The 144,179-nt window shown below is 42.0% G+C and overlaps 2 protein-coding genes and 1 long non-coding RNA gene across 8 annotated transcripts; 1 reads left to right on the top strand and 2 right to left on the bottom strand.

The window, feature by feature from the left end:
* Window positions 1-16,144: 16,144 nt before the first annotated feature.
* SOCS2 (suppressor of cytokine signaling 2) lies at window positions 16,145-32,877 on the bottom strand. 2 transcript variants are annotated; one of them, XM_055095988.2, is made up of 4 exons: window positions 30,329-30,493; window positions 29,668-30,019; window positions 27,548-27,999; window positions 16,145-17,044 (listed from the first exon to the last, which is right to left on the bottom strand). In XM_055095988.2, exons 2-4 carry the CDS (start codon window positions 29,804-29,806, stop codon window positions 16,973-16,975), a joined length of 663 nt encoding a protein of 220 aa, XP_054951963.1. In that variant the 5' UTR covers window positions 29,807-30,019; window positions 30,329-30,493; the 3' UTR covers window positions 16,145-16,972. The 2 variants fall into 2 exon arrangements, with proteins under 2 accessions (XP_054951963.1, XP_008968226.1); XM_008969978.4 differs by lacking the exons at window positions 16,145-17,044; window positions 30,329-30,493 and adding an exon at window positions 32,548-32,877 and having other exon boundaries at window positions 26,526-27,999.
* A 53,584-nt stretch (window positions 32,878-86,461) lies between these two features.
* On the bottom strand, window positions 86,462-138,521 carry MRPL42 (mitochondrial ribosomal protein L42). 5 transcript variants are annotated; one of them, XM_055095984.2, is made up of 6 exons: window positions 138,402-138,521; window positions 136,605-136,768; window positions 128,470-128,533; window positions 126,022-126,106; window positions 117,870-118,033; window positions 86,462-87,277 (listed from the first exon to the last, which is right to left on the bottom strand). In XM_055095984.2, exons 2-6 carry the CDS (start codon window positions 136,672-136,674, stop codon window positions 87,238-87,240), a joined length of 423 nt encoding a protein of 140 aa, XP_054951959.1. In that variant the 5' UTR covers window positions 136,675-136,768; window positions 138,402-138,521; the 3' UTR covers window positions 86,462-87,237. The 5 variants fall into 5 exon arrangements, with proteins under 5 accessions (XP_054951959.1, XP_003816919.1, XP_008968229.1 ...); XM_003816871.5 differs by lacking the exon at window positions 86,462-87,277 and adding an exon at window positions 99,979-101,462; XM_008969981.4 differs by lacking the exon at window positions 86,462-87,277 and adding an exon at window positions 99,979-101,462 and having other exon boundaries at window positions 136,605-136,771; window positions 138,402-138,502.
* LOC117975175 (uncharacterized) lies at window positions 138,496-140,162 on the top strand. The gene is made up of 3 exons (XR_004665384.2): window positions 138,496-138,604; window positions 138,854-138,954; window positions 139,875-140,162. It is a non-coding gene; the product is annotated as an uncharacterized LOC117975175 (long non-coding RNA).
* Window positions 140,163-144,179: the final 4,017 nt, after the last annotated feature.

Below are 144,179 nucleotides of genomic sequence, written 5' to 3'. Positions count from 1 at the left end.
AGTGAAGGGGAGTTTTGTTACAAAGCGCCCTGTGAACTGCCCTGACCATAATCCTAAGTGGTGAGTACTACCCAAATTTGAGCCACTCCTGGTCTGAAAGGCCTGGTGAAGTGGACTCATCTCTGAAATAATATCTCCCAAAGTCTCTTGTAGACCTGTCATATACCTTTGAATCTTAATTGGAAACTGGTTCCATTTCCTGGAGTACATGTGAACAGGAAGCACATTCACACATTCTCATGCCGATATGTTGTACAGGTCACATGACTTTATACATACACATACATTCATATGTGTGGTTTTCATGTGTATGTATATGCTACAAATACTGAGGATTGGCCAGTGACAGTGGCTTATGCCTGTAATCCCAGTACCTTGAAAGGCCAAGGCAGGAGGATTGTTTGACCTCAGGAGTTCGAGAACAGCCTGAGCAACATAGTGAGACCTCATCTCTACTAAAAATAAAAATTTTAAAAAAAGTTAGCCAGGTGGAGTGACACACACCTGTAGTCTAGGATAAGCTGAGGCAGAAGGATTGCTTGAGCCCTGGAGATGGAGGCTTCAGGCAGCTGTGATCGCGCCACTGCACTCCAGCCTGGCCGACCCAGCAAGCCCTTGTATTTAAAAAAACAAACAAATACTAAGGACTGACATAATTCTCTTTTTCTTGTTTTTTCTTGGCCCCATCTTGCAATCTGTAATATGTCTAGTATGTGTTTGAGTCTATAGTCACACACTGTCAGTAACTGTACATGCTGATGGTCATCAGCAGGTGATATAAGGTTGTTAAATCTCTTAAAGATTTTTACTTTTGCTATATATTTTTAAAATCTTAATCTAAGTTTATGTGAAAATTTTCTAGTAAATTCAATAGAGACAGGAATAGGAGGCAGGAATAAAAAAAGACAGTTGTATAATGCATCAAGATATTGTGCAATGTACCAAGAATGAGTGGTCATGCTTAATTTTTACCCATATATAGATACAAAAGCACTGAATAGAATCATATATCACAGAGTTTGGAAGAGAGACTTAAAGAGATTATCTAAATGCTCGTTCTTTGAGAAAACTAATAGCTACTTATAAGCAATATGAACAACTACATTTAAAAAATCCAGACTTGGGCCGGGCGCTGTGGCTCTCGCCTGTAATCCCAGCACTTTGGGAGGCTGAGGAGGGCAGATCACTTGAGTTCAGGAGTTCGAGACCAACCTGGCCAACATGGTGAAATCCAGTCTCTACAAAAAATACAACAGCCTGGCCAACATGATGAAACCCGGTCTCTACTGAAAAGCCGGCCATGGTGGTGGGCGCCTGTAATCCCAGCTACTTGGGAGGCTAAGGATGGAAAATCCCTTGAACCCAGGAGGCAGAGGTTGCAGTGAGCCGAGACCACGCCACTGCACTCCAGCTTGGGTGACAGACCAAGACTCAGTCTCAAAAAAGTAATAATAATAAATAAATAAATATGAAATTTTTAAAAACTCCAGACTCTTCAGACAAACTATTAGAATTAGTAAGAATTCAGAAAGGTCGCTGGATACAAATGAATATCCAAAAATCAATAGTGATCCCATATACCAGCACAAAACTAATAGAAGGTATATTTTAAAAAAAAAAAGAGAGAGAGAGAGAGAGAGATTCCAGCCAGGCAATGTGGCTCACACCCATAATCCCAACACTTTCAGGGGTCGAGGCAGGAGAATAACTTGAGCTCAAGAGTTCAAGGCCAGCTTGGGCAATTTAGCAAAACCCTGTCTCTACAAAAAATTTTAAAAAATTAGTCAGGTGTGGTGATGCACAATCGTAGTCCCAGCTACTTGGGAGGCTGAAGCAAAAGGACCCCTTGAGCCCAGGAGGTTAAGTCGTCAGTGAGCCATGATCACGTCACTGCACTCCAGCCCGGGTGACAGATCAAGACCTCATCTCTAAAAAAAAAAAAAGAAAATAATAAATAATAAAATTTTTTATTTAATCAAAAATTTAAAAGATTCCATTAACAATAGTAAAAAAAAAACTTTACGTAACTTATAAACAGATTTAACAAAGGAAATACAAGATCATTATGAAGTGAAGCTTGATTGAGGTACATAAAAATCTCAATAAATGAAAGGATATTCATGTTCACGTATGGGATGGAAAAGCTCAAAGATGGCAATTGTTTTCAGATTAATCTATAAATTCATTGTAATTACAATTAAAATCTATACATTTTCCCATCACAGCATTTGACAAGTTGATCCTTAAGCTAGTATCAAAGAGTAAAGAATCAAAAATGGCCAAGATAACACAGAAGAATAAACAGAAACCACTCACCACACTAGATAGCAAAGTTATTATAAAGCTATAGTAATTACAAAAGAATGGCACTGGTGTGGAGACAGACAAAGAGAAGAGCAGAACAGAATAGTGAGCTCATAAACAGACCCATGCTTATGGAAAACTTGATATATTACAAAGGTAACATTAAAAATTAGTAGGGAAAGGAAAAGACTGTTCAATAAGTGGTACTGGGTTAGTTCATTTTCCATAAAGAAAAGAAAAATAATTTTTTATCTCCATTTATTAAATTTTTTTTCAGGTGAATTCAACAACTAAAGTGAAAAGCACAACTTGAATATATTTATGACAGGGTAGGAAAACACAAAATGTGAAGAATAAGATTGGTAAATCTGACTACAGTAATATTGTAAATGTAAAGCATTACTTTAAACAGTGAAAAGACAAGCTAAAACTGGAAGACAAAATTATTTCAGTGCATGTCTTAGTCCATTTTGTGTTGCTATAACACAATACCTAAGGCAGGGTAACATATGAAGAATTTTATTTCTCACACTTCTATAGGCTGGGAAATCTAATATCTAGGTGCCAGCATCTGGCAAGGGCCTTCTTGCTGCATCATCTTACAGTAGAAGGCAAAAGAGCAAGACAGCATGCATGTGCAAGAGAGCAAGAGAAAGCCAAACTTGCTTTTATAACAAACCCACTCTTGAAATAATAAACTCGCTCTCATTATAACTACATTAATCCATTTAAGAAGGCAGAGCCCTCATGACCTAATCATCTATTAAAGGTCCCACCTCTCCTCAACACTGTTGCACTGGGGATTAACTCTGGGGGATACATTCAAACCACAGTAGTGCATAAAAGCCAACAAAGGTTTTTTCAATGTATATATCAATGCTTAAAATCCAACGAAGGATTGTTTACCTGGAATATGTAAAGAAATCCTATAACTCAAAAAGAAAAAACAGCCTGGGCACAGTGGCTCATGCCTGTAATCCTAGTGCTTTGGGAGGCCAAAGTGGGAGGATCACTTGAGGCCAGGAATTCAAGACCAGCCTGGGCAACATAGCAAGACCCCATCTATACAAATAAAAATTAAAATTAAAAACTAGCCAGGAGTGGTGGTGCATGCCTGTAGTTCCAGCCACTTGGGAGGCTGAGGCAGGAGGATTGCTTGAGCCTGAGTTTGAAGTTACCGTAAGCACTTCACCCTGGACCACAAAGTGAGACCCTGTCTCAAAAAAAAAAAAAAAAGACAAACAGCACAACAGCAAACTGGACATAGGACAGGAATAAGAATTAGAAAAGAAATCTAAATCTAAATGGTAAAAAAAAATAGTGACTAGTAAGCAGGAAATGCAAATTATAACAATGACATATGATTTTAAATCCATCAGATCAGCAATGGTTAAAAGCTTAACACTAACTGTTGAGGAGGTGAGGAAATGGAAATTCTCATATACAGCTAGACACTAGGGACAATAATTGGTACAACCTCTTTGGAGAGCAATTTTGAACTATCTGACAAAGTTGACAATGAGCATATCAAAAAGACCCCAGCAATTCTATTGCTAGATATACACTCCAGAGAAACTCTAGTATCCTATCCACAAACCTCTCTATATAAGGATGCTTTGGCAGAATTGTGTACAGGAGTAAAAAAGCTAGATATTTCTTTAACATCTACTAATAAGTAAATTAATAGATAAAGAAAATTTGTTATACTGTACTCATAGATCGGAATATACATAGCAATGAAAATGAGTTAACTTTATCTAAAAGTATCAACATAAGTAAATTTTGAAACAATGTTGAATCCTTCAGGCAAATCCAGACAGATAAATCAATATCAAGTCTTTCTATCTTAATAGAAGGTATCACCATCCCTCTGGTTGAGTTCTTCCCTGGAAAATGGAAACAGCGTCCTAACTCTTCTCACTTGAATGCCTTTTATGCCATCCCCTACATCATAACTATGTCATGACCCTGCTTATACCTTTCAATGGCTTCCCACTGCAGCCTTAATAAAACCCAAACTCCTCAGTGCCATCTCTTTGGTCCTTCCTAATCTCCCCCTCTCCTCCCACCTTCACCTTCTACCCCTCTGAGCTCATCTCCTACTTCCTCCCTGGAGTCTACGCTGTTCCAGCCACATTGTGCTTGTTGCCCTTCCTTGTAGAAACCAAACTCATTCTTACGTTAAGGCATCAACACTTGCTCTTCCTTCTCATCAATCAGGTTTTGATCGAAAACACAGTATCGTCAGCAACGTGTTTCCTCGGTGCCCTGCCAATCCCCTCACTTCCCCACCTTCCCTGCCAGTCTGATATCCTATATTATCATTTTCACACAGTTACAGATGCCTGCAATTATCTCATGTATTCAAATGTTTACATATTTAGAACAAAAGATTTGCCTTGTTCACTACCATATTCCTGAGGTCTAGCACACAGTAGGCACTCAATATATATTTGTTGACTTATGTGAATTTTTAAAACCTACAAAGCTAAACTACATAGTGTTTGTAGACACCTAGTTATGCAGTAAAAGAGAAAAAACATGGACAGGAAGGATATACAATAACTTTTGGGTAGAGTTTATCTCTAGGGAGGGTAGGAGGTCAGTAGGGTCAAAAAGTAGGACAAAGATGCCTTAAAATAAATCAGCAAAGGAAGTACAACAATATTTATTAAATCTGGCTATCTGTTATGGCTGAGTGGTGATTACATAAGTATTGTTACAATATTCCCTGTACTTTTCTGATGAGCTATTTCATAATACAAAAAATTATTTTTTAAAAGTGAGATTTGAGTTCGGGCATGGCGGCTCACACCTGTAATCTCAGCACTTTGGGAGTCTGAGGTAGGTGGATCGCTTGAGGTCACGAGTTTGAGACCAGCCTGGCCAACATGGCAAAGCCCCATCTCTACTGAAAATACAAAAATTAGGCGGGTGTGGTGGCGCACAACTGTAGTCCAAGCTACTCAGGAGGCTGAGGCAGGAGAATTGCTTGAACCCAGGAGAAGGAGGTTCTGCAGTGAGCTGAGATCATGCCTGGGAAACAGAGCAAGACTGTGTCTCAAAAAAAAAAGAGGGATTTGAAATGATAAAATTATAGTGATAGGTAACAAATCAGCAGCTGCAAAGGGTTAGGAATGTGGGAATCACTATAAATGGGTAGCACAAAGGAGATCTTTGTAATGATAGTTCTGTATCCTGATTTCAGTGGTGGTTACGCCAATCTACAGGTAATAAAATGGCACAGAACTACACAAACACTTTATACCAAGATCAGTTTTCTGGTTTACTTGTGCTATACTTACAAAAGATGTAGCCAACCACTGGGGGGAAACTGGGTGACAGGTACACAGGCCTTCTCTGTACTATCTCCACAACTTCCTTTGAGATCTATAATTCTTTTGAAATTTTTAAAAATGTGTTCTTTTAAAGGAGAGATATAGACCACATGAAATAATACTTCTATTTTACAGATGAGACAAGTGAGGCCCCCAAGAAGAAAGACAATTTGTAGTAGGTGGTGGAGGGTGCAGGGCAGAAAGGCCTGCAGAACCTGCAGCTTTGTTGTTGTTGTTGTTTGTTTGAGACAGGGTCTTGCTCCGTCTCCCAGTCTAGAGTGCAGTGGTGTAAACTCAGCTCACTGCAACCTCCAGCTCCCAGGTTCAAGCAATTCTCATGCCTCAGCCTCTCAAGTAGCTGAGATTACAGGCGCAGGCCAACACGCCCAGCTAATTTTTGTATTTTTAGTAGAGACAGAGTTTTGCCGTATTAGCCAGGCTGGTCTCAAACTCCTGGCTTCATGTGATCTGCCCGCCTCAGCCTCCCAAAGTGCTGGGATTACAGGTGTGAGTCACTGTACCCAGCCCCTGCAGTTTCCTTTGAACATTCAAGAGATCAAATGCATGGGCCTGGGTCTCTTGGTAGTCTTATCTTAGGAATCTGATATAACCACGACTTCCCAGTTAGTAACTCAGGCTGCATGGCATAGCTTAAGATCCCAAATATTAAATATTAAATCAGGTATTAAAATCAGATAAACTGATTCAAATCTCGGCTCTGCCACTTAGTAAAGGGATGCCTTTCTACTTTAACCTTCTTTGAGCCTCAGTTTCTTCATCTGCAAAATGTAAACAGACTATGTGGTTTCATGCCAAGCATGGTGTTATGGGGATTAAATCAAATAATGTATGTAAAGTGCATGGCATAAAATTTGGCAAGAGTAAGCACTCAACTAAAAGTCAAGAAACACAGCCTAATACCTGTGAAATAAACCCAAATATGTCTATTATTGATCCCAAGGATTCTCCTACACACTGTCCTATCCAACCATTTAACAATCAGGTTTCCATGCTAGGTGAAATGTGAAAGTTCTGAGAAGTATTAAATTGTGAGTAAGTAGGAACAGGGGCAAACACAGGGGTGAGGCAAATTTAATAAAATTATGACTGTTTATGCCCTCTATTTGCTACTGGAAAGTAGCTGGAAGAATCACATAAAAAATAAATTCAAAACAAATTAATAAATTTAAAAATAAATTAAAAAACAAAAAGACCAGAAAAGAAAGTAAAGTAAAATAAAATAAAACAGCTCATTTTGTTGATGTGACTCTGTAGACTGCAATAAGGGATAATCACAAACTAAATGCCTCCCAAAAATGTAGACTCTATTAGATTAACCAAACACAAAGTCAAAAATAGCTATATAACTTGAAGCTCTCAAAAACTACAGGAAGACTATAGATGGTGGTTGTTTAAAATTAAAAAGAAAAAGGAGAGCACGTCTTTTCTTTTGGTCATGAACTAACTGAATTTAACACGAATGAAAGCAGATTTAATCTGTGAGAGGAGAAGGAGCAGGCTCTACTTTCAGTTGGCCGAAGAAAAGCATTCCAGCTCTAGGGGCACAAACACATGCAAGAAATGTGAGACTCAATTTATTTCTCAAAAGGTACATTAAAGTTGACAACAAACTGGCCTGGAGTTCTGAAATCAGAACAACAAAGAAGGGTAGAAAGATTGGTCTTTCAACTGAATTTATAGTGACTGGATCTGCAATTTATCTTCAGAAACACGTAAGTCAGGTATCTAAAAAGGGGAAAAAATTCTAAAATGTACCTCCTTTTTAAAAATTAAATCATAAAATTAGTTAAAATATGTGAAGCATTTCCTAAAGTTAACTATCAGTGTGGAACTCAGTAAAATAAATGTCTACTAGAAAAAGAAAAAGCTGAGCATATTTTATTTTCAGTAACGAGTAAGACTCCAAAAGCAAAATCACCCCCCGTCCCCTCACAAATGCTTTTAAGTCGGCAATACTTATGACAAAAAGAGCTTGTTTCATTTTGGCAAGATTTTAAGTACCCTAATAAATCTAAGTGTAATACCCATCACATAGTTTACAAACGTAAGGAAGTCAAGGCAATAAAAGAACTCTCAATAAATCCCTACTTTCAAAGTATTGCTGACAAGAGGAATTGGTACCCTATGTTTTGAATTGGATTATTCAATTCGATGTATTAACAAAATGTAGTAAAACCTAGTTGATGTACTGGTTACGTAATCATAAAATTCTTGGTTAATTCTTATTTAAAACACAAAGATCAATGACCTACAAATTCATTTCTTTCCCTGAACTCCCAGTGTTCGAGAGCTGATATTCCCCGACAAACTCCCTTACATAACATTCTTTCTAGTAATGTGGGTCAAACATATATTTATATTATCAGCTGTCAGAACAGAGTTCTCTACAATAAATAAATTCTATACTAATTATCCAGGAAAAACAAGAATTATATCTAAAGAAAGTGAAAATAATAAAAGGAACCTGGAGATTTCTTGATTTGGAAAACAAAAATGGAAAAATCCTATCAAGGCCATTAGCAAATTGTTAATTAAATGACAGATTTGAGAAAGAATATCTTCTAAAGTCTTAATGGACTCAAAAAATTAAAAGAGTTAGGCAATAGAAATTTTAATAGTTAAGAAACATCTTCATTTCACTTTTTAAAAGCTTTTTTACAGAATATGTAAAGAGCTGTAAAAATGAAAGTACTATAATATTGAAGGTCAACTTGAGTCAAAATAAGAAAAGGAGCCTCAGAGTTCAGCTCAACTGTTCTATTGCAATTTTCTATTTTGACATTCTCTGCATTATCCTTAAATTTAAATACATTATTAACTTGAATTCATTGTCTTCTGAATTGGGATTATAAAAATGGATGTGTGTGAAGTGTTAAAAACAACCTGAACTGAGAAACCGATTTGTTCTTCCCTTTTTATTTCAAAAAACAATTTATTTTTGAATTTCTAAAGCAAATAATCATAATCCCCCAGGTGCTTCCTGTCAGTTGTGAACATTCTATTTGGGGACATCATGGAACTGCACATTTTGCCTCCCCTCTCTTCCTGCTGGCTTGTAATGTGTTATGGAAACACTGATTTGAAATTAAGAGTTTTGATTAAACAGGTTTTCTACGCTCTTGATTTATTTCCTTTATTTTAAGGCAGATGCCTCTGTATGGTAACAGTAGCTTACAAAGCCAAAGAGATTCAGACTTTAAATGGGAAATTTATTTTATTTTATTTTAGCGTGGTTCGGTTTGATTTTTGTTTGTTTGTTTTCCTTTTTGCTGACACCCAGATCTTATTCTGACTTGACTTGGCTTCATTTAAGATGAGTTTTCAGGATGAGTGGGCTTGGTCTTACTAGGGTTATTTTCCAGATAAGCAGGTAATTTTGGAAATAAAATACTTGTAAAAGTCCTGTAATTCCCAAAAAGTTGGCTATAATCTAAAAGGTAATTGGGATGCTACTATGATCATTTATAAACAATTTAATAGCAATGTGAACCACATGTTTTTTGAAACATATCTTGGTATCTGGTTTCATCTGTAATAGGTCTTACTTATACAAATCTAAATTAAAATTTGATTTTAATTTAATTTTAATATCTAATTTATTTCTGTTCCTTGTATATGTAAATCAAGGTCAAGTTGCTTCCAGTATCTCGGGCTGAGCCCTATTTGTTTGCTTTTCTTAAACCTCCTTCTCTAACCATAAAAGCTCTCTCTTCTGGAGCCTTAAAGAAGATGCTGTGTTTCTGTGTAGGCGGAGAGCTTTAGGCATTTGGGAGTCATAGCAGATCAGCTATCCCACTGGAGGCAGGATCTAGATATAGAGTCGGGTCAGCGTGATAATAATCTTAGGCAAAGCTAATCCCCTCTCCAGAACCACCTTCCAGTTGTAGGAAATCAGTTTCATTGTTCCTAGAACTGGCCACCCAATCTGGTGTCAGGAGTGGGTGCAGAGGATAACTGGTATGAAAAGAAACAAACACAAAAGGGGAGAGAGAAGGCAGGAAACCAGGATAAGGGGACAGAGAGTAGGGAACTGGAGAAACTTTTACTACAGTTGTGCTTAATCGATGTCCTTTGAACAGAACTAATTGAAGATGATATTATTACACATACCAAAAAAAAAAAAAAAAAAGCTTTCTCAGTCCTACCCTAGGGTTTTTAAAGATAGCTGTCTATGAAGCCACAGTCAAGGCATAGAGCCATGTGCCTGTCCCATAGCTGTGAATGTCTCTGATCAAGGCTGGGACGAAGTTGTTGAGGCCTTTCCACTAGGTTTCTCAGACATCTTTTCTAGAATAGAGATTTAACTTCAAGGGCAATTAATTAGCAAATAAACAAGTTTATTCGATCTCAATGGAAAATATGCTGTTTAAAAATGAACAGTATTTTAAGGAAAACCCTCAGCTATGTGTACAACTTGAAAGACAGAATTTATTTCCATCTGAAATATGCATGGGTACAACCTTTTGGGAATGTGATTTGAAAGTAAATATCTATTAAAATGTTAAGTGCCATGTACCCTTGGGCCCCAAAGTTCCACTGCTAAGAATGTACTCAACATATATGTTCCCATAAGCACACAGCAACAATTAGCACACAGATTTGTACCGCACCGTTGTTTGTAATAGCACGAAACTGGGAACAACCTGTATATCCACTAGCAGGAGACTGATTCAATCAGTAATGGTACATTCATATCATGGAATATTGTGCAGCTGTTGAAAAGAATGAGGCAAAGCCTTATGTTGCCATGAAGATATAAATAGATATATAGAGAGAAAGGTAGCTACAGAGAGTCCAAATATTAAATTTTAAAAGCAAATTGCAGAGCAGAAAGTATAGTACAATAATATTTGTGTGTGCTTTAAAACATGATTTAAATAGAGGCTTCGACTACATTAAAAAAATTCTGGAACAATAAAAAGGAAGCTTTTAATAATAGTTACCTCTGGGGAGTGGGACGGGAGTTGGACAATTTTTTCATTTTGTGCACTTCTGAACTGACTAAATTTTGAACCATGAGCATGTTATCACTTTTAGAATAATTGAAAAACTAGCTCCTAAGAAGAGGTTGTATTTACCCTGCATTAACAAAAACAAAAGGGATGCTGTTATCTGGGACAATCTATGGAAGCCACATCCCTGGCCACATTCTCATATACGGTCTAGTGAGACCCTTAAGACTACGTGAAAAGATTAAAATAACCCATGAGATATGCGGCAAAAACATTGCACCCAGCCGTCTGCTCTCAATACCACACTCATCTGGTGCGCTTCCAAAGTGAAACGCCTTGACGTTGGTCAGCCTGTGACCGGCTCCTTGCTGCCGACGCTGGGTTACATAAGGTCCTGGGAGACCCGAGCGGCGCCCCGGACGCGTCTGGGAGGAGCTGCCACGCCACAGCTCCGTGGGGCTCCGCACTCTACCCTGGCCACAGACAAAAAGAACTTCTGCTGCATCACCCCGTGGCGCCAGGATCACTTCCCTCTTGAGAGACAGTGTGTGCACATCGTAGACGCTAGAGTCAGCCCCTGCAGGAACTCCGTTTGAAAATTCTTCAAGGAGAAATAACCGAAACTCTGAGATTCCTCTTGCCGCAGACAGACAGACAGACAGCCACACACGAACGCACACACGCTTTCTCCTCGCTCCCATCTTGTTCATTCTCCCTTAACTAGTTCCTAGAAATATCTAGCCGGGCTAATTCATTTCCGTTCCTTGTATATGTAAATCAAGGTCAAGTCGCTTCCAGTATCTCGGGCTGAGCCTTGTTTTTTTGTTTGTTTGTTCGTTTGTTTTTTTTAAAAAAAAAAAAACACCTCCTTTTCTAACCATAAAAGCTCTCTCTTCTGGCGCTTCATTAGCCTAGTGATTAAATGTCAAGTCTCCCGAACAAGCTGGATTTGAAGGTCTGTAACGTAACTACTTCTTCCAAATCGAAAATGTTTACTCTCCTAAAATTTATATTTCAATAAAGCGTTAAAAAAAATTAGTCATTTTGTTCCAAGAGTATTCGGAGGCTAAACTGCACTGCCAACAAGTAAAAACTTGTTATTCAGACCATTAGTGTTAAGGGAAAAGCCAGTAAGTTTAAAGAAAAAGTAACTCATCATATTACCAGGTAATCACTCTCATTTCTTCACTAACAATACCTAATTTGCTCTTCAAATAATTATAATATAAATGAAGAAAAGGATTGTACTTTTCATGTGTACACTGGGGAGCTAACTTTTTTTTTTTTTTTTTTTTTTTTTTGAGGCGGAGTCTTGCTCTGTCGCCCAGGCTGGAGTGCAGTGGCGCCATCTCGGCTCTGCCTGCCGGGTTCAAGCGATTCTTTCTGCCTCAGCCTCCGGAGTAGCTGGGATTACAGGCACGTGCCACCACGCCCAGCTAATTTTTGTATTTTTAGTAGAGACAGGTTTCACCATGTTGGCCAGGATGGTCTCGATCTCCTGACCTCGTGATCCGCCCACTTCGGCCTCCCAAAGTGCTGGGATTACAGGCCTGAGCCACCGCGCCCATACGGGAAGCTAACTTTTAATAGTTCGTTTCTCCTAAACTCTGCTCTCCTCTCCAAAAAAACTGTTCTTGTTAGAACAGTAAACAGCAATCAAACTCAAGTTAACCCCAGAGTAGCCTCTCTGGTTACCAGATTGAGAAATGTTATTGGAAAACAAAAGGGAAAAAGTGCCTTTTTCTAAAATCTTGGGTGCTAGTCTTGCATCGGTAGCTAAAACTGTATTTTACTGTATCAGTAATGCTTAAAAGTCCAAATACAGTACTTGCTTATTCTTTTTTTTTTGAGACTGGGTCTCACTCTGTCACCCAGTCTGGAGTGCAGTGGCGCGATCTCGGCTTACTACAACCTCCACCTACCGGGTTCAAGCCTCCTGAGTAGCTGAGATTATAGGCGCGCACCACCACACGTGGCCAATTTTTGTATTTTTAGTAGAGATGGGGTTTCATCATGTTGGTCAGGCTGGTCTCGAACTCCTGACCTCATGATCCGCTCACCTTGGCCTCCCAAAGTGCTGGGATTACAGGCGTGAGTCACCACACCCGGCCTGGAAGGTCCATCTCAACAATCCAGTACTTTGTCAACCATCTCAGCTTTGGCACTAATGGAAGTGCTGTTAACAGCACTTCCTCAAAACTGAAGTTCCTTTATTTCTTCTGCCACTTGAGAAAAAGTTTTGCCACAAAGTTCTAATAACACTAAGTCCCTACAAATCAACTTAGAAACGTCTACATGTGTTTCTCCTAGAAAAAGTGCCAGACATCAGTTTTATCTGGCAATCATCAAAATACATCAGACTGCAAATCTATACGTTCCTGGACCTCATAAGAAGCATAGTGAGGAATTTCAGCAAGCGAACCAAAGTACTCAGCTACACTGCAACATCTGCAGTCTACAACATGGGCAGCAATACTGACATCAACCACTGCTGCCAAGAACATGCAACAGCAAAAAAACAAAACAAAAACAAACAAAAAAAAGGGAATGGGGACATTTCAAATCCATATTCTCAATTTCTGGCTTAAGATTACAGCATTATTTAACCCACCATCACTAAACTCACTTTAATAAAAACAATCAGGAAGCCCAAGCATATGGATTTTTTTATTTGCACATTTTGTATTATTTTATGAGAAGACAAATGATAGAACCCATGGGAATTAAAAAAAAAATTCCCAGAATGTCAAGGTTGGTATAATTTCTGTAACTAGAATATGGTGTACATGGTGACCTCAAAACAGGAAATGCCTTTGAAATCTATCAGTCATGTATTCAACATCTACTGTGAAAAATATATGATGGGGTTGCAGACTGCAAGGCACTGCCTGCCCAGAATCTGCAGTCTAGCTGGAGAAGATAACACTTAAAGAGTTGAGAAAGGTGTAGGACTGGCAGGCACAGAGGAGGGAAGCAAAGGATGGATGTTTTCCGTGTTTTAGACCATGCTGTACGGTAAATAATGATAGCATTGGGAAGAAAGGAACACATGTGACAAGCATAAGCATTCTGCTCCAGCCAGAAAACTGCTGGAGGAAATGGGGTCTATGCGTACCCCTACCCCTGCTTTATGTCCCTGATCTATCAACAAATTCACTCTGTCAGGCCAGGCGCGGTGGCTCACGCCTGTAATCCCAGCACTTTGGGAGGCCGAGGCAGGTGGATCACCTGAGGTCAGGAGTTCAAGACCAGCCTGGCCAACATGGCAAAACCCCTTCTCCACTAAAAAAAAAAAAAAAAATTAGCTAGGCTTGGTGGTGCATGCCTGTAGTCCCAGATACTTGGAAGGCTGAGACAGGAGAATTGCTTGAACCTGGGAGGTGGAGATTGCAGTGAGCCAAGAACATGCCATTGCAGTCTAGCCTCTGGGCAACAGAGCGAGACTCTGGCTCAAAAAAAAAAAAAGAAAAAAAATTCACCGTCTCCAGAATTTCTCACAAATTCTTCCAACTCCTCTTCCTCCTTTTCCCCATTGCTGCCTTAGGCTGCATTGACCTCCTCAACGATCACGTTCCTTTGGTGATGTGAGTTTTGACTCAGATCCTCTGGTGTGTTGAGTTTTGACTTTTTTTATGGACCCCTTCTCAGAATACTGCGCTTAAATCATAAAATAAAAACAAAAGATACATTATATTAAAATGTAAATATCAAATTATTTTTTATATTTGTCACACAGTTATATATGTGCTCCTTTATTAATTCATTAAGTAACAATTTATGGCAGTGAGTCTAATATCTATAATAATTTCAGTTTAGTGATAAGTGTAAAAGATATTTTGAAATACCTACAACAACTGTAATATGCTATCAGAACATTTCTACTGGTGATAAACTCACATCTTCTGTTAATTCTACTGTGATCCGTTGCCTAGATTCTTATTTGAAGGAAATGCTAAATTTCAGTTTAGAGGATAGTGAAAATGACAGTATAACGCTTTTTTCCAATCCAAGTTCACAGATCCCAGACATCTTATCCATGGGTCCCTTGCAAGTCTAGGGATAAAGTTCAGAAGCCCTGATCTCAGGTCACGTCCCTCCAGAGCAGCCTCCATATTGCCACCAAATCTGATGTGGTCACTCTGTTGTTCAAAAGCCTTCGATAGCTCCTTCACTTCCCACATACAATACAAACTCTTTTGAGAGGCAGGCAAAGCCCTGAGTGCTCAGTTCCCTGCCCACCAACTTAGGGTTATCTCCTAGTTGGTTTCCTCTTTTGCATTTGAAGCTCCACCCACAGTGGTAGAACTTATGGGAACAAACTGTGTTCTCTCACACCTTCGTGTGGTCTGCTCTACTTGGAACTGCCTTGCCTGGCTTTTTGGCCAAGCCAACCTTTTTTTTTTTTTTTTTAGACAGAGTCTCGCTCTGTCACCCAGGCTGCAGTGCAGTGGCGCAATCTCAGCTCACTGCAACCTCTGCCTCCCAGGTTCAAGCGATTCTCCCGCCTCAGCCTCCCAAGTAGCTGGGACTACAGGCACGTGCCACCACGCCCGGCTACTTTTTTGTATTTTTAGTAGAGACGGGGTTTCACTGTGTTAGCCAGGATGGTCTCGATCTCCTGACCTCGTGATCTGCCCACCTCCGCCTCCCAAAGTGCTAGGATTACAGGCGTGAGCCACTGTGCCCAGCCACCAACTGATTTTTTAAGTCTCAGATGAAAAGCTGCCTCCTTTCTGATTTCTTTCTTGACTCCTTCAAACAGATCCAGATAGGTCTTCTCTGCTCAGCTGCTCTTTGCAGAGACCTCCGTTGCAGCCATTATCTTATTGTACCATGTATCATGGCATGCTGGCTTGTGTGTTTCTCCGCTATACAGAATCTCCTTGAGGTCGGGGACTGTGTTTTTTGTTTTTGTTTTTTCTTTAAGACAGTCTCACTCTGTCAGCCAGGCAGGAGTGCAGTGGTGACATCTCAGCCCACTGCAACCTCTGCCTCCTGGGTTCAAGTGATTCTCGTGCCTCAGCCTCCAGAGTAGCTGAGACTACAGGTGCACGCCATCACACCTGGCGAATTTTTGTAATTTTAGTAGAAACAGGGTTTTGCCATGTTGGCCAGGCTGGTCTTGAACTCCTGGCCTCAAGTGATCCACCCGTGTCGGCCTCCCAAAGTGCTGGGATTACAGGTGTGAGCCACTGTGCCCGGCCAGGGACTGTGTTTTTTAACATTCCTCAGAACCTTGCTTCATGACTACAAGTAGATGCTCAGTAAATATTTACTGAATGAGTGAGTGAATGAATGATTGAAAAAATGAATAACTAAATAAATGAAGGAAATAAATATAAAGACAGAGAAGTTAAAGATAATGCAAAGTTTCAATCTGGGTTAGAGTAGAAAAACTGAAATGAAAAAAAACTGAATGAAGGAAAAAACTGAATTGTGTTCAGTAGAGTTGTAAATTAAGTACATTTTTCATATTCTAATTTTTTCAGAGATAGTGATCCATGAATGTAGTAGAGCATAACTGTCCATTAAAACACAGCATTTATTCTGGTATTTTCGTTATACAGAAATTTGCTACAGAAAAAGGCCTCATCCTAGAAAGAGGTTGCATTCTAAAGCAGGGTTTGCAAACCAGTTGTCTGGAATTTACAATAGAATTTTCCTCAGAAGTAAATTAAAATTGGTGATTAGGTACCCAATTTATCACACAAAAGTCCATTTACTCTCTAATGTGCCTGAAAAGCTTCAAGTCTGATTAAAAACTGGTAGAAAATAATACCATTTAATATTATTGAAATATAGCCAATTAAGCAAAACAGTAAACAATAGGAGTGAATGTGAACATAATTTATTTATCTTGAATATTGACACTGGAGAAAAGACAGGTTTAATTTTAGCAAGTGAGGAAGCCCAAGAGATGTTTGTGAAGATCAGAAGAACTTCTGGTCATTCAGAAACTTTTTGAGGTTAGTAGCCCTAGCTCTTTAATATGGTCAGTCCTCTGTACCCGTGGGTTTCCCATCCACGGATCCAACCAACCACAGAACGAAAATATTTGGGGGAGGGGAAAAAAAGCAATAAAAAATAACAATACAATACTAATAAATAATACAAACCTTTAAAATATAGTATAACAACTATTTACATAGTATTTACATGTATTAGGTATTATTAATTTAGAGATGATTTAAGGTATATGTGAGGGTGTATGCAGGTTATATGCAAATACTATACCATTTCATATAAGAGATTTAAGCATCTTCAGATTTTGGTATCCTTGGCAGGGCTTTTGGGGGGGCAGGGGCGGGAGTCCTGGGATCAATCCCTGAAGATACTGAGGGATGAATTATGTATATTTCACTTCAAGGCTTGAGTTCTTTCCTTTTGGCTTACACGAAGGAGAGACACTGTTTTGCAGTACCTGAAAAACTTTTGGAAGACAAAGGCGAAAGAGAAATGGAATTAAAGAGGCTATACATGTTCTATAAAGTTTACGTGAAGTCACATTTGCCAAGCTAGGCAGAAAAAAAGAAGGAAGCAGGATATATATGGCATGGTATATGTGGTGGTTACACCATGCCGCTCACCAAACATTTCTGTTTCTCTCCTCCTTGGCACAGGGGAGAACTGTGCTTCCTGGCCCCCTTATGGTTGGGTGGCACTATTTTACAGAGTTCTGGCCAATCTGTCAGGAGCAGAAGTGACAGGGCATTTAAACACCACTAAGAGATCCTCTGATTCTCCTTGCCCATCAGCTCAGCACCTCAGACCAGCTGTTTGAGGAGGTGCTGCAGCTGCTTCATCAGCCTGGTTCTGAGTGGCTAAAAGAGCCTCCCTGGTGATTATGACAAATGTGTATAGATGTAGAAATCTTTATTGTTTTAAGCCACCGAGAGTTTGGGGTTGTTTGTTCTGCAACATAAAATGGCTATTATGATGGACACATCATTTATAAAATTTACCTCCAGAGAAAGGAAAGGAGTGATAGGGAAGAGCTTGTGGTATATGGTTGCACTGGATAGACACCTAAAGGAGATTAAAAGAAGGGAGGAATGGCCAGGCGTGGTGGCTCATGCCTGTAATCCCAGCACTTTGGGAGGCCGAGGCAGGTGAATCACCTGAGGTCAGGAGTTTGAGACTAGCCTGGCCAACATGGTGAAACCCTGTCTCTACAAAAAATACAAAAATTAGTTGGGCATGGTGGCAGGCACCTGTAATCCCAGCTACTCGGGAGGCTGAGGCGAGAGAATCACTTGAACCTGGGAGGCAGAGGTTGCAGTGAGCTGAGATCATGCCATTGCACTCCAGCCTAGGCAACAAAAGCGAAACTCCGTCTCAAAAAAAAAGAAGGGAAGAAAAGGTGTAAATTCAGATGTCAGGGACTCTTCCAAGCTGGATAATTAGGATTTAGGCAGATCTTGCATTACTTATGAAATCAAAGTCCCAATAATAGCATCATTATTAAGATGCATCATTATTAAGAGGTCATAGCCCTCTTAGTATTAACCACATGATGAAATATTACCTACATGTGACTAGCAGACAATATTGAGGTACATGCTGGCTGCAGGCATCAGAGGTTAAAAGCATTTGTAAGCTTATTGAGAAAATGAATAAAAGAGTGAGAAAATCATGGCTTTTGAGTCAGAATGGCTTGAATTCAAATCTCAAGTTTCCCTCCTGTTAAATAAAAATTATAGAAAGTCATTGTTTTGGACTAAGGTCTTGCACTAGACCCCAAAAATCTAATCTAATCAAAATGGAGTCACTCAAGCTGAGGTTTTTACCAAACTGAAACTAGGTTGTTATCTGACCCCCTGAGAAATCGGGAGAGAGGTAACAGCCTAATTTCCCAAGCAGGCTAGTTTCAATCAGCATGATAATTAAGTTCCCTCTACTGTAATCCTTACAAAAAAGTAACCTGGAGTAACCTGATGTTAACCAATCAGTTACTTTTCTATTGTTCTGTCTCCCTGTCCCCACCTTACAAGGAACTTAACTTTGAAAGGACCAATCCACTCTGGGTTCTGTTTTTTGCTTTCTTCTACTCCTCTCTGGCTGTAAAACCAACCTCTTCTGCTTAGCTCATTGGAACACTTACTCTATTTTATGGAATGAAGTGTTACCCAATTCTGGAATTGCAAATAAAGGTAATTAAGATCTTTAAGAGAATTTGTTGTGATTTTGTCTTTCAACACTATTAAATCATTTAATCTGTGTAAGTGTCAATCTCCTTGTCTCTGAAGTGGTGATAAAAGCAGAATCTACTTCAGATGTTTGTTGGGAACTTTCAGTGAGGTCATACTTGTAAAGTGTCAAATGCAACACCTGGCATTAGTAAATGTTCTAGCTTTTTTCAGTCTTCTGGAAGCCCAAGAGTTGGTCTGTTATAGAATGGTTGCCTGTCACGCCTTGGACGTAATAAATCCCATGGCCTGCCCAACGCAGCTTCAAACTGGATATCTGGGAGACTTTGAGCCATTACCCAGGCTCAATGATGCACCTCTGCTTGAGACATCTGATTACCCCAACCCTCCTCCTTGACTATCAAGACCAGAGATGTGCCCCACTTTAAGAGAGATCCAGGAAAACCCAAATGTGCAAGATGGATAGATTGGGGCCGGATCATTCATGCACCAAGATTCTTTTAATTTTACCAAAGAATCTAAGAATTTCCTTAGTATATTATAGCTTTTTTGTTTCCTTTACTTTTTTCTTAATTGCTTGACAGATGAAAATAAAGCTCAATGGCACTCTTATCTATTGAGGATCAATTGGAAATAAGAATAATCTACATAAATGGGAAAAATGACTTGCAAAAACACACCCTATGCCCATCATCTTCTGGGAACACATCTGTTTGTTAGCTGGGGAGCAGAGCGAAGACAGCCCTCCAGATCCCTTGATAATGAAAATTCATCCAAAGGGTTATGATGATGATGATGATGGCTGGCATACACCAGATTCCTGTTTCTCCATGACAACCAACAACTAAAAACCCAAGTCAAATCTCTTCAATGATAGGGTAATGTTCAAAGATCCATAGCTAAAAGAAAACACAAAATTCTTCTAACCAGGATAAAAAACAGCTGGCTGTGAAAAAAAAAAAAAACCCCAGAGTTAAGAAGGAAGTATATTTTCAAAATAAATGAGAATATATTATGGCATAGAGGTAAAATCTATACTACAATCTACGTAGAAACTGAGACTCCACTGATAGGTGGAGCCCGCCTCTCCTCTGAGCACTCCCACCCCAATGTACTATCACATCTGGGCAGATGGGGACCTTCTTGGAAGGGACCAAAAATCCTGAAGGCTCCAGGCTCTTCAATTTACAGATAACAGAGATTCAATGTTTGGCCCAAGGTCAGAGAACCAGAGTGGACCCCAAGTTTTCCAATTCCTAGTTCAGGGTTGTGCCTGCTGCACCGCGACCTCTTGCTTTCCTGAGAATAGAATCTGTGCCAGTTACCCCAACTTGCCCAAAGTGGAAGCCGCTCCTCAAAGGGAAGCGTGCAATCTGTGTGACTCAAAGCCCCATACTCCAGGGCAAATCTGAGCCTGCAGCCAAGGAAGGAAAGAGTCAACCTCTGACTCTCTCTCCAATCTTCTCACAAGGACTACCTCCCTCCTACCTAACACCTAACCGGTCTCCCTCACTCCACCCTTGCTTTGTTCCAAGCCATTTTTCCAAAGGACCTCCAGAGGGATGATATAAAACACAAACTTAGTTCTGTTGTTTTCCCCTCCATTTAAAAAGCTGACATCTGCTCCCTACTGCCCTCAGGATAAATTCCAAGGTTTTCAGCCAGGCCTGCAAGATCTGCCCCAAGTCACCCTCAGACAGCACTTCCCAGAAGCCTCATCTCTACCCTCTTCTTCAACCTTTCAGCCAAAAGATCTTCCCCACTCAGCAGGTCTGAGGACTCCTTCCAGCCTATTAACACTCAGACACAAGATACCTTCCTCTGGGGGCTTGTCTTCATAAACCCTCAAAGCAGGTCAATGGCACCCTGTCCGCAAAGTAACTACGCTGCCTTTAACAGTGCATTTTACAGTAAGTTATTCATGTAATTACAGCTCCTATACAACATGGTATCCTGAGATGCAGAACCTGGGTTTGATTCATGACTTCCCTACTTGACTGGGCAGGATATTTGACCTAAGTTTCTGTTTCATTTGGAATAAATGAGGGTCATACATACCTCATCAGGTTGTTGTGAAGATGAAATGCAATGGCTAAGCAGGGTATGGGATATATTAGACTGTTTAATAAATGTTAGTCTCCATCCTCTCCATCCTTTCTCATAGTCTGTAAGAGCTCCCTCAACGAAAGAACACTTCCTACTGTTGAGTAATACAGTAGACATTCAATAAACGTTGGCAGAAAGGAGAGAAGGAGGGAGAAAGCAGGTGAGAAGGGAGGGAGGAAGGAAAAAAAAGAGAAAACTAATGAGATAAATGAACGAAGCTAGAAGGAAAAAAGAGGCCCTGATCTATTAGAGCTGAGTCGTTGTAAACAATGATCACATGATGTTGAGATTGCCTAACACCTTCCTACTAAGAAATTGAAAAGGTAGCTACAGATACCCCAGAGTAACTAGAAAAAGACACAGAATCAGGAGATGGCCTGATCCATAGTAGAAGACAATGTAACCCAATATAAGATTGACACACACTAAAAAAAAAAATCATTCCTTGAATTGTTCACTCCTATTCTGCTCTAAGCACTGGGCTTGGTATAAAAGAGGCTACAAATAAACTGATCTTACCCTAATGAGGTCTCAATTATTGAGGAGGACATAATACCTAGATCAGTGCTATGTTGTTAAATCAGCTATCTGGTGGCGGAGAGTCTTAATTTATAGCATCTGCCTATTTCTGTGGTGTAATACTCCCACCATGGCTGATTCAATCTATCAATAATTTATGCATAATGATTGAGCTCACAAAATCTCTCAGTTTTTAGTAATTGACTCTCAGGAGCCTCCACACACTACTGATGCTCCATCTCCCTTACTTTTCTCTCTTGATATTTTTTTAGCCAGTTTGTTGCATATTAACATCCCTATCACATGATGGACAAGGAAAATAAAATGAGAGAACAGAGAAGCAGCTGATTTTTCTGTCAGTGGTTCTAGCAAAGGAGATAGAATGGGGAGGAAGTTGAAACTATTGGCTAGATGTGTTTATGGGCTTCTACTATTCCCCAGTCTCTCTGCCTCTTATTCCTACAGATAATTAAGAGCAGATGCTCTAATCCAATATGCAAAATACAAAGACACTTTCTGACCAAATACAGAATTGATGGCCACAACCTAGAAATAAAAATGAAGAGAAACAAGCTATGCTGGAAACCTAAGATGGGTCAAGTTCATCAAGATGGCAAGGGGGAATGTTAAAATGGGAAGTCAAACAACTTTCTCTGGGTAGAAATAACATGGCCTCTTTTTCTTTTCCTTTTCTTTTTTTTTTTTTTTTTTTTTGAGACAGTCTCACTCTGTTGCCCAGGCTGGAGTGCAGTGGTAAGATTGCCGCTCACAGCAACCTCTGCATCCCAGGTTCAAGCAATTCTCCTGCCTCAGCCTCCCAAGTAGCTGGGACTATAGGTGTGCGCCACCACACCTGGCTAATTTTTGTATTTTTAGTAGAGATGTGGTTTCGCCATGTTGGCCAGGCTGGCTCGAACTCCTGACCTCAAGTGATCCGTCCACCTTGGCCTCCCAAAGTGCTGGGATTACAGGCATGAGCCACCGTGCCTGGCTAACATGGATTTTTTCTGAATGTTAAAGATCACAGCAGCATTCTGGACCAAACACTAAACAGGAAAAAGGATACCAAACTAACAGAAGGGAAAAAAAGCTTAGCAAAAACAAACAAACAAACAAACAAACAAGTTTTTATCTTTAACACTGTAGGAAACTGGAAACTGGGGAGATGTAGGAAAATTTTATGAAGTTGTGTGATGGTTTAACTGGCGAAAAAGTCTCACCCCACCATGGCAAGGGGGCTCCTTGGGTGGCATTTATGCTGAGACAGGAGAAGGCAGCTGGCGATATTTCCTTTTCTCTCACTAGGACTCTGGCAAGCCTTTCTCTAAGAGAGGCAAAGCCACGTGAATAATACATCACAAAATGCACTTCTGATCTAGGGCAAGTCAGAATGCCTATAAGTTAAGGATGTGGGTCAAAGTGAGAGTTGTCTGTAAAAGCAGTTAGTTTTATCTTTACAAATACATGTTTATTGAAGTAAGTCCTATTCTCTGTGGCACACTTAGCTGATCCAGCCTCCTTTGCTGACAAAGCTCAGGAAGGGGTAGATAGGAAAAGCCAGCTCTGCTCCATGACTTCAGACACTGGGGACTCCAGGACTTTTAGAGGCCACTCTAACAATAGTTGTTACCTTTATTACCTTAGTAATAAAGTCACCTGAACTCAAGCCACGCAGAGGAAAAGTTATAAAAATCAAAAATATGTGAAGATGAGAATATAAGAACCACGCCTATGAAGAAATGAAACAAAACTCTCACAGAATCATTCTTACTTATAGACATACAGCAGCAGAAGCAAAGGAATGGAGGGCATTTTTATTCCGTGCAAATGAAGTTTAACTTAACACTGAAAAAGAAGCCTGCCATATTTAAAAAATAAGTAGATTAAAAAAAAAAAAATGCCCATAACAAAAGTGTGGCATCTGGGGCTGGCTACTTGCTTCACAACCTGAATGGAACCAAAAAGAGATACAAAGAGATTTAATCTTAAGGTAGTCCAAATCATTCAATTACCCAACTCAAGGAGAGTATAATTATCCTCTTTCCCTGGAGTATCATGCGGCCAGAAAGGCTGTGTTAGATTAAGGCAAGAGGGCAACTTTATGATAGGAAAGGGAGAAAGTAAGGCAGGAATTAACTATCCCTTATGCCCATGAATGGGCAAAAGCAAGAATGGGTCCTGCTGGTAAGGATGGGAGGGTGGGCAGTCGCCCGGGCATTGTGGCTGGGTGTGTATCACATCTGGTGGAGGTAGAAATGAGATCATCAAACAGCATGGATGGGAGGTTTTGGATTTTAAAACAGCAAACAGATTAGAAATGTTAAGGAGTTAAAATTAACAAAAAACTAATGTGGATCAAGACATCATGAAATCCAGCAGAGGCAGATTTTTCAGAATCGGGTAGAGGAGGCCAAGAACTGTAATTATCCCACAGGGTATTCCACAGGCCTGGCTTCTGAATCCCAGCGGAAGAAATATGTGATGTTAAGAGAACTGTAGGGCTTGCAGGAAAGCAAAGAAGAGTCTCGGCAATTTTATCAAAGGGTAGGAGCGTGCAACTTTTACAAATAGTAATCCTAAAACTAAAATATCTGCGTTTGAATCCTGACTCTGTCATTGATTGGCTGGGTTGTGTGCCTGTGTGTGTGTGTGTGTGTGTGTGAGCATGCAACTCTCCCAGCCCCTCTGGATCTGAAAGTCTTCCATAAAATCCATAATATGTGATCTAAAAAGTGGTTTCAAGCTTTAAAATTCTAAGAAGTTAAAAAAAACTGGGAAAGGAGAATACAGAAGACCTCTTAAGTAAATGAAAGGCCTACAAGAACATTGTTTTGCTCTAAAGGATAGAAAGGACCACTTAAAGACGGAGACTTCAGCCCAGCTGTTAGACATAACCACAGCCACTCAAACCCCACCTACCCCGTGCCTAAACTCACAACTGAGAAGGGCACAGCCTGGTCTCAGGACATTCCATCCTTTGGATTATTTGACGAAGATGACGTCTCTGTCTCCTACCCTCCTAACAGGGTACAATTTTCTAAAAGCAGAGAAAATCCTTCCCAAGAAAATAAACACTCCCAAACAACTGTCCCATTCTGTTACCTATTTGGATTACATAATTATTATGAAGTCAAGACTTTCTTACTGACACACCAAAAAAGACCTCTCATCTCATAAGCTGAACTGCCTTTTTCTCCACTACCCAAAGTTCCAAAAAATCTCCAAGTCCCTAAAAAGCAATCACCACTGCTCACTGTAATGGTCATGAAAAACTGCACTGCCTCATCTCTGCCCAGAACAGAAACTGAGGTCAAAATATTTTCAGAGTTTGGGGATATATAAGTCTTGTATACCATATTCTTCAACAACAACAATAATAAATATCCTCACAAATGCCCTAAATTGCCCTACATTGGGAGAAAACACTGGATATTTTTCCAGGCTTTGGTGAGGATAATTTAGACAAGTGTACTTTTTTTCCACCATGTATAATTGGGGCACCAATAATTGGTAACTGGCATTGATCAGCCACTAAATCAAATAGGAAGCCCCCTCCCCACCCACCTGCACAGCAGTCATTATGAGCTCCCCTTTCAGGTGTGTTCAGGGGAAAAAAACCACTGGGCCAGGCTGACCAGAATCCCACAGAGCACAGTGCTAATTAAGGTATCCATACTTTTCCAGTTGATCTGGTTGAACAGCAGTAAAAACACCAAGGGTTCTTTTTCAGCCTGCTCTAACTTGTTTGTCTGGATCAATGTAGAAATTTTCAGCAGCAATTTGCTCTTCCCAATTCCTCTCCCAGGAAAAAAAAAAAAAAAGAGCTAGGATATTCCTGGAATGCCTCTTGACTCACAAATCAGGAGGGGAACCTCCTATCATCATTGTACTTTGCTCATTTCGTTCTTGGGAAAATTAAATGAGATAATACAAGTGCTGAGTGAGAACCTGGTTCACAATAAACTCAATAAATAAATGATGTCAGTTATCGTAAAAAAACAAAACAAAACCAAAAATAATTGCCTCCTGATGTTTATCAACTTACTTGCAATATGGAAGATTGAAATATAAGGCAATAGGTTTCATGGCACACTCCAGAGATGTTTGTGCTATCCTCCAGCCTTCTCATAATTAGTCACTTGCGAGCAGTAACTCAGAACTTTTTCCAATTTCACAGGTACTCATGCCTCACAACTGCCTCCCCACTCCCAGTAACTGAGAAATAGAGTGTTCAAAACAGTGACAATAGAAATGCAAAAGACCTTTAAAGAAATTCCACAAAGCCCCTTGGCACTGATCATATAGAAGTTTTGCCAGAAAAATCAAACATCCAACACTAAACAGGTGTTGTCAGTGGGAGAAAAACGGTGAATGAAGCACAGATTCTAAGCATCCTCATCAAACGGTTATGGCCCCATCATAGATCCGACCCCAAATGTCTAGCTTTTCTTGAAGTTTTAGGCCACAAATAAACTCTTTCTGAGGCACACCTAGCAGTCTTTTGTGTTTGGCTCTGCTGTTTGGATATACATAGTATGTTTCCTGCCAGGCACAAAACCATTTTTCAACTTCTTCATGAAAATAAGGTAAGATATGCAGTAAGCAGGTTTTATTACAATTTATAACTGAATTTTCTCATTCACACAGGGTCCACCTTTATGGTGACACACCATAGGATTGTAGCTATGCAGGAAAATTTTACAGCCATAAAATGAATAATGTCTGGACTCTAGAAAAGATGGTACATTTATAACAGTTATGCAGACTAACATAGCAAAAAATAAGTGGCCATAAAACTTTGCATTTTTCTTTAGTATTATGCCTACTCAACTTGTAAAAGACTGGCCATGTCATAATGTTTGTAGTTTCTAAACCATGTTTTTGGAAACACAGAGGACATCAGTGTTATGCCTATTCAAATTATAAAAGACCCGGCCACTTGGCAATTCCTGCAGTTTCTAAACCATGCTTTCTAAATTGCAAAGGGGGCAGGTACAGCCCATAACTTTACAGAATGGCAAGTAATGTTCTACCTCTTGTTGAATAATTGGCTTATTTCACTTGACATAAGTTTTTATGGCAATCCTCTATTGCCATGAAAGTGTACGTTCTCTAGAACTCAATAAGTGCAACTTGTAGAAATCAGGTTTTTTTTATTTAATACATTCTAATCAAATAGTAACAGCAGTAAATAAACACTTTGAAAAACAGGCAGGTATCCCCCTGTATCTGGAAGAAAATTAAGTCAAAGTATTCTACACAGTAGAAGGGAGACAACTGTTTATGTCCATGGTTAGACAATTCAAGGACAACTTGGATATTTCTAAAGCCATTTCCAAAAAATCAATGGCAACAGGTTGGGACACAGCTATTTCAAAGGGTAGAATGCCTATACCTACATTGGTTTTTATTAACGGGGATTGAGTTGCACCTGTATAGCATGATATTCTTGTCTTTAGCCTTAAAGGAAAAGAGAAAGTCTTTTCCATTTGCACCAGTTTGAAATATTTCTGAAATAAGGCTCCCATAAAATGGATTACTACAGTACTCATTCACATGAGAGTTCATACATGTAGTAAAAAGACAAATACAGGACTTCATGGTCACTTTTTTTGGTTGATTTGGTTAATTGCATAAAATGGGATAAATACTCACATACATCATCTGTTTAACAAAACTCCTAGGTACATCAGAATGCAAAATATAAAATGCCCAAGAGACTCTGATCAGCAGGCATATCAAATTGCAGTGAGGCCTGTGTCAGCTTGGTTCCTTCCCACTTCTTCAGTATTCCTATGAGGAGTTCTTTCTCTCCTACTGGAGCCTGGACCTTTGACATAATGGAAAAGAACCGAAGAAGGCAAGGCATTCTGATAAAACGCGCCTTCAGCCTTTACATGCGACATTTTATTTTTAATCTAAAAGGATCAACAGGTCTTGGTCAGCCTTAGGAAGGGAAGCATCACTCAGGTAAAAGTATCTGGAGGAACTTTAAACACCTAGCTACCTCTTCAAGCATTTAAATTAGATTAGCTTCAGCTGTTCTTAGAAAGCATTCCATATAGTTATCCAGAGCACTCAAGTTTTGGTTCTCTTTTACATAGCTGCATTCGGAGATACTCTATGTGAGACATGTTTAAAAAAAGAGAAACATTTATACCTGGAATTTATATTCTTCCAAGTAATCTTTTAGTCTTGTTGGTAAAGGCAGTCCCCAGATGGCACCGGTACATTTGTTAATGGTGAGCCTACAGAGATGCTGCAGAGATGGTGCTGACGTGTAGAGCGGTTTGGTCAGATAAAGGTGAACAGTGCCGTTCCGGGGGGCTTCTGGACCTGTCCGCTTATCCTTGCACATCTGAACATAGTAGTCGATCAGATGAACCACACTGTCAAATTGTTTAAGCTTGGATTTGACACATATGATAGAGTCCAATCTGAATTTTCCGTCTTGGTATTCGATTCGAAGATTAGTTGGTCCAGCTGATGTTTTAACAGATATTGTTAGTAGGTAGTCTGAATGCGAGCTATCTCTAATCAAGAAAGTTCCTTCTGGTGCCTCTTTTAATTTCTCTTTGGCTTCATTAACAGTCATACTTCCCCAGTACCATCCTGGGGTTTTTGTTCAAAAAGAAAAAGAAAAGAGGGTAAAACAGTTATTATAAGAATTCTTAGAACAGAGCAAGTAATTGGCAATAATTTTTTTAGCTCTAAAAAAGAAAAAAAAAAAGGTGGTGTGTGAGCGAAAGTTTACCAGGGCCACCACAAATACTTTCAGTAGGAATTTAATAAAAATTTGGGTCCATTTTATGAACACAAACGGCGAGCCAGTTTTCTTTCTTTTTTAAAAAATTAACTTTCTGAAGCTCTTCTTAAGATTTTCTTCTAATGAACCAAAAGAACATCTGCAGCATGACACACTGGCTGATGAAGCATGACACTTTTAACATTATTTAAGTAAAATAAAGATTTAGGTAAATTAGAAAAAAATCAGAAGTTAGAAATAAAAGCCATGCCCTTTAAAAAGTGGAAAACCCAACTCCTGTAATTGAACTACAGTAAAAACAGAAGCAACTTTTTTGGATGGTTGGTGTGCCCCCCACCAAAAAAAAAAAAAAAGAATCTGCAAAGCCTGCTATGAACAGCCTTCTATGTAGAAAGCACTGCTATGTACTTGTTGTAAAAGCACAGCTCTAGTACAATAGCTTCTGTTCGCTGCTTTATGACTACCTTACCAGTCACTAAGAAATGGGAATTCCCAAGTGATAATTACTACTTCAAGTTTACAATCTTCCCTAAACTCTTTTGAACTTTGCCCTAATCCAAACCCAATCACAACCATCCGTCTCCCCTGCATTCTTGATTTCATCTGCCTGCACCATCTCCCCGGCCCACCCTGCTTTCTAAGAAGGCTCAAAGACCGTCCGTATTTAAGAAGTCTGAACATTTGTGCTCCCCCCACCCCCACAATTACCGGGATACTTGCAATCTGCCGGTGCCTCCCCAGGAGGGAAAGCCCGTGGCCCACACGGAAAGACCGGAATCGCAAGCGAGAGAACTTTTCCCTCTCCCTCCCCCTGTTGCTACCAAAATTTCAACTGTGCCACAACTGTAAGCTTTTAGGATACGGATTTGGAAAGCCAGAATGATTTGCCAGATACTTTACTTTTTTTCTTTTTTCAGATGCCTAGAGACAGCGTGCCGCGCGAATTGCCTGACTGTACTTGAAAGCGGCAGTACCCTGGGCGCGCCGACCATGGAAGCCGCGCTCGGCGGGGGCTTCGCAGCCTACTCTCGACGCCCGGGCAGCCGCCCTCGCGGCAGTGTCAGTCCCTGAACTTGGCCGCCAAGATCCTGGGCTGCAGCCGCAGCTCCGCCCGGGAGCCAGATGCTGCTGGGCCTGCGGGGCCCGTGGCACCGACTTGCTGATTGCACCCCGTGCAAAGGGAGGCGCCCGACGCTTTCCCCGGCCGGGGTTCGAGCCCGGGCGCCTAACCCTGAGCAGCTGCGGAAAACAGTAAATCTTCCAGCGTGCTAAGAAGCTATTTCCAAGAAGCCCTTCCCGCGCTCTGCGCTCCGCCAGGCCTGAGTCCCTGGAGAACCACTTTCCTTACGCATTCCCAAGGACCCAGGACCCTGCGAGCGTGCTCTCCGCGGTCCCTTGGAAGCAAGGGACGTATTTCCATCTTATTCTTTGCTTCCCACCTCGACCCCGCTTCCTAGCTGCGTCCTTGGGGAGGCGCCCCCTCCCGCACGCGTCGCGGCCGATCGGCTCCCTACCTGTCTGACCGAGCTCCCGCAGGGCCTTCGCCAGACGCGCCGCCTCCGGGGATGGCTCCTCCGCCGACCCCGCGGTCCCCCACTGGCTCCGCGTCCCTTCCCCGCCATTCCTGGAGGGCTGAAGGCACCGCAGGGTCATGAGAGAAGGGTCACCGCGGCAAAGACAGGTGGCCGCCCGAGCTGGGGTCAGAGAAGGGTTCGCGTCCTTCCTTGAAGTCAGTGCGAATCCCAAAACGAGTCCCTGCGGGGTGTCCGAAATGGTGGCAGAGAGAGAAGGGATGGGGCTCTTTCTCCCCAGATCCTGGAGGACGGATGACAAAGTCCCTCGCAGCCGCGGTCACCCACTGATCGCCTACAAAGAGAAAGCGGGAGGTTGGGTCAGTCCAAACTGGACCCCTGCGGCTGGGGTGGGGGTGGGGAAATAGACGTGGAAAATCCCAGGGACTCCTCCGCCTCTACGTTCCTGCACCATTTAACCCCAAGCTTCCAGTTAGCGCCCTGGCCCAGCTCTAGAGAAAAGATAAAGAGAGCAGAGATCCAAGATAAAGTTGGCTGAAGAGGTGGGGGGCGGAGGTCAGGATGAGGGTGAACAGGGTGTCTTCCCGCCCAGGGTCACTAGCTGAAATCAAAGACTGGCGACCTAGGAAGAGCAAATAGTCACCTGCAGATCCAGTGGGAATAGGCCCTTGTCAAGGACAAGTAGAAAAAATTAAAAAGGAAAGAACAGGAGAGATTCCCCAAATTGGCATTCTGGTCTCACACCTGGCGCAGCCCGAGGGCCCCCAGGAAGAAGCACCCACACAAACTTGGTTCTCCGCCCTAAAGCGCTGCGGGGCCCCGAGGCACCAACCCGGGGTGCGGAGGTGCGGGAGCTGCCGCATCTCCGCCCGGGAGGCTCCTCGCTCCCCTCCCCCCGCTTCCTGGTGCCCGCTCTGGCGGGGTTGGGGGTGCCGCGGCGGTCGCTCCCGGACCAGGATGGCTGCGGTGGTTCTCGCCGCCGCGGGCGCTGTCGAGGAATCGGCCCGAGCGCGCAGCCCTCGCGGGGCTCCGAGGCGAGGCCGGGGCCCCGAGGCGAGGCCGGGGCCGAGCGGGCGGTCGCGAGCGCTGCGGAAAGTGCAAACCACCAACGCCGCACTCTTACCTCGACCTCGGCCGCGGCCGCCGCCGCCGCCTCCGCACCAGGCAGCCTCCTCAGCGGACATGGGGCGGGGGGGGTGGGGGGGAAAGGGGAGGCGGGAGGGGCCCGGGAGAGGAGGGGCGTCTGCCCTTGTTTCCCCCGTTAACGTTTAATTTGGGAACGAGATGCCCGGGGATGCAACCAGCCCCGCGCTCGGAGGCGGCGGCCGGAGGTCCGTGCGCAGAGGGCACACAAAAGCCTTGAGGATCATTGCCTCGACCCCATCCCCCACCGCGCGGCGACGCCCCCTACGGGCTGGGACACCTCCACCCTCGGACTGCTGCCTGGTTTCCCTCCGGCTGCGACCCTGGAGGTGGGAAGGAGAGAGGGAGGGAGGTGGGAAGGAGAGAGGGAGGGAGGGAGGAAGGAGCGAGGGCGGGAGGCAGGCCGGTGGGGAGAAGCGGGAGATCAGGTTATTAGGAGGATTATTAATTTGAATGGCAGTTTAGGGGAAATAAAAAAAAGAAACTCCAGACACTTCCAGACGCCGAGAAGGGGCTGGAGAAAGCAGGCAGCAACGCCAGGCCGCGGGACAGAGCCGCGGTTCGGACTCTCTCTTCCCCGGCGCTCCGAGCTGCGGAAGCCCAGGCCGTCCGCCGCTCCCCGGCGCACGCGGCCGCGCCTCGCCGCCCTCCCCGGCAACTCTCCTCGGGGCGGAGCCTTCGGGCTTCCCCCCCTACCGGTACCTGCCGCGGGCGCCCGAGCTGCGGGCACGGGGTATCCTGAGGCTGTGCACCGGGACCCCGGCGCGCACTGTCCGCGGGCCACGCGGTGAGGGTGGCTGCGGGCGAGAGGGCTCATGCTTCAGGGGAAGCCCAAGGCCCGCCAGCCGCGGCGGCTGCGACGAGACTTGGCAGGAGTTAAACGTCGGTCCCAGGAGCAGCGAGTGCGCGCGACTTCCCAGACCGACGCGCCTCCCTTGCTCCCCGCCTCCCTCCCCAGTCAGCGCTCCGCTCGCGCCCCGCCCGGCTGCTGCGGAGGCGGCTTTCCAGGAACTTTCCAGGAATCGGCCTCACGTGACCGCGGGCCCCGCTACTGCTTTAAAGAGGCTCGGTCGCAATACACAGGCTTCAGGGAAGACCGGGTGAGAGCGCTCGGGTGCAGAGCGGGCGGTGTGCACGCCGGGGTCGGCCTGCCTCTGGCCCCACACCCCGGGGTGCTCGGGCGCAAGCTAGAGATGTCCCCGGCCACCGGCCACAGCCAACCCCGTTTCGGCGGCCGGAGCCTGCCCCCTACCCGGGCCAGCTGAGGGCCTGGGTTCAGGGAAGGATAGCGATCCTTGGCCCTTGGCCTGCCACGGGGGTGGGTTCCTCTAAACATCCCGGCGGCGCCCCCTCGATGCGACCCTCCTGGCCGCACATTTGCGGGGGGTGGGCGTGCAGGAGCGACTGTGGGTCCTCGGAAACCAGACTCTCCGGCTCTAAGACACATTGATGGCGTGGGGACGCCGTGCTCGTCCCGGTGCCCACGGCCGGGGACCGGAGGCGGTCCCCTTGATCAGGTCCTGGAAGGCAGCGAGCGGGAGAGCAGCGCCTCCTTAAGCGGCGCCGGCCGTCCTTAGTCCCCTCCCCCTGGCGCTCCGGCTCCCTGTCACCCGCACCCACCTGGCTCCTCCCTTCCTCCTCCCCTCTGCTCCAACGTCTCCGGTAGACCCGGCGGCCCGCCCGGGTCACCTGCGCCGGCTGCTAAGGGGGCGCCCTTACCTGCGCGCCCGGAAGGGGCTGGGTGACTGGCCTCGGTTCCCTCAGTCCGGAGAGCGTCTCTGCCATTCCCTGCAGGGCTGACGCCCCAGGGCTGGGATTCGGAAGGATCTCGGCACCTCTACCCTACCTGGGATTCTCACCTCCAACCCCGTTGGAGGCCCCCTGGCCTTAGTGGAAACTCATCTCCTTGTCTGCGCACCCGCCCCCGAAATATGACCTACTTGAAATGTGACCTACTTTTTAAAAGAAACCCTTAACAATCACGGGAAAACCGGATCCAAAATTTCGATAAGCATTTTTCTTTGAAATACTATTCTATTGCATCACTGCTCGAAAGCTTAAAAGGTCAATGGCCACTTTTAGTTGAGGCCGCGGCTATGGGAAGTTGGGAGAGGAAGGGGGAGGGGTGGGAGGGAGGCGCGTCTTGCAAACCTTGCCTGGTGCCCCCCCTGCCGGCTCTGGGAGGAAACGGGAACCAGCTCCCAACCTTGGGGTCTGCAGCCGGGGACCAACGGTTTTCTCAATAATTTTCCTGCTTTTGAGTACATAATTCTATGCAGATGATAAGCAGATGAGTCGGGGAGGGGGGCATTTCCCAGCTAACAAAGAGCTTTGTTAACGCTGGAGCCGTGTGCCCTTAATCATGTTTCGTTTTTTAGAAAGAGCCTTTTATATTGTGGGCGGAGCTAACTGAACCCTAGTTAAAATCCTCTACAAAGTAGTTGAATAATTTTGCACAAGGCACTTACCCTCTTTGGACCTCTGGCCCTTTTTATAACATGAAGGGCTAGATTCGGGTTCTGGGTGAGGGACTGGGATAAAGGAACAAATCAGATTCCATGTGAAGCCTGTGTACAGTCTGAGGCCCCAAGCCTTTTAAGAACCACTATGTCTACTAGGGTTAACTGCCCTCTAAATTGTCCTAATATGGCTTCTTATTCCTTGATGGAGAATCCTAGAGGAAGGGTGTACCCACACTTTAGCTTAAATAAAAAGGTATTTATTCCTAAAACTGGCGGAGGCGGGGGAGGGAGCATGACCAAGTCTCCCTCTGTTGCCCAGGCTGGAGTGCAGGGCGTGATCTCAGCTCACTGCAACCTCCGCCTCCCAGGTTCAAGCAATTCTCCTGCCTCAGCCTCCCGAGAAGCTGGGATTACAGGCGCCCACCACCATGCCCGGCTAGTTTTTGTATTTTTAGTAGAGACGGGGTTTCGCCCTGTTGGTCAGGCTGGTCTCGAACTCCTGGGTTCAACCGATCCTCCCGCCTCGGCCTCTCAAAGTGCCGGGTTTACAGGCGTGAGCCACCCCTCCTGGCCCTAACATTTTTATACAGTAAGTTTAATATCTACTTGATAGTGGGTTGAAATGAATCTTCCAGCAACTCCTTTTTTATGTGCTTTCCTGTTGCCTTGGTGCATGCTGTTCCCTCTTCCTAGAATGCTCCAACCCCGATGGCTGCATCATACTTGATTAAAAGAATCCTGGCCGGGCGCGGTGGCTCATGCCTGTAATCCCAGCACTTTGGGAGGTCGAGTCGGGTGGATCACTTGAGGTCAGGAGTTCAAGACCAGCCTGGCCAACATGGTGAAACCCCGTCTTTACTAAAAATACAAAAATTAGCCGGGTGTGGTGGTGCATGCCTGTAATCCCAGCTACTAGGGAGACTGAGGCAGGAGAATCGCTTGAACCCGGGAGGTGGAGGTTGCAGTGAGCCGAGACGGTGCCACTGCACTCCAGCCTGTTTACCTCTCTGACCTCATTTCCTCCTGCTCTGTTCTTTGATCACTCTGTTCAAGTTACGCTGGACTCCTTGCTAATTCTAGAACTCATTAGACTTGCCCCTGCTTCAGGGTCTTTGTATTTGCTGTCTCCTCTACTTCTCATGCTCTTCTTTTGGATAGCTGCAAGGTTTACTCCCTCACTTCCTCAAATCTTTATTTAATGCCACCTTCTTAGTGAGACCTTGCCTGTTGACTCACTCAGAATTGACCCTCCCCCTGCACATTTCTCTTTCCTCCCTGCTCTAGTTTTTTCCTTAATCATGATCACCATCTAACCTAGTTTATGTCTTATTTCTCCAACTTACTTTCTCCCCAACTCTGCTTCATGTATTTGTACTTGCATTGTTCACAGCTGTAGTTCAGCACCTTGAATATAGTTCTTAGCATGTAGTAGGCATCCAATATAATCATTGAATGAATGGATGGATGAATGAATGAATGAATGCATTAGCACCATGGCTTTAAAGTTAAGCTGTCTAGGTATGAATCCTCACTCTGCCACCACTTGCTACATATGTGATCTTTGGCAATTTATTTAGCCTCTTCTGGAGATGATCATGGTCCTTACCTTACAGGCCTGTTGTGAGAATTAATTGAGCTAATCTATGAAAAGTGCTTTGGAACTTAGCAAATACTTAATAACAATTAGCTGTTATTTCAACTATCATCCTTTTACTCTCGGTGAGTTTGGATTTTTCTGTCTATGGATAAGATTGTCTTACATTTGCCTATGTAAAATTCAATGGTCACCTCCACCCCCACCAAACCTCCCATCCTGTGGCTTCCAGAGAACTTCATGTAGTTGGTTCCCTGGAGCGCCCTTTCGGCTTTAAAATTTACAGGTTTCCAAAGTGATTCCATTTGTCCCTAGATTTTCAGACCACATCTATTCAGTGTGGCAGATTCATGGCTGCAGTGATGAACGGTTATTCTCCATGAGGAGCGAAGGGAGATTTTCACAAAGCTGGAGCATTTCCTCCACTGCCTGCACTGAGGAGTTGCCAAGGCTTGAAAATCTCTTCTGTGTGCCAAACCAGAACTGGACATTTCTGGTTTTGCAATGCAGACGTTCTAGTACTGGAATTAACAAATGCTCCACACTGAGCTACTGCCAAATTGCCAGGAGAGTTTTTCAGTGTTTGTTTGGGGGATAGGGTAACAATAGGATGGCCTTTGGAGATTGTGTCTGACACACCTGTGGGCAGAAGGTAGGCTTTAAGTATCCACCATCTCTTCCTTTTAGAATTTGCCATCTCCCTACCACCACCACCACACACAGCACCCTCAAGACTCCCTGTGATCCTGGGATGCACTAAACGAAGAGTGTGTGGCCCAGGTGAGCCAATGGGAATGACTCGAGCTCTTGGACATAGAGGTTTGTCCAGTATCACAAGTCCAGTAGAACCAACCAGATTATTTTTATTTTCAGGATTTGATGGAAATGCTACAAGAGAAGCAGGCTCTCCCCTTCTGAAATGATGAGTGATAATGACCATACAGGTCAACTTTTCCACCACTTGGAGGGAGCCTGTCAAAGAACAAAGGCAACAGAGAAGAGAGCAGAGCTGAGGTTGGGTGAGAGGGAGAAATTCCTGAGTGCTTGAATCCCACATGCCGGAAGCCGCACCACATTTGGACTTCTCAATACAGGAGCCAGTGAGTTTATTTTTTCCTGACCTGGTTGGATTTGGGCATTCTCCAGAGTTTGGGGGTTGGGTGGGGGGCATTTAGGGGAGAGAGCAGAATGCAGAATTGAGAAGGGGAAGAAGAGAGCTGCCTTCCACTTTAATGAGCATCTCCTACTTTTCCTCTGGTGCTTCTCAGCACTAAGTCCCTTTTACAATATACTGCTTGCTCCATCTCCATAATGGAGGACACTCACTGGTAGACAAAGGAAGAGGGAGAAGAGCAGAGCTGATGCCACTGGCATTAGTGCTCTGGGCCCAGGATGGGGCAGGGAGCAGTGAGGCAGATGGCTTTCTCCTGGACTTCTGGGACCCAAGAACATGGTAAATGTCCATGCTGTCTGTCTTTCCGCCCACAGAATGGAGGGGAAACATGTTCTAGGACAGCAGTCATCAATCGTATTTAAGACACGAATCAATCAGAAATTCCAGTAGAATCTAGAGACCAGAGGTCACAAACCACCTGCCTATCGGGACCATATTTGACTCACTCAGAGTGTTCTGGTTGGTATGCCAGGATTCTCTAAAGAAAATGTGAACTAAATTGAGATTTCATCTCCAAAGAGAACCAGATTTCTGCTTTCTCTTAACCAGCCATAAGGTCTGTCAATACTGGGTCCCATTTCCTCAAGGCAGTGATCAACTGAAGCAGAGGAGTGAGTGCCTGCCTTAGAAGGCATGTGCCCTCCCGTTTGCCCAATCCTCACCTGCCCCAAGGTCTCCCCAACACTGAGCATTGCTTGCCTTTTGTCATCACCCTTGCATTACTGTTTCTTATGGTGGAGAGATATTTATTTGGACCCAAGTCTCTACCAGAAGTGACGAAATAAAAGACAGACCCAGAAGGCTGAATATGTCAGAATAAAAGGGAGAAGGCATATTTCTCTGTGGAAGAAAATAATATTCCTCCGTGTTTAAGAGACTGGGTTCTCACACCTGATGTATTTCATTCTTCTATATTCCCACCTAGCTCTGCCGGCATTTATTGGCAGGCTACATCTAAGACTTTCTCTGCAGAAAAATGTTCTAGATGCACAGATTTGGGGGCTTGATTGACAACCTGACACCTCACTCTAAATCCGCATGGGTCTGTTGACCTCAGGTGAGAACACTTGTTCTAAGGGAGTGGAAGGTCTTTATTAAGATAACCCTGAGAAATAAAAGTCTGCCTTCAGCATTGTATGGGACTCTTTTTGGTTTGTTTGTTTTTGTTTTGAGACACTGTCTCTGTCACCCAGGCTGGGGTGCAGTGGCACAATCTCGGCTCATTGCAACCTCAAACTCCTGGGCTCAAGCAGTTTTCCCACTTCAGCCTCCCTAGTTGCTGGGACCACAGGTGTGCACCACAACACCTGGCTAATTTTTGTACTTTTGTAGAGACAGGATCTCCTTTTATTGCTCAGGTTGGTGTCAAACTCCCCCGCTCAAGTGATCCTCCCACCTCAGCTTCCCAAAGTGTTAGGATTACAAGCGTGAGCCACTGCACCTGGCTGGGACTCTCTTTATTGGAATTGGTTTGTATAGTCAGAGGATCATCAATCAATAAGACTTTGGTGCTGGGAAGGACACTATTTTACTCGTTAGAGCCATGGTGCTCTAACCTTCTGGCTTCCTTATTTCCCAAACACAACAATCCTGCCTCAGGGCCTTTGTACCTGTTGTTCTCTTTGAAATGCTCTTTCCCCAGTAGTCCCATGTCGCTGCTGCCTCACTCCATTCATGTCTTTGCTCTGAGTGGCTTTCCCTCCCCACTTTATGTAAAATAGAAGCCCCACCAGTGACCATTTCTTCCTCCTGCTTTATTTTTTTATCCTAACACTTTACTATTCTCTGACCATATAATGGTTACTCATTTATTTGTTTACTGCCTTTCTTCCCACTGTGATATAAGCAGGGACTTTGTTATATTCACCCCTATATCCTCAGTGCCTATAACAGCTTCTGGCCCAATATAAAGTTATTGAATGAATAAATAAATAAATGAATCTAATACGTCTGTAAGTGAGGGAACCAAAACACTTTTGCCACCTTCTTTCTGCCCTGGATCCACTTTTTTTAATCTTCCCCTACTTGGATGTGCTTCCCAGCTTACTCTTTGGCTTACCCTTCAGACTCTGGTCTGCTACCAAGAAGAGCTTGGCTTTCTTGAAGTTCCTGCTTAATCTCCATGAGCCTGGCCCCAAAACAATAGTACCTAGTAGCATGAGAGAGATTCATCAAGTCAACAAACATGCATGAGTACTTACAATGTTCCAGGCCTCGTAGAACCCACTAGGGGGACTCAGCCTTCCTCTTAAAGAGGTCTAGTTCTAGTGAGAGAGAAACCATCAACAGATAATTCTAACAAAGGGTGAGAAGTCATGGGAGAGTGCACAGAATGGTTCTGCAAACAGCCAGAAGCACCACTGCAATCACCCTGGGATGTCCAGAAAGGCATCACAGTAGAGGGGACCCGGATGGAGCCCCCTAACGTCTCTGAATTTTTATTTTCCCATCCATGTCATGAGAAATTTGGACTGGATGAGCTATTAAGTTTCCTTCTCATTTGAATCACTTCCAACCTCTTTTCCATGACCTTGCAAAGAACAGTTGATGGTGTTATTAGACCTAAGCCTGGTCAGCCTCTAGGTATGTTTGACTTTCCAGAGAGGTTCACAAAGGTCAAGGCCTGGTGTGATGATGTGGTAAGCAGAGCAGGCAGAAGAATACCTATCAGTAAAGAACAAACACCACTCCTGGCTTAGTCACGGAATTCTGAGAAGCAGCAGCACCCAGTGAACCAACCTGCAGGCTGGCAATCACGGGTGAGGCTACCTTTAGCCAAGGCTTGTGGCAGAACCACATGAGGGAGGCTCTGCAAATAGTAGCTGCTTCCTCAAACCACAGGACAACTTCTATATACATTCCACCTGGAAAGGCCAGCGGATCACACATATAGGCCTTTTCTGCTATCCTATCGTGTTAAATTTACAATCATAATTATCATGTCCCACCATAAAGGAATGTGATATAATAATGTCAGTTTGCCTTTATCACTTTGCCTTTACTTATGGTTTTAATCTCTCTTCACCAACATATTACAGCATATGCCTGATTTTATTCTTGTAGCAACCCTTTGATGATGGTAGAAAAAAATACTTACCTCACATGTAAGTAAATTAAACCAAAGTACATTAAGTAGGTTATTCTGTACTTGTAAACAAATTGTCCTTAGAAAAACAGTATATATAGGGCTTAGTATAAATGAAAGTAACATTTTAAGTGAAAAAGTAGCTTGGCAAGTAAGTTGCTTTTAAAATAGGTGATTCAAATCACTGTGTACTATTCCAACAAATGTAACTATAATATTCTCAAATGTGATTTACAATATTTAAACATAGGACAGGGATAAAGAATTGAGGAAAATTGGTTTTTTTGTCTGTTTTGTTATCAAAAACTCCCAATCGAAAAAAAGTTACATTTCAGTATGTGCCAACAATTCTAAAATACATACTAAAGTCAAGTCTTGTTTCTTATACAATGCCAAAAAATAATAATAAATAAAAAGAGAGAGAGAGAAAGCATCATGCTAGTAAGTCCTGCCAATTTATCTGGCTTTTCTCTGGCTTTTCCAATGCTTGCAGGGAAGGAGTGTTTTTTATTACAAGTTTCTCTGAGCCAGTTACTCTTTTCTAAATTTTTCTCCCATTTTTAAAACCCATACTAATTAAAAGAGGCAAATTTGTCTGACAAAGCCGTCAGGCAAATCCTTGTCTTTCTTATATTTTTAGCCCAAGATCTACAATGCCGTCTACTTTGCCACAACCACAAAGTTCCCCCTGCCACATCTTCATTGACAACAGATTATATTGTGATCTATTGATTCCAGCCATTGAATGGACAAAAATAACAATAGCATAAGATGATATGAATAAATACATAGATGATCACTGTAGCACTGGGAAGTCAGAAGATAGTTATATGCCAACATCCCACACAAAGACCACCACAAAATGAAACACAAACTACCAAAGCTTATTCAAGAAGAAGTAGATTGCTGATGTACCTTCAGAATAAATAAATAATCAAACAAACAATAAACAAGTGGCTAATTTTATAGCCCTATTTATATTAATGAAATAAAGTCTCCAGGTTCAGAAGCCTTCATTGATGAATTATACCAAACATTTCATGGAAAAATAATATCCACCCTACATAAACTTAAAAAAAAAATAAATCGGAGATGTGAGAACATTTAACAACTTGTATTAGGAGGCCAACATTATGTAGTCTGTCATACCAAGGACAGGCAAGACAGAAGAGAAAAGTATAAGCCAGCATCTCTCATTTTAAAATTTTTTTTAAATTTTAAGTTCTGGGGTACATGTGCAGGACATGCAGGTTTGTTACATAGGTAAATATGTGCCATGGTGGCTTGCTGCACCTATCAACCCATCACCTAGGTATTAAGCCCCACATGCATTAGTTATTTTTCCTGATGCTCTTGCTCCCACCTCCCCCATCACCCCTACAGGCCCCAGTGTGTGTTGTTCCCCTCCGTGTGTTCATGTTTTCTCATTGTTCACCTCCCACTTATAAGTGAGAACATGTGGTGTTTGATTTTCTATTCCTGCGTTAGTTTGCTGAGGATAATGGCTTCCAGCTCCATCCATGTCCCTGCAAAAGTCATGATCTCTTTCCTTTTATGGCTGCATAGTATTCCATGGTGTATATATACCACATTTTCTTTATCCAGTCTATCATTGATGGGCATTTGTGTTGGTTCCATGTCTTTGCTATTGTGAATAATGCTGCAGTGAACATATGCATGCATGTATCTTTATAGAATGATTTATATTCCTTTGGGACCCAGTAACGGGATTGCTGGGTCAAATGGTATTTCTGGTTCTAGGTCTTTGAGGAATTGCCATACTGTCTTCCACAATGGTTGAACTAATTTACATTCCCACCAACAGTGTAAAAGCGTTCCTATTTCTCCACAGCCTCGCCAGCATCTGTTGTTTCTTGACTTTTTAATAATCACCATTCTGACTGGCATGAGATGGTATCTCATTGTGGTTTTGATTTGCATTTCTCTAATGATCAGTGATGTTGAGCTTTTTTCCATATGTTTGTTGGCTGCATAAATGTCTTCTTTTGAGAAGCATCTGTTCATGTCCTTTCCTCACTTTTTAATGGAGTTGTTTGGTTTTTTTTCTTGTAAATTTGTTTAAGTTCCTTGTAGATTCTGGATATTAGGCCTTTGTGAGATGGATAGATTGCAAAAATTTTCTCCCATTCTGAAGGTTTTCTCTTCACTCTGAAGATAGTTTCTTTTGCTGTACAGAAACTCTTTACTTTAATTAGATCCTGTTTGTCAATTTTTGCTTTTGTTGCAATTGCTTTTGATATTTTTGTCATAAAATCTTTGCCCATGCCTATGTCCTGAATGGTATTGTCTAGATTTCTTCTAGAGTTCTTACAGTTTTGGGTTTTACATTTAAGTCTTTAATCCATCTTGAGTTAATTTTGTATAAGGTGTAAGGAAGGAGTTCAGTTTCCATTTTCTGCATATGGCTAGCCAATTCTCCCAGCATCATTTATTAAGTAGGGAGTCCTTTCCCCATTGCTTGTTTTTGTCAGATTCGAAGAAGATCAGGTGCTTGTAGATGTGCAGTCTTATTTCTGAGTTCTCTATTCCATTCCACTGGTCTATGTGTCTGTTTTTGCACCAGTACCATGCTGTTTTGGTTATCATAGCCTTGTAGTATAGTTTGAAGTTGGGTAGCATTATGCTTCCAGCTTTGCTCTTTTTGCTTAGGATTGTCTTGGCTACAGGGGCTCTTTTTTTGGTTCCATATGAATTTTAAAGTAGTTTTTTCTAACTCTGTGAAGAATGTCAATGGTAGTTTAATGGGAATAGCATTGAATCTATAAATTATTTTGGGCATTATGGCCATTTTCATGATATTGATTCTTCCTATCCGTGAGTATGGAGTGTTTTTGCATTTGTTTGTGTCCTCTCTGATTTCCTTGAGCAGTGGTTTGTAGTTCTCCTTGAAGAGGTCCTTCACTTTGCTTGTTAGCTGTACTCCTAGGTAATTTATTCTCTTTGTAGCAGTCGTGAATGAGAGTTCATTCATGATTTGGCTCTCTGCTTGTCTATTGTTTGTGTCTAGGAATGCTAGTGATTTTTGCACATTGATTTTGTATCCTGAGACTGCTGAAGTTGCTTATTACCTTAAGAAGCTTTTGGGCTGAGATTATGGGGTTTTCTAGATATAGGATCATGTGATCTGCTAAAAGAGATAGTTTGACTTCCTCTCTTTCAATTTGAATACCTTTTATTTCTTTCTCTTGCCTGATTGCCCTGGCCAGAACTTCTAATACTATGTTGAATAGGAATGGTAAGAGAGGGCATCTTTGTCTTGTGCAGGTTTTCAAGGGGAATGCTTCCAGCTTTTGTACATTCAGTATGATATTGGCTGTGAGTGTGTCATAAATGGCCCTTATTATTTTGAGGTATGTTCCATCAATACCTAGTTTATTGAGAGTTTTTTAAATGAAGGTTGTTGAATTTTATCAAAAGCCTTTTCTGTGTCTATTGAGATAATCATGTGGTTTTTGCCTTTAGTTCTGTTTATGTGATGAATTATGTTTATTGATTTGCATATGTTGAACCAGCCTTGCATCCTGGGATGAAGCCAACTTGATTGTGGTGGATAAGTTTTTTGATGTGCTGCTGGATTTGGTTTGCCATTATTTCATTGAGGATTTTTGCATCAATGTTCATCAGGGATGTTGGCCTGAAGTTCTCTTTAGTTGTTGCATCTCTGCCAGGTTTTGGTATCAGAATGATGCTGGTCTCATGAAATGAGTTAGGGAGTAGTCCCTCCTTTTCAATTGTTTGGAATAGTTTCAGAAGAAATGCTGCCAGCTCCTCTTTGTACGTCTGGAAGAATTCAGCTCTAAATCCACCTGGTTCTGGGCTTTTTTTGGTTGGTAGGCTATTTATTAATGCCTCAATTTCAGAACTTGTTAGTCTATTCAGAGATTCAACTTCTTCCTGGTTAGTCTTGGGAGGGTGTATGTGTCCAGGAATTTATCTATTTCTTCTAGATTTTCTAGTTTATTTGCATAGAGGTGTTTATAGTATTCTCTGATGGTTGTTTGTATTTCTGTAAGGTCAGTGGTAACATCCACTTTATCATTTTTTATTGTGTCTATTTGATTCCTCTCTCTTTTCTTCTTTATTAGTCCAGCTGGCAGTCTACCTATTTTATTAATTTTCTCAAAAACCCAGCTCCTGGATTTGTTGAGTTTTTGAAGGGTTTTTTGTGTCTCTGTCTCCTTCAGTTCTGCTCCAATCTTGGTTATTTCTTGTCTTCTTCTAGCTTTGGACTTTGTTTGCTCTTAGTTCTCTAGTTCTTTTAGTTGTGATGTTAGGATGTCAATTTCAGATCCTTCTAGCTTTGTGTTGTGGGCATTTAGTGCTATGAATTTCCCTCTTAACACTGCTTTAGCTGCATCCCAGAGATTCTGGGGTGTATGTTGTCTCTTTGTTCTCACTGGTTTCAAAAAACTTCTTGATTTCTGCCTTAATTTCATTATTTATCCAGGAGTCATTCAGGAGCAGGTTGTTCAATTTCCACATAGTTGTGTGGTTTTGAATGGGTTTCTTAATCTTGAGTTCTAATTTGATTGCACTGTGGTCTGAGAGACTGTTTGTTATTATTTCAGTTCTTTTGCATTTGCTGAGAAGTGTTTTACTTCTAATTATGTGATCAGTTTTAGAGTAAGCACCATGTGGCACTGAGAAGAATATATATTTGTTATTTTTGGGTGGAGAGTTCTGTAGATATCTATCAGGTCCACTTGCTACAGAGCTAAATTCAAGTTCTGAATATCATTTTAAATTTTCCATCTTGATAATCTGTCTAATATTGACAGTGGGGTGTTAAGGTCTCCCACTATTATTGTGTGGGAGTCTAAGTCTCTTTGTACATCTCTAAGAACTTGTTTTATGAATCTGGTTGCTCCTGTATTGGGTGCATATATATTTAGGATAGTTAGCTCTTCTTATTGAATTGAGCACTTTACCATTATGTAATGCTCTTCTTTGTCTGTTTTCATCTTTGTTGGTTTAAAATCTGTTTTGTCAGAAACTAGGATTGCAACCCCTGCTTTTTTCTGCTTTCCATTTTCTTGGTAAATTTTCCTCCATTCCTTTATTTTGAGCCTAAGTGTGTCTTTGCACATGAGATGGGTCTCTTGAATACAGCATACTGATGGCTCTTGACTCTTTATCCAGCTTGCCATTCTATGTCTTTAATTGGGACATTTAGCCAATTTACATTTAAGGTTAATGTTATTATGTGTGAATTTGATCCTGTCATCATGATGCTAGCAACCAATATCTCTCATGAACATAGTCACAAAATATTAGCAAACTGAATCCAGAAATATTTAAAAAGGACATACTTGGGCATATTCTAGGAAGGCAAGGTTAGTTCAACATTAAAAGTCAATCAGTGAAACTCTTGATCTCAATGTACTAAAATAGTACAATTATATAATTATCTCAATACATGCAAAAAAAGTGTTTATAAAATTCAACATACATTCCTCATAAAAAAATTTCAGCAAACTAGGAATAGAAAGAAACTTCCTCAATCTGATAAATCTTATTTATAAACAACCTACAGTTAGCATCATTTTTAATGGTAAAAAATCAAATGCTTCCCCCCTAAGGTTCTAGCCAATGCTAGAAAAATAAAATATGTAAATTTAGTTAGGCTTCAAGATATGAAAAAGTCAATATAAAAAATAGTTTTTCTATTTACTAGCAAGAAACAATTGGAAATTTAAATGTTAAAAACACAATTTATAATAATTTTTAAAACGTGAAATAATTAGTAATGTAAGCCCTGTACATTGAAGTAATGTTTTTATATACTGAGAGAAATTATGGTAGAACAAATAAAGAGACAGACTATGCTCATGGCTTGGAAGAGTCAACATTGCTAAAATGTCAGTTCTCCCCAAATTAGTCTTAGATTCAACATAACCTAAACAAAACCTCAACAGCCTTTTTTGGGGGTAAAAATTAACAAATTATATAAAAATGCAAAGGACCTAAAGATGATTTTGAAAAAGAATAACAAAGTTGGAAGAGTCATACTATTTGATTTTAAGATTTATTCTAAAGCTACAGGAATCAAGACAGTGCAATACTGGTGTAAGAATAGACATATAGACCAAAGGAACAGACAAGGGAATCCAGAAATAGACCACAAATATAGAGTCAATTGATTTTCAACGAAAGTGCCAAGGTAATTCAATGGAGAAAGGATAGCTCTTCAACAAATGATGCTATAACAATTGGACATTCATACATCAAAACAAATGAACTTTGATCATTACTTCATACCATATACAAAAATTAACTTGAAATGGATTATAGACCTACATGTAAGTCAAAATTATAAAACTTCTGAGAAAACATAGGATAAAATTATATGATCTTGAATTAGGCAAAGCTTTCTCAGAAAGGACACAAACATCTCAAACCATATAAGAAAAATCTGATACATTGGACCTCATCAAAATTAAAATGTTCTACTCTTCAAAAGATGTCATATGAATGTATCTCAATAAAGCTGCTATAAAAAGACAAACTTTTTTTCTTTTCTTTTCTTTCTTTCTTTTCTTTTCTTTTTTTTTTTTAAGACAGGGTCTTACTCTGTTGACCAAGCTGGAATGCAATGTCACAATATCCACTCACTGCAACCTTCATCTTCCAAGTTCAAGCAATTCTCTTGCCTCAGCCTCCAGAGTAGCTGGGATTACAGGCATGTGCCACCAGCTAATTTTTGTATTTTAAGTAGAGAAGGGGTTTTGCCATGTTGGCCAGGCTGGTCTCAAACTCCTGACTTCAAGTGATCCACCCACCTCAACCTCCCAAAGTGCTGGGATTACCATGCCTGGGCAAAAAGATAAGAAAAAAATTTAAAGCCACAGACAGAAAAATTTTATAAAATTCTATATCTGATAACTTGTATCCAGAATATATAAAGAATTTTGACAGCTGAAAAATAAAAATATTTTTTAAATTGAACTAAAAAATGATCAAAATATTTGAACAGACACTTTCACCAACAAATATATATATAAATGGAAAATCTGTTCATTAAAAGATGCTAATTTGAATTTTGGGGAACGTAAATTAAGATATGACAAAGTACCATTGCACACCCACTAGAATGTCTAAAATTACAAGGAGTGACATTATCAAACATTGACAAGCATGTGGAGTAACTGAAACTCTCTTACACTGATGGTGGGAATGAAAAATGATAAAACCACTTTAAAAGAGTTTGGCAGTTTTTATAAAATTAAATACACATTTACTATATAATCCAGCAATACCACTCTCAGGGATTTATGCAAGAGAAATGAATTCACATGTCTACACAAAGGCCTGTATTCACATTACAATTACAATTTTATTCATAATAGCTAAAGACTGGAAACAGCCCAAATGTCCATCAACAGGGAAATGGATAAACAAATTCCACTACACTCAGACCATGGAATAATAGTCAGCAATGAAAAAAAACAAACTACTGATTCATGCAACAATATTAATTATTCTCAAAACCAATATACTATTAGCAACCAGAAACAAAAGACTATATTTTATATGATTTCATTAATGTTACATTCTGGAAAACAGATCAGCTATTGCCAGGAAATGGGAGTGGATGAGGAGATCAACTGCAAAGATGCATGAGAGGATTTCTGGAGTTGATGGAAGTATTCTATATCTTCACAAAGATATATGACTGTAGACAATCAACAATACTTACTGAATTATGTACTGTACAGTGGTAAATTTTATTAAAATTAGTCTCTAATAAACCTGACTCTTAAAAGCAAAAGCAAAAGTAGAAAAGAACCACCTTAGAGAAGAACAAAGAAGGGGGAAAATATTGAAATCTTACATTATTCAGGCTAAGAGGTCAGTGTATATGGAGGACTCCATCACGGAATAACCTTCCTTCCTACTAACCAATAATTTAGCATTTATATGGTGCTCACCCTGGGAAAACAAATAAGGAAGTTAAGAATTCATATTTATATATTTATTTTTTTTAATCCCTACTACCAGAAGGTCTAGACACACCTTCCAACCTTAATTCAGGTTTTTCAAGAAAGGATAGTTCAGGTTTAGTGAAATGACACATAAGAAAAGATATTGACATATCTTTAATACTAAAAATAGGATTAAAAAGAGGTCTCTTACAGTTCCCCAGAGGAGGTAAAGATATTTTACACACATTCATTCTTAGCTCTCAATAGATCCATGGATGCGTAGAAATTCAGACACAGCAAGATGTTGTGGAACTAAATAGTTTTGCCCATGAGAGAGACATGACTGGATTGACATGTTGGAAGTGCTGGAAGACACTCTGGCAGTCACCGTGTGGAAAGGGAATTTGATCAGGGCAAATCCAGATAGATAGACCCAGTTGCTGAAAGCATCCATTGAACAGATGCTGAAGCCCTTGCCTAGGGAAATTGGGAGTAACAGAGTTAGAGGCAACAACTCAGTGGGACTCGGCCATTGGTCGAATGTGAGGGAGGGATGAGGGAAAAAGTAGCAAGGGGGGTCACATTAAGGTTTCTGACTTGGTGGAGGATGATGTTACACCAAAAGACTCTGGGAAGAGGGCAAGACGGCATGCTTGGGAAGAGGAAGTGTTCCCTTGTGATACCTGTCCATGTTGATCTGGGCATTTCATCTTGCTTTTTTCCAGAAGCACTTCTCTGCCATAGTCAGGGTTTGGGGTCTCTCCTCTGTCATCTCACATTATATTAAACTATGACATAATTAATAAATGATCTGTTTTATGTCCACCTCTCCTGTTTAACTTGGAGCTACTCAAAGGGCAGGATCTATGACTTCTCCATCTTTAGATCAAGTCCAAACTCCTTATCATGGTTTATCAGGCCTGGATGACCTCACCGCTGTGTCCCTTCTTCCTCTCAGCACCCCACAACTTCTCCAACAAGCCATTCCTCTCTCATCTGCAGACTGTACATTGCTAGTGCCTCTGCCTGGAATGTTCTTCCTCCTCACAGTCTGATATGATTTGGCTGTGTCCCCAGCCAAATCTCATCTTGAATTGTAGCTCCCATAATTTCCATGTGTTGTGGGAGGGACCGGTGGGAGATAATTGAATCATGGGGGTGGTTTCCCCCATACTGTTCTCATGGTAGTGAATAAGTCTCATGAGATCTGATGGTTTTATGAGGGGAAACCCCTTTCACTTGACTCTCATTCTCTCTCTTGCCTTCCTCCATGATTGTGAGGCCTCCCCAGGCACGTGGAGCCGTGAGTCCATTAAGCCTCTTTTACTTTGTAACTTACCCAGTCTCGGGTATGTCTTTTTTTTTTTTTTTTTTTTTTTTTTTTGAGACGGAGTCTCGCTCAGTCGCCCAGGCTGGAGTGCAGTGGCGCGATCTCGGCTCACTGCAAGCTCCGCCTCCCGGGTTCACGCCATTCTCCTGCCTCAGCCTCCCGAGTAGCTGGGACTACAGGCGCCCGCCACCACGCCCGGCTAATTTTTTGTATTTTTAGTAGAGACGGGGTTTCACCGTGTTAGCCAGGATGGTCTCGATCTCCCGACCTTGTGATCCGCCCGCCTCGGCCTCCCAAAGTGCTGGGATTACAGGCGTGAGCCACCGCGCCCAGCCTCGGGTATGTCTTCAACAGCAGCGTGAAAATGGACTAATACACAGTCCTTCCCACACCTGGAAATGTCTTGATCATTTCTTGTTCTCAGCTAAGCCATTGTTTTCTTTAGGAAACCTTCAATAACCCCCAATCCTGTATAGGGGCCCTTCCAGACTATTCCCATGGCACCTCTGCTTCCAGGTATATTAGTACCTACCACTCTATTATAATTGCTTGTTTTCCCCATTACCCTCTAAGTACCGTCTCACCATGGTAGCAGTTGTCATAATGTCTTAGTCCATTCAGGCTGCTATAACAAAATACCTTAGACTGGGCAACTTATAAACAACAGAAATGTATTCCTCATAGTTCTGGAGGCTGGGAAGTCCAAGATCAAAGCGCCAGCAGAGTCAGTTGCTGGTGAGGGCTGCACTCTGCTTCAAAGACGGTGCCTTCTGGCCGCATACTCATATGACAGTGGGGATGAACAAGCTACCTCAGGCCTCTTTCATAAGAGCATTAATCCCATAGATGAGGGCTCTGCCTCATGACCTAATAAGTTCCAAAAGGCTCCACCTCTTAATAATATTGCATTGGAGGCTGGGCGCAGTGGCTCACACCTGTAATCCCAGCACTTCAGGAGGCTGAGGCAGGCAGATCAACTGAGGTCAGGAGTTCAAGACCGGCCTGACCAACATATCAAAACCCCATCTTTACTAATAACACACAAAAAATTAACCAGGCATGGTGGCACACGCCTGTAATCCCAGCTACTCAGGAGGCTGAGGTGCGAGAATCGCCTGAACCTGGGAGGCAGAGGTTGGAGTGAGCTGAGATTGTGCCACTGAACTCCAGCCTGGGAAACAGTAAAACTGTGTCTCAAAAAAAAAAAAAAAATATATATATATATATATATATATATGTAAATAAAAATTTGGGGGGAGGGACACAAACATTCAGGCCATGACAAATAATGAGAATTTTAAAAATAATGACAACATTGGCTAACATTTATTAGGTACTTAATATATGCCAGACATCCTACTGAGTATTTTGATGTATTAACTCACTTAGACTTTACTACAACCCTTCAGGGTGGGCCCTTTCACAGTCACATTTTACAGATCAGGAAACTGAAATATCGAGAAGCAAGTAATTTGCTCGAGGTCAACATTCTACAAAGAATATTAATAAACAAGAGCTATTTATTTCATTCTCCCTGGTTCCTAGCATGATCCTGTCAGGGAATAGATGTTCAGTAAATGTTTGTGGAATTGATCTGATGTGAGCAGGTTGTACCTGAGCTGGCAGTGCTGCCTGGCAGAGAAGAGAGGGCAGACCAGGCCAAATGCTCATAAACACGGGGCACCTATACCAGGCTTTGGTGAACACTCTCTAGCACAACTGCTTGGAGCCAGAAGAAGGCTTCTATATCTGACAGTTTGTACCCAGAACATATAAAGAACTTTTGGTCTGGACATGGTGGCTCACACCTATAATCCTAGCACTTTGGGAGGCCGAGGTGGGAGGATTGCTTGAGCCCAGGAGTTCAAGGACAGCCTGGGCAATGTGGCGAGACTCCAACTCTACAAAAAAAAAAAAAAAGTTTAATTTAAAAAAAAACTTTTACAGCTCAATAATAATTTTTTTTTTTTTGACAGGGATTCTTGCTCTGTCACCCAGGCTGGAGTGCAGTGGTGCAATCTCAGCTCACTGCAACCCCCACCTCCCAAGTTCAAGTGATTCTCCTGCTTCAGCCTCCCGAGTAGCTTGGATTACAGGCACCCACCACCACGCTTGGCTAATTTTTGCATTTTTAGTAGAGATTGGGTTTCACCACGTTGGTCAGGCTGGTCTCGAACTCCTGACCTCAGGTGATCCATCTGCCTTGGCCTCCCAAAGTGCTGGGATTACAGGCGTGAGCCACCGTGCCAGGCCAATAAAAAATATTTTTTAAAAATTGAACTGATTGGGGGCAGTGGCTCACACCTGTAATCTCAGGACTCTGGGAGGCCGAGGGGGGCAGATCACCTGAGGTCAAGAGTTCGAGACCAGCGTGGCCAACATGGGGAAACCCTATCTCTAATAAAAATGCTAAAATTAGCCGGGCATGGTGGCAGGCGCCTGTAATCCCAGCTACTCAGGAGGCTGAGGCAGGATAATCACTTGAACCCAGGAGGTGGAGGTTGCAGTGAGCCGAGATCATGCCACTGCACTCCAGCCTGGGTGATGGAGCAAGACTCCGTCTCAAAAATAATAATAATAATAATAATAAAATAAAAGATGGTCAAAATATTTGGACAGTTTCACCAAAGAATACATATTAATAGCAAATTGGTTCATTTAAAAAAAACTACTAATAGGAATTTAGCATGGTCGAAAGCTGCTCTCAGTACAGCTCCAAGAAGCTATTTTATTTCCAGGGAATATGCCCTAGACACAGCCCTACAATCGACCCTGTGCTGACCTGGTGATCCTCCCACTTCTTCCCAAAATAATTCCGTGTGCACAGGCCATCCTCACCTCGCCTGCAGTGGCTGGCTCTCTCTTGTGGTCATGCAGTGCGGTTCCTGAAGACCTTCCTGGATAGCTACTAAGGCAAGTTCATGCATCTGATTAATGGAGGTGCCTCTGAGGGGGTTGTTCACCCTGCCTGTCAGCCATTCAGAGAAGGATCCTCAGAGAATAGCCCACAACTGAGTGGGCAGGACGGCAGTGGCTCCCAGCCTCAAGTGCACAGTAGTAACCCCTGCTGAGTTTTCAAAACACTGATACATAGAATGTACCGTAAATTAATTAAATCAGAATTCCTGGGGGAGGGACCCAGGCATCGGTATTTTTTAAGCATCCTGGAAGATTCCACAGTCAAGACCCACTGCAGAGGCACTCAGGCTTGTTCTCTTTCTCTGGCCGTGGTCTCCTGGCCTGGAGTTTGAGAACAGTGGATGTCTGCCATGTGAGATGGGATGGGTGAGCCCTAGAGAGCAAGCAAGACCATGTAATCTAGAATGTGGTAAAGCCCTGTGGGGAGAAGCCTGCCTCTGTGGCTGGCTGTGCAGGGTTCTTGTGCTCTGGACGTCATAACCTGGTCTAAACGTTGAAGGGAAAGTGGTACCTCCCCACTCACTCCTGAAAGGACAGGAGGGGGTGGCTGTGGGAGTTGGATCTTTATCTCTGGGACTTGATCTGTCCTCCTCTGAAGGACACCTGGAGCTTTCCACCCCTTAGAGATATTTATGTGTCTTTTACAGACTGGGCACTCAATCTCCAGGGAACAATGGGGTGCAATGGTCTGCCTATATTCTCCTCACACTCAGATTTCTTCCTCCAGGGCCAGTTTCAGAGGATCTGAGTTTTCAGTTTGTTCTGGCAAATCTTAGCATCCTTACATATCTCTTCATGATTTGACTTTTGGCAATAACTGGCTCTGACCTGAGGTGTCCCTCCCTAGCCCTGCTCTGCCCCTGTACTTCTCTAGTTCCTTTTCTGAAGACAGCAGAGGGTAAATAGGGAGCAATAGAAAGTCATCAGAGACAACAGCCCGAACAAAAGTGGAAGTGATGGCAGCAAGAATAATTATGACTATTACTATTAGTGCTGCTGCTAACATTTCCCGAGTGCGTGCTTTGTTCTAACCACTGTGCCAGGCACTTTCAGGCATCCTTCCCTTTGTCCTCTCACCAAAGCCTATGAGGCAGGAAATGCGGGAAATAGCATCACCATTTTACTGAGGAAAAGAGGAAAGTCACACTGTGGAGCAATGCTTTGCACCTTTTCAAAAGAAAGGACTGGCTGGGCGTGGTGGCTCACACCTGTAATCCCAGCACTTTGGGAGGCCAAAGTGGATGGATCGCTTGAGGTCAGGAGTTCGAGACCAGCCTGGTCAACCTGGTGAAACCCTGTCTCTACTAAAAATACAAAAATTAGCCGGGCATGGTGGTGAGTGCCTGTAATCCCAGCTACTCGGGAGGCTGAGTCAGGAGAATTGCTTGAACCTGGGAGGCAGAGGTTGCAGTAAGCCGAGGTTGCACCATTGCACTGCAGCCTGGGTGACAAGAGCAAAACTCCGTCTCAAAGGAAAAAAAAAAAAAAAAAGAAGGGACATATAGTCCCAGCCTGGGCAGTCTTGAAAAAAAAAAAAGAAATAAATAAAAAGAAAAGAAAAGAAAAGAAAGGAAAGATCAAGTGCTTCTCAGGGTCACCTGGGAACCTGCTGGAAATGTAAATATTATCTGGCCAGAGTTGAATTCATGGGTGTGCAACTAGTGTAGCCACACAGAGCCTCGAATCTGAAGTTTAATTTTACCTTCTAATTTGTGTTTCCTAAGTCCAGTTGGACAATGGAGCAAGCATGGGGGTTTGGAGACTTGGCTCACATCCCGCTTCCCCTTTCCACCCTGGGTTCTCAGCACCTGCACCCCATCCTCCCTACTTGGTCTCCCACCCTGCCCAATGACCACTGCCACCCTCCACTCGAGGTGGCAGCCAGCTTGTGTTGATGAGAGGAGGCTTGTGTTTGCCATTGCCCTCTGCCCCTGGTGGGGGCCTGGGCACAAACACAGAGAGGATCGGGGTTGCATGCACACTGCATGGTGCCCAGGCCAGGGCCAGGCAGCAGCTGTCCCCACTCTAGGATGGCAGCACCAGCTCAATCCATGGGCTACTTATCGGGGGCTTCTTCCCATCCCTGATCCAGGTGCTGAGCATGTCCTGGTGTGAGGCTGCAATTAGCATTGGTGGGCATGATGGCCTGTCTGCTATGGACTGGGGCACTGAGCCAGTGGGAAGGGGAAATTGACTTCCCCACCCTAGGATGAGGCCTCTGCATATTCTTTTTCTTTTTTCTTTTTTTCTGAGACGAAGTCTTGCTCAGTTGCCCAGGCTGGAGTGCAGTGGCATGATCTCAGCTCAGGTGCCGGCTAGCATACATTTTTGTCTGGGTTTTATGTTTGTCTCTGCTAGATATTTTAAGGTATCAGGGTTTAGCACAATAGGTTACAATACTGTAAACCCAGCCAAAAAACAAAATAATCTTTGTTTGTATGATTTTTTGATAAATAAGAACAATTTAATATTGTCGGTTTAATGCAAATAGCCGAATCTTCTGAGTTATTGGTGAAAATATCCATGTATTTAAGTTTCTTACTTAGGTGAACACCTAATATGCACAGGTTGTAAAAATGATTAACAAGGAAATAATGACTAGCTTTGTCTAATATCTCAGTTCTCATAAGTCATTTAGATAAACTGCTAAAAATGAATAACGTTAATGGAATAAATACTATAAATAAACTTCTGTGTAATTTAAAATCTTAAAATAATTTAGGATACTCGTTAGATGTTTGGCCAATTTTAAGAAGGTTGTGATATGGAGAAACTTTTTTTTTAATTGTGAAAGGCTCTTACAAATGTGGAGCGTTGTAATAAAAATAAACATTTTTTAAAAAATTGTGGAAGGTTCTAATAAAGTGCTAATATCTGATAGACAGTTTAGGATTTCTTGCTTCCGAGGTTTTTCACTAAAATTTAAGGTTATTAAGAATAAGAATTCTAGCCCTGGCTCAGTGGCTCACACCTGTAATCCCAATACTTTGGGAGGCCAAGGTGGGAGGATAGCTTAAGTCCAGGAGTTTGAGACAAGCCTGGGCAACATAGAAAGACCCCATCTCTACAAAAAATTAAAAAATGAGCCAGTGTGGTGGTGCGTGCTTGTAGTTCCAGCTACTTGTGAAGCTAAGGTGGGAGGATCACCTGAGCCCAGGAGGTTGAGGCTGCAGTGAGCTGTAATCATGCCACTATATTCCAGCCTGAGCAACAGAGCAAGACCCTACCTAAGAAGGAAGGAAGGAAGGAAGGAAGGAAGGAAGGAAGGAAGGAAGGAAGGAAGGAAGGAAGGAAGGACGGACGGACGGAAGGGAGGGAGGAAAAGAAAGACAGACACTCACTGACTCCTGCTAAATCTTGAACATTGGCACTAGTCAAAGCCTCATCTTCAGACCCAGGAAAAGGCAACAATCAAAATAAACTGCTTTTATGAGACACAGGACCAGAAATTAAAACTATTCAATCCCTCTAGCCCTGGGGACTATTGCTGAAGAGGTGGGCACGTGAGATTGTAAGGGCCGATTTTGAGACATAACAATAGTTCAGAGCTTTTCTGTAAACTAAACGTTAATATCAAAAGCACACTGCTGCAAGGCCAGCATCTGGGCCCCCGTGTCAGAATAACAGGCTCTTCTTAGAATATTGATCCACTCTTTAGTAACAAATTGTAAAAACCTATGAAAGGTTATAAAAATCTTAACTTATGGTCAAACTGCTTAAAATTAGATACTTTTTTTATAGGATTTTATTAAAATTAGCTTCAAAATTAATAATATACTATACAAAAGTAAAATTTATTTGTCTCTTTTTGAACAAAATTTTCATGTACAATTAATAAAAAATAATTTTTAAAAATTTTACCTTTTGAATAAACTGCAGGGAAAAGAGGAGAGAGAGAGACAGATTTAGTTGGTCTCAATTGTGCCTTGATTTGGTCTTACTGTTTGGGAAACTGAGTACCCCCTTTATCAAAGAATAAAGGCTTTTGTTTTTTTAAATCTTTAAATTATTGTTTTGGCTAAATAAATGACCTGTGATTCTATTTTGTGATATCAAGTGTTTTAAACATTTGATATTTGACAAACTTTCCCAAAGCAAAAATGTCAAATTCAAAATTCAGTCTTTTTGACCTCAAACTAACTTTTAAGATATTAGGGTCTCCAAAAGTCCAAGAGAGACATATTATGCTTATTTGGTATTTTAGAATTATACAGAAAGCATATTTTATATGTCAAATATAAAATTATGTGTAACTTTCTTGAGTTTTATTTATTTATTTATTTATTTTTTATTATACTTTAAGTTCTAGGGTACATGTCCACCCATTCTGAGTTATAGCTATATAAATATATTGTTAATATGTATTCCCAGATCACAAAATTTCTAAAATTCTAATATGTCAGTGTATGTTTTCTGTAATTATTATGATTATTACATTAAGTTATTATATGCCACAAAATAACCAAATTGTGTCTTTATGGCTGTCCTAAAATTTTTGTCATCTATAGTTATTATTTTACTTTGATTCTTCTCAAAAAGTGGCTTAGAATCAGTTACAATCCAAAGGATCCTTCTTTAGGAAAATTCATAAAAAGACTCTTGAATGTAGGTTTCTGGTAACTTTAGACATTGTGCCATTGAACTAGAAAAAAACTTCCAGGACTGCAATTAAAAGGCTGATGTGTACATAAGGAATGCTAACCCAGTATAAAGCAAAACAAGAGTTAATTGCACAGACTAAACTAATAGCGGACCTCTGTGGTATGGAGGTGCATCTGTGCTGCATTCAATTGTTAAAGGTAAAAATTACCAGAAAAAAAATTAAAATGAATTCACCCACATATGGTGGCTCACACTTGTAATCCCAGCATTTTGGGAAGCTGAGGCAAGAAGGGTTGCTTGAGGCCAGGAGTTTGAGACCAGCCTGGGAAACATAGCAAGATCCTGTTTCTACAAAAAGTTTAAAAAAAAACTAGCCTGGCATGGTGGCATGTGCCTGTAGTCCCAGCAACTCAGTAAGTGGAAGCAGGAGGATCATTTGAGCCCAGGAGGTCAAGGCTGTGGAGCTATGGTCATGCCACTGCACTCCAGCCTTAGTGACAGAGCGAGATGCTGTCTCAAAATAATAATAATAAATAAAAGTAAAATAAAAATGAATTCAACTCCCAGGGAAATTGGTTCACTAAATATACATCTATTTTAATGTGAACGAATAAGGAAAAAGTGAAATATTCAATCCCTTGGTTATCACTATCTATAATAGCTAAAATTAAAAATTTAAAACCACTGAGTTGGGCCTTAAGGCTGGACCAAGCTCAGATGTGGGTCTGTCTAAGCTCAGATCACCAGCCTCAAGGCTACCCACAAAAGAAAAACTATGCCAGTACACCAGAAAGTACCTCTCACACCTGTGGTTTCCAAGAAGGTAGTCAAAGTGGGAGAAAATGCAACACCAAATAACTATTAAAACCAGAGGATATGATGCAAAGGGATTGTTCCATCTTGTGTTGGTATACCAATTGGTATCATCAGCTTCCCAAAAAGCCTCTTCTAAAATGAATTGTAAAAATAACTAATTTGAGAGGAATGTCTTTGGTTTTAAATGCTGCAAAATGAAAGAGTATGTTTTGGTTAATACAAGACCCGCAGCTCACTACTGAACAATCACAGATCGGTATATATAATTCAGACACACAGGAGGCTATTCCTGAGAGAACAGCCAGCCTGGTGAACTGGATAAAACCACTATAAGATCTATTTACCCTGAGAGGTGGACTGCCCAACTCCACTTATCAATATTAAGTGGAACACCCCAGAGGAAGCAACCAATATGCTTCATATGCAAGCCATTGGGAACTGGCTTTATAATGATGGGAATATTAACTTTGTGTTTTAAAAATATATTAACTAGTCTTTCTGAGCTTGCTTCCAACAGGCTCCAGTGTCCTACAGATGTGCCTCTTTTCTCTTTGAAGCTGAGAAACCAAGTCATGCTGAAGACCTGGAAATCCCAGCAGGCTGCAAACCAGCTGCAACTACAATGGGTCAGCCCTTTTGAGATGCTGCTGACTACCCACTCATCTGCCAAGTTAGCCAGTGTTAAGCCATGGATTCACCATGCTCAGATAAAACCTGTCCCTCTGGGATCCCTCCAGAAAAAAACAGGCATGCTTTTGTGAACCCTAAGATGGCCTTAAGTTAATATTCAATGCCCAGCCAAAGACCCTAAATAAGAAGTCATAAAGGGAACATGTGCTTTTCAGGTTGGTATTATTCTCCCCAAAACCCTTCTTGCATGCAGGATGTAATGAATCAGAAATAGTTGTTAGTAATTTTTTTTTTTTTTGAGACAGAGTCTCACTCTGTCACTCAGGCTGGAGTGCAGTGGTATAATCTCAGCTCACTGCAACCTCCACCTCTCAGGTTCAAGCAATTCTCATGCTTCAGCCTCCCAAGTAGCTAGGACTACAGGTGTGCACCACCATGCCCAGGTAATTTTTGTATTTTTAATAGATACAGGGTTTCACCACGTTGCTCAGGCTGGTCTTGAACTCCTGACCTCAAGTGAGCCACATCTGCCTCAGCCTCCCAGAGTGCTAGGATTGCAGGTGTGAGCCACCGCACCCAGCCATGAATCAGAAATACTTTTTAATAGGCTTAGGATTGTTCTCTTGGATTCCTTAAGGGATCCACTTTAATTCTTGGGTATTTTTTTTTTTTAATCATGATGCTCCAACAAGCGGGATGCCAGTCAGGTACTCCTGAGCACTTCAGATTCAGGGGTGATGTTTGCATTTCCCATCATTATCCCACAATGCACCCCTTAGCATTAAGTAGCCAAAAAGGCAGACAACCATATTCCCCATGATCGAATAATTGATGAATAGAAAAAGGGGATTAAAACCAGCCCAATTGTCCCATAGAAATGATATTACGGTTTTTAAAAGAAACATAAAAATTAACCTTCCTGTTTTTAAAATTTAAAACTTACATTTATCTCATCTGAATTCCTTCCTCAAAAAACAGACACTCAGGCAAAAACAAAAACCTAAAACTCATCAGATCACTGTATCCAGACAGAGATGCCAGACCCCTCATCCATCATGATTGCTTCTATACTCCTCCTTAATTCCTATTTTCCCACCTTTCCTGCTATACAAAACCCCCAATTTTAGTCGGTCAGACAAACACATTTGAGACTTTATCTCCTGTTCTCCTTGGCTGCAACACCCCGTTAAAGCTTTCTTCCCTGGCAATAGTTACTGTCTCAGTGATTGGCATTCTGTGTAACAAGCAGCAGAACCTAGACTGGAACCCTGGTGTTTCAGTAACATTACCTTGTAGTAAATGCTGTTGTGTCATGCCCAGATTCACTTTACCAAGCCCAGATCCCACAGATTAAAGGGCTCAGCTCCACAAGACTTCAGACACCAGCCACAAATGGGGTCCCCAGGTGACCCACACTTCTGCCCAGTGGACTATAAATTCAAGGGTTCTGTGACTTTCCCTACCCAGCTTTGATAATTCACTAGAATCCTCACAGAACTCAGGAAAATGCCATACCTACTATTACACTTTATTATGATGGACACACACGAGCAGCCAGATGGAGGGGTACTGAGGAAGCATCTGAATGCAGGAGGCTCTGTCCCTGGGGAGTTGGGATGAGCCACTCTCCTAGATGTGTTCACCAACTCAGAAGCTCTCCAAGCCCCATTGTGTAGGGATTTTTTTATGGCAGTTTCAGTAAGTACACATGATTGATTAAATCATTGGCCATTGGTGATTGAACTCAATCTCTAGCCCCTCTCCTGCTCTCAGAGGTGGAAGAGCAAGGCTGGAAGTTCTAACCTTCTCAGTACATGGTTGGTTTTTCCTGTGTCCAGGCCCCATCCTAAAGCTACCTAGGCCCCCTCTGCCCAACAAGAGTCTTCTCATTAGCAAAGGAGTAATTTCCAAGGGTGTTAGGAGCTCTATGCTGGGAACCAGGGACCAAGAGTAAATATATATTTTGTATTTTACCACAGGTACCAATCACCCTCCAGATCTAAGAATGGCTTCAGGCTGGGGCTGCAGTCACCTCTTTGCCCAGCTTCTCCCCTGCCCTATTCTGTTTCACTTGCATCCTTAAAGGTTCCACCCAAGAGCTCTTCTACAAGAAAGCACCTATAAAGCCAGACACACTGGCTTATGCCTATAATCCTAGCACTTTGGGAGGCCAAGGTAGGAGGATGGCTTGAGGCCAGGAGTTCAAGACCAGCCTGGGCAACTTAGTGAGGCCCCGTCTCTATAAAAAATAAAAAAATTAACCAGGTGTGGTGGTGCACGTCTCTAGTCTCAGCTACTCAGGAGGCTGTGGCAGGAAGATGGCTTGAGCCCAGGAGGTCGAGGCTGCAGTGAACTAAGATCATGCCACTGCACCCATCTTGGGCAACAGAATGAGATCCTGTCTCTAAAAAAATAAAAACAATTTACAACAGTAAGCACCTGTACACAAGCCCCATCTCCAGTCCTGTTTCTAGGGCTTCCAATTTAACACACCTAGAGGCTGGGCATAGTAGCTCATGCCTGTAATCCCAATACTTTGGGAGGCTGAGGCAAGTGAAGCACTTGAGGTCAGGAGTTCGAGACCAGCCTGGCCAACATGGCAAAACCCCATCTCTACTAAAAATGCAAACATTAGCTGGGCATGGTGGCACATGCCTGTAATCCCAGCTACTCGGGAGGCTGAGACAGGAGAATCACTTGAACCCAGGAGGTGGAGGTTACAGTGAGCCAAGATCACACCACTGTACCACAGCCTGAGCAACGAAAGAAGACTCTGTCTAAAAAAAGTAAAAAATAAAACACACCTGGAGCTTTCTACATCCCGTAGGTATCTGTGTTTCTTTCTCGTGCCCTATTTGACAGAGTTTCTTGAGCTCGAATCTATGTCTACTTTATCTTAGCCTTCCTGTAACACCTGTCTCAATGTCTTGCACATATAGAATGCTCAGTAGAGTTTTTGGAATAAGTATTTCATATTTTGGAATCATTTACAGAGCAGGGGTTAAATTCCTGGCTTATTTTCTCTAGTTCTTATTCTGCACCCCCTGCCCTGCAAATCTGCCACATAAGCAGGTGATTTCTCCACCCCTCAAGATGAGGGCAAACAACTTCAGAAACTGCTCACAAACAGGCCCCTGTGGAAATACCTCCAGGCCACTGGCATTCCTGCCTGCTGCCAGAGACCTGGGAGGCTGTTCACTGCCTTGAGTATTTTTGTTCTTTCCAACTTCTCTGCCCCATCAAGTTAAACAGTCCTTAAGAGTAAATAAATGTGGCAAAGATAAAACAAATATTTTTTTCCAATTGGATTGGTTCATTCCTTGTGTGGGTTCAGATGAGGGAGAACCAGAATGTTTTGATTAAATCAGCCTTTGCCATTAGATGATTTGCTTGTTTACTAACGGCTGGGCTGTCGTATTTCTTGTCATTATCTACCAAAGTGCGAATTCTTGGTATTGTTGAAAGGACTGCTCCGAAAAGGGAAATGGCAAGCTTCCTTAACCTAACGTTCTCACTATGTTACATAGTGTAAAAACACTAAATCAAAAGCATCAGGCAAATGCAACCCTGTAGAACTGCAGAGCAGAGAGATAGGAGACACAAGTGGGTTCTCTCTACATCCCTTTCAGGAGTCTTACAGTGTGTTTCTGATGATGAATTTTTCTACTTTCTTTTCTTTTCATATATTATATAGCCATCTCACTGGGGTGCTTCCATGGTTTGAATTTCTGATAGGAAGATAGAGAATGTTGCTCCCAGATGTCCCTACAGTTTGGGAACCATGGTTCTTCCCAACCTAAAAGGTCTTAATGATCACATAAGATGCCACTGCATCATCACGGCGGTGGTGTTTTAGTTACTAGTCCTCCAGAGTGACAGTGACCTCATACTAGTACTAACGATGATGATGCTAGATAACATGTATCGTGTATATCAGGCATTTTTCTAGTACTTTACATAAATTAATGTTTTAATCCTCATCACAACTCTATGAGGTAAGTACCTTTAATATCCCCATTTTACACATGAAAAAACCTGGGGCTCAGAGATGCTAAGTAACTTGCCCAAGCATAGAAGTTCTAAGTGGCAGAGCTGGGCTTTGAACCCAGGTAGTCTGGCTCCAGAGCTAGGTTATAGTATTAGTCATAAGAGCAACCATTAACATTCATTGAGCCTTAACCATATGCCAGAAGTGATTCTTAATTCTTTATGTGTATAAATGTCATCGATTCTTATGAAAATGCTGTCAGATATTTATCATCCTCATTTTACTGAAGCACAGAGAGTCTAAGTAACTTGCCCAGAGTTACCCAACTGGTGAATGAGGGAACCAGGTTTCCAATCTGTGTGGAGCGCCTTCAGAGGCCACACTCCTAACTCCAGCTCTTCTGGTCTTGCTGACAGGTGCTATGAGCTTAGCTTTTGCTTTGTGGAACAGGTCCATACCACTATTGATACTTTGAAAGTATATTCTGTCTCCCCTGGGAAAATACCCATCCAGGGAGCTATAGAACAAGCACTCCCAGAGGTCTCATCTGCAGTACACATCTGTTCTGATATTTTTGTTGGCCTGCCCAGCATCTTCCTCCTCCTTTTTGTAAGAGCGCCCTAATTTCCTGTTGGGGAATGTATTTCTTTTCTATTGTTGCCACAACAAATGACCATAAATTTAGTGGCTTAAAACAACACAAATTTGTTATCTTATAGTTCTGGAGATCAGAAGTCCAAAATAGATCTCTCTGGGCTAAAATCACAGTGTTAACTGGGCTGTGTTCTTTCTGGAGGCCCTAGGGAGAATCTGTCTCATTCCCTTTTTCAGCTTCTTTTTTCCTTGGCTGGTAGTCCCTTCCTCCAACCTCAAAGCCAGCAATGCCAGGCCAGATCCCTCTTATGCTGCCTTCTCTTTGGTGGTTCCTCTTCCACTTCCTTCTTCTCCTCTTAAAGATCCTTGGGATTACATTGTGCCTACCTGGAAAACCCAGGGTAATATCCCTATGTTACGGTCAATGGATTGGCAACCTTAATTTCCCTTTGCTATGTAACATATTCCTAGATTCTGGGGATTCACACATAGGCCTCTTTGGGGTGGGTTTGGGGACATTATTCTGCCTACTGCAGGGAACCTTCCCTTTCTACTCTCAGACCGTATATTCTGGATCAGTTCAACCCAACAACGGTGGCTCCCAGCACAGGCTTGGAACTTGGACTGGGATTCTTGGGAAAGAGATGCTCCCCTTCTGATGACCGGTCTGATCACAGCCCATCTGCTTGGCAGATGGGTCAGGAACAGGGCCTCTCCCTGATTGATCAGAACTCTTTCTGGACTAGCTGTTAAGTCTTGTGAATATCCTTCCTCTCCACTGCCGGCCCATGCACCAGTAGCTGATGTGTCCACCTTTGCCCAAGCATAAGACAAGCTTTCTTAAAAATGAGGCCTCTTCCTCCTGCTGCTTCTTTAAGGAGATCCTATGGAGTACTTGCAATCTCTAAAAAACAAACAAAGACAACTAGAATAAGATCTATTTAATGATGTCCAAAAAAAAGCTTTCTTGGCAAGTTTGGGATCAGCAAGAAGATTAGAATCTGGCAAGGAGTTTACATAATCTCTAATAAGGATGAAAGATTCTTTTTCTACTTGTCTTAAATACATTCTCTTCGAAATCTGTATGCAGCTCTAAATAAATGAAGCCTCCTTGAGGGCATATTACAGCATTGTCAAAGAGACCCGCTCATATGTAATGACCTGGAGGGAGAATGACAAATGTCTGGATTATACCATGTTTTAATATATTCATGCTATAGGAATGGCCTCAGCCACCACACAGTCACCAAGAAGCCTGGCTGAAGGGCATTCAGAGAAGTGTAGAAAGGCAGGGGCATACATTCTTATTGACATTTAGCCATAAACCTGATTCCCCTTTTGCAAACCCTTCCCACATACCTTGAAAGCTTTTGAATCTCAAGGTCTTCTTGTGGGCCCAATTCTAAGGTTGGGAATGGTAGCTACATCCTGGGAGAAAGAGCCCTAGGCTATGCAAACAAGTGGGTTATTGGCTCAGTTTCCTCAGACACATCATGCTAGGTAAGGAGAGTGGAGTTTGGGCTGCTGGGAGCTGGGAGCATCATCCACTCGGGCATCAAACTCAAGGTGTGGGTGAAGGCAAGAGCAAAGAAACAGGTATTTGAGTTGATCATCAAGGAGGAGGCAGAAGGAGAAGTGGTCTGAAGTCAAGTCAAGTTCAGGACAGAGATAAAAGTACCTTGAATTTCCCCAGGACCTTCCTTATTTTTTATTTTTGAGACAGGCTCTCACTCCTGCTCAGGCTGGAGTGCAGCGGTGCGATCTCGGCTCACTGCAACCTCTTCTTCCCGGGCTCAAGTGATTCTCCAGCCTCAGCCTCCCAAGTAGCTGGGACCGCAGGTGCAAGCCACCAGGCTTGGCTAATTTTTGAATTTTTTGTAGAGACGGGGTTTCATCACGTTGCCCAGGCTGGTCTCAAACTCCTGGCCTCAAGTGATCTGCCCACCTGGCCTCCCAAAGTGCTGGGATTACAGGCATGAGCCACTGGCCTTTGCTTTCTAGATGGCAATGTAGCAAGGCGTGGTGATTAAGTGTGCAGCTCTGGATCCATCCCACCTGGGTTAGGATCCTGGCTTCACTACTTCCAAGCTATGTGGCCTTAGCTGAGTTACTTACATCTCTCTGATTTTTTGCTTCCACAGCTGAAAACGACAATGATATTAGCAACTTCACTCATAGTGTTACTGGGAGGATTACTCGAATTAAAGTTTGCAAAGTGCTTAGCACTGAGTTTTTTTAGGACTTAATGACTTGATTTGAGCATCAGGTTAAACCATCTTCTGAGCAGGATTGTATACCAATATTCAGCATTAATTTTGATTCTTTTTCTAGTCTCTTTTGTCGTTCTTTTTCAGCATCCTCAAAATTTAAAAAAAACACAGTTGATATTCATTTATTAGGATCCTCCTGAAGGATGCCTTCTTAGGTTTCTGTTATGTAAATTCTGTGTAACAAAAGACTCCAAAACGTTGTTGGCTTACCAAAAGCATTTCTTTTCCATCTTTCTATGTAGGTCTGCAGGTTAGCTGGGGCAGCTGATTGGGATCAAGTCTACCCCATATTTCTGTCATTTGCTTGAGCCAACAGCTTACCCAGGACAGTTCTCATGGTAAAGGACAGAGCCTGAGAAGCAAAGCCAAACCTCATGAGCACATTTAAAGCCTCTGATCATGCCCACTAACATTCCATTGGCCAAAGCAAGCCTCACGATCCAGCCTGACATGAGGAAGTGGGGAAACAGACTCTAATCTCTCCTGTAGGAGGCATTGTAGAGCAACATAGCAAAGAAAGGATACATTCCAAGGAGGAAGAAAAGAATTGGGATAATCCAGTCCTATCACAGACAACCTTCATTTTTAATGTTACTTTCTTTTTCATGGAAAATAACTACATAAAAAGGTCATGGCCGGGCGCAGTGGCTCATGCCTGTAATCCTAGAACTTTGGGAGGCCGAGGCAGGTGGATCACCTGAGGTCAGGAGTTCGAGACCAGCCTGGCCAACGGGGTTTAGTGAAATCTCATCTCCACTAAAAAAAAAAAATAATAATAATAATAGCTGGGCATCATGGTGGGTGCCTGTAATCCCAGCTACCCAGGGGACTGAGGCAGGAGAATCACTTGAACCCGGGAGGCAGAGGTTGCAGTGAGCTGAGATCATGCCACTGCACTCCAGCTTGGGCAACAGAGTGAGATTCCATCTTAAAATAAAATAAAATTAAATTAAAAAGTCATTTCAAGGATTTCTGGAAAAAATTGTAAAGCCATTTCCAGAAAATTACCAGAATTGGTAAGATTTTGTCCCATTCCTTACCTGCTGGGCTGGCATTGTGGGTGTGACTTGTGCAGGAGCACAGGACTCCACACTCAGAAGAGCTGCATGCTTGGCTGAATACTCTGCTAATGCTGTCTCACAGTTATTAATTTTTGAACAAGAAGCTCTGCATTTTTATTCTGCACTGGCCCCAACAAATTATGCAGCCAGTGCTGCCTACACATGCTATATTTAGGATCCCAGATGGTGAGAATTAATGCTCAGACTGGTGACCCTGAATCTGTAGGTTTCTGAGTGATCCAGGATTCAATTATAATTATCACTTTTTTCATTCATTCAACATGTTTATTGAGTGCTGTTCTAGGTATCGGGGATAAAACATTGAATCAACCAGCCCTGTCTTCACAGAATTTACATCATGCCACACTTCCTGTGTCTGCCCAACCAACAAATGACATTCATGTATCAGCTATTAATAGGACATCAGCTACAGACACACATAACAGCGTGTGTCACAGATAGTCTATGTCGGGGATCACATGCAAATCCCAGCAGCCAGCAGGAACTCCAGGCATCCCAATCTCTTTCTCTCAAGAAAGCAAATCAGAATGCAAGTGAGTAAGAGTGACATTAGAGAGCTACATCTTAAACCCATTCTGATTTGTAAAGATAAAACAATCTTTCACAAACTTTGCTCTTTTGGTTTTTATTCTAGCCTCTAAAGTGGCAAAAAGACAGATGCATTTAAGAAAGGTTTTCAACCATGAAGACTGAAATCAAAGAGCAAACTGAGTCTCTGGTTAACATTTCTCAGGGCCTCTGCAAATACTGTGAGAAATGCCACTTTGTGACAGCTTCAGCCAAGCACCAGGCTCATCCTTCAAGAGATCCACTTAACACTGTGTTGCTCAGAGGAGTGGAAAGATGTCAAATTGCTCATCTGCTTGAAAAACCCAAATAGGTGGATTTCATACAGCAGGGATCCTGCCCTGGGAAGGCAACGGTCCTTTTTCTCATTTGATTGCTTTATAGAAATCTGTGCCCTTACCCCCCTTAGCCCCAACTCAAACCAGATTCTTTGCTTCCAGCAAACCCAGCTGAAGTAAACATGTTAACAACACACATTTGCCTCCCTGAGACAGATAATATCATAGTTCAGCTCCATAAAAGCCTGTTGCTGTAGGCTTCTAAGGCCCTAGTTCTCAAACTTTAGCCTGCATCCAAATCACCTGGAGTGCTTGTTAAAATGCAGATCACAGGACCCCACCTTGGAGTTTCTAACTCAGTAGGTCTTGGGTGGGTCCCGAAAATTTGCTTTTCTAGTAAATCCCAGGTGGTGGCTCCTGATGGTCTTTGAGAACTACTGCTCTAGGGCATTGCCTTGGATCCTGAAGGGCTGCATGAGCACTTCTGTCCTCAATGCAGAGAATGTCCCCAAACAAACCTTAATTCTCTTTGGCTTCTGACCACCCTATCTCATTTTCCTCAATTCTCATTCATTCCTCAACTCCCTTTAGCTGGCCTCCTGCCCTGCACTCTATTGAAAATGTTCTCAGTGAAGTTGAAGGTGACAAATTTGCTGCCAAATTTAATGGGCAGGGGACATCATCATTTGGGTATCTGATATGATTTGGGTCTGTGTCCCTGTCCAAATCTCATATCGAATTTTAATACTCAACATTGGAAGGGGGGCCTGATGGGAGGTGATTGAATCATGAGGGCAGATTTCCCCCTTGCTGTTCCCATGAGTAAGTTCTCACAAGGTCTGGTTGTTTATAAAAGTGTGTAGCAGTCGGGCGCTGTGACTCATGCCTGTAATGCCAGCATTTTGGGAGGCCGAGGCAGGTGGATCACCTGAAGTCAGGAGTTCGAGACCAGCCAGGCCAACATGGTGAAACGCCGTCTCTACTAAAAATACAAAAATTAGCTGGGTGTGTGCCTGTATTCCCAGCTACTTGGGAGGCTGAAGCAGGAGAATTGCTTGAACCAGGGTGTCGGAGCTTGCAGTGAGCCAAGATCGCGCCACTGCACTCCAGCCTGGCGATAGACGGAGACTCTGTCTCAAACAAACAAACAAACAAACAAAAACAAAAAAAAAGTGTGTAGCACCTCCCCTTTCTCTATCTCCTCCTCCTTCTCTGGCCATGAAAGACATGCCTGCTTCTCCTTCACCTTCTACCATGATTGTAAGCTTCCTGAGGCCTCCCCAGCCATGCTTCCTGTACATCCTGGGGACCATGAGTCAATTAAACCTCTTTTTCTTTATAAAGTACCCAGTCTCGGCTGGGTGCGGTGGCTCATGCCTGTCATCTCAGCACTTTGGGAGGCCGAGGTGGGTGGATCACCTGAGGTCAGGAGTTCAAGACCAGCCTGGCCAACATGGTGAGACCCTGTCTCTACTAAAAATACAAAAATTAGCTGGGCATGGTGGCGCACGCCTGTAGTCCCAGCTGCTCTGGAGGCTGAGGCACAAGAATTGCTTGAACCCGAGTGGTGGAGGCTGCAGTGAGCCGAGATTGTGCCACTGCACTCCAGCCTCAGTGATAGAGTTAGACTCTGTCTCTAAATAAATAAATAACCCAGTCTCAGGTTGTTCTTTATGGCAGTGCGAGAACAGACTAATACAGTATCTCACCAGCCAGTTTAGCCACCAGTCTACATTGAACTCACTGTTTTCTCAAGCACTCTTCATCATGTTTTTGCGCCTGACAAGCTTCATGTGTTCCCAGCAGTATTTCTGTTATTTGCAGCAACTGCCACTCCCTACTAAGTGTAGTTCAGATGGGATTTGCAATCATAGCACCCTATGGCACTGGCCACAGGGATGGGCCTGTATCCCAGTACTGATCATCTACTCCCCTATCTCTTGGGTCACCATGATTGGCCCAGTGGCAGTCAATGACACACACCAAACCAGTCAGAGCCCTTCTCTAAAATTTTATACGGATTTCATTACATCTAAGACTCCATTACAGTAAGAAACACTATTATTTTATCCATCACTAAGAAATAATACTGCCAATTGGAACAACAAAAAAGGAAGATGACACCTATTAAAAGACGCTTCCGATTTCAGAAAGGTTAAAATTGGGTGGGGCTAAACCTTGCACAGTGAAATTCAAACTAAGATGCTGGGAGAAAAAAGCTCTCTCTCTGGAGTCCCTGAGCTAGGAAGACGTAAATGTCAAGTTGCAACAATACCACCTTCTCTCCATTGCCTGGAGGAAGCAAGTCTGCAATAGGAAAGAATGAGGCCAACACACCAAGAGAAGTGAAAATTTTAAAAAGAGAGAAATGAAGCGGGTAGAGTAGCTCTGTTTCTTCACATCGGTCCTATATCCTTAAATTATTTGAATTCAGTTTCTGTCACTTGCAATCATGGAAGTCCTGATAAATATAATCCCTTTCCCCATAAGCATCCCCAATATTCCCCAAAGTAAATGACTCATTACCCATCAAATTATCCAAATCATACTTAACTCCTTCCTCCTCCTCACCCCTTCTACACTGAACTAATGAGGAAATGTGTTTTCTTCAACTTCCTAAATATCTAATCCTTCCATTTCTCTCTATCTGCACTCAATCTCTCACCCCATCCACCATCCCCCTTTGCAGACCCCTGGGACGGCCTCCTAACTGAGTCTCCTGGTTCTAGTCTTCTCCTATCTAACTCTGGGTCCACGCTGCAGTCAGAGTGATCTTTCCAATAAGAACATCCCTGCCCAAAACACTTTGGGGTCTTCTCATTGTCCTTTCACAGTATGGCCCAGCCTATCTCCCCAGCTTTCTCCAGTTTTTCGAATATTTTTCTGCTTTAGACTGTTTTTTTGAGACTGGGTCTCACTCTGTCACCCAGGATGGAGTGCAGTGGTGCAATCACAGCTCAGTGCACTCCCCACCTCCCGGTCTTAAACAATCCTCCCACTTCAGCCTCCTGAGTGGCTGGAACAACAGTTGCGCCACCACACCCAGCTACTTTTTTTTATTTTTCCTAGAGACAGGTTTCACCATGTTGCTCAGGCTTTCTTTAGACTTTTACTTTTCCCTGACTGGAACGTTCCTCCTCGTTCACCTGTGATGTATTGATTTTTGATCCCAGCTTAAACATCACATCATCTAAGCCCGGGTGGACTCCTCTAGTTTCACTGACCTCTTTCACAGTTTCTATGGCATCTTCCTCATTATACTTTCAAAAATCAGCTGTTTACTGTAGCTTTTTATATTTGAAGACATAATAAACTCTTGTTTACACCCAAATCTTTAGAATAATAAACCATATCAGTGAGATGTTAGTAAGAGACAAATAGTCCTGCTCTGGGGGTAGTTGGTGGGCTAACTATCTGGACTAAAATGGTAACTATCTCCAGACTCACAGCCAGTCCCAGAGGATGTGCCTCTGCCTTGTGGAAGATGTGGCAGAGAGTGGGTTCTTAGTAACTGCACTAGTTCCCAAGGGCTGCTGTAACAAAGTACCACAGATTGAGTGGCTTCAACAACAGAAAAATACTTTGTCATAGTCCTGGAGGCTAGAAGTCTGAGATCGAGTTGTTTGCAGCATTGATTTCTTCTGAGTTCTCTCTCCTTGGTTTGCAGATGGCTGCCTTCTCCCGTGTCCTCATCTCCCCTTCTTACAAGGACACCAGTCATGTTGCATCGGAGCCCACCCCCATGACCTCATTTAACCTTAATACCAATTTAAAGACCCTGATATGGCTCAGCTGTGTCCCCACCCAAATCTCATCTTGAATTGTAGCTCCCATAATTCCCACCTGTTGTGAGACGGGCCCCATGGGAGATAATTGAATCATGGGGGGAGTTTCCCCCATACTGTTCTCATGGTATTGAATAAGTCTCACGAGATCTGGTGGTTTTATAAGGGGGAACCCCTTTCGCTTGGTTCTCATTCTGTCTTGTCTGCTGTGATGTAAGATGTGCCTTTCGCCTTCCTCCGTGATTGTGAGGCCTTCCCCAGCCACGTGGAACTGTGAGTCCACTAAACCTCTTTTTCTTTATAAATTACCCAGTCTTAGGTATGTCTTTATCAGCAGCATAAAAATGGACTAATACAGACCCCACCTCTAAATACAGTCACATTCTGAGGTACTGGGTGTTGAGTTAGGACTTCAAGATATGACTTTGAGAGCAGCAGGAGAACACAATTCATTCATTCATTACTGCCCATTACTGCCCATTACAGTAATGAATGAATGAACCTATGAAGATTTCACATGCCACCACTTGAAAGAGTCAGCTCTCAAGAGTCACCATCACCTCCGGGAGAAGATGGGGCCAGGTGGTCATAAACCCTCATCCACTGCAGTGGGTTAAATTGTGGCATAAAAAGACATAAAAAGATATGTCCATGCCCTAACCCCTTTCACCTGAGAATATGACCTAACATCCTGGTTAGAGTGGGCCCTAAATCCAGTGGTAAGTATCACCATAAAAGAGACATGACCAGGCATAGTAGCTCACACCCGTAACCCCAGCACTTTGGGAGGCCAAGGCAGGAGGATTGCTTTAGCCCAGGAGTTCAAAACGAGCCTGGGTAACATAGTGAGACCCCCAATCTCTACTAAAAATTGAAAATTCAGCCAGGCGTTGTGGCACATGCCTGTGGTCCTAGCTACTTGGGGGGCTGAGGCAGGAGGACCGTCTGAGCCTTGGAAGTCAAGGCTACAGTAAGCCATGATAGGGCCACTGCACTCCAGCCTGGGCAACAGAGCACCCGGACTCAAAAAAAAAAAAAAAAAAGAAAAGAAAAAAAAAACTTGAAGAGAAGGGAGAGGACACATGGAGAAGGGGCTGTGCAGATGGAGGTAGAGATCAGAGGGATGCGCCTATGAGCTAAGGAACGCCAAGGATGGCGGCAGCCTCCAGAAGACAGGAGCCAGGCGTGGAACGGACTCTCCCTGCACCCTGCAGAGGAAGCCAGTCCTGCCGACGCCTTGAGTTTGGACTTTTGGCCTCAGAACTGTGAGAGAATAAATTTCTGGGGTTTTGGGCTACGGTTTGTGGTAATTTGTTACAGCAGTCACAGAAAACTAGCACCTCTACTTCCATTAAAGGGAAGGGAGACCGTGTTCAGGAGATCTGACCTAGGATAGAGAAAGCGAGACACTTCAAAGCTTCATCAGGACAGGTCCGGTTGCTTGAAAAATAGTCCAGTTACCAGCCTAGCCAATCTGAAGATAGTTAGCGTTTTGGCACAGATCAGGGGCCCCCAACCCCCCGGCTGTGGACCAGTACCCGTCCATGGCCTGCTAGAAACCAGACCACACAGCAGGAATTGAGCGGCCGGTGAGCGATCATTACCACCTGAGCGTGGCTTCCTATCAGATCAGTGGCGCCACTACATTCTCACGGGAGCACGAACCCTATTGTGAACTGAACATGTGAGGGATCTAGGTTGCCCGCTCCTTATGAGAATCTAATGTGTGATGATCTGAGGTGAAACAATTTCATCCCCAAACCATCCCCAACCCCAGTCTGTGGAAAAATGATCTTCCATGATATAGGTCCCTGGTGCCAAAAAGGTTGGGGACCGCTGGCACAGATACTTAGCCCACTAAATATCCCCAAAATAGAACTCTCTCTTATACCAGGCCTGTTTATTTAGTACCTTGAGGTTGCAGGCATTCTCTCTCTGGCAGATTAAGGACAGAATTTCCTTGTATAATAATAATTTCTTAAATGTTTACTTTCACTGAAGGGTTTCTTTCCCAGAAAGCTTGAAATTAATTTGCTTCGTAATTTCTGGCAACAAATACTGATAGCAAATTTCTTTCCTGGCTTTTGTAATCCCAATGACATCACAGAACCTCCGTCACTGTGGGAAATCGTTCTTCTAGGTAGCTGTGATGATATCACTTGCTATGAAGGAAAGGGAAAAAAAAAGAAACAACAGGAAATTCTGCATTCAGCTGTTAACTGATAAATGAAGGAGGAACTGGTTTTGAAAGTAAGTTCCCATAACTAAGCAGCCTTCTCCATTACTTAGCTTTATTTATTTAATGTATTTATTTGCACAATCTCACTGGTAGTACAAGTCCCTAGTCAAAAAGGCTTTTCACTCCCAGCAAATTAGGGAACATAGGCCAGAGCCCCTCACTTTGGGGGACCCCTGTTCACACAGAGGATCTAAAAAAAGATCTGGGCAAAGAACAAAAAGAAAGAGAGGGAAAGGAGGAGGAAGAGGAAAGGAGGAAAGGGAAGGGGGAAGGGAATAAGAAGAAATGAAATACAGATACCAATAAACATTTGACCTAGGTAACCTCACTAATTGTATTAGACAAGGTTCTCCAGAGAAGCAGAACCCATAGGATGGGTGTGTGTGTGTGTATGTATATGTATGTGTGCATGTGTAATTATATATAAAGAGACATTTAGATTAGTTTAGCTAATGATCACCCAGGGAAGCATAAAGGTGAGATCTCAGAAAATCTGGAAAAGGAGCAAAATTGTGGAAGCAGATCCACCTGGCAAGCTGTTCATAGGTGGCCTTAATACAGAACCTAATGAAAAGGCTCTTTAAGCAGTATTTGGGAAATATGGCCACATAGCAGAAGTTCTTTTGACGAAGGATGGGGAAATCAAGTCCAGAGACTTTGCATTGATTACTTTTGAGAGCCCTGCAGATGCTAAGAATGCTGCCAACGATGTGAATGGAAAGTCTTTGGATGGAAAAGCAATTCAAGTAGAGCAAGCCAACGAACCATCTTTTGAAAGTGGTGTTAGGTGGAGACCACCACCTCCTTTGAGAAACAGAGGCTCTCCAAGATGTCTGAGATGTGGAAGAAAAGGTAGTGGAGGAGCAAAAGGGCATCCCTCAGGTGAAGGACACATGGATGATGGCAGATACACTCTTAATGCCAACATGAGTTCTTCTAGGACAGGGGTCCCCAGCCTTTTGGGCACCAGGGGCCAGTTTCATGAAAGACAATTTTTCTATAGACCAGGGGTCGGGGGGGATGGTTTCGGGATGAAACTGTTCCACCTCAGATCATCAGGTATTAGATTCTCATAAGGAGCACAAAACCTACCCATATTATGGAGGTAATCTGCTTTACTCAAAGTCTACTGATTTAAATATTGTTTTGTTTTGTTTGAGACAGGGTCTCATTGTGTTGCCCAGACCGGAATGCAGTAGCGCAGTTATGGCTCACTGCAGACTCAACCTCCAAGGTGCAATTGATCCTCCCACCTCAGCCTCCCAAGTAGCTGGGACTACAGGTACACATCACCAAGCCTGGCTAATTTTCTTTTCTTTCCTTTTTTTATAGAGACAAGGTTTTGTCATGTCGCCCAGGCTGGTCTTCAACTTCTGGGCTCAAGTGATCCTCTCCCCTAGGCCTCCCAAAGTGCTGGGATTACAGGCATGATCCACCATACCCAGCCTAAATATTAGTCGCATCTAAAAAGATACCATCACAGCAACGTCTAGACTGGTGTTTGACCAAAAACTGGGTACCAGAGCCTAGCCAAATTCACACATAAAATTAGCCATCAAGCTAATAATAAAAATAGCAAGTATGATTGACAATAAGCTATTTTTTACCCAGCAGGTTTACAGGGATTAAAAAAGAATCTCACTCAGTTTTGTTAAGGGATAAGAGGACACTTGTGTACCATTGTGGGCCCACAGACATCAACTTTTCTGAGGTCATTTTGACAGTATCAAAATGGAAAGTGCGTATACCTTTTGAGAAATAAAAATAAAATTCTTTTTTTCTCTCTTTTTTTTTTTTTTTTTGAGATGGAGTCTTGCTCTGTCACCCAGGCTGGAGTGCAGTGGTGTGATCTCAGCTCACTGCAACCTCCACCTCCCGGTTCAAGTGATTCTCCTGCCTCCGCCTCCTGGATAGTTGGGACTACAGGTGCCCACTGCCACGCCTGGCTGTTTTGTGTGTGTGTGTGTGTGTGTGTGTGTGTGTATTTTAGTTGAGATGGGGTTTTACCATGTTGCCCAGGCTGCTCTTGAACTCCTGAGCTCAGGCAATCTGCCCACCTCAGCCTCCCAAAGTACTAGTATTACAGGCATGAGCCACTGCGCCTGGCCTTTATTTTAACTCCTGACCTCAGGTGATCCACCTACCTCTGCCTCCCAAAGTGCTGGGATTACAGACATGAGCCACCGCACCTGATCATGCATTTTAACAAATAAGTCCTTTCTCTCTGACTTTTCTTCCATCACAATCTTCCTTGTGTCAGAGAACTCTGGAGTGCCCCTGGACACTATGGAATCTGGCTTAGGGATACACGAAGTCGGGTGTAGTGCATGTGTGTATGTGTTTAGTAATCACTGCCATGTGGTCTTGTTATTGTACAGATGGTCCCCAACTTATGATTTTTTGACTTTACAATGGTGCAAAAGTGGTACACACTCAGTAGAAATCATACTTGGCATTTTGAATTGGGATCTTTTCCTGGGCTAGCAATATTCAATAGTACTCTCAAGATGCTGAGCAGTGGTATCAACCGCAGCTGCCAGCCAGCCATGAGATCAGGAGGGTAAACAACTGATACTGTACTCTACAATGTACTGTATTCAGTACGTTACATGAGATGTTCTACACTTTATTATAAAACACGCTTGTGTTCGATGATTTTGTCCAACTGTAGGCTCATGTAAGTGTCCTGAGCACAGTTAAGGTGGGCTGGGCTGAGCTATGATATTCAGTAGGTTAGGTGCATTTCCTTTTTGTTCCCTCTTTTTTTTTTTTTTTTTTTTTGAGAGACAGGGTCTCACTTTGTTGCCCAGGCTGGAGTGCAGTCATGCCATCATAGCTCACTGCAGTCTCTACTTCCCAGGCTCAAGCGATCCTCCCACCTCCATCTCCCAAGTAGCTAGGACTACAGGCACGTGCCACCACGCTTGGCTAATTTTTAAATTTTTTTATAGAGACAGGGTCTCATTATGTTGCCCAGGCTGATCTAGAACTCCTGGGCTCAAGCAATCCTCCCACCTTGGCATCTCAAAATGCTGGGATTACAGGCATGAGCCACCATACCTGGCTATATTTCTGACTTAGGATATTTTCAATTTATGGTAGGTATATCAGGATGCAATTCCATCTAAGTTGAGGAGCATCTGTATTTGTACCTAAAATTGTATTCTTTATTCAAGAGGCTTTCCAAAATTATAACATTTCCCCAGTCTCCTCAAAGCTAGGTCTGCCCACACACTGAGGCACAGTGTCATTTGCTTCAGACTCATGTCTCTATCCCCCAGAGTAACCTTGGACTTTGATGGCTTTGTCCTGATCTTAGTTTTATAGCATTGTAGTTGTAGGTTGGCCCCTAATTTCCAATTAAGTGCAGCCCTTAGCTCAGAGTATGGCTTCTAACCCACACTTCTTTGTTCATTTTCTTTTTATACCTCTCTCCACCATTCCTCTGCGTGCACACACACACACACACATACACACACACACACTCTTAAGTATCAAAGGCTGGAGTGCAGATTGGCCGTGAGTCATTCTTTAAAAATGAGCTTGAATGGACAAGGCAAACAATTTTCAGGAATGCCCACAGTTGCCTGTCTTTATTTTAGAGGACAAGAGTAGGAAATCAGGCAGGTGGTCTGTCTTTGAATCGAGGCTGTTTAATGAGACAGAAATATTTCCAACTCTTCACCTAACAAAACAGTGAACGGATAAAATTCTCTTAAATTAGGAAAGATCCTCAAACCAAAATCTCAGAAAAAAATTTTAGCACACACAAAGTGCTCTAGAACTATTATTAACAGAAGCTCATTTTAGATGAAAGCACACCCATTACTGGATATGGACTCTATTTCCATCTAAAATGTCCTGAAGGAGAGTTTCTTCCATGGACCCATATTCAAGATCAAGTTTTTTGTTGTTTATTTTGGGGGAGGAGAAGGAGTTGTTTTCATCTTTCCTTCTTCCATTCAATGCTTTTCCAGGAGTGTTAATATCATCTATGTTGTTGTTGTTGTTATTTTATGTTAACCTTCATTTCTCTGCTAGATTTTTAAATCATTTTCTGTTCTAATTATAAAAGCAATCCGGGCCGGGTGCAGTGGCTCACGCCTGTAATGCCAGCACTTTAGGAGGTCGAGTCAGGAGGATAGCTTAAACCCAGGAGTTTGAGGCCAACCTGGGCAACACAGTGGGACACCATCTCTACAAAAAAATAAAAAAATTAGCCAGGCACAGTGGCACGCACTCAGGAGGCTGAAGCAGGAGGATCCTTTGAGCCTGGGAGGTTGAGGTTGCAGTGAGCACCACTGCACACCAGCCTGAGTGACAGAGCGAGTCCCTGTCTCAAAAAATAATAATAATTGCTCCTCGGCCTTTTGGCTAAGATCAAGTACAAAAGAATAATAATAAATATTTTAAAATAAAAAGCAATCCATCACCTGTACCCCCCAAAACTTTCTAACGTGTATTATCACCATTGACTTCCTCAAATCCTCTTCAAGAATCACCCATCCCTATTTCAAGACTGGCGGACATCATTCTATTCCTTTTATAGGGATTTGCTGTTTCCTAAAACACTTTCATTTTCTGGTGGCAATAAAAGTAGTCTGGTGGTGATACAAACTAATGTTGTTTTCTTTAACACTTACAGCTCATCTGTAGGATCACTTTGATTTGCATTCTTTTTGCAAAGGCAAAACATCTAAAGAAGAGACAGTATCCACACACTTGTCTACTCATTATTATCATTCGAGACAGACAAAACGCCCACCTGGGGAGGAAATTCTCCATGAAAAAGACAGAGTCATGTGAAGGTATGTAAGATTATATTAATCATCTTCATTACTGCATGTATTGGGATTTTGGGGGGATGCATAGCAAAACGCATCCCTGAATAGCCTTGCTCACAATAACAACACGTTTCGACTCAGCACCCCCACTGTGGCCACTCAGACAGTAAAAATGCCCCATGGTTGTGCATTTCCACGTGGGAAACAAATTTTATTGATGGAAGAACATTATGGCCCCTAATTTTTTTTTCTTTTCTTTTTTTTTTTTTTTTTTTGAGACGGAGTTTTACTCTTATCGCCCAGGCTGGATACAATGGCACATTCTCGGCTCACTGCAACCTCTGCCTCTCAGGTTCAGGTGATTCTCCTGCCTCAACCTCCGGAGTAGCTGGGATTACAGGCACCCGCCACCACACCTGGCTAATTTTTTTTGTAGTTTTAGTAGAGACTGGGTTTCACCATGTTGGCCAGGCTGGTCTCAAACTCCTGACCTCAGGTGATCCGCCTGCCTCGGCCTCCCAAAGTGCTGGGATTACAGGCGTGAGCCATTGCACCCAGCCTCTGGAACAACTTCTACCAAGAAACAGTCCCACTTTCTAAGAAACGCAGTGCCATCTTGAGAATGCCCCCAGTACCCGGTTGTTCCAGAAGACAAATCAAGGGGAAAAAACACCAGGAGCAAATCTCTTGGCCTCCTTCAAGGTGAAATATTTGCTAACTGCATTGCCTTGTTGTCTTACTTGGATTGGAAGCCCGTTTAGCAGGAATTTGGTTTACATAATGGTTTAGGACAAGAATGATCAAGATTGAAGTTTAAGCTTTTCTCTTTCCTGGAAGCCAGGTAGCCTGAACGTAACTGATTGCCTGGTCTTTTCCCCTCTTGCTGTGTCCAGGTCATGAAGAAATCCATGATGAGGGCACAGAGGGTTTCTTCTCTGGGTGACCAAATGAGACTTCACCAAAGTAGAGAAAAAAATTCGCCATGGGGTATAGGGCAGTCATCATTCATGCATCCCACAATGGTTTGTTGAGTGATTAGTATGTGCCAGAAGCTAGGCTAGGCACTGCGTGAATAAAACAAACACAACATCTGCCCTAGTGACGCTTGCTGTTGCACGAGAAGCAAACATTAAACAAATACTCATACATGTCAATATAAAGCCACAGTCTTGGTAAGTGCTAGGACATCAAGAACACAGAGCTGGGAATGACTGTGATAAGGGGCTTTACCTTAATGTTGCCAGCGTTTAGATCTGAAGGATGAGTCAAGGTTAACAGGAAGAGAGGGAAGGAAGAATGTTCCGGGCAGAGGGAAGAACATATACATAGAGGCTGAAATTCAGAGTTAAGGGAAGGGGCAAGTGTGCAGGACGCCTCCAGAGAAGTGGTCAGGACCATGCGGGGCCTTAGATTTGGGTCTTCATCCTAAAAACAATGGGTCTCTAGACTATCAAAGGCCCTATGATTTGGTGAGTATTTACCTGAGAGAAACGAAAACTTATATCCACAAAGGACTTGAAGACAAATATTCATAGCAGGCTTAAAATAGCTCCAAGCTAGAACCAACCCAAATGTCAATCAACAGGAGAGTGGATAAATAAATTGCCATAGGCTGGGCACAGTGGCTCACCCCTGAAATCCCAGCACCTTGGGAGACTGAGGTGGGTGGATCACCTGAGGTCAGGAGTTTGAGACCAGCCTGCCAATATGGTGAAACCCCGTCTCTACTAAAAATACAAAAATTAGCCAGGCATGGTGACACGTGCCTGTTGTCCCAGCTACTAGGGAGGCTGGGGGCAGGATAATTCACTTGAACCCAGGACGAGGAGGTTGCAGTGAGCCCAGACCATGCCACTGCACTCCAGCCTGGGTGTCACAGCAAGACTCTGTCTCAAAAAAAAAAAAAAAAAAAAAGCTATATATTCATATAGAGCATTCACACTCAGCATTTAAAAGGAATAGACTTAGCCAGGCGCAATAGCTCACGCCTGTAATCCCAGCATTTTAGGAGACCAAGGTGGGTGGATCACCTGAGGTTAGGAGTTTGAGACCAGCCTGACCAACATGGAGAAACCCCGTCTCCACTAAAAATACAAAATTAGCCAGGCTTGGTGGCACATGCCTGTAATCTCAGCTACTTGGAAGGCTGAGCCAGGAGAATCACTTGAACCCAGGAGGCGGAAGTTGTGGTGAGCTTGCGCCACTGCATTCCAGCCTAGGCAACAACAGCAAAACTCCATATAAATAAATAAATTAAACAGACTACTGATCACACGCCACCACAGGAAAATTTCAGAAAGATTATGTGCAGTAAAATTAACCTGACACAAAAAAGTCTATGTTGTATGACTGTATGAAATCCAAAAATAGACAAAACAAATCTATGGTGACAAAAATCAGAAACTGGTTTCCTCTTTGGGTAGCAGGTAAGAAGAGGGTGAAATGGCAGGAAATGGGGAGCAAGGGAACTTTCTGAGATGATGGTATAGTCTATTATCTTGTTTAGGGTGGTGGTTTCACAGGTATATCAAAACTCATCAAACTGTACTGAAGATCTGTGCATTTTATTATTTGTCTATATTAAAAAGTTTTTAAAAAGTTAAATACACATGCTAAAGTGTTGAAAGCACAGAAATGACACCAGATTTGCACTGCAAAAAGAGCACCCTGATTTTGGTCTAGAGAAAGATTAGAAAGGGCTAGAATGGAAGTGGATAGACGTTTCTCTCCTTTATGTGAATGACCTAGGAGCCAGTATACCCTTGAGCATTAATGAATGTCAGCCCCTCGCCTGAATTTAATATAGAAGATTTCAGACTTCACCTGGCTGACTCCCCTAGGAACCATTCAAAACAGCTGTCAATGGACAGGGGCATTTAGCTGGAGAAAAAAGGCTGGGAAGCTGGGGTAAGACAACTAAGGAAGCCACAGGAAAAAAAGACAGATTGAACCAAACTTTTATTATATAGACTCTTTCAAGACAGGATTAATCATATTTGTTTTTAATATTTCAAATCTGTCAAATATCTCCTTGGGTTCTTTTCTTCACAGCTACAATTTCCTTCTGAAATTAAGAAATCTAGCAGACCAGGCTGGGCACAGTGGCTCACCCTTATAATCCCAGCACTTTGGGAGGCCAAGGCAGGCAGATCACTTGAGGTCAGGAGTTTGAGACCAACCTGGCCAACATGGTGAAACCCTATCTCTACTAAAAATACAAAAAAAAATTAGCCAGACGTGGTAGTGCACCCCTATAATCCTAGCTATTCAGAGGCTGAGGTACAAGAATCGCTTGAACCCAGGAGGCAGAGGTTGCAGTGAACCAGTATCATACCACTGCACTCCAGCCTGGTCCACAGAGTGAGACTGTCTCAAAAAAAAAAAAAAAAAAAAAAAAAAAGAAATCTAACAGACTGAAACTGGCTAATGTAATAGGAAGGCAAAGATTATCTTTAATCTATAGTTGGAAATAACAGAATTAAAATGAGGTAAAACAGGGTCAGGTTATGTCTCAAAAAGATCACAGGCAAAATTATAGCAATGAAAGAGGATTTGAGGGCAGGAGGGTTAGCTTGTAGAATCACATGTAGGATCCTAAAGGGTCGACAAAATTTCAAAGATACTTGCTGAAAGTTTAAAAGAAACACAGAATCTAAGCATTTTAGAGCTGGAAAGGACTCCTAGAGTACATTTCAGCCTATACATTTCACAGATGATGTGCAGAGGTAATGTAACCAAGCAAATTACCCAGGAATATTTATAGCTAAGATTTAATTGGCACTTTATCAAGTGCTTCCACATTTATTGCCTCATTTAATCTTCATAAAGTGCTGGCAAATAGCAATTATTAATTCCACTTTCAAAAGAAGTTGGGGCTCAGAGAGTGAAGCCAAGCAAGCTAACATTCACCAGTGTTTGAGTTTCTCTTCTTCCAGGGCACACCGCTAGAGCATAGTTCCCAGCTGTCTTGCAGTTGCATAAAACTTTGTTCTGACCAATGGGATGTGAGTGGAAGTGATTTGAGTCCCCTCCAGGGCTGGCCATTGAAAGCTAGCGCATGATCCTCTGTTTTCCACATTCTTTTTTCCTTGCCAGCTGGCTGGGTGCCCTCAATCCAGTAGAGGAGCCCACGGCCCCAAGGAATGGGGAAGCCACCACTACCACTTGGAAGGAGGCTGTATCCCTGAATGGCACTGTGGAGCATACACATTTCTCCCCATTCACTGGCCAGAGTTAGACTGTAACAAAGGTGAGAAGTAAACATTTACTGTATCAAGGCACTGCGGTTTTGGTGGTTGTTGCAGCAGTTAACCTCACTAAGAAAGGATAAGAAACTCATGCAAAGTCCATATATGAGTTTATTTAAAGAAAATTTATTGAGCACCTAGTATATGTGCCAGACACTGTGCTTGGCATTGGTTGTATGTCAATGAATTAAGACAGATCTGGGCCATACCCCAGTGGGGCTTACCCTACGTCTAACTTAGAACTACATCTAGTAGTTCTTCCAGTTATGGACAGGGATAGAATTCAGATGAATCTGCTAATTGTAAATTTCTTCCATTTTCTACTCCATATGCTTCCTTCTGGGTAATTTGAAAGAAAATGTATCACATTTCTTAAAGATTGCTTCAAAAAATAAAAAGATTTGTTTATCTTCCAGTCCTAGCATAGGAGTTATAGGATGGGGAAAGAGAGGTAGTGTTTATTAGTTTTCTATGTTCTCCAAGACCTAAGAAGGCCCAGCCATGGTAAAAACTCTCTTGTGTAGTAGTTTTTATAAAGAAGGGATTTTCATCAAGAAAGGAAGGCATTGGAAAAACCATTGTTTTCATATATTTAATCTTTTAGTTATTTAAAGTTTCAGCCCTACATATGTATTTCAATCTATACTGTTGAAAATGGCATTACTAAGCAGTAGGTGATCTAAAATTCTGTAAGACTATGCATCTTTTTCTGACGACTGGCTTTAGTGCATCTCAAGGTCACTATTCAGAACAACTGTTTTATTGCAGTAGATTGTTGCCATAGAGATTGTAAGGGACTGGGTTAAATCTCTCCAACTCTGGATGTCCCAAGACACTGACTGAATGTCTTAGAAGAAAATGCTCAGAGCCTTGTTTCTCTTTCCAGATAAATAATTGTGGCAAACATATAGGTATAAGCTGATACGGCCAATAGATTCTGAGTTTTCATTCATTTCTCACATCTTATTCTTTTTTAAAAAAATCAGATACACATGTATTTACCCACTTTTTCTTCTTACTCAATTGAATTTCACATGATAAGTATAATATCAGTTAAGAATATTTTGGTTGTAAGTAACAAAGATCCATTTGAATGAGTTTTAGCAAAAAAGTCACTTTTTTGGCTTAGGTAATTAGCAAATAATTAGGACCTGTTTTCCTTTTCTCCATCTCTCAGAAGCCTTTTGGGCTGACTTCATTCTCAGATAATCTTTTCATGATCATAAGATGGCTGCAGAAATGCCAGCCTCATAGTCCCTCAAGGTCATGTCCAGTAGAGAGAAAAAACTTATCTGTTGGTGGCATTCATGAAAGTCTGGAAATGTCCCCTAATTGTACTGGTTTAGGTCATGTGCCCACTTCAGGAACACATGTGCAGGTTTTCTTGGCCCTGGGCCATGACTCTATTCCTAATGCAGGGGGTCAGAGTACCACTGAGATCTCAGACTGGAAATGGGGAAAGGGTGAATCCCAGAACAAAATAGGAGACTGATTCTCTATGAAGGTATAGACAAAACAAAAACAAAAACAAACCAAAAACTATCGGTGCAATGATTAACCCTGCTATTATAAGCAAACCCAGGATTATTTTCAAAGAACAAAACCGCTAACCAGATTAGATAGCTGTCTTTGAAATTAGCATTTGCCTGGATAAACACAAGGATTAGGGTTTCTGCTTAACCTTAAGGACCTGGAAATCTAAAAGAGCAAATAGGGACAGTCCAACCTATTAAAATAAGTCGTGGTTAGAGATACTATAAGTTTGAGTAGGCATCTGGGAAATTATATGTAACTTAAGGGAAGAAAATAAGAATGTATATGTACTTTTTCTTACAAATGATTTACTTCTTGTTGCTTTAGAGAAGAAAGTATTTGAATGAAGTGATAATATACATTCAATGCAATCATGTGATAGGAAGGAGAGAAGTGGAAATACAATTTAGACTAATGTGATTCACAAGAAAGAGATCCTTGGGGGGTTGCCTGCATAAATGTTCTAATATTAGGTATAGATAGAAAAAAATTGTTTTGAACAATTGCTGCTTTTATTAGGAAAAACACATCAGCCATTTGTGGTCACTTTATTTCTTGGCATTTTAGGTGGGATACTGGAGATACTTATCAAAAGGAGGTTAGCTTTTGACAATGTAAATTAAAACCAAGTTTATTTGAAGTCACTTTATGAGCAAGGTCTCTCTTTTTTGGTGAAATGTGGTTGAAACGTAAAGTCAAACTAGCAGAGGCCAAAAGGAATCTGTGTTGGAAGAGAGGTTCACATGATTCTGAGATGGCAAGAGCACACCCGGGGCTCACAGACCAGGAATCAGAGATTCAGACACGGCCTGGAATCTTCTCTCTTCATCTCTTGTTTCTCTTGCACTGGCTTCTTCCTAGGAACTACGCCACAAACAAACCTAATGTCCCCTGTCTCTGTTGGTCCTAGAAAACGAATAAGCCTCTTGGGCCAGCTCTGGTTTTTCAAATCCTGAGAAATGACCCTCACTGGCCTAGTGTGAGTCATGTGCTTACCAAGAAACAAAACACCATAAATGGGTCAGCCCTACTTAATATAGTTACTCACCTCGAGTCCAATCTACTATGGCCAGGAGGAGGGAATCCCCTTGAGATGCATTTGCAGTAGGAAAATGGGCATTTTCCAGAATAAAAAAGGTTGGGATCAAGTTGGGATCAAGATTGAAGTACAGCTTCAATCTTCTTTGGAAGATTTTAATTCAAATAATGGAACTAAAACATTCCATTATTTCCTTAATAATGAAAAATATTAAAGTCAATAAAAATAATTCTCGGCTGGGCACGGTGGCTCACGCCTGCAATCCCAGCACTTTGGGAGGCCAAGGCGGGCTGATCACGAGGTCAGGAGATCGAGACCATCCTGGCTAACATGGTGAAACTCCGTCTCTACTAAAAATACAAAAAATTAGCCGGGTGAGGTGGCAGGCGCCTGTAGTCCCAGCTACTCATGAGGCTGAGGCAGGAGAATGGCGTGAACCCGGGGGGCGGAGCCTGCAGTGAGCTGAGATTGCGCCACTGCCCTCCAGCCTGGGCGACAGAGCGAGACTCGGTCTCAAAAGAAAAATAATAACAATAATAATAATTCTCACTTTAATAAACAAAGTTATAATTGCTTTGTTTATACAAAGCTTTTACACCAGGATAAAATTCTTGGCACAGGTAGCTTTCCCAAACATTTCAAAGGTGGTTTCAGGTTTTGCTTGGTGCCCAGCCTGGGCAGATGGCCTCTTTCCTCAGCTGAGATCACTTCATGTCTATTGAGAAGCAGAGCTTCACCCACATTTCTTAAAAAATGAATCCCAACCTTAGGAGCTCTATTCGCTATCTGGGACTCAAGGTCAAATCATCTTCAAACCTGCTTCTGACCTTAAGCTTCAGTTTGTTGTTGTTGTTTTTGAGACAGAATCTCGCTCTGTTGCCCAGGCTGGAGTGCAGTGGCACAGTCTTGGCTCACTGCAACCTTCGCCTCCCAGGCTCAAGCGATTCTCATGCCTCAGCCTCCCGAGTAGCTGGGATTAGAGGCGTGCACCACCATGCCAGGCTAAGTTTTATATTTTTAGTAGAGAAGGGGTTTCACCATGTCGGCCAGGCTGGTTTTGAACTCATGACCTCAGGTGATCCAATTCGGCCTCCCAAAGTGTTAAGATTATAGGTGTGAGCCACCACGCCTGGCCTTAAGCTTCAGTTCTGATCATACTATCTCTGCTTCGCGGTTTTTTGTTTTTTTTTTTTTTGAGACAGGGTTTCACTCTGTTGCCCCGGATGAGTGTAGTGGCACACTCACGGATCACAGCAACCTCAACCTCCCAGGCTGAAGGGATCCTCCCACCTCGGCCTCCTGAGTAGCTGGGACTACAGATGCCTGCCACCATGCCTGGCTACTTTATTTTTTGTAGAGACAAGGTCTCTCTCTGTTGCCCAGGCTGGTCTCAAACACCTGGGCTGAAGCAATCCTCCCACCTTGGCCTCCCAAAGTGCTGGGAGTACAGGCATGAGCCACCATGCCCAGCAATGTTTTGTTCATCTTTACCTGAGCCAGGTATCCCCTCTGTACTTCCAGTCCCACGTGTGATCATACAGCCATAACCCTTCACAGACAAGCTTCTTGAAAGGAATACTACACCAGATCTTGGTTTCTAGATACCAGTCTCCACTAAAAGGATACAGGACTCCTTAGAGAAATGGCTGATTCCAGGGCTAGGACAGGAAAGTATAAGAGGAGCCTGAACATCTTATTGTGCCAAAAAACAGAGGTGCTCGAAAAATGATGGGGATATATATCAAATAGCTTGAAGGGCACTTTATCTTACTTGACTTTTTAGCAGCCTATTAAACTACTAATCTCATCCTCCTTGAAACTCTCTCCTCTAACATCTGGTCTTCTGCTTCTGATTATCTTTCCTCATGACAGCTCCTTCTAAGAGTCTTTTCTCATTTTCTGTATCTCATTTTCTGCTCATCCCATAAGTATATGGGATATTCCTTGCTGCCGTGTCCTCAGCCCTTTTCTTTTCTCATTGTTTTCCTTCTCTGGGGGCTCTTTGCCAATCCTACAGCTTCAGCTATTATACACACAATGGGCCAGGCACAGCGGCTCACACCTGTAATCCCAACACTTTGGGAGGTCGAGGCAGGCAGATCGCTTGAGCCCAGGGGTTCGAGACCAGCCTGGGCAACATGGTGAAACCCCGTCTCTACTAAAAACACAAAAATTAGTGAGGTGTGGTGGTATGTACCTGTAGTCCCAGCTACTTGGGAGGCTGAGGTGGGAGGATTGCTTGGGCCCAGGAGGTCAAGGCTGCAGTGAGGCCAGATTGAGCCACTGCACTCCAGCCTGAGCAACAGAGTGAGATCCTGCCTTAAAAAAAAAAAAAAAAAAAAAGCTCTCAAATATATACATTTCTGAGTATATTATGTGTAGCTACAGGTAGGTAGGTAGGTACATGGATGACAGATAGATTCAGCACAGACATCTCTCTTGAGCTCCAGAGTCATAAATCCATCCAATTACTTCTTGGATATCTCCACTTGGAGTAACCTACTAATATCTCAAAGGTAACTTGTTAAAAACTGAAGACATTTTCTTCTTCTCCAGTATTCTTTATTTCTATTACTGGCACTACTCACACCTGACTGTCCAAGCAAGAAACTCTGAAATTATTCTTAACGTCAATGCTCTTTAACCAGAGACCACCAGGAACACACCTCTAGTTAAACAAGTTGAGTTTATTACTCATTGCAGCAAAGAAGAACACACAACATAGGGAACCATGGGGTGTCTCAGTATGAGAGTGTTTAGAAGAACCTAGTATAGAATTTGGGATTGGGAGAGGGTCTAAGGAAACGGGTTTGCTCCAGATTGGATACTATCAGAAAGAAGGAGAATTTCATGATTATCTCAATACATCTTCTCTATAGGGAAGGCAGACTAGAGCTGGGACAAAGCTGTCACTGGTAAAGTAGCAGTTGCTCATTTTAGCTGAGAGGGTGATTTTTGGTATTTTCTGGATGGCACCATGACCCTCTTTTTGCCTGTGCTTAGACAAAATTACAAAGTGGACTTGTTTTTTCTCACTTTATTAAGGTTTCAGAGTCATCTTGTTTAATGTTGGTATTCTGTGAGACTTATGCCCAACAGGAAAATAACATAGCCTAGCTGTGAATGCCAAGTCAGCTTTCAGATGTCAAGAGCAGCTTTTCTCCCCGCTTTTTCATTAATCACTCTCTGCCATTCCGTGTAAATTAGTTGCCAACCCAGGTGCAGTGGCTGACGTCTGTAATCCCAGCCCTTTGGGAGGCCGACGCGGGTGAATCACTTGAGGTCAGGAGCTCGAGACCAGCCTGGCCAGAATGGCGAAACTCCATCTCTACTAAAAATACCAAAATTACCTGGGAGTGGTGATGCACACCTGTAGTCCCAGCTACTCAGGAGGTTGAGGCACGAGGACTGCTTGAATCCAGGAGGCAGAGGTTGCAGTGAGCCGAGATCACACCACTGCACTCCAGCCTGGGCAACACAGCAAGACTCTGTCTCAAAAAAAAAAAAAATAGTTGCCAAGGCCTATTAATTTTTACTTCCTATGTATCTCTGGCATCTCTTGGTCCCCTCTTCTCCTTCCTTAATCCAGGCCATTATCATTTGTCAGCTGAATGACTCCATCAGTCACTTAACGGTGTGCCCAGCAGGCCATCGTGCTTCCGTTCCAGCCCATCCTCCATGGTCTCCCTGTAGCCAGAGTGAAGGCTCTGAATGCATCATCCCCTGCCAAAAATCTTCTTTGGTTACATTACCAGCTGTGTTACTAACATTTAAATGGTAAAATTAAAAATCAGTGAGGTTAGCAATGAAAATAAACTTTTCTCTTTTCTCCCGAAAAGGAATCAAGAAGGGTGGAGAGTGTATCTGCAGAAGGAATCAGCTGAGTTTGGAGACTATTTTGATATCCTGATTCCCTCTTAAGAAATGATGACTCAATGCAAATCAACAGGATGACATGACTGCTAAAAAATGTAATGCATTATTGGCACCATTCGTAAAAGTATACTGTCCACAGTAAAAAAAAATGTTGTCCTGGGTAATACATTTTAAGAAATATATCATTAAAAGCATGTGTCTAAAGGAGGACAACCAGGATAAGGGAGAGTTCTGGAAACATGTCATATGGATAATAAGAAAAAATAAAGCTTAAAGAAAAATAAGAAGGAATATGACAAATATTTTCAAATAGGAGTAAATTTATTTCATATAGATTCAGGGGGAGAATCAAGTCTGAGGATTATAAACCATAAGCAGACTGATTTCCACTCAATATAAGGAAACACTTTCCATTAAAACTGTCCAATAATGGCCAGGTGCAGTGGCTCACGCCTGTAATGTCAGCACTTTGGGAGGCCAAGGCAGCCAGATCACCTGAGGTCGGGAGTTCAAGACCAGCCTGGTCAACATGGTGAAACCCTGTCTCTACCAAAAAAAAATTAGCCAGGTGTGGTGGTGGGTGCCTGTAATCCCAGCTACTCAGGAGGCTGAGGCACAAGAATCGCTTGAGCTTGGGAGGCGGAGGTTGCAATGAACCGAGATCGACAGAGGAGACACGATCTCAAAAAAAAAAAAAAAAAAAGCAGAGAGAGAAAACTGTCTAATAATGGAGTTAGGTCCATGGAAACATAGTGAACTCCTAGTTACTAAAAGAATTCAAGAGAAAGCTGAATAATATTCCAGAAAGTACACTATAAAACAGGAGTTGGCTGGGCATGGTGGCTCACGCCTGTAATCCTAGCACTTTGGGAGGCTGAGGCAGGCAGATCATGAGGTCAGGAGTTCAAGACTAGCCTGACCAACACGGTGAAACCCCGTCTCTACTAAAAATACAAAAATTAGCCCGGTGTGGTGGTGGGCACCTGTAGTCCCAGCTACTCGGAAGGCTGAGGCAGGAGAATCGCTTGAACCTGGGAGGCGGAGGTTGCAGTGAGCCAAGATCGTACCACTGCACTCCAGCTGGGGTGACAGAGCAAGACTCAGTCTAAAAAAAACCAGGAGTCATTGAACTATCTGTGACGAAAGGATAGTTCTTTAATCCATTGTGGTCTAGTACTTTTATAAATTATAAAATGAAACTAGTAGAATGAAAAGAAACATTTTTTTAAAGCCCCAATTTTTAATTATGTTAATGGATATAAAATTAAATTTCAATAAATAGAATTGGAACACACATAAAAGGGAAAGAGAAAAAATTATTTAAAAACTTTCACTGAAAATGTGAATTTAAGATTAATATAGAGATTTCTATAACAATTTTTTGTCATTCTTCAATTATAACTGAAGATTATAATTGAAGTAGTGATTCTGTTTATTAGACCATTAGATATACTTTGAATAAACACAATGCATATTAATATTTAAAAGTTTTTAGGTCAAGCGAGGTGGCTCACACCTGTAATCTCAACACTTGTGGGGGCCGAGATGGGAGGATCACTTGAGACCAGGAGTTTGATACCAACCTGGGTAACACAGGGAGACTTGGTCTCTACAAAAAATAAATTTGCCAGGCGTGATGGCAGACACCTGAAGCTCCAGCTGCAGGCTGAGGTGGGAGGATTGCTTGAGCCCAGAAGTTCAAGGTTACAGTGAGCTACGATTGCACCACCGCACTCCAGCCTGGGCAATAAAATGAATGAGACCCTCTCTCTCAAAAAAAAAAAAAAGTTCTAAATGTCACAAATGAGCTGGTTTCTTTCTCGTTGAAATATGTAATACAGGGTAGATTGACAATAATGCTACTTTCATGGATTGATGTATATCTAAACTGTTTCCATGGTTTTTAAAAAAATATTATTCATAAGATGAAACCAGATTTACAAAGGGATAATGGTCGGAATGGGAAAAAAAAGTTTTTAAACTAATTTCAGCATACTCAGAATATTCACTTTTAACTTTTATCCAAAATGAAGCAAGTGGTGTGGTATTTTCAAAATTCATTTTTAATCCTTCATTAGTTGCCAGTTAGAACAATGTATAAGCTTATAATTAAATTTAAATCCTCTTTTGATGACATAAATGGATTCCAGATCTATGAATCTGCCGTATGTAGACATTCTTTTGTTGGAAAATAAAACTTAAAAGCATTCTATCAAGTTCACAATAGTTTGATTACTTCTTACAGATGTGCAATATCAAGATAATCACCAACTTCAATGACAATTGTTAAATTATGGAACATGTAATAACAATCTGTAGCAACTCTGGTCTTTCAAGCTTCTACCTTTTGCTTTTGCTCTTTGATTTTATCTGCCGTTAAAAAACAAGTTGCATTCCTGCCTTGTATGAAAGAATTCTGAAGCTATCAGAATTATCTTCAGATAACTGATGGTAACTCTAGCTGGCCAATTTATATCTTTATTTCATTTTATTATTTTATTTTGAGGCAGAGTTTCACTCTTTTCATCCAGGCTGGTGTGCAGTGGCACAATCTTGTCTCACTGCAACCTCTGCTTCCTGGGTTCAAGCGATTCTCCTGCCTTAGCCTCCCGAGTAGCAAGGAATACAGGTGTGTGCCACCACGCCCAGCTAATTTTTGTATTTTTAGTAGAGATGGGGTTTCACCATGTTGGCCAGGCTGGTCTTGAACCTCTGACCTCAGGTGATCCGCCTGCCTCGGCCTCCCAAAGTGCTGGGATTACAGGCATGAGCCACCGCACCCAGCCCAATGTATATCTTTATAAAGCTGGGACCAAACTGGCTTCTTGCAGCAATAATTAAATGTTCAAATATGCTCAACAGAACTTTCCCTCTAGATAATCATCGTATCTCTAAATGTAATCACAGTTGTTTGTTTTCCAAACTATTACATAAAGAGAACAATCTCAAACTTATTGCATTAGCCTTTACACAAGTTATGGTCTTTACTAAGTCACTGAACACACTGTACAGTTCAGTTGATATGCTTTTTCTACCAAGACTTTTTCAAATAAAGATATAGTAGGTTGATTTACATTCTAGGGCAAGCTCCTTAATTTAGGTAATTATTCCGGAATGTTCTCTTACCACTGCTGCTATCCATCCAATTGTATTCCTACACAAAGCTTCAAACCACATTTATTAACAAAGTAATTTATTCCACACTTTACTGTTGTTTAGAGTTAGCTGTTTGTTGGCAATGAAGTGGAAAAAAGAGAATCTTCCTTCATATTACTATCATATTCAAATAGCATATAAACTAATTGCCATATTAGTAATATCTATATATTAATGGTACATCAAACCAATTGCAAGAAAAGGTAATTTATTAGCTTTCTTTGTTCTATGGGTTGATCTTCCTGGATATTTCAAATTGTTGTGTGTTGGTAACTGGTAATTGAAGTACTTTCTTTGCCACACAGTCTCCCAACATTTCTAAGAGTCTTTGATGCTGATTATTATTAAGACAATTATTGTCTATATATAAGATTATTGTCTTAATTGCATTTTTTAGTTTTAGCAATCTAAAGTTGCTTACTTATAAGATGTCTAAAAAGCATTAACGTTTATTTGTGAAATAATGAATATCTGTGCTTTCAGTTTTTTAATTACTTAGGTTTTTCTTTCAAAGAGATCTTCTGGTTTTGGACTTATCTCTTTATGTTCTGTATTTAAATGTTGATTTAGTTTTGATTATTTTATTGCTTCATTTGCCAGAACTTCTCAGCAAATAACATGTTATGGTTTTCCCATGTCTTCATTTATGGCTAAAAAACTGAACTCAGTATATGAAGAATTATATTTATGAGTAAAACTAGAACAATCTCTTGGTTTTCATTTATTCAGAATCGCTTTTATTGTCACCATTAGGTTTACTAATACTGTTGCATTCAGAAAAGGTAAGTCTTTTCTTGATAAGAAAAGCCAGTGAAGTTATTTTGCCATCCATAACATGGTGTTAAAGATAAATGAAACAAATTACCCCAAACCTTCACATCGATTGCATTCCCTGCCTGAAACTTTCTCTCCTTTCTCTTTAAACAGATCTAATCTTAACACTGGTCCCCCATAAAAATATTTCCAGTGCATATATCTGACAAAAGATTTATCCAAAATATTTAAAGAAATATTATAACTTCAATCATAAGAAGAAAAAATAATGAGTAAATAGATGTTCCATATCACATATTATCAGGGAAATGCAAATTAAAATAAATGTGATGTGGATGAGCTGTCTGAGCAGAGAAAAACACAAAACAAGTGAGACACCACTACACACCTTTTAGAATGGCCAAAATTCAGAACACTAACACCAAGTGCTGACAGGGATGTTGAGCAATAGGAACCCTTATTCACTGCTGGTGGGAATGCAAAATGGTACAGCCTCTCTGTAGGACGGTTTGGTGGTTTTTTACAAAACGAAACATTCTCTTACCATTCAATCCAACAATTGTGCTCTTTGGTATTTACCCAAAGGAGTTGAAAGCTTAAATGGACACAAAAACCTACACATGGATATCTATAGCAATTTTATTCATAATTGCCAAAACTTGGAAGCAATCAACCAAGATGTCCTTCAGCAGGTGAATGGATAAACTGTTGTACACCCAGACAATGGAGTATTACTCGATGCTAAAAAGAAATGAGCTATCAAACTGTGAAAAGACATAGAGGAAACAAATGCATATTATCCAGTGAAAGAAACCAATGTGAAAAGGCTATATACTTTATGATTCCAACTATATGGCGTTCTGAAAAAGGAAAAACTTACGGAGACAGTGAAAAGACCAGTGGTAGCCGGGGGTTAGTGGGGAGGACACGACGAAGAGGCAGAGCCAAGGGTTTTTAGGACAGTGTAGACTCTGCATGACTATAAAGATGGATACATGTCATTATACCTTTGTTCAAACCCATAGATTGTACAGCAACAAGAGTGAACCCTAATGGAAACAATAGGCTTTGGGTGATAATGATGTGTCAGTGTAGGTTTATCAATTGTAACGAATGTGCCACTCTGCTGGGGTATGGTGATGAGGGAGGCATGGGGGAGGGGAGCACTGAGGATATATAAGTTATTTCTGTACCCTCCTCTCAATTTTGCTCAGAACCTAAAACTACTTTTAAAAACTAAAGTTTTTTTTTTTTTTTTTTTTTTTCAGGAGATGAGGATCTATGTTGCCCAGGCTGGAGTGCAGTGGCTATTCACAGGTGTGATCTCACTACTGATCAGCACAGGAGTTTTGACCTGCTCCACTTCTGACACTCCTTAGGCAACCCTGGGTCCCAGTGACCCAGGAGGTCACTACATTTATGCTGAACTTAGTGCAAACACCTGATTGACATAGCTCACTACAACCCAGAACTTCTGGACTCAAGTGATCCTCCTGTCTTAGCCTCCTGAGTAGCTAGGTCTACAGGCATGTGCCACTGTGCCTGGCAAAAAGTCTTTTTTAAGTGCTAAGAAAAAAAAAGAGCAAATGATTTGAACAGATATTTCACCAAAGATATGAGTGCCCAACAAGTACCTGAATCAAAACTTAATGTTATTGATCATCAGAGAAATGCAAATTAAAACCATCAAATTATTACTATATATCCATTAGAATGGCTAAAACTAAAAATATTATCAAATGAGGGCAAGAATATAGCAATTGGAACTTTCATTCATGGTGGTGAGAATATAAAATGGTACAACCACTTTGCAAAAAGCGGTTTGGCAGTTTTTTTTTTTTTTTTTTTTTTTTTGAGACGGAATCTCGTTTTGTCACCCAGACTGGAGTGCAGTGGTGTGATCTTGGCCCACTGCAACCTCTGCCTCCTGGGTTCAAGGGATTCTCCTGCCTCAGCCTCCTGAGTAGCTAGGATTACAGATGCCTGCCACCACACCCAGCTAATTTTTGCATTTTTAGTAGAGACGGAGTTTCACCATGTTAGCTAGGCTGGTCTCAAACTCCAGACCTCAAGTGATCCGCCCACCTCCGCCTCCTAAAGTGCTGGGATTACAGGTGTGAGCTACCACGCCCAGCCCCCCAGCTCATTCTTAGCTAACTAGTGTGTGTGAAAAAGGGACAGTGTTAAAATATATATGGTTTAAACTGATAAGGAAATGATCAGTTGTTGAGCTTATCCATGATTGCTAATTCAGGTAGAGATGGCTTGTAAGTAAAAGTGTTCAGGGCTGCTTACGGGAAGAAAAAATGAAAGTTAGGGATTTCCTTTGGATGCTGGGAAACAAAACTCCAACTGGGTTCTGACAAACATACCATGTGCATTGTCCTGTGGAGACATGACAATGTAAACCCATAAACAAATCGATTACGTTTTGGTGACAACTATTGTGAAGAGAATGGCCATAGTATTTGCTGCTTCTCCTTTTAATAGGTAGCATCTCTCCTCTCACTCCCTTGAATCTGAGATAGCCTTATGAAGTGATATTGTGTCAGTTCTGAGACTAGGCCTCAAGAAGCCTTGAAGCTTCCAATCTTGCACTTTTTTGTTTGTTTTGATACAGGTGCTTGTTCTGTTGCCCAGCCTAGAGTGCAGTGGCACAATCATGGCTCACTACAGCCTCAATCTCATGGGCTCAAGCAATCCTCCCATCTCAGCCTCCCAAATAGCTGGGACTACAGGCATGCAGCACCACCACCCCACCCTCCCCACCCCCAGCTAATTTTTTAAAATTTTTTTGTAGAAGACCAGGCGTGGTGGCTCACACCAGTAATCCCAGCACTTTGGGAGGCTGAGGCAGGCGGATCACCTGAGGTGGGGAATTCAAGACCAGCCTGACCAACACGGAGAAACCCATCTCTACTAAAAATACAAAATTAGCTGGGCGTGGTGACTCATGCCTGTAATCTCAGCTACTCAGGAGACTGAGGCAGGAGAATCGCTTGAACCCAAGAGGCGAAGGTTCTGGTGAGCTGAGATTGCGCCATTGCACTCCAGCCTGGGCAACAAGGGCGAAACTCCATCTCAAAAAAATTTTTTTTTTACAGATGGGCTCTCACTATGTTGCCCAGGCTGGTCTTGAACTCCTGGGCTCAAGCAATCCCCCAACCTTGGCCTCCCAAAGTGCTGGGATTACAGGTGTGAGTCATCATGCCCAGCCCCAATCTTGTACTCTTGAAATCCTAAAGCCATGTGAATAATCCAGGCCTAGCTTGCTGGATGATGAGAGACACAGTCCCCCTAATGCCCCAGGTGACAGTCACTCAATACCAGACATATGAGTGACAACATCTAGGACTAGCCAGCCTCAACAACCCAACTAGTGACCTCAGCTGCATGGGCAAGTCCAGCCAAGATAAGCTGAGCTGGATCCAGACTATAAGAATTACCTGGAAGAACGCAAACTAATGAAAGATTGTTGTTTTAAGCCAATGAGCTTTGGGGTGATTTGTTAATTGGCAATAGATAACTGATATTCAAGGATTCATCCAAAGTTCCCTTAAAAGATAGAACCCATTAAGTCATTTTAAACACTTATAAGCAAGTTATTAAATCCTTAAAAGAAACTGAAAGTTTCTAAGGTATACTGGGTTGGAAAAAGGAAAAGAAAAAGAAACTAAAAGTGAAGGCTGAAACTGACAAGTAAGGAGTTATTTCTCCCTGCAAATGTAATCAGAAAATAAGGTGGAGTGTCTCTGAATGCATAACTAGAACAAGGAAACAATCTAATGGTTTTAGTAGTAAATATATGATTTCAGGGGCACATCCAGTGGAATGATGGAGTCAGTGCACAACAACTTGTAAAGACCCAGTCATGGAAACTGGCAAACATTACAAGTTAGAACCAGTTGTTAAATCTTCATTAGTACATCACTGGACACATCTATTGCTAAAGGCACATTTCATCAGTATGTATATGCATAAATATACATATAAGATGTCCTTAATGTTTAAAAAAGACATTGGTTGGTTCTGCCACAATCTGTGATCTTGGGCAAGTCAATTAGTCTCTTTGGATCTGTTTCCCAAATCAGTCCCCAAAAATCATCTTAAAGATGTCTTTCAGCTTTACGATTCTATCTTCTATGCTCTTATGGTAATTACACCTGGATGCAGCAATTGAAAAGTCCAATGGGATCAATCCAAATTGCCACACTTAACCATGTTACTGACTACATATATTACTCATCAAGACAATTATTCAAGTAAGTGGCATAATAGTAATCCAATGTACTTTGCATTATGAGTGAAGAAGAGACTAATTTTGACTAGAGGGGAAAGAAGGGATGGTCATAGCAAGATACTTTGTCAATCAGGAATGAGGGCTATCTTTGAACCCACAGTGGCTTGAACTCTATAGGTGCTTAATAAAATTTGCCGAAAAGATTACATGCTTAGAGACAACATTATAAAGAAAAGACATTCTTGGCCGGGCGTGGTGGCTCATGCCTGTAATCCCAGCACTTCAGGAGGCCAAAGCGGGTGGATCACCTGAGGTCAGGAGTTTGAGACCAGCCTGACCAACATGGAGAAACCCCATCTCTACTAAATACAAAAAATTAGCTGGACATGGTGTTGCATGCCTATAGTCCCAGCTACTTGGGAGGCTGAGACAGGAGAATCGCTTGAACCCGGGAGGTGGAGGTTGCAGTGAGCTGAGAATGTGCCACTACACTCCAGCCAAGGCAACAAGAGCAAGACTCTGTCCCAAAAAAAAAAGAGAGACATTCTTGCTGAATTGAAGACTCAGAAGAGGCTGGGCACAGTGGCTTACCCTTGTAATCCCAGTATTTTGGGGGGCCAAGGTGGGCAGATCACCTGAGGTCAGGAGTTCAAGACCAGCCTGGCCAACGTGGTGAAACCCCATCTCTACTGAAAATACAAAAAATCAGCCAGGCATGCTGGTGCATGCTTATAATCCCAGCTACTCGGGAGGCTGAGGCAGGAGAATCGCTTGAGCCTATGAGGCGGAGGTTGCAGTGGGCTGAGATCATGCCACTGGCCACTGTACTGCACTCCAGCCTGGGTGACAAAAGTGAAACTCCATCTCAAAAAAAAAAAAAAAAAAAAGACTCAGAAATAATCATAAGGTTCTACTTGCTATTCTCACATGTAATTGTGAGACTCTGCCTCCATTTCTCCATCTAAAAACAGGAGCTCATTTACAAACAACATGACAAGAATTCAAGCAGTCATGGCTGTGAAGCATTTCTGCAGAAGGATATGCTATATAAGTATGAGGTTGTTACTAAATCAAAATGAATGCCTTTGTGCAAAACTAGAAAGCACATTACATATTGTTCCTGAGTATTCCTTCCCAGTGCATTCAAAATATTCTCACATTCACAAGGTTAAACAGCACATTAAAAAATAGTAGGAGGCTGATGGCTGAGCTCAATTGGGAGTATCTTTCTTTGGTGTTAGAATGTTTGAAAATTATTTTGGGAAGACTATGAGCAAGTTATTTTGAACTTCTGGGGAAAAAAAAAATCTGAAGAAGCATTCCCTTTGCCTAAAAGCAAAGGAGACATTTATTTATGCCTTTAGCAAATAAAATAGTTTGCTTACTACCAGTGTTTGTGGGCTGATATTCAACTTATCTTCTGGAAATTTTAAAAATACACATTGAAACTGAAAAAGTATTCTTTGAGTAAGGGTTTACCTGAAGTGCCCAGAACCATCCAAAATGATGGCACATTATATCTTTGTTTTTTTCTTAAAAATTTTTGGAATCTAATTGAAGATGCCTCTTAGAATATGTGGAAACCACACGTGCTATCTTGCATATCACTATCATTTCAGTTCTAATGCTATTAGGTGTTTAGCTACAGGCAAGTAGAATTAGGGCATGATGTGACAGACTGTAATGAGTTGCTGAGAAACTACATATTCTATCCCCAGGAAAACACATATTCTCAAAATTCTACACAATTTCAGGAATTTCATAGATGCCCCTACCCCAAATCCCATTCATGAAATCCTTAGCTTAAAATCCTGTGCACTAGAGCAATGTATTTTATAAAACCATATTCAGATGCCTGTGAAGCAATGAATGTGCTAGGCAATGTTAGGCGGTAGGAACAGTGATACACGTAGTCAGGGTCCCTAGAAGTCATGGAGCTTATAGGCTAGTAGGGGATATGGACATTTACCAAATAATCACACAAAAAGATGCCTAATTACAAACTCTGATTAAGTGCTATGGAGAGATATACAGTGTTGCACGTAACAATAGAATCTAAAGAAGTTACATTTTAGGGGGCATATAAACAATGTTGTGCAGGGGAGGTAGAAGAAACACATTATGGTAAAGGGCTGCAAAGGAAATAAGCCCATAATAAGGCCTCTTATAGGTTTAAGCTAGGACCTGAAACTTGTATACTTTATATGCTTTGAAATGAGACATATATTAAAGTGGCTGATCAAATTAAAACATTTTCCAGTCTTTGCCTACTAAATTGATAAAGACTTTTTAAAATTTTAGTAGAACTAAAGAGAAAATATTTCCATATACTGATGTTAGGAGTATGCAGTTTAGGCCAGGCATGGAGGCTCACACCTATAATCCCACCCAGCACTTTGGGAGGCCAAGGTGGGTGGACACTTGAGGTCAGGAGTTCGAGACCAGCCTGACCAACATGGTGAAACCCTGTCTCTACTAAAAATGCAAAATTACTTGAGTATGGTGGTGCACACTTGTAATCCCAACTACTTAAGGAGGCTGAGGCAGGAGAATCACTTGAACCCGGGAGGTGGAGGCTGCAGTGAGCCAAGATCGCACCATTGCATTCCAGCTTGGGCAGAGCAAACCTCCATCTCCAAAACCCAAAAAGTATACAGTTTAAACCACTGACTTTAAAAATGTACATAAACATGGATGCCGGACATGGTGATTCAACGATTGCACTTACAGAAACAAATCTAAGAAAATAGTAATGATCTTGCCAGCTTCTGATGAAATTATAAGAAAAAAAAAAGAAGAAATAAATTTAAAAAAAAATAAAAAAAGAAAATGGTAATAATCCACCAGGATGTTAATAACAGCATTATTTACAAGATGGAACAAACAGAAACAATGATTTTGTCTAACAGCAGGGAGTTAATTAAATTATGACAAGCCAGATTATAGAACAATATGCACCCATTAAATCAGAGTACTTAATGATACGGAAAAAATTCCTATTAAGTGAAAAAAGCATTACAAAACAGCATATATTATGAGCTCTATTTTTATTTTTGAAATATATTTATGCAGAGAAATACAAAATGTTAACAATATTATCTTAAAAAAAAAAATAAGGCTGGGCACAGTGGCTCACACCTGTAATCCCATACTTTTGGAGGCCAAGGTGGGTGGATCGCTTTGAGCCCAGGAGTTCAAGACCAGCCTGGGCAACATGGCGAAACCCCGTCTCTATAAAAAAAATTAAAACAATTAGCCAGGCATGGTAGCACACATGTGTAGTCTCAGCAATTCGGGAGGCTGCGGTGGGAGGATTGCTTGAGCCCAGGATATTGAGGTTGCAGTGCAATGTGATTGTGCCACTGCACTCCATCCTGGGCGACACAGCAAGACCTTTTCTTTAAAAAAAAAAAAAAAAAAAAATCAGTTTTTGCTATTGGTCTACTCAGAATATTCCAGCACTTAATTTCACTATTACCATTTATTCTACTAGTCATTCTCAACTAATGAACATCCAAATTCTCTGCTAATTAAGTGCTTTTAAAACTCACTCTTGGGCGAGATGTTCAAATTAAGCCCTGGGTGAGAGTGCCCTCTGGTGGTTTCCCAATAATGCTTGAACAAGAACTGTGTAGTGAGTTTTTCATGAAGCTAAATGTATTTAAATTAAAGAAGCATCCCACTTTACGAATTTTAAAATGTCTGCAAAACAGACAAATAAGTAGATCTTTCATAAAATGTTACTGATGGTGGATAACAGGTTCTTATCCCTGGGGGACGGGGGAGGAACAGAGGGCAGGTGATGCTGGTGATGGACTATGTGCTTATTTAGCAAAATTAAAAATCAGCAACCCATGAAAAGCAAAATCCCAGAAAGCACAGTGTTAATCTATACTTCCAGTAGAATAAAGTCAAAGTTAATTCTCCAAAGCACTGACACATAAGTATGTGGATGTGGGCATCTTGGGTAAATCCTTATTTAGCAGAGCTTTGTACTCGGAAGAGAAGAAAATCTTCATCATCATATTTTGATTTTTCTCTTCTTTCTACATTTATAACATAGCTAAGAATTTGTAGAATTTTGGATATAAGTCAACCTGAAAGAAAACCAAACATTTTTCAAGAATACACCATCGACAAAGCTGGTAAATATTTCTGATTTATCAAGTTCAATCAAACTTGTTTTTTTAATCTTTCCAAATGAAATTTATATTAATGGAAAAAGTAAACCACTTAACAGAGGGTCACCATTATTAATTATTTCCTTTACTCTCTATTCCTCACACTTCACTGGCCACTTGAAACTTCTAGAGTTCCTTCATTAAAATAACAAGATCAAACAATAGACTTTGAGAAATTATTTTTCATATCAATTTTACAAATACTGTATCACAAACATTCTACAGTACAAATTTAAATAAAGCAACTTTCTACCTTATTAAAAGATTCTTCACCTCCTAAATAGAAACTGAAGGGGAAGCAACGCTATTAAGGATCATACATAAGCTAATAGAGGCAGCAGAATTATCTATTAACATTTTCCTAACACTATTCTAGTGACCTTAACATTTTAATCACAGAGCTGCAGCTGTTTGCATGTGTTCTAAAGCTAGCATAATCTTTAAGACAGTCAGGAAAAAAAACCTTCAAAACAAATTACATAATATTCTATCTAGAAAAATTTCCAGGAAAGCACATTCTTGGGTGAAAGAAAACCACCCCTTTGTCATTGTGATGCACTGAAAAAAAGCTTTGGAGCCTGATAGTTTGGCTCCTGGCTCTCCCACTTGTTTGGGTAAGGTTCGAGTCACTGTAAAATGTAATTATACTCCCTTTTCAAAGGATTATTTTGAGAATTTAATAAGAATCGATGGAAGGGGCCTAGCAGATAGTAAAACCTGATTAAAATATCACTAATTTAATTATTTCCTAGAAGCCAACTGAAACATCATAACATTTATTTTCTTGGTAGACCTTATGAGTTTATTCTCAAAGGCAATTAAAAAATCTCCTTCAGGAAAGCCATGCACATTTTTATTAATCATATTTATACTACTAACAATGCTTGGCTGATGATTAAAAATACTTAAATCACAGTAGACACACAAAAAGAGATGTTTCTCAACTTATCGTAGGGTTACATCCCAATAAACCTACTATCAGTTGAAAATATTGTAAATTGAAAATGCTAGCCTGTCTTAAATATGCTCAGAACACTTACAGTAGCCTACTGTTTAGCAAAATTATCTAACACGAAGCCCGTTTTATAATAAAGTGTTGAATTTCTGATGTAATTTATTGATGTTCTACTGAATATGTATGGCTTTGGCACTATGGAAAAGTCCTAAATTGGAGACCGCACATAAATGAAACACTAAAATCGAAAAAGAAGAAAGAAAATAGGTTTCTCTAAATGAGAATGTCAAATCCAGAATTACTTTATATAAAAGTACACATTCTAATATATGAAAAGATATTTTATCATTATTACTTTACTATATATTACTGAATACACCAGACTGCATTTTCTCAAATGGCAAATGAGGCACATTTCTCTTTGATTCCCCCAGGAACCTCCGCATCATCTGTCTTTTGGGGGATTCAGATTCTTACGACATCTGTGATACCTTGAAAAGAAGAAAATACTTGGAATAAGATGATTTTAATAAAAATTATTCCTGATAAAAATCTAACTTCTATGATTATTTTGCTATTGGAACTATTTTTTTAAAAAATCAATGAAACTACGTATCAGTCATTTCTTAGTAATAAGCCACATTCTCCCATTGTGAAAATTTGTTTTCTTTTCTTTACCTAATCATTTTTTTTTTTCTAGAGACTGGGTCTTGCTTTATTGCCCAGGCTGAAGTGCAGAGGTTATTCATAAGCTCAATAATAGTGTACTACAGCCTCAAACTCCTGGCACAAGGGCTCCTCCTACCTTACACTGCCTAGTAGCTGGGACCACAGGCACACCACCACACGTGGCTAAGTTGTTGACTATTAATTAAATTAAGCATTTGAAATAGTTTTCTTTCATATCTTGAGGATAATTTCAACATGGTAACCCAGATGACTGATTTTGATAAAAACTAATGGTTTTTTGTCTTAGTAGTGAAGAAATATCACATCTGGTGACATTTAGGCTTCCAAAACATAAAGAAACATCACATCGTGAACATGAACGTGTTCTGTTAAAAGTTTTATTTACAAGGGGCTATTGTCCTCTAAATGGAGGTCTCTATAAATGCAAAATCATGTTTTAATATAAAATAAAACTAGTAATATGTCTGTGGAAAAATGTGTAATGTCATGCAAAATGGAGGGACTGCAAATCAGAACAGTGAGGAACCTTTTGTTTTTGAGATCACAAACATGTTAAAAATCATAATGCCCAATCCAAGCACAGGTGTGGTGAAATTAGCAGTATGAGACCCGACTGGTTAAAAGTATAAACTTTTACTTCAAAATACTTTTGAAAAGCAGTATGGTAAGATGTATCAAGAAATATTCATAATTTTTGACCTAATAATTCCTCTTCTAGCACTCTGTCCCAAAGGAATATAGAAAAAGTAGTTAAAATATTAAGGAAGAACACAGGAGAAAATTTACATATACAGTATGATGATAACCATGTAAAAATAGGCAAACTAACAAAACTTATGTATAGATATAGAGAAATGTAATGCATTGTCAGCAGTGATAGTTTTTGAGAGATTTCACCATGGAGAATTCTTTTTGCTCCTCTGCATTTCCTTATTTTCTTTACTGATTTAAGAAACATTTCTGCACAGAGTACATGTGTTTTTGTGATGAGTTACCTTCAAAAATTTCCTTCTGGTCAGATTTTGGCAAGTTGGTCACAAGTTAATTTTTGTTTTCAATTTTTTGCTAATGTGGAAATTCAGTTTTATAATATAAATGGTAAGACATGTACCCTGTGATCTTTAGTTGTTGTGATTAAGATATCTAAAGCATTTTTTTGCTTCAGGTTTCATATAGGCAACTTCCTGATACACTGATTTTATTTTTGAAAATTTGCAAAATACAGGAATTAAGTTGAAATGAATGAAGTACAGCTGTCTATACTAACATGGAACAGTAAGCTGTCAAAAAATACACACAGTAAAATACCATCTGCATAAACATTTCTACATGTACTTACGTTGGCATAGAGAAAATTCTGTTTCTTTCTAAAAGGTTCCATTGACATACCAGATAATCAAGGTTGTACTAGTACAATAGTGTCTCTGAAAGGCATTCTCTCAAAGCAGGGAGAACGGTCATCAGAATAGCGGTTCTAGAAGGAGTTTGGGAAGTCATTAACCTCTTGAAATTATTTGTAAAAATTTTGAATAGGTGTTTTTCTGGGCAGTGCATTCAAAACTTTTATCAGACTCTCAATGAAGTATGAGACCTTCAGAATGCTAAGAACTATCCATTAAAAGTGTCATTCAGCATACACTGTTCAACTATATTTACTACTCAAGACTGAAAATGTTTGAGACTCTGATAGCCATAAACTGAACAAAGTCAAGTTCTAAAATATGCTCAATAAATGTCAAATAGCATTTACACATATCTTATCATGCATGATTTTTAATGTGCACTACAATCACTAGCCAAAAGCAAGCACCTTAATTTTACGATGACCTTATTCTATCATCCAGATTGGGAACCTTGCAGACACTATTAATTAATACAAGAGTTAAATTGAGATTGCTCCTGGCAAACCAAGTTATATTGTTACACTTCTTAGATTACACAATGACTCAGTGACATCTGGAACACTGGTCTACAGCTCTTAACCCAGAAAACTTTTACCTCCTGGTTCATACTAAGCTAGGTAATCAAATCTGTTTCCTACTGATGGAAGTAGCTAATTTTTGTTGTCTCCATGGGAAAATATTAAAGTAGTTTCTTAAATAAAGTGGTACTATTATTCATGCATTTGTAAGATTGCCCTATATTTCAGAAATTTAGAATTATTTTCTCCTTCCTGCCTGCCTGCCTCCCTCCCTCCCCCCACCCCCTCTCTTTTTCTCTCCTCCTTTCTTTCTTAGAGTCACGGTCTTGCTTTAACACCCAGGATGGAGTGTAATGACACAATCATAGCTCATTGCACCCTCAAGCTCCTGGGCTCAAGTGATCCTCCCATCTCAGTCTTCTGAGTAGGTAGGACTACAGGCATGCACCACCATGCCCAGCTAATTTCTAAAAATCGTGGGGGCTGGGCACAGTGGCTCATCCCTGTAATTCCAGCACTCTGGTAGGCCAAGGTGGGCAGATCAATTGAGCCCAGGAGTTTGAGACCAGCCTGGGCAACATGGTGAAACCGCATCTCTACAAAAAATTTAAAAAGTAGCCAGGCATAGTGGTATGCATCTGTAGTCCCAGCTACTCAGGAGGCTGAGGCAGGAGAATCTCTTGAACCTGGGAGGCGAAGGTTGTAGTGAGCCGAGATCAGGTCACTGCATTCCAGTTTGGGTGACAGGGCAAGACCCTGTCTCAAAAGAAAAAAAAAAAAAAAAAAAAAGTTATTATGAGAATCAGAATCATTTATCCATTTTAAAATGTGTGAGCACCTACTATGTGTAGATCCTAATGATTCTGTAGTACACAAAACAAGATAAAAATCCCGACTTTCATGGATCTTACATTCCAATACAGGAGATAGGAAAATAAGATGAATAAGCTGGTCAGGGAAGCCTTCATTGAGTAAAAACCTGAAGGAAGTAAGAGAGCTAGCTTTACTGATAACTGTGAGAAAGAGTGTTCTATGCAGACAAACAGGAAGTATAAAAGCCCTGAGGTGGAGGGAAGGACATGTTCAAAAGCAAAAAAGAGGCCATGTAGCCAGAATACATGAACAAGGAAAAGACAGTAGGGCATGAGAGCAGAGAGGTAATGCAGGACCAAATCATGTAGGTAGTTGTAGGCCTAGAGTGTTTCTGAGTGAGATAGGAAGTTATTTGAGGATTTTCAACAGAAAAATTACAAGAACCAGTGAAGAGAGATTATTTGACTTTTTCTTTTCCTGAGTGGACGCCTTTTTTTTTTTTTTCTTGCCTGATTGCTCTGGCTAGGACTTCCCCAGTACTATGTTGAATAGGAGTAGTGAGAGTGGGCATCCTTGTCTTGTTTCTGTTCTTAAAGGAAATGATCTCAGCTTTTGCTTGTTCAGTATGTTGGCTGTGGGTTTGTCATAAATGGCTCTTATTATTTTGGAGTATGTTCCCTCAATGCCTAGTTTGTTGAGGATTTTCATCATGAAGGGATGTTGGATTTTATTGAAAGTTTTTTTCTGTGTTTACTGAAATGATCATATGTTTTTTGTTTTTAATTCTGTTTATATGATGTATCACATTTATTTATTTGCGTATCTTGAATCAGCCTTGCATCTCAGGCAGAAAGCCTGCTTGATCATGGTGAATTAATTTTTTGATGTGCTGCTAGATTTGGTTTGCTCGTATTTTGTTGAGGATTTTAGCATCCATGTTTATCAGGGATACTGGCCCATAGTTTTGTTTTTTTGTTATGTCTCTGTCAGATTTGGGTATCAGGATGATGCCGTTTTTGTAGAATGAGTTGGGGAGGAGTCCTTCCTCCTCGATTTTTTGTTGTTGTTGTTGGGGGAATAGTTTCAGTAGGATTGGTACTGGCTCTTTGCACATCTGGTAGAATTCAGCTGTGGATCTGTCTGGTCCAGAGCTTTTTGGTTGTTGTTTTTTTATTACTGATTCAGTTTCAGAATTCATTATTCATCTGTTCAGGGTTTCAGTTTCTTCCTGATTCAAACATGCGAGGTTGTATGTCTTCAGGAATTTGTCCATTGCCTCTAGATTTTCTAGTTGTGTGCTTGAAGTGTTCCTAATAATAGTCTCTGAGGAATCACTTGAACCTGGGAGACGGAGGTTACAGTGAGCCTAGATTGTGCCATTGCACTCCAGGCTGGGGGACAAGAGCAGAACTCCGTCCCCACCCACCCCCAAACCCCCCCCAAAAAAATAGTCTCTGAGAATCTGTTGTATTTCTCTGGGATTGGTTGTGATGTCACCTTTGTCATTTCTGTATTACTTTTAACCTGGCTGTCTTTATTTTTAAAGTGGATTTCTTATAGGCAGCATATAGTTGGAGCTTGCCTTTTTTTTTTTTTTTTTTTTTTTTTACCTAATCTGACCTCAGTGCCCTATCTCATTTCAACATCAAGCTATTTCAAATGCTTTATCCCTCAGTTTTCAGCACTTTTACTCTTCCTCTGCTATTTGCTCTTATCTTACTTTCTTCATGACATTTTACTTTTTTATATTCACTTTGAGTATCTACTGTCCCTCTTAGCACAACTGCATATAATTATAGTTTATTAGGTATCTGTTAATGTTATATTTACATTTTTAGGTGACTTTTTTTGGTTAAATCTTCTCTGGAGTATTTTCTCTTTGTTAAGGATGTTGTCTGGGCGTGGTGGCTCATGCTTGTAATCTTAGCACTTTGGGAGCCCGAGGTGGGTGGATCGCTTGAGGTCAGGAGTTCAAGACCAGCCTGGCCAACATGGCGAAACCCTGCCTTTACTAAAAATACAAAAATTAGCCGGGTGTGGTGGTAACTGCCTGTAATCCCAGGTACTCGGGAGGCTGAGGCAGGAGAATTGCTTGAACTCAGGAGGTCGTGGCTGCAGTTAGCTGAGATTGTGCAACTGTGCTCCAGCCTAGGTGACAAAGCAAGACTCCGTGTCAAACAAAAACAAAAACAAAAAACCCAAACATCTGTTTTGTAATTTTCCACAATAATTCTAACACAGTATCCTTAATACAATGTATGGGTATTAAATGATTGTCTGATGGAATACTATCTCACCTAATTGTCTTCACAGCTTCTTTAAGGTGTTCAGTTCCTCTTTGAAATGGTACTTTATGGAAGTTTTGAGGATGCACTGGTAAATTTCCCAGTGATTCTTGGAAGTTTTATTTCCAGAGTTCAGCTACCAGGTTACATGGGTTTATCCATTTTATCTAGGTGGGTCACAGGTGGGTTAAGATGTTCCTCATTATCAGATTCTTAATCAAGGTCAGCAGATCCTTAATGATCCAGAAGTGTTGTCCCACTTCATTCAGTTTTGAAGCTACCTGAGTCTAATTATTGGCCTCACCCAAGGTGGGTGAACTGGGAGTGTAAGTTGTATGACTCTAAAGAATCAATGCTGAATAGGCCAGTGGCTAATAAGTATCGTTGATTAGATTATCTCATGTCTGAAAATCTGAAGTGTTTACTATTAAATGTGTGGGCCAGGATTACAAGCTTGTAATCCCAGCACTTTGGGAGGCCAAGGTGGACAGATTGCTTGAGCCCAGCAGTTGGAGACCAGCATGGGCAACATGGCAAACCCTATCTCTCCAAAAAATACAAACAACAACAAAAAAATCAGCCAGGTATGGTAGTATGCTTCTGTAGTCCCAGCTACTTAGGAGGCTGAGTCTTTACTCTTCCTTAGTTGGCATGAAAAAAAATCAAGTCATAAAGTATTCCTTCTAATATAATCTTCCTAGAACACATCATTTGAGCAATATTATTATTGTAGGACTTTTTTCTTAGGTCAGCTAAAGACACACAACCACAAAAAATTAGGCTCACAGACAATTTGAAGGGTGAGGAAGGACAGGGTTTATTGGGTGAAAAGGAAAAAACTCAGCAAAGCAAGAGAGGTTCCTGTTAACAGGCCCACATCTCACAGATTGAATCCCCAGGTTACCACACCAGATCACAGAGGCCAGGCTCCTTTTCCCTGCAAACAGCGCGAACTTCATGAAGCTCCACCCCATTTTCCCAGTGCACAAGCTGGTCGGAGTTTCTCTGGGGACCCCTGTATCACTATATCTCTATAGAGTTCCTGATGGTGTGTCTGTTACTTTTCTCATTAATTCGACCTTAGTAACGGTTGAAATTCTTTTTACATATCTAAAGTTAATATACTATCTTGATTTATCTTGGTGCTTCCTTTTCATCTCCCTTGTCTCTAGATTTTGGAGTGCCCCAAGAATCAGTCCTTGGACCTCTCCACTTTTCTGTTCCATTCTCTAGGACAGGAATCTCGTCCAGTCCCATGGCATTAAATACCATCTGTGTGATGATAACTTCCAAATCCATCTGTGGTCAAGACCTGTCCCTTGACCTCTAGACTTATATATCCAACTGCCTACTTGACATGTGTAGTAGGTATCCTTAACTTGGTATGTGTCTAACTGCGCTTCTGATGGTCCTCCACAAACCAGCTTCTCCTGCAGCCTGCTCTCTCAGTTAATGCCAGTTCTATTCTTCTAGGTGCTTGGGCCAAAAACCTTGGTACCACTCTTGACTCCTCTCTCTGTCTCATACTCAACATCTGGTCTATTAGCGAATCTTGTTAGCTCTATCTCCAAAATGTATCTAGATTTGACCACTTGTCACCATTCCCTCTGCCGCTATCCTAGTCCAAATCACCACTCTTGCCTGTTTTGTTGAAATAACTTCCTAACTGGTCTCCCAGCTGCTTCCTTTGCTTTGCTGCAGTCTGTTTGTAGCGTAGCAACCAGAGTAACCTACTGTTAACACCTCCCTTGGTTCTTGTAATTTTTCTGTTGAAAATCCTCAAACAGCTTCCTATCTCACTCAGAAACACTCTAGGCCTACAACTGCCTACATGATTTGGTCCTGCATTACCTCTCTGCTCTCATGCCCTACTGTCTTTTCCTTGTTCATGTATTCTGGCTACATGGCCTCTTTTTTGCTTTTGAACATGTCCTTCCCTCCACCTCAGGGCTTTTATACTTGCTGTTTGTCTGCATAGAACACTCTTTCTCACAGTTATCAGTAAAGCTAGCTCTCTTACTTCCTTCAGGTTTTTACTCAATGAAGGCTTCCCTGACCAGCTTATTCATCTTATTTTCCTATCTCCTGTATTGGAATGTAAGATCCATGAAAGTCGGGATTTTTATCTTGTTTTGTGTACTACAGAATCATTAGGATCTACACATAGTAGGTGCTCACACATTTTAAAATGGATAAATGATTCTGATTCTCATAATAACTTTTTTTTTTTTCTTTTGAGACAGGGTCTTGCCCTGTCACCCAAACTGGAATGCAGTGACCTGATCTCAGCTCACTACAACCTTCACCTCCCAGGTTCAAGAGATTCTCCTGCCTCAGCCTCCTGAGTAGCTGGGACTACAGATGCATACCACTATGCCTGGCTACTTTTTAAATTTTTTGTAGAGATGCGGTTTCACCATGTTGCCCAGGCTGGTCTCAAACTCCTGGGCTCAGTTGATCTGCCCACCTTGGCCTACCAGAGTGCTGGAATTACAGGGATGAGCCACTGTGCCCAGCCCCCACGATTTTTAGAAATTAGCTGGGCATGGTGGTGCATGCCTGTAGTCCTACCTACTCAGAAGACTGAGATGGGAGGATCACTTGAGCCCAGGAGCTTGAGGGTGCAATGAGCTATGATTGTGTCATTACACTCCATCCTGGGTGTTAAAGCAAGACCGTGACTCTAAGAAAGAAAGGAGGAGAGAAAAAGAGAGGGGGTGGGGGGAGGGAGGGAGGCAGGCAGGCAGGAAGGAGAAAATAATTCTAAATTTCTGAAATATAGGGCAATCTTACAAATGCATGAATAATAGTACCACTTTATTTAAGAAACTACTTTAATATTTTCCCATGGAGACAACAAAAATTAGCTACTTCCATCAGTAGGAAACAGATTTGATTACCTAGCTTAGTATGAACCAGGAGGTAAAAGTTTTCTGGGTTAAGAGCTGTAGACCACTACAGAGAAGGAAATCAAGACAAAGAATTTGGGAGGGAGTAAGTTGGGACCGACTCATATTCAGAGAAGGACTGTGTGGTAGATAGAGCTCCCTCTCCCCTCTCCCCTCTCCCCTCTCCCCTCTCCCCTCTCCCCTCCCCCCTCCCCCCTCCCCCCTCTCCCCTCTCCCCTCTCCCCTCTTTCCACGGTCTCCCTCTGATGCCGAGCCGAGGCTGGACGGTACTGCTGCCATCTCAGCTCACTGCAACCTCCCTGCCCGATTCTCCTGCCTCAGCCTGCCGAGTGCCCGCGATTGCAGGCGTGCGCCGCCACGCCTGACTGGTTTTCGTATTTTTTTGATGGAGACGGGGTTTCGATGTGTCGGCTGGGCTGGTCTCCAGCTCCTAACCGCGAGTGATCCGCCAGCCTCGGCCTCCCGAGGTGCCGGGATTGCAGACGGAGTCTCGTTAACTCAGTGCTCAATGGCGCCCAGGCTGGAGTGCAGTGGCGTGATCTCGGCTCGCTACAACCACCTCCCAGCCGCCTGCCTTGGCCTCCCTAAGTGCCGAGATTGCAGCCTCTGCCTGGCAGCCACCCCGTCTGGGAAGTGAGGAGCGTCTCCGCCTGACTGCCCATCGTCTGGGATGTGAGGAGCCCCTCTGCCTGGCTGCCCAGTCTGGAAAGTGAGGAGCGTCTCTGCCCGGCCGCCATCCCATCTAGGAAGTGAGGAGCGCCTCTTCCCGGCCGCCATCACATCTGGGAAGTGAGGAGCGTCTCTGCCCGGCCGCCCATCGTCTGAGATGTGGGGAGCACCTCTGCCCTGCCGCCCCGTCCGGGATGTGAGGAGTGTCTCTGCCCGGCCGCCCTGTCTGAGAAGTGAGGAGACCCTCTGCCTGGCAACCGCCCCGTCTGAGAAGTGAGGAGCCCCTCCGCCCGGCAGCCACCCTGTCTGAGAAGTGAGGAGCGTCCTCCCTCCTCGTCTGGGAGGGAGGTGGGGGGGTCAGCCCCCCACCCGGCCAGCCGCCCCGTCCGGGAGGTGAGGGGCACCTCTGCCCGGCCGCCCCTACCGGGAAGTAAGGAGCCCCTCTGCCCGGCCAGCCGCCTCGTCCGGGAGGGAGGTGGGGGGGTCAGCCCCCCGCCTGGCCAGCCGCCCCGTCCGGGAGGCGAGGGGCGCCTCTGCCCGGCCGCCCCTACTGGGAAGTGAGGAGCCCCTCTGCCCGGCCAGCCGCTCTGTCTGGGAGGGAGGTGGGGGGGTCAGCCCCCGGCCCGGCCAGCCGCCCCGTCCGGGAGGGAGGTGGGGGGGTTAGCCCCCCGCCTGGCCAGCCGCCCCATCCGGGAGGTGAGGGGCGCCTCTGCCCGGCCGCCCCTTCTGGGAAGTGAGGAGCCCCTCTGCCCGGCCAGCCGCTCTGTCTGGGAGGGAGGTGGGGGGGGGGTCAGCCCCCGGCCCGGCCAGCCGCCCCGTCCGGGAGGGAGGTGGGGGGGTTAGCCCCCCGCCTGGCCAGCCGCCCCATCCGGGAGGTGAGGGGCGCCTCTGCCTGGCCGCCCCTTCTGGGAAGTGAGGAGCCCCTCTGCCCGGCCAGCCGCCCCGTCTGGGAGGGAGGTGGGGGGGTCAGCCCCCCGCCCGGCCAGCCGCCCCGTCCGGGAGGGAGGTGGGGGGGTCAGCCCCCCGCCCGGCCAGCCGCCCCGTCCGGGAGGGAGGTGGGGGGTCAGCCCCCCGCCCGGCCAGCCGCCCCGTCCGGGAGGGAGGTGGGGGGGTCAGCCCCCCGCCCGGCCAGCCGCCCCGTCCGGGAGGGAGGTGGGGGGGTCAGCCCCCCGCCCGGCCAGCCGCCCCGTCCGGGAGGGAGGTGGGGGGTCAGCCCCCCGCCCGGCCAGCCGCCCCGTCCGGGAGGGAGGTGGGGGGGTCAGCCCCCCGCCCGGCCAGCCGCCCCGTCCGGGAGGGAGGTGGGGGGATCAGCCCCCCGCCCGGCCAGCCGCCCTGTCCGGGAGGTGAGGGGCGCCTCTGCCCGGCCACCCCTACCGGGAAGTGAGGAGCCCCTCTGCCCGGCCAGCCGCCCCCTCCGGGAGGGAGGTGGGGGGGTCAGCCCCCCGCCGGGCCAGCCGCCCCGTCGGGGAAGTGAGGGGCGCCTCTGCCCGGCCGCCCCTACTGGGAAGTGAGGAGCCCCTCTGCCCGGCCAGCCGCCCTGTCCGGGAGGGAGGTGGGGGGTCAGCCCCCCGCCCGGCCAGCCGCCCCGTCCGGGAGGGAGGTGGGGGGGTCAGCCCCCCGCCCGGCCAGCCGCCCCGTCCGGGAGGTGAGGGGCGCTTCTGCCCGGCCGCCCCTACTGGGAAGTGAGGAGCTCCTCTGCCCGGCCACCACCCCATCTGGGAGGTGTACTCAACAGCTCATTGAGAACGGGCCATGAAGACAATGGTGGTTTTGTGGAATAGAAAGGGGGGAAAGGTGGGGAAAAGATTGAGAAATCGGATGGTTGCTGTGTCTGTGTAGAAAGAGGTAGACATGGGAGACTTTTCATTTTGTTCTGTACTAAGAAAAATTCTTCTGCCTTGGGATCCTGTTGATCTGTGACCTTACCCCCAACCCTGTGCTCTCTGAAACATGTGCTGTATCCACTCAGGGTTGAATGGATTAAGGGCGGTGCAAGATGTGCTTTGTTAAACAGATGCTTGAAGGCAGCATGTTCGTTAAGAGTCATCACCACTCCTTAATCTCAAGTACCCAGGGACACAAACACTGCGGAAGGCCACAGGGTCCTCTGCCTAGGAAAACCAGAGAACTTTGTTCACTTGTTTATCTGCTGACCTTCCCTCCACTATTGTCCTGTGACCCTGCCAAATCCCCCTCTGCGAGAAACACCCAAGAATGATCAATAAAAAAGAAAAAAAAAAAAAAAGAGCTGTAGACCAGTGTTCCAGATGTCACTGAGTCATTGTGTAATCTAAGAAGTGTAACAATATAACTTGGTTTGCCAGGAGCAATCTCAATTTAACTCTTGTATTAATTAATAGTGTCTGCAAGGTTCCCAATCTGGATGATAGAATAAGGTCATCGTAAAATTAAGGTGCTTGCTTTTGGCTAGTGATTGTAGTGCACATTAAAAATCATGCATGATAAGATATGTGTAAATGCTATTTGACATTTATTGAGCATATTTTAGAACTTGACTTTGTTCAGTTTACAGCTATCAGAGTCTCAAACATTTTCAGTCTTGAGTAGTAAATATAATTGAACAGTGTATGCTGAATGACACTTTTAATGGATAGTTCTTAGCATTCTGAAGGTCTCATACTTCATTGAGAGTCTGATAAAAGTTTTGAATGCACTGCCCAGAAAAACACCTATTCAAAATTTTTACAAATAATTTCAAGAGGTTAATGACTTCCCAAACCCCTTCTAGAACCAGAATCTGTAAGGAACTTAAATCAACAAGCAAAAATAAGTAATTCCATTAAAAAGTGGGCTAGGGAACATGAACAGACACTTCTCAAAAGAAGACATACAAGCAGCCAACAAACATATGAAAAAATGCTCAACATCACTAATCATCAGAGAAATGCAAATTTTAAAAAAATCACAGTGTGATACTAGCTGATACTAGTTAGAATGGCTATTATTAAAAACAGATAAAAATAATAAATGTTGGCAAGGCTGCAAAGAAAAGCAAATGCTTACATACTATTGGTGGGAATGTAAATTAGTTCAGCCACTGTGGAAAGCAATTTGGAGATTTCTCAAAGAACTAAAAACAGAACTCCCATTCGACCCACCAATCCCATTACTAGGTAAATACCCAAAGGAACAGAAACTGTTCCACCAAAAAGACACATGTAATTGTATGTTCACTGTAGCACTACTCACAACAGCAAAGACATGGAATCAATCCAGGTGCCTGTCAATGGTGAACTGGATAAAGAAAATGTGGTACACATACACCATGGAATACTATACAGACATAAAAAAAGAACAAAATCATGTCCTTTGCAGCAGCACAGATGCAGCTGGAAGCCATTATCCTAAGCGAATTAACACAGAAACAGAAAACCAAATACCACACGTTCTCACGTGTAAGTGGGAGCCAAACACTGGGTACACACGGACACAAAGATGGAAACAAAAAACACTGGGGACAACAGACAGGAGGGAAAGAGGTGAGAGAAAGCTGAAGAACTACCTATTGGGCACTACCTCACTGCCTGGGTGATGGGTTCAATCATACTCCAAACCTCAGCATCACACAATATACCCTTGTGTACCCTCTGAAGCTAAAAATTGAAATAAAACAACAACCAAAAAATCCTTATCTTAGGGTCTCCTAGGAAACCACATCTAAGACAGCATCTATTAAAATACATACATACATATATACATAGTGAAAGGCAAGCTTAGATAAAAAAATTTACAAAGCATATAGCTCATATAGCACTTTGGTCTGTAAGTTTTATACCTTAGTAAGACAACCAATTTGCTTTTTAAAAAATAGGCAAAATATTTCTACAGATACTTAACTGAAAACAAACAAAAACCAAAACCCAAACATATGAATGGCCAATAAGCACATGAGAAGATGTTCAACATCTAGGTAGGTTAACCTCTACCTCTATGAACAGTCCTACCTCATATTATACCCAATTCCCTATGGAGAACATAGAAATAGAGAACACTTCTATTTTATATTTTAAATACTTCTGCATAGTTTAAAAATACTTTTTAAAAATGTGTGTTTTGGCCAGGCATGGTGGCTCACACCTGTAATCCCAGCACTTTGGGAGCCCAAGGCAGTGGGATCACTTGAAGTCTGGAGTTTGAGACCAGCCTGGCCAACATGGTGAAACCCCGTCTCTACTAAAAATACAAAAAACAGCCAGGCATGGTGATGTGCACCTGTAGTCCCAGTTACTTGGGAGGCTGAGGCACTAGAATCGCTTGAATCCGGGAGGCGGAGGTTGCAGTGAGCCGAGATGGCACCACTGCACTCCAGCCTGGGCGACACAGCAAGACTCTGTCTCAGAAAAATAAAAAATAAAAATAAAAATAAAATGTGTTTTATACCTTTTAATAAAAACTTATTTAAGAAGAAGTTATATACCCCCAGTTATTAAATTCATAATGAGTCCCGTTCTTTTGACTGCTGTAACTTAAGAACTGTGAAATATTTAGTAAATCATCCTTCTATATACTAAATGAGGTTTAAAATGAAATGGTCTGACTAGGGAAAACAAGCTGAGAATGAATGAATGAATCAATGGATGAATGGACAGACGGACAGATAGATAGACAGGCAAAAAGAAAGAAATGGCCACTGACATCCAGAAACCAACACTTGAAAATGACTCACATTAATCCAAAATACATATGTAGATATCAAATAAATATGTGTTGAATGATAAGTGATTACACATAGGCATATTTAAAATTCAGCAAGATGATACATCTACAAGGACAAGGCCTACAGATAAAATTTCTCTTTATACACATAAACTAGTCTCTGGGGTTTTTCTGCCAAGCTCTTTATTAGGATATATATTGGGATAATCTAATTAAAGTCACTTTACAATTAAAAAACGCCTAGTAATTTTGATGGGAAAAAATATCAGGAGATTAAATTAACTAGCAGTCAAAAGCTGATTAGCAGTAAGATTAAGTAAATAAGATTAAACATAGGGTACTAGACACAAATGTCTAAAGACAACATGCTCGGTTTTAAGACTCCTAGTCTCCCTGTCTTCAGTCTTGTCTCCGTCAAGTTACATACCTTTAGAGTGATTTGGTTATGAATGCTTAAAACAGATTGTAGCAATATGGAACATGCAGGAAAGAAACAGGTACTGAAAGCCATTACAGAAGAAGTTGAAACAAGGTTTGAACTCAAATACCTGGATAATGTGATATAAATCAAAAATAAACCTGAGATGTTAAGAATCATAAAAAGAAATCTCAGAATATAATGAGATTTAATGATTTAAGACACAGGGCTATGAGATGGTTTCCTAATTTGTTTGCACATATCCTAACCTTACAATTAAAAATATAGAGAAAAATCCAGATAGCATGCATAAACAAAGTGGGTATTAAATAAGAAGGAAGGCCGGGAGCAGTGGCTCATGCCTGTAATCCCAGCACTTTGGGAGGCCAAGGTGGGCAGATCACCTGAGGTCAGGAGTTCGAGACCAGCCTGTCCAACATGGTGAAACCTTGTCTCTACTAAAAATACAAAAAATTAGCCAGGTATGGTGGCAACATGCTTGTAGTCCCAGTTACTTGGGAGGCTGAGGCAGGAGAATCACTCGAACCTGGGAGGCGGAAGTTGCAGTGAGCTGAGATCACACCACCGCACTCCAGCCTAGGTGACAGAGCAAGACTATGTCTCAATAAATAAATAAATAAAATAAAATAAATAAGAAGGAAAAATCAAGGAAGGAGATACAAAAGAGAAGCAGGAATTGAAAGACTATGTTGCCTGCCCCCCCAAAAAATCAATATTTTTCCTTGGGAAAATGATACAAAAAAATCACTTTTATTATAGAGATTATTAAGAAAGGGGCTTCTTAAGACAGGAAACGATGGGCTATGTTTTGTTATAATAAATTAATATTCTGGGTGCCATAATCCGACCTATTAGTAATTTCCCCCACACACTTTATCCGAAATGCTGTTTCCTCTGCCTGTGAAGTTTACCCCTCATTCTCCATGGGTTAACTCCTAACCCTCCTTCAAGGCTCTATCACACTTGATTTAACCGTTTATTTACTCTACTATCTTCCCTCCTTGACTATAAACAATTTGTAAGTGGGGATTATGTTTTACATTAACCAGCACTTAGAGCCACTTGATAAATGTATATTCATTAATTCTATAAATGTACCCTGCCATAAATATGCCAGCCAGTGCTAGTTACTGAGTTAAACAAGTAAGAACAAAGTTTTGTTCAAACTAGCTGGGCGTGGCAGAGTGTGCCTGTAATCCCAGCTACTTAGGAGGCTGAGGAAGGAGGATTGCTTGAGCCCACGAGTTCAAGATCAGCCTGGGTAACATAATGAGACCTCCTTCTCACAAAAAAAAAAAAAAGAAAAAAAGTTTGTTCAAATATAAACAACAAAAACATCTTATAGTTTGGTATGGAAGAAGATAGATACAAAAGAAAAAAATCCAAAAGAGGAAAACTAATTAATGCCAGAGTCAAATGGCAGGTAAGAATCGATGGAAAATGTGAGTATTTGCAAACATCAGGGCAATTAGTTTCCAAGGGAACTGAGAACAACATACGCTGCCCAATCATTTTCTGTACCCCAATGTTTTTTTCGATAACTCAAAATATGATAAAGAAATTGATAAAGGGCTGAAGACACAATCAATTACTTAACAGGAAAATGAACAAAAACAACATATTAAATGAATACCTCATAGAATGTAAAAATTTTCAAGAACTCTTACAAAATTCACTGAAAGCTCTGGTTAAATTCCCCTATTAAAATAAAGAAAAAAAGAAGTACTATTTCATTTTAGCTAAATTATATGTAAATTTAAAAGTACAGTGGCAGTGGCTCATTCTTACAATCCCAGCTGAGGGAGGAGGATCACTTGAGTCCAGGAGTTTAAAATCAGCCTGCGCAACACAGTGAGTGAGACCTTGCCTCTACAAAAGAAAAAAAAAGAGCCAGGCTCGGTGGCTCACGCCTGTAATCCCAGCACTTTGGGAGGCCAAGGTGGGTGGATCACAAGGTCAGGAGTTCGAGACCATCCTGGCTAACACGGTAAAACCCCGCCTCTAATGAAAATACAAAAAATTAGCCGGGCATAGTGGCATGCGCCTGTAGTCCCAGCTACTCAGGAGGCTGAGGCAGGAGAATCGCTTGAACCTGGGAGGTGGAGGTTGCAGTGAAACGAGATCGCGCCACTGCACTCCAGCCTGGGTGACAGAGCAAGACTCTTTGTCTCAAAAAAAAAAAAAGAACAAAATTAGCCAGGTGTGGTGGCACATGCCTGTAGTACTAGCTACTCGGAAGGCTAAAGTGCGAAGATCACTTGAGCACTGGAAGTTGAGGCTGCAGTGAGCTGAGATTGTGGCACTGCACTCCAGCCTGGGTGACAGAGCGAGATCCTGTCTCAGGAAAGAAAAAAAAAGTACAACATAGTAGGTGATTCTACTTGGGGTTAATTTCCTCATGCAAAACACCACTTCAGAAGTTTGTTATTGCAAGAAAATCCATGTGTTCCTTTACTCTATGTAGTAGAGATTGAAGAAAAGAAAAGAAAACTTACCGTCCATGAGGATACCAACGGTGCTTAGTAGTAAAGAACATTTTGCTAAGTTGTTCTATCATAGGTCCTTCCTCAAGGTGTTCAACTTTTTCTTCCAATCTGGTTTTCAGCACTTGATCATGTGTTTCTTCATTATTATGCACAGGATCTGGCCGAGGGATAGGCTACAAAATAATCAGTAACAAACATCATGAAGATGTGGGAATGTTAGCCAGCATTTGTTTGAGATTACAATAAAACAATTACCATATTCAGTAATTCACTATAGTACTTTAGGGTGGGCAAATAAGTTATCAAAACAAAGTTTCACTTAGTTGCATTATTCATTAGTCAGAAATATTTTTCTTCTCACAGCAAATTTTAGGTTTCTTTTCCAATAATAAAGTTCTTATTTAGGCCAGGTGCAGTGAGTGGCTCATGCCTGTAATCCCAGCACTTTGGGAAACCAAGGCAGGAGAATCACTTGAGCCCAGGAGTTCCAAAGCATGGGACCAGCTTGGACAACATGGTCAGACAAAAAAAATTTTAAAACTATCTAGGTGTGATGGCATGCACCTGCAGTCCCAGCTACTCAAGAGGCTGAAGTGGGAGGATCACTTGAGACCAGGAGGTCGAGGCTACCTGTGATCACACTACTGCGCTCCAGCCTGGGTGACAGAGTGAAACCCTGTCTCAAAAAAGAGAAAGAAAAATAGAAAGGCCGGGTGTGGTGGCTCATGCCTGTAATTCCAGCACTTTGGGAGGCCAAGGTGGGAGGATCACTTCAGTTCAAGAGTTCAAGACCAGCCTGGGCAACACAGCGAGACCGTGTCTCTACTACAAATAAAAAAAAAGAAAAAAAGAAAGCCCTCATTTAATGTTCTTATTTTCTGCAGTAATAAAGTACTTATTACTTTAGTTTCTGTTTCTCAAAGGTATAAATTATGCCTATTATTATTTTTTAACTTAAAAGTTTACCATTTACCTTTTATATCATTAAGATGAGAAACAATTAAAAACTTTTCATTGAAAATGACATTTTTTGGCCGGGTGCAGTGGCTTACACCTGTAATCCCAGCACTTTGGGAGGCCAAGGCAGGTGGATCACCTGAGGTCAGGAGTTCAAGACTAGCCTGGCCAACATGGTGAAACCCCATCTCTACTTAAAAATTAGCTTGGTGCGGTAGCGCATGCCTGTAATCCCAGCTACTCAGGAGGCTGAGGAAGGAGAATCGCTGTAGCCCAGGAGGCAGAGGTTGCAGTGAGCCAAGATTGCACCATTGCACTCCAGCCTGGGCGAAAGAGCAAGACTGTCTCAAAAAAAAAAAAAGAAAGAAAATGACATTTCTTACATCCAATGGAAGCAGAAAAATTTTCAACATTTTCATTTCAGGTGACTAAAATGCCACCAAACAGTGCTTTATTGTAATTTAAATAGCTTTCCCCCAAAGTTAATGATTACTAAAAATCTTATCTCCTCAACACACATGAATGATATACAACATATTCCACCAGTAATAGTGACTCACTAAAGACTTTAAGAATCAGTGTCTTGGCCAGCCATGTGGCTCACATCTGTAATCCCAGCACTTTCGGAGGTCAAGGTGGCAGAACCACTTGAGCCCAGGAGTTTGAGACCAGCCTGGGCAACATCTCTACAAAAAATTTAAAAACCTCATCTCTACAAAAAATTTAAAAACAAAAAATAAATTAGCCAGGTGTGGTGGTGCATGGCTGCAGTCCCAGCTACTTGGGGTCTGAGGCAGGATGATCCTTTGAGCCCAGGAGTTCAAGGCTGCAGTGAGCCATGACTGCACAGTACCCTCCTGCCTGAGCAAGAGTGAGACCCTCTCTCAAAACAAAACAAAACGGAAAACAAAAGGAATCACTATCTTGGAGGGTCAAGTTACCTATATTTTAAATATTAAGTGATATTAAGGTATGTAACAAAGATTGTAACATTCAATACTATATAACGCTATCATAATGAAAGTAACATATTCAATAATAATAATATATATGTAACAAGATTGTAACACTGCCTTGCTTTAAAATAACAATATGTATGTATTATAATACAATGAAAATCTGAATTTACAACCAGTAAGAAACAATTCAAACACAGATATTTTCTTTACATTCATACGCTATTAGTGACAACTACATTCTACCACTGTATTAAATATTATAGCATATATTTATATCTAGTTTATGCACATGAAACAAGACCTCTTTAAAAGGCAATGTGGCCAGGTGCGGTGGCTCACATGTGTTAATCCTAGCACTTTGGGAGGCTGAGACAGGCAGATCACTTTGAGCTCAGGAGTTGGAGACGCTGTCTCTACAAAAAATACAAAAAATTAGCCAGGCATGGTAGCTCACACCTGCAGTCCTGGCTACTCAGGAGGCTGAAATGGGAGGATCACTTAAGCCTGGGAAGCGGAGGCTGCAGTGAGCCAAGATCGCGCCACTGCATTCCAGTCTTGGTGACACAGACAGACCCTGTGTCAATTAAAAAAAAAAAAAAAGGCAATGTGGGCCACGTGCAGTGGCTCACACCTGTAATCCCAGCACTTAGGAAGGTCAAAGTGGCAAAGGAATGCTTGAGCCTAGGAGGTCGAGACCAGCCTAGGCACCATGGTAAGACCCCCCATCTCTGTTTATATATATATATATATATATATGTGTGTGTGTTTTTTAAAAAGCAATGGAGGTGGCACAATTAAGTAAAGTCATGGGCTGCATAAGAATGTTTTGAGGCCGGGCGCAGTGACTCACGCCTGTAATCCCAGCACTTTGGGAGGCCACGGTGGGCGGATCACATGAGGTCAAGAGTTCATGACCAGCCTGGCCAACATGTTGAAACTCTGTCTCTACTGAAAATACAAAAAATTAGCCAGGTGTGGTGGTGCATGCCTGTAACCTCAGCTACTCGGGAGGCTGAGGCAGAAGAATCGTTTGAACCCAGGAGGCAGAGGTTTCAGTGAGCTGAGATCATGCCACCGCATTCCACCCTGGGTGACAGGGCAAGATTCTGCCTGAAATAACAATGTTTTAGTCAATAATGTACAGTGATGAAAGACAGTGTATACTACAGTGGTCCCATAAGATTATCATGAAGCTAAAAAAATTCCTGTCACCTAGTGATGGTGCAGAACGCCATAGTGCAATGCATTGCTTACATGTTTGTGGTGGTGCCAATGTAAACAAACCAACTGCACTGCCAGCTGTATAAAAGTATAGCACATACAATTATGTATAGCACATAATACTTGATAATAATAATAAATAACGGCAGGCTACAGTGGCTCATGGCTGTAATTCCAGCACTTTGTGAGGCTTGAGCTCAGGAGTTCAAAACCAGCCAGAGTAACATGTAGTGAGACCCCGTCTCAACCAAAATAATTAAATAATAAAAATAATAATAAATGACTAGGCAACTGGTTTATGCATTTACTATACTATATACTTTGTATCATTATTTTAGAGCGTACTCCTACTTGTTAAAAAAAGTCAATTGTAAAACAGCCTCAGGCAAGCCCTTCAGGAGGTATTCCAGAAGAAGACACTGTTATCATAGGAGATGACAGCTCCAGGCATGTTACTGTACCTGAAGACCTTCCAGTGGGACAAAATGTGGAGGTAGAAGACAGTAATATTGATCATCCTGACCCTGTGTGGGCCTAGACTGTGTTTGTGTCTTAGTTCTCACAAAAAAAGTTTAAAAAGTGCAAACAAAAATTTTAATACAAAAAAGCTTATAGAATAAGGATATAAAGAAAATATTTTTGTATAGCTGTACACGATATTTTAAGCTAAGTGTTATTACAAAAGAGTAAAAAAGTATTAAAATTTTTTTTAAGTTTATTAAGTTTAAAAGTGACAGTAACCTAAGGTTAATTTATTATTAAAGAAAGAAAAATATTTTTTTAAAAATTTGGTGTAGCCTAAGCATACAGTGTTTATAAAGTATACAGCAGTGTACAATAATGTACTAGGCCTTTACACTCACTGACTCACCCAGGGCAACTTCCAGTCCTATAAGCTCCATTTTTGGTTAAGTACCCTATACAGGTATATTACATTTTATCTTTTATAGCACATTTTTATTGTGCCTTTTCTATGTTTAAATACGTTTAGATACATAAATATTGACCATTGTGTTACAATTGCCTATAGTATTCACTACAGTAATATGCTGTATACGTTTGCAGCCTGGGAGCAATAGGCTATACCATAAAGTCTGGGTGTGTAGTAGGCTACACCATCTCGGTTTGCGTAAGTGACACTCTATGATGTTCACATAACAATGAAATTGCCTAACGATGCATTTCTCAGAACATATCCCCATCAGTAAGCAATGCATGACTGTACTACAGAAATGCAAAGTAACAAAGATATCAGTGAAAAGTAGAAAGGGAGACAAGTCAGAGCCTTGTCACAAAAACCAGAATGGGGCCAGGTGTGGTGGCTCATGCCTGGTAATCCCAGCACTTTGGGAGGCCAAGGCAGGCAGATCACTTGAGGCCAGGAGTTAGACACCAGCCTGGCCAACATGGCGAAACCCCCTCTCCACTGAAAATACAAAAATTAGCCAGGCGTGGTCACGAGTGCCTGTAATCCCAGCTATTTGGGTGGCTGAGGCATAAGAATCGCTTGAACCTGGGGAGGCATGGAGGTTGCAATGAGACAAGATCACACCACTGCATTCTAGCCTGGTTGACAGAGCGAGACTCTGTCTCAAAAAAAAAAAAGAACCAGATTGGGCAAGGTACAGTGGTTCATGCTTGTAAGCCCAGCACTTTGAGAAGCCAAGGTGAGAGGACTGCTTGAGTCCAGGAATTCAAGATCAGTTTGGACAACATAGTGAGACCCTGTCTCTACAAAAATTTAAAAAATTAGCTGGGCATGGTGGTGTGTGCCTATAGTCCGAGCTACTCATGAGGCTAAAGTGGGAGGATTGCTTGAGCCCATGTTACTATTATTCTACTAATAGTAACATGTTCTCAAGAGTGTTTCTTATTTTGCAGCCCAATCTACAATTTATTGCTTGACAAACAAAAACTTCCCATGCTTTCTGATGTGAATGTCTCTTAGCCCTAAAACAAAAAACCCTGAAGCATGAAGAGGAAGGAACAACTTCATTCACTTAATAGAAAAATATTTATTGTGCACCTACCAAGTTCAAAGCGTTATTCCAGGTGCTGAAGACCAAGCAGGGGAAAAAAACACACAAGGCCCTGTCCTCATCAAGCTTACATTTTAGTGATGGGAGATAGCCAGAAAACATCCAGTATGCTAGAAATGATAAATGCTATTGAGAAAAGTAAATCAAAGGACAACAAGGAGTGCAGGAGCAGAGGTACAACTTTAAATGCAGTAGCCAAGGAAGGCCACACAAGATAACAAATAAGGAAAAAGACCTTAAGGAAAGAGAGTAAACTATGAAGTAAAAGCATTCCAGGCAACGGAAGCAGGAAATACAAAAGCTCTGAGTGGAGAGCTCACCTAATACAGCTGAAGAACAGCTGGGGTTGTGGTCAGTATGGTGGCAGTGGAGTGATTACTTGAAAACTTGTAGGAGTGATTACTTACCTAAACTAGAGAGATGAATATTGATGATGTGGCAGAGAAGATAATTGTCAAAACAAAGGAAACACAACAAAGAAAGAGGATGCAGGGGAGGTGGTCATGTGTACAGAGGAATGATGATAATGATAAACCATGATATCAGTCTGTGCTGGGTTAAGTAGGGAGTGAGAATGTGTGAGATACATGAGGGACTGTGAAAAAGTGGTTGGATCAATCGATGTAGGTTACAAAGAGGGAATGAATAATTCTTGGAGCTGGGAGACCAAGAGGGACTGGTAGTTAACTATTGGATTTCTTAAAATTTAGACTGGGAAAGAGGAGCAGCAATTATTGGTAATTAGAATATCTCTAGGGAATCATAGGGAATCCTCCCATGGAAGTGGGTAGCTGATGTAGAGAGAGATCAAGAAGTGAGACACCACGGTATTAGATCACCTACATGGATACTGAAGTAAAAGAATGAGGGTAAAACAGTATTGGAGAAAGTGTGACAGCAAGCTTAGAATATTCAAGGAAGTGCAGAGTGGTGGAGGAGGAGAAATAACCTGGCAGTTGGTAGATAACAGCAACAAAAAAAGATAGTAAATGATGCAGTTTAATGATACAAGCTACAAAGCTAGAAATTGTTAGGAAGGAAGAGAAATGATCTAGATTTGACAGTGAAGAGCTACAGAGATACCTTCCCCATCTTTAGACCCAGTGGTAAAAGAGTATGGGAGAGAAAACAGCAACTACTTAAAAGAACTGCTGGGGAAGTAACGTCTCCAGGGTACAGGCAGGTTTCTATTAGAGTCAGAAGGTGAAGGCAACATTCTGGAATAGGCTAAGATTGTAAGAGATTTTGCCAAGGGTGGTAAGTTCTACAAGTACAGTGGGAAAGTTTTGACAGTTGAGGAGGGTCAGATTCAGAGATATAAAGAGCCATTTGGGGATAAGAGTCTGGATGCTATGAAATGACCTGGCATTCTTAGTATAATTGCTAAAACACGGCAAATAAACCGAAGATATTTAACAAAATAACAATGGACAAAGGCACAATATAGTGTGACCTGGAGGGTTTATAGGCCAAAACTCAGTGATGTAGGCCTATTTTTCTAAACGTTGCCCAAGTAAGTGATAAAAAAGAGGCACTGAATTAGTACCTATGATACCTGGCTTTTGTTTCCTAACAAAGCAGGGAGACAAAATGGTGAGTTTAAAAAGGAATATAGCAATTATTTGTCGGGCGCGGTGGCTCATACCTGTAATCCCAGCGCTTTGGGAGGCTGAGGCAGGCGGATCATGAGGTCAAGAGATCGAGACTATCCTGCCCAACATGGTGAAACCCTGTCTCTACTAAAAATACAAAAATTAGCCGGGTGTGGTAGTGCACGCCTGTAGTCCCAGCTACTTGGGAGGCTGAGACAGGAGAATCGCTTGAACCCAGGAGGCAGAGGCTGCTGTGAGCCGAGATTGCGCCATTGCACTCCAGCCTGGGCAACAGAGTGAGACTCGGTCTCAAAAAAAAAAAAAAAGAAATTATTTGTCAAATCAACCAGCACCCTGACCCTAATGATGATTTTTCAAAATAAGTACCACTAAATACATCATGTGATGACTTAAACCATCTAATTTTCTCCTCAAAAAGCAAATCAAGGCCGGGCACGGTGGCTCATGCCTGTAATCCCGGCACTTTGGGAGGCCGAGGCAGGCGGATCACCTGAGCTTAGGAGTTCGAGATCAGCCTGGGCAACATGGTGAAACGCCGTCTCTACTAAAAATACAAAAATTAGCCGGGCGTGGTGGCAGGTGCCTGTAGTCCCAGGTACTCGGGAGGCTGAGACAGGAGAATAGCTTGAACCCAGGAGGTGGAGGTTGCAGTGAGCCGGATCACGCCACTGCACTCCTGCCTGGGTGACAGAGTGAGACCCTGTCTCAAAAAAAAACTAATCAAACATTACCTAGTAGAAGGAGGCTTAAAGAAATAGGAAAAAGCATTTCAAATACAAAACAATAAAAAGACTTGGGTCAAACTAAAAATAAATTATATTAAAAAAATACAAAATCCTCTTCTATCTAGTACTTGGCTTTTTAAAAAATAGGGAAAAAAATCTAACTGGGCCATTCAAAATATATACCTATGTTGGCCCATTAAAACATAAAAATAAAGAAATTCACCAAATGTTAAAAAAAAAAAAAAACTGTCAGAACCAATAGTAAAAAAGTAGCTGTAATCCCAGCACTCTAAAATACAACTTTTTCATAATTGTCTAGATTATAATATGGGGTAGTATGGGATAACGCATTTTATAATTTTATACTAGATGTATTTGATCCTTAACCAGAAATCTACCAAATTTTTTAGACCAGAAAACTGATGCCATAATTGTGTTTAAATGGTTCATTTTGTATTCTGAAAAAAGACTGTAAAGAAAGCAGATGAAAAATAAATAAGAGAAAAATCAAAATAGTAAAATTAAAAAGCCAAAAGAAAATCTAAAACAAAGAAAATCAGATGACTCCCTTCTTTTTGGATACTATAAAGAAGTGCAAACATTTCTAACAGCAAATTAAAAACTGCAAGAAATTTTCTCATACATACTTTTGTGTGTTCATATGGAATGTCCACAGAAGGGTGGTAGCATACTATTGTCCTGCCATCAGAAGTCAGAGCAAGCTCTACGTTGCTAAAAAAAAAGAATGTTTTAGAAATGAAGTTATACTGTATTCAAGGCAAAATGATTACCTTTTTTTTTTTTTTTTTTTGAGATGGACTCTCACTATGTCACCCAGGCTGGAGTGCAGTGGGCACTCCAGCCTAAAGCTAAAATTACTGCCCGGCCTAATAATCATTCTGGGCCCAGCGTGGTGGCTCATGCCTGTAATCCCAGCACTTTGTAAGGCCGAGGTGGGCAGATTGCTTGAGGTCAGGAGTTCAAGACCAGCCTGGCAAAACCCCGTCTCTACTAAAAATACAAATATTAGCCAGGTGTGGTGGCACACACCTGTAGTCCCAGCTACTCAGGAGGCTGAGGCAGGAGAATCACTTGAACCCAGGAGGCAGCGGCTGAAGGAAGTCAAGATCACGCCACTGCACTCCAGCCTGGGCAAAAGAATGAGACTCCATCTCAAAATAAATAAATAAATAAATAAATAAAAGCTAAAATTAATCACAAATTGCTGAAGATACTACATCACTGGATTGGCAAACCTGGTACCCATAACACAGGAGACAAATGAAGACCATCCCACAGAATATGTCAGCTTAAATACCACAACAAAATACATTTGTAGCTAACAAAGAATAGGCATTAGATTGTTTCACCGTGGTTTCAAGATTGAATACCATAACATGGCTACAATGAACATTTAATCTGTCAAACGATTTCTTCACGAGAAGATAGTTTTATATAATGCAAAACACTTATATGACTCAGTCTTTCCAGGTTCAAAAACTGTTACCTATTCCAATTTCATCGCTATTATAGTACTCATTAGATGTACAATTAAAACTAGTATCAAGGCCAGGCGTGGTAGCTCACATCTGTAATCCTTACACTTTGGGAGGCCAAGGCGGATCACTTGAGCTCAGGAGTTTGAGACCAGCCTGGGTAACATGGAAAAATCCTGTCTCTACAAAAAATTAAAAAAATTAGCCAGGTGTGGTGGCACACACCTGTAGTTCCAGTTACTTGGGCAGACTGAGGCAGGAGGACAGCTTGAACCTGGGAGGTTGAGGCTGCAATGAGCTGACATAGCGCCACTGCACTCCAGTCTGGGTGACAAAGCGAGACCCTGTCTCAAAAATAAAAGGCCAACCATGATGGCTCACACCTGTAATCCTTGTACGCTGGGAGGCCGAGGGAGGCAGATTGCTTGAGCTCAGGAGTTTAAGACCAGCCTGGGCAACATGGTGAAACCCCGTTTCTACAAAAAATACACAATTAGCTGCGTGTGGTGGCACACGCCTATAGTCCCAGCTACTTGGGGGGCTGAGGCAAGAGGATTACTTGAACCTCAGAAGTTGAGGCTGCAGTGAGCTGAGATTGTGCCACTGCATTCCAGCCTGGGTGACAAAGTGAGTCTCTGTCTCACAAAAATAAAAGGTCAGGTGCAGTGCCTCATGCCTGTAATTCCAGCATTTTGGGAGGCCCAGGTGGGCAGATTACCTGAGGTCAGGAGTTTGAGACCAGCCTGGCTAACATGGTGAAACCCCATCTCTACTAAAAATACAAAAATTAGCCAGGCATGGTGGCATGCGCCTGTAGTCTCAGCTACTCAGGAGGCTGAGGCTGGAAAATCTCCTGAACACAGGAGGTGGAGGTTGCAGTGAGCCAAGATCACACCACTGCTCTCCAGCCTGGGTGACAGAACAAGACCCCATCTCAGGTTGCAGTGAGCCAAGATCACACCACTGCTCTCCAGCCTGAGCGAGAGAACAAGACCCCATCTCGAAAACAAAATAAAAATAAAACTAGTGTCAAGAGAGAAGAAAAAATATTTTTATTATAATTTGTAATAAAAACAACATAGATTAAGAAAATAGGTTGCAGTTTCTGCATATCAGACTCTGCTGCAGAGAAAAAAGACAATGTCATATGTTATTCCTAGTTCTTATCATAGTGACTAAATTGAATAAGTACCAAATAAATGGTGGCTAAATTAAGTATGTATAATTTAGGATTATTCAATATCAAACAAAAGAAAAGATAATAATGGATTAAGCTAATAGATATGAACCCTATAAAAACTAATTAACTTTTCCAAAAAGCTAAAGCATGCTTCAGGAAGAAAAGATAGCAGTTCTAAACAGCATGTCTGTCTTATAACAAATTAAATATTCAATGAAACACAATGACAATGATTTTTATTTAAAATGTTTATAAGCCCAGATACTGGGTAAATAAAATCATTAAAATAATTTTTAAAAACAAAATTAAGGAAAGAATAATGAGAAAAGAAAGCATCAGACATCAAAACAAGAAATAAAATTAAATCATTTCAGCTATAGCTAAGACTATTATTTCTTCAATTGAATTTTAATACATACCAATTATAGTCATCTGGTAGAGGAGAATACGTAGATTTACGACAAACACAATATAAAGCTCCATCTGCAAAAACCCCAAACAGTAAAACAGATTTGGTTAATTTGAGCATATTTTCTCCATAAATTTAAAGCTAGTTTTACTCATTCAACCAACATTACTGTTTAGTATGAAACAGGCCTGTGCTAGGGGCTAGGGATTCAACAACAAACAAGACTCAGTCCCTACCCTCAAAAGGGTATAGTCTGCTTGTGAGAGAGACAGACAAACAATTACAACATAGAGGATAAGCACTGTTAGGAATGGTAAACATTGGCAAAGATGGGCCACACAGAAAGGCTACCAAACAAATTGTGCAGGTTCAAGAAAGCCTTTTCAGTGGAGATGATGTCCAAGGTGCTCTGAAGAATGAGAAAATAAGTAAGGATTGATAAGAGATGAAAACAATGTTTCTAGCAGAGTGAGTAACAGGCACAAGGACTCCAGGTAAGAAAAAAAATAAAAGTGTTTGGGTACTCCAGCCTTTCCAAGAAAGAACTTGAAGTATCTGGGGCCAGGCACAGTGGCTCACGCCTGTAATCCCAACACTTTGGGAGGCCAAGGTGGGCAGATCACCTGAGGTCAAGGAGTTCGAGACCAGCCTGACTAACATGGTGAAACTTTGTCTCTACTAAAAATACAAAATTAGCCAGGCATGGTCAGCTACTCGGGAGACTGAGGCAGGAGAATTGCTCGAACCCGGGAGGCGGAGTTTGCAGTGAGCTGAGATCATGCTATTGCACTCCAGCCTGTGCAAAAGCGAAACTCTGTCTCAAAAAAATAAATAAAAATAAAGTATTTGGGTTTTCCAAGGTGCATAGTTTATAAAGGGGGGGTGGTGGTGGTGAAGTGATGAAATATGAAATGATTTGTTTAAAATTAACTTTTCTTAATCAAAATGCTTACATTTTAAAGCATATTTTCCTTTTTTAGAATACCTGCAAATTCAAGAGCCAAAATTGTTTTTCTTTTTTTGTTGTTGTTGTTTTGTTTTGTTTTTGAGACGGAGTCTTGCTCTGTCTCCCAGGCTGGAGTGCAGTGGTGCGAGCTCTGCTCACTGCAAGCTCCGCCTCCCAGGTTCACGCCATTCTCCTGCCTCAGCCTCCCAAGTAGCTGGGACTACAGGCCCCCACCACGCCTGGCTAATTTTTTTGTATTTTTAGTAGAGACGGGGTTCGCCGTGTTAGCCAGGATGGTCTCGATCTCCTGACCTCGTGATCCACCTGCCTCGGCCTCCCAAAGTGCTGGGATTACAGGTGTGAGCCACCGTGCTCAGCTATAATTGCTTTTTTAAAAGCTTGTGAAAGATTCTATGTTCAAAAAAGGGTATTCTTTTAATATAAAGAAAAAAATTTAAAAGTAGCTCAATATAGTTAAAAGCAAGTTTTGAATGCACCTTGGTCAATGCCAAGAATCAAAGTCTCAACAGAGCCTCTTGTTCCTGTGATATAGAACTGTAACCTATCCTGCCTTCCCTATCTCCATGCCTTTACCACGTCCTCAGTATGGAATTCCAGCCCCATTTTGTTCAAATACCCCTCATCCTTAAAAGTCAAATATTCGCCAGGCACAGTGGCTCATGCCTGTAATCCCAGCACTTTGGGAGGCCAGGGCAGGTGGATCACTTGAGGTCAGGAGTTCAAGACCAGCCTGGCCAACATGGTGAAACCCCCTCTCTATTAAAAATACAAAAAATTTGCCGGGTGTGGTGGTGCATGCCTGTAATCCCAGCTACTCGGGAGGCTAAGACAGGAGAATCACTTGAACCCGGGAGGCAGAAGTTGCCGTGAGACAAGATCGTGCCATTGCACTCCAGTCTGGGCGAGAGTGAGACTTCATCTCAAAAAAAAAAAGGTCAAACACTCTTCTTCCATGAAATCCTTTTTACTCTCCCTGCCCCTAAGGTTCTCCACAGAAGAAAGAGTTGTCTATTTTACATGTCCCACAATCGGTGCCTCATATGACATTGATATACCTTCTTTATAGTCATTTTTTGTTTTGCATTATTTACATGTATCTGTGTTTTCCACCTTTGTACACATCTCCTCTCCCCAATAACTGCATATACATATGCTCTAAATCCTTACCCCAAGGCATTAAAAAGTCCCTTAACTAAATTCATTATTTTTTTTTGCCCTAGAGAGGTTAAGCTGCTATTAAATCCATGATTATCATAAAAAAGACTATTCAGCAAAATGTGAGCCCCAAAATTCCATTGATACAAGATAAAATACAAATTCAAAACTTAATTTCATCTCTGAAAAGATTAATTCTCAATTATCTGTGCTTATAAACAGGAGCATTCCGTAAGACAAATCATTTATACCATTTTATTATTTTTTTATTTTATTTTTTTTTTGAGACAGAGCCTCGCTCTGTCGCCCAGGCTGGAGTGCAGTGGCACGATCTCAGCTCATTGCAACCTCCGCCTCCCATGTTCAAGCAATTCTCCTACCTCAGCCCCTCGAGTAGCTGAGATTACAGGCGCCCACCATGTCCGGCTAATTTTTGTATTTTTGGTAGAGACGGGGTTTCACCATATTGGCCAGGCTGGTCCTGAACTCCTGACCTTGGGTGATCAGCCCGCCTTGGCCTCCCAAAGTGCTGGGATTACCAGTGTGAGCCACTGCACCTGGCCATATTTTATTTTCTTGTTTGACATCACTGGGACCTTCCTAATTATGCATGGATTGGGTTAATATTAAAAGAAGATTATAAAGCTAGGCATGGTAGCTCACGCCTGTAATCTCAACACTTTGGGAGGCCAACACTGCTCAAGGCCAGGAGTTTGAGACCAGCCTGGGCAACACAGTGAGATATTATCTTTAAAAAATATTTTTAAAAATTAGCTGGGCATGGTGGCATGCACCTATAATCCCAGCTACTCAGGTGGCTGAAGCTGAAGGATCACTTGAACCTAGGAGGGTGAGGCTGCAATGAACTATGATTGTGCCACTGAATTCTAGCCTGGGCAACAGAGCAAAATCGTTTCTAAAAAAATTTAAACTGGTGGGGTGTGGTGGCTCACTCCTGTAATCTCAGTGCTTTGCGAGGCCAAGGCAGCAGGATCGCTTGATCCAGCAGTTCAAGACCAGCCTGGGCAACATAGTTGGGTCATATAGTGAGACCCCATCTCTATTAAAAAAAAATTAATAATAAAAAATATAAATTAAAAAAATACAATTTTGTATCTCTGAATATAAACCAACTAGATGATATACATTTTCACTGAAAGAAACATGACTGGGTGACAGAATTAAGTGTTCTGAAATATGCAGACAAGAAAACTCAAGACAACAGTATTTTAGTTAACAAGAAACTCAGTAAAATTTCTACTCTGTGTTTACACAGACATTTGTTTGTGCCCTCATGACACACTTATCACATTCTGCCTCATATTCTGGGCATTCTTAGTGTTGCTAGATGTCTGTTTCACCTACAAGTCTAAATAAGTTCCTTAAGGCCAGGAACTGCACCTTGTTCATTACTGTGTCCCCTATAGTGCCTACACATTAAAAAGTGATTGCCGAACTGCCTCTCAAATGCTTCTGCATAACTGAAGTTTGAAAAATTCATAAGGACTGGGCATGGTGGCTCACGCCTGTAATACCAGAACTTTGGGAGGCTGAGGCAGGTGGATCACTTGAACCCAGGAGTTCAAGACCAGCCTGGGCAACATGGCAAAACTCCATCTCTACAAAGAAATACAAAACATAGGCCAAGCGTAGTGGCTCACGTCTGTAATCCCAGCACTTTGGGAGGCTGAGGTGGGTAGATCACCTGAGGTCAGGAGATCGAGACCAGCCTGATCAACATGGTGGAACCCCGTCTCTACTAAAAATACAAAATTAGCCAGGCATGGTGGTACATGCCTATAATCCCAGCTACTTGGGAGGCTGAGGTAGGAAAATCACTTGAATCTGGGAGGCGGAGGTTGCAGTGGGCCAAGATCATGCCATTGCACTCCAGCCTGGGCAACAAGAGTGAAACTCCATCTCAAAAATAAATAAATAAATAAATAACCAGACATGGTAGTACATATCTGTAGTCTTGCTTACTTGGGAGACTGAGATAGCAGGATCACCTGAGCCCAGGGAGGTCGAAGCTGCAGTGGGCCAAGACTGCACCACTGCACTCCAGCCTGGGCAACAGAGTGAGACTTCACCTTGAAAAAAAAATAAGGAAACATTCATTACCTGATATTTTACCAATGGAAGTAATTCTGGATATAGAAGTAGCAGAAGCTCTAAATATATAATTAGGACCAATGCCAAAGTTAACAGCAATTAAGCTCAATGTGCCAAAAGAATTTCAATTAACAATAATTTCTGTAATTTATGAGTTATTCTTGTTACATATATATATTTAATTGCATTTTGAAAGAGCTATGAAAGCTAAAAGTTGTCCCATCTTCAAATGCTCAGTATTTTACCTTGCTACAGAAAAGGAAGTACAGTAGAAAGTATACAGGACAAAGTAAGGTGGGGAGATCCAGATTTTGGTCACAGTTTTTGTTTACCAAATATGTGACCCTGGGTGAACTTATGAGGGCCACAGAACTCAAGTTTCTTTACCTTCATAAAGAGGATAATACTACATGGGCTACCAAAATCAAAGCTGTTATAAGGATCAAATGGCTTAACATGCTTTGAAAACTGTGAAGTGTTCTACATTCCCGGGCTGACTGACCATTTGGGAAATTTTAAAATATTCCTTCTAGAATATAAGGAAGGCTTTTTATTTTTGCTCACTGAACTTTCTTCCTTAATCATGATTTCGCTTTGCCTCCAATCTTACTGTCCTTCCCTTTTTTATTAAACATCAATAATAACAGTAATGAAACTTTCTTTAATTTTAATTTTTTATTTTTGAGACAGGGTCTCACTCTGTCTCCCAGGCTGGAGTACAACGGCACAATCACAGCCTCGAACTCCTGGGCTCAAGCAATCTTCCTATCTCAGCCTCCTGAGTAAGCTGGCTCCCTCCTGGGACCACAGGCGTGTACCACCTCGCCCAGCTAATTTTTGTAACTTTTGTAGAAATGAGGTTTCGTATGTTGCCCAGCCTGGTCTCAAACTTCAGAGCCTGCCTCAGCCTCCCAAAGTGCTGGTATTACAGGTGTGAGCCACCCTGCCCAGCCCTTTACTTTCAGTAATAGTAGCAACAGGAACTTTGCAGTATAAGGGACTTTTAGGATATAAGAAGTTAGGTCACTGAGTATTAGGATAACTGATAACGGAATGATTTTCTAGGGTAACCTAATTCTTAGTTAACTAGATATTTTGAGAGTTAACTCTAAACCATTCAGATTACTTGAACAAACACTGATAGATCTCCTATCATGAATGAGAGGCCCCAGGGACACCAAAATGAATTAGATACAGTACAAACTTAGTGGGAAATCCAGTGGGGAAAAAGATATATAAATAATTTTCAATTATTCAGGGACACATTAATTGGTTTTCTGATGGGCCTGTGTGAGGACTAATTGTTTCAAAACATAGTCTATGTAAAAACTGATTGGATGTGACTTCTCATTAGCCTAGGAGCTGGGTTCCTGCAAGGCAAAGAGGAATCTAAGAAGTAAGAGTAAGGGTCTTTCTCCCAATTCTCAACAACAAAAATGCTCCTAGATAATCAAAAGCTGATTGTAGTTTTGTTGTGACTTATTTTGGTTTATATCCAAAGTCTCTTAAGCAATGTCCTGTTCTATTTACTGAATTCTAAGTTGATTTTACTTTGAATATAATGTAATAAATGTTTCTATGTTTAGGGCCCTAAAAAATGGGAGAGTGGGGCAAGCAAAGAAGCAGGGATGGAAAGCTTCCTATAAGAGCAGGATTTGGTGGCCAGGTGCGGTGGCTCATGCCTATAATCCCAGCACTCTGGGAGGCTGAGGTGGGCAGATCACTTGAGGTCAGGAGTTTGAGACCAGTTTTGGCCAACATGGTGAAACCCCTCCCCTACTAAAAATACAAAAATTAGGCCAGGCGCAATGGCTCACACCTGTAATCTCAGCACTTCGGGAGGCCAAGGCAGGAGGATCATTTAAGGTTGGGAGTTTGAGACCAGCCTGGCCAACATGGTGAAACTTTACCTCTACTAAAAATACAAATATTAACCAGGCCTGGTGGTAGGTGCCTATAATCCCAGCTACTCGGGAGGCTGAGGCAGGAGAATCACTTGAACCTGGGAGGCAGAAGTTGCAGTGTGCCAAGATCATGCCTCTGCACTCCAGCCTGAACAATGGAGCAAGATCCAGTCTCAAAAAATAAAATAAAATAAAATAGAGTAGGATCTGGCAAACTTTTGAGCATTCTATTCAACAAAGGTGTTTACTGAGTAAAATATTTTCCTCGTCTCAAGCATAACAAATTGCCTATTTATTACTTTACTTTTACTCCATTCTTCAAATAGCTCTTTTCTCCCTAATTCAATAAGCAAACTTTCAATTACAAATGGTGGTAAATAGGAAATAAGAAAGAAGAGACAAAGGTCAAGGTCAAGCAGAGTTGTATTTAAAAAGTCAGCTGCACTTGCATGTTTATCAGAGCACTATTCACAATAGCGAAGACATGGAAACAAGCCCATCAATGGTGGACTGGAAGAATATGTGGTGTATATGCATACCATGGATTATTACACAGACATTAAAACAAATAAAATCATGTCCTTTACAGCAACACAGATGCAGCTGGAGGCCATTATCCTAAGTGAATTAATGCAAAAACAGCCAATACTACATGTTCTAACTTACAAGTAGGAGGTAAACATTGGGTACATATGGACACAAAGATGGGAACAATAAACACTGGGGACTCAAAACAGAATGGAGGGATGGAGGGAAGAGTTGAAAAACTACCTATTGGGTACTATGTTCACTATTTGGGTGACGGGTTCAGTTGAAGCCCAAACCTCAGTATATGTAATACATCCACGTAACAAACCTGCACATGTACCCCCGAATCTAAAATAAAAAATAAAAATAAAAAGTTGGCTGACATAGTTTAATATAAAAAGGCAAACCTACTGTAGCCTTCTATACATGTCTACTTTAGAAATGGAAAGCTTCCTATAAGAGCTGTTTATAAGAGCTATAAACTCTGTTTACAGACAGGAAAAGGAAAAAGAAAGCACAGTTGGCTGAGAAAAAAGACTTTAATACTCTATTTACTTATTTGGGTCCATGCTTTGACTGTCAAACATGTATTAACAAGCTTTCGAGAAAATACTAACTATATACAGTTCTTTAGAAAAGAAAGGCAGAAATTACATTTCATTTTTTTAAAAATGGCTAAGTACATAGAAAAAACACAATGACAATCCACCAAAATATTAACAATGATTATCTTTGGAAGATGGGACTGTGAATTTACCCTTTATTCGCACATTTTAAGAAACACTAAAAAAGTAATCATGCCACTGCACTCCAGCCTGGGCGACAGAGCCAGACTCCGTCAAAAAAAAAAAAAAAAGAGATATACTAAAAAAGTAATACATGTAATCGAACAAGAGAAAGTTACCCTTAACCAGTCCCTTACTCCTGCCCTCAGCCAAATCCCAAGAGTGGGCTACACAGATAACCACTGTTTGGTCCAGACCTTTTACCTCTGCATTTATGCATATGCACATATGCATATGATGGATCATCTTTTAAACATACAAATAAGATCATATGATAGATATATATAGATGTGGTTCTGACATGCTTTTTTTGTTTCTATTTGGAGATCCTTCCATGTCAGTAACAGCTACATGACAGTCACAGTTCAGATGTACCATAATTTATCCATTCCCCTCCCCGACCCACATTTTTTTTTTAGAGATGGGGGTCTTGCTATGTTGCCCAGGCTGGTCTCAAACCCCTGGCCTCAAGCAATCCTCCCACCTCAGCCTCCCAAAGTGCTGGGATTACAGGCATGAGACACCACATCTGACCTATCCATTCCCCTTCTGACTGACATTTAGGTTTTCTCCCACTTTCCATTGTTGCAAACACTCCTGCAAATTACAGGCATATACAATAACTAAATGCTTTAAATTTTCTTAATTCTTAAAAGTTTAAAACCTTTTAAACATTAAAAAAAATTTCACTTACTTTGGACTGGAAATAAATGTTTCAAGATAGTTCTCTTTGACATCACCCATTTTACTGCAGTTACAGCCATGGTGTTTCAAGATGCTTATCAAGTGGTATGAAAAAAGATGTTTCGAAGAGAAACTGCTTTTAGAATCTGCTTCTAAAAATACCAATTTCTACTCCTGCTGAAGAGATAAAGAAAAATCAGTGCTACCTATGGTAAATTTAAGTTATATTAAACACCACAAGAACAAGGTAAGAATCACTGCCTAGAAGTCAACTGAAGCAATGCTTTTAAACAACTTGGCAATTCCACATGATTGAACAACAGGACGAAGAGCAACATGGACAGAATATAAGATCAGAACCACTGGAACTATGTCCATTACTATTTATCTTAGATGCAAACTTCTCTGCAGGACCCAGTGCAGCTCCTTCCACTTAATGAATACTCAGTAAATGTGTAATTACTCTTGAAACAGTCACTCACAAATGGTACAGAGTATTCATTCTTTTAATGCTAGTGTGGCTGTGTACAACCTCCAAGGTTCCATACACAAGATACTACATCATTTACAGTACTATCCTGTTTCTGATTAAATGAAATATTTGTCTGCCCTGAGCCATTAATAATAATAATAATAAACAAATATCAAACAAGGCCTATCCTTAGCCTATTACTCAATTGGAGGAACTCATAAATGCCCTCAAGTCCCAGATAAAATTTCACCATTTTATATGTGTATAAAGTCTTTAACTTTCTAACGTACTTTCACCACCATTTCATTTTGCTTTCGTATTAATCATGTGAGGTATCTTTATTCTGATTCATGAAGAAACTAAAGTACAAAATTTAAACGTCTTGCTTCCAAGGACTTTAGAGTCAGTCACTGCCAAATTGGGAAACTTTAAACAAGTCATTAACTAAACGATCCTCAGTTTCTCCAATGACAAAATGGGGAAAACCACAATCTTCATGGCCTGTTGTGAATAAATGACAAATAACCATTGTTAAACCTTGTTTTTAATAGTCTTCAATGAGTATCCGTTGCCTTCCCCCAATAGTGATAAAAGAGAATTAGGATACAGGCCCTCTTATTTGCTAGTCTAAACCACTCACACTGATACCTTGCACTGCCAGTACATTAACACCGTTAACCCTGAGCTCATAGGTGTGCTTTTTAGTTTACAACCCACTTTCATATACAATATGTGCTCTGACTTTCACAAGTGTGTGAAGCAGGCAACTCCATTTCAGATTAAGAACAAAGGCTCAGAGAGGTCAATCGATTACTTGCTCAGTATATCGCTGCTTAATACATGCGTGGGACGTAAACCCATGACCTCTGACCACGAATAAAACATCTTGGGGGAAATTAGGTCCCCTCTGTCCGAAGCCCAGAGAAAAGCACGCCCTGCTGGGAGTCAGATTATTCACCCCAGGAAGATCATTTCAGAGGTCAAGTCCCTTAGCCCGGAATTCAACCCCAAAACAAAAGCTACAGAGCCTCTGAGGGCCAGAGGTTTGAGGAACAGGGTACTAGGAGCACCGGAACTCTTCGACCTAAAGGAGTCCCTAGAGCCACAAGCTGCATCACCTCCCCAACGGGCGTCCGCCAGGGAACAAAGGGGGCGCTATAGGAAGCGCGCAGCCACATGCCGGCTCTTCTGCAGGAAGGAGAAAGGCTGGGGATGCAGGCAACCTCGCCCTGCCGGGAACGACAGGCGGGAGACCTCGACAACTGTCGACAAACACTGTGGGACTGCCCAGTTTCGAGGAAGTCCTCGACAGGAGGAGTAGAGGGAAGCGGTTACCTTGACGGCTTCTCACCACGAGCCCGCCATCTTGTTTCAATCCTGGTCCCACGAAACAGCGCTGCGCGCGCCGTCCCGGCCCGCGGGGCATTCTGGGAAATGTAGTCTCCGCGGGAAAGCGGCCCGGGTGCAGAGAGAAAGGGAGGATCGTTGCTATGGACTTTCGCCTTTAGTTGCGGAAGCGTGGCCGCAGTGTTACTAAGGTGCCCAGAAAAACAAAATCACTGCCCCAAACACACACCCTTAGAAAGTAACAAGCTTTTTTTTTTTTTTTTTTTTTTTTTGTGAGGCAGTCTCATTCTGTCACCCAGACTGGAGTGCAATGGCTCCCTCACGGCTCACTGCAGCCTCTACCTCCTGGGCCCAAGAGAGCCTCCCACCTCAGCCTCCTGAGTAGCTGGTACTACAGGCGCACACCACCACACCCAGCTAATTTTTAAATATTTTTGTAGAGACGAGGTCTCGCTATGTTGCCCAGGCTTGTGTCAAGCAATCCTCCCGCCTCGGCGTCCCAAAGTGCTGGAATTACAGGCATGAGCCACCATGCAAACCTGTAAGTACTTTTTAAAAAAATTATGTTAATATTCAGAGAAATCGTAGATTGCTCTTTAGTAGATGAGTTAAAGTTTCCCAGGGGAAGAGACATTCCAGAGAAGCCCTGAAATGTGGAGGCTAGGATTTGGACGTTTGAAATCAGAACCTGAAGAGAACCTCCACTCGGAAAACCTGGCACTGTGCCCTCAGAACTGTGCTGGCTACCTATTATGGGAGGAAGTAAATATGCAGAATCCTAGACCTCGCTTTCCATCTTAGGAGGAAGGAAAGACCTCTGGGCCTTTGCACTCTCTGTTCCCATTGCCAGCAATGTGCTTCTCTGACCTCTTCTCATGACCTTACAGGTCTTTCTCAAATATCATCTTAGAAAGGACCACACCATTAAAATAGCCTCACCCACCCTTATTCCATGCCCCGCTTTATTTTCCCTCAGAATATTTACCATTACCTGACTTTATATTGATTATTTGTTTGCTCGTTTAATGTCTCTTTCTTTTTTTTTTTTTTTTTTTTTTTTTGAGACGGAGTCTTGCTCTATCGCCCAGGTCGGAGTGCAGTGGCATGATCTCAGCTCACTGCAACCTCCGCCTCTCAGCTTCAAGCGATTCTCCTGCCTCAGCCTCCTAATTAGCTGGGATTACAGGTGGCCACCACCACGCCCAGCTAATTTATGTATTTTTAGTAGAGATGGGGTTTCGCCATGTTTGCCAGGCTGATCTCAAACTCCTTACCTCAGGTGATCTGCCCACCTCGGCCTCTCAAAGGGCTAGGATTACAGGCGTGAGCCACCACACCCAACCTCGTTTAATGTCTCTCATGCTGGATAATGTAAGCTCCATGAAGACAGAGACATATGTCTATCTTGTTCTTCACTGTATGCAAACCCAGCATCTCAGACTGTGCTTGGTCTCATTATAGGTCTCCAGGAAGTGTTTGCTGAATGAATGAAAAGACTAGATAACGCTGCAAGTATCCAAGACAGTAGATGATTGGCTGGTAAAGCAGAAGCGGTCGCCTAGAAATTCCCTTCTCCCATGATTTGCAAAATTTTGCTTTTGTATATTTTTCTAAGAAAGAATCTATAGCTTTTATTATGTATTCCAGGGAATTGATAAACCCCTCAACAAGTTAAGAACCATATTCCTGAAGTGACTAGTATTGAAAGTAAGTGAACACACATCACATAGTAAAGAAAACTAAATACGGGCTGTGTAGTGTGTCTCCTCATTTCCCACGGAATATCAGGAGGCTAATCTTTGCTCTTATAGAAGCCCACAGAGGGCCCATCTGTGTCCTTTCCAGTCGTGTCCATCCTCCAAAGCCACCCATGATGTCTTTCTGGACTGTGCAATAGGAAGGGACAGAGAGGAGAAACAGATTTGAATGAGCAGTCAACTGGACTGGTTGAACATTCCCTGCGTAAAGTGTAAGAAGAATGGATCAAAGATAATTCCAGATGTTGAGTCTTGATGGCTGTGAGCAGAGTGGGACCAGTCCCCAACAGGGAGACTCACTTAGTGGGACCAGGGAAGGTCTCACAAAGCTGAGACCAGAAAAGAAACCAACATTTTTGGGGGAAGAGAGGGGAGAGACAGGTTTACGCTGAGTGAGGGAACAACTTACACAAAGGTTTAATGTGGTGGAAATAGCTTACCATATACTGGAGTAGGGTGGATAGTGTGGATGAGAGCGGCAGGAGATGAGATTTGGAGCCAGGTCATGTTGGGCTTCATAAGCCTTGGAGGGGTTAACATGGAGTTAGGACACAGGACATATGTAGAGATTAAATAGAGTAGGTGGTGCTGTGTGCCTGTAGTCCTAGTTACCCTGGGAATGGGAGGCTGAAGTGGGAGGATTGCTTGAGCCCAGGAGGTCAAGGCGGTAGTAAGCTATGATCGTGCCGTGCACTCCAGCCTGGGTGACAGAGTGAGCCCTGTCTCTTGAGATTTTTACATGAAAGAAGTGACATAATTTGATTTCTATTTTTAAAAGGTTACTCTGGCTGCCCTGGGAGGAGTGGTTTGGAGAGTGGCAAGACCGCAGGCAAGTCTAGCAAGGAAGCTACTGCAGTACTGCAGTCAAGAAATCATGTGATGGAGGGTGGTGGCAGTGGAGATGGAGAGACAGGAAGAGTCCAGATGTATTTTGAAATTGGAAGTGATGACTTAACTTGCTGATGGATTGATTGAGAGGGAGGAAGATACTTCAGGTGATGCTTTGATGACTAGTTGACAGTGGCGCCCTTCATAAGACAAGGAAGACTGAAAGAGGAACAGGTTTGGGGAGTCTGATGAGGGTGGAAATGCATACTTCCGTTTGGGAGTTGTTGAGTTTGAGATGGCTCTGAGACACTCCAGTGGAGATACAAAACAAGTCAGCAGCCTGGGCAATATAGTGAGTGAGGCCTTGTCTCTACAAAAAATAAACAGAATTAGTCAGGTTGATGGTGCACACCTGTGATCCCAGCTACTAAGGAGGCTGAGGTAGGAGGATCGTTTGAGCCCTGGAGGTTGAGGCTGCAGTGAGCTATGGTCATGCCACTGCACTCCAGCCTGAGTAACAGAGTGAGAGCCCCATCTCCAAAAAAACAAAAAACAGGTACTTGAAGAGGTGTGTTTGGAAAGTAGAGGTTGGACTAGGTATAGAAAAAAAAAGATAAAGGGCCTAGAAGCTGGCCCCAGGGAATTCGAAGGCTTAGAAATCAGATGGAGGAGGATAACCTTTAGCAAGGGCCTCCCACGAGTGGCAGTGAGAAAGGTAGAAGGAAAACAAATACAGTGATGTAAGAGTAGTTAAGAGAGGCCATGTCACAAAGTGTTCCTAACTTAAGAGGTCAGTGCTAGCAACTTAAAAAGTATAATTTCCAAAAATACAAACTTGAAATACCAGCAAATAACTTATATTGGCCTACATAAAAGTGCTTTATTTTATTTTATTTATTTATTTTTTTAAGACGGAGTCTTGCTCTGTCACCCAGGCTGGAGTACAGTGATGTGATCTCGGCTCACTGCAACCTCCACCTCCTGGGTACGAGTGATTCTCCTGCCTCAGCCTCCTGAGTAGCTGGGATTACAGGTGCCCACCACAATGCGCAGCTAATTTTTGTATTTTTAGTAGAGACGGAGTTTCACCATGTTGGCCAGACTGGTCTCGATCTCCTGACCTCAAGTGATCCGCCCACCTCAAGTGATCCGCACACTTCACCCTCCCAAAGTGCTGGGATTATAGGCATGAGCCATTGTGCTCAGCTACAAATGCTTTAAATTCATGCTAGTAAAATGACAAACAGACAAAATTCTAGAACTTTGGAATTGGCATCAAATGGCTTCCATTTAAAAGAGGATTGCCTTTTCTTCTGTAACTTCCCAGAAAAAAAGTCATTCTTTGTATCAATCAGAGAGCAAAGACTCCAGAGCAATCTTACGACCAAACTATTAGGAATGATCTTTCTGGCGGGGCACGGTGGCTCACGCCTGTAATCTCAACACTTTGGGAGGCCAAGGCAGGCGGATCACGAGGTCAGGAGTTCCAGACCAGCCTGACCAACACGGTGAAACCCCGTCTCTACTAAAAATACAAAAATTAGCCGGGCGTGGTGGCACACGCCTGTAATTCCAGCTACTCAGTAGGCTGAGGCAGGAGAATCATTTGTACCCGGGAGGCAGAGGTTGCAGTGAACCAAGATCACACCACTGCACTCCAGCCTGGGCGACAGAGTAAAACTCTGTCTCAGGAAAAAAAAAAAAAGGAATGATCTTTCTAAACACTTAAACAATTATTGTTACTGTCATTTTACAAACAGAAGTAACAGAGGCACAGAGAGGTTAACAACTTGTTCAAAGTCACACAAGTTACTGTGCTTTGAACCCAGGAACTACTATTACCAGTGCTCGTGAACTTAACCACTGTGCTAGTGAAATATACACTGTGTGTGTATATTTCAAAATACAAAATATAGATTAGACTAGGTGCTGTGGAGTGCACCTGTAATCCCTGCTACTCAAGAGACTGAGTGAGGAGGATTGACTGAGCCAATGAGTTCAAAACCAGCCTGAGCAACACAGCAAGATCCCATCTCAACAACAAATAAAACAGATTTTTAAAAAATGAATGCAGATTTTAAAAACAAAACCCAAGAGATAATCACTGCTAACATTTTGATATATAACTTTTCACTTTACATTTCTTTTCTTTTTTTTCTTTGAGACAGGGTCTTGCTATAGTGCCCAGGTTGGTCTCAAACTCCTGGCCTCAGGCAATCCTTCTGCCTCATCCTCCTGAGTAATTGGGATTACAGGCTTGAGCCACAGCACCCGGCTCTCTTCTTATATCTATATTATGATAATAGCTAACATTTATTGAGCACATTATGTGTACTATTCTAAAGTTCTATGGCAAGTGGAGCTGAGATAGGAACTAGATAGCCCGATTCTCCTTCAATCTCCCTTTCTTTCACACAAACATATTATTTTTAGGTTTTCTCCTATTACTGTTAATATGCATATATAAATATACATATACACGTATGCACATATTTTTTCCTATGAACACCCTAAAATTGTCAGTGTAGAACCACAAGCCTCCTAGAGATCATCAGGACTTAAAGGGTTATTTTGATTATTAAAGATCTTTACATTGGGTATGGTGGCTCATGCCTGTAATCCCAGCACTATCAGAGGCCAAGGCAGGAGGATCTATTGAGCCCAGGAGTTTAAGACCAGCCTGGGCCACATAGTGAGACCCCATCTGTACAAAAAATTTTAAATTTTGTTTTTTAAAAATGAAGTCTGGGGCCAGGTGCAGTGGCTCATGCCTGTAATCCCAGCACTTTGGGAGCCCAAGGCAGGCAGATCATGAGGTCAGGAGTTCAAGACCAGCCTGGCCAACATGGTGAAACCCCGTCTCTACTAAAAATACAAAATTAGCTGGGCGTGGTGGTGGGTGCCTGTAATCCCAGCTACTCGGGAGGCTGAGGCAGGAGAATCATTTGAAGCCGAGAGGTGGAGGTTGCAGTGAGCCGAGATTGTGCCATTGCACTCCAGCCTGGGCAACAGGGTGAGACTCTGTCTCAAAAAAAAAAAAAATGAAGTCTGGGCATGGTGGCTCACACCTATAATCCCAGCACTTCGGGAGGCCAAGGCAGGAGAATTACTTGAGCCCAGGAGTTTGAGACCAGCCTGGGTGACATAGTGAGACCCCTGTTTCTACAAAAAATAAAAAAAA

Source organism: Pan paniscus, chromosome 10 (genome assembly GCF_029289425.2).
Source record: "Pan paniscus chromosome 10, NHGRI_mPanPan1-v2.0_pri, whole genome shotgun sequence".
Taxonomy (NCBI): Eukaryota; Metazoa; Chordata; class Mammalia; order Primates; family Hominidae; genus Pan; species Pan paniscus.
Note: the sequence above shows the minus strand (reverse complement) of the source record. Positions and strands in the feature narration are given on the sequence as shown.

What these genes read in the sequence shown, in the direction of transcription:
- MRPL42 (XM_055095982.2), bottom strand. Translation starts at nt 136,674, where the DNA reads ATGGCTGTAACTGCAGTAAAATGGGTGATGTCAAAGAGAACTATCTTG. An exon ending in ACATTTATTTCCAGTCCAAA is followed by an intron (nt 128,534 to 136,604) that starts GTAAGTGAAATT and finishes GGGTTTTTGCAG; the next exon opens with ATGGAGCTTTATATTGTGTT. An exon ending in CGTTGGTATCCTCATGGACG is followed by an intron (nt 117,709 to 117,869) that starts GTAAGTTTTCTT and finishes TTCCTGAGACAG; the next exon opens with GATCTCGCTCTGTCACCCAG.
- SOCS2 (XM_055095988.2), bottom strand. Translation starts at nt 29,806, where the DNA reads ATGACCCTGCGGTGCCTTCAGCCCTCCAGGAATGGCGGGGAAGGGACG. An exon ending in GCGGGAGCTCGGTCAGACAG is followed by an intron (nt 28,000 to 29,667) that starts GTAGGGAGCCGA and finishes CAAAAACCCCAG; the next exon opens with GATGGTACTGGGGAAGTATG. An exon ending in TGGAAGAATATAAATTCCAG is followed by an intron (nt 17,045 to 27,547) that starts GTATAAATGTTT and finishes GTCTTCCAAAAG; the next exon opens with TTTTTCAGGTACTGCAAAAC.